The 144,179-nt window shown below is 40.1% G+C and overlaps 1 protein-coding gene across 2 annotated transcripts; it reads right to left on the bottom strand.

Annotated features, from left to right (window-relative positions):
- Positions 1-31,088: 31,088 nt before the first annotated feature.
- On the bottom strand, positions 31,089-136,591 carry KCNN2 (potassium calcium-activated channel subfamily N member 2). 2 transcript variants are annotated; one of them, XM_043514971.1, is made up of 10 exons: positions 136,343-136,591; positions 133,904-135,000; positions 133,013-133,108; positions 103,802-104,220; positions 61,496-61,637; positions 42,773-42,883; positions 39,927-40,054; positions 37,082-37,090; positions 34,289-34,358; positions 31,089-31,671 (listed from the first exon to the last, which is right to left on the bottom strand). In XM_043514971.1, exons 1-10 carry the CDS (start codon positions 136,362-136,364, stop codon positions 31,387-31,389), a joined length of 2,379 nt encoding a protein of 792 aa, XP_043370906.1. In that variant the 5' UTR covers positions 136,365-136,591; the 3' UTR covers positions 31,089-31,386. The 2 variants fall into 2 exon arrangements, with proteins under 2 accessions (XP_043370906.1, XP_038259243.1); XM_038403315.2 differs by lacking the exon at positions 37,082-37,090.
- Positions 136,592-144,179: the final 7,588 nt, after the last annotated feature.

The following is a 144,179-nucleotide window of genomic DNA, read 5'->3' as shown; positions in this document are numbered from 1 at the left end:
GCGCCAACTCTGCAGCTCGTATTGGCCTGGAACTTCAGCCAATGGAAGTTCCCAGGATGGTGTCTGCAGGAGGAAACAGCATGCAGAGCCACCTTCTCCCCACCCCCTCACCAGGGGCTGCATGGACATGCCCTCGCTTCCGGCAGCGGGGCCAGGGCAGACAGGGATCTTGCGCAGCCACCCGGAAGCCGCCCCTCATCCCCTCCTGCACCCCAACTCCCTGCCCAATCCCTGAGCGTCCTCCTGCACCCAAACTCCCTCCCAGAGCTTGCACCCCACACCCCAACCTCCTGCCCCAGGCTCAGCCCAGAGCCCCCTCCCACACTCTGAACCCCTTGGCCCCAGCCCAGAGCCTGCACCCCAATCCCCTTCCCCAGCCTGGTGAAAGTGAGTGAGGGTGGGGTAGAGCAAGTGCCGGAGGGAGGGGGTGGAGTGAGCGGGGCAGGGCCTTGGGGAAGGGGCAGGGCAAGGGTGTTTTGGTTTGTGTGATTAGACAGTTGGCAACCCTATCCTGGAGTATTTGCAGAGCCACAAGAAGAACCCAATGAGTGGGGAACATGATGAGTTCTTGGAGGTGAGATTGCTGTCAGACATAGCAGGAACCAATTCAATGTTGTTGGTGGCAGACTCGGAGCAGCTGCAGATAGTGGAGTACCATTTCTGGGCCCAAAACCCAAGCATTGACCAGTGGGATTGTATTATAATGCAGGTTTGGGATGACAAGCAGTGGCTGCAGAATTTTTGGATACTCAAGGCCACATTCCTGGATCTGTGCATCAAGCTCCCTACAGCCCAGGGACACCAAAACCAGAGCTGCACTGACAGTGGAGAAACGAGGGGCGATCACATTCTGGAAACTAGCAATGCCTGATTATGGTGAGTCAGGAATCAATTTGGAGTTGGGAAATCCACTGCAGACGCCATTGTGATACAAGTGTGCAGGGCCATGAATCGCTACTCATAAGATTGGGATATTTTTCTCATTGAGACCCAATGATTATAGCTGCCTGTTATGTCCTGCATGATATTTGTGACACAAAGGGGGAAAAGTTTCCCCTTGGCTGGAGGTGGAGTGCCTTTCTGCTGAATTTGACCAGCCAGATACAAGGGCTATTAGAAGAGCTCAACACAGAGCTCTACAACTGAGGGAGATTTTGAAAGACCATTTTACCAGTGAGCCATAGTAGTGTGCTCTATCTGGCCCTGCTCTTTTGTGGCCTGGCAGGAATCATGTGGTGATTGCTGTACATGTAGGAATATAACATTGTCAATGCGCCAATTAATTTTGTTTGTGAATAGTCCTAAAGTTGTGTGACACTGTGCAGTGAAAGGTAATTGGTTTCTTTTAGAGCTGCTGAGTACCTGGCAGCATCTGTTGTGAACTAATAAAGATGAATTCCTGTTTCAAATAATAGAATTTTTATTCTACAACAAAATCAGTGCCGAAAACCCCATGCAACTTTTACACAAATACATTAAAAACTTCATAAGTTTATTAAATTTTATTGCACCTACACATACACCAACTGTGGCCTTCCCGGGTCAGCATAGGTGAAGCTGTGAGTGTGTGTAATGTCCCCTGGGTGTGTGTGGAAGGGGTAGTGCAGCAACCCTGATGCCACTTGGAGTATTGTGGGAGAGTGGTTGGAAGGGCCCAATATTAAGTCCCCAAGGGGCTGCAGAGGGAGGCGAACCTGGAATTGTTGAACCTGCAGCTCCACCAGCTGCCTGAGCAGCCCCATTGTGTCCTGGGGCTCCTGCCTGAGCAGCCCCATTGTGTCCTCATTGTCCTGCTGGGCTGCCTGAGACTTTTTCCTCTCTGCTCTTTCTTTCATTGGGCTGTCTGCAATGGTCATTGTCCAGGTCCCATGCTCCTGGTCTGATGCACCACGAGCTTGCAGGATCTCTTTGAACTCAGCATCCCCTTCTTTCTCCACTTGATCTGGCTCAGGCGTTCCATGGGTGTGAAGGAGGAGGTCCTGAAGGCTGCAGTGGCAGCAGCTGAAGATAAAAACCACACAGGTACCAGTGTCAGCATATGCATTATAGATAGTGAAACTTAAGATGCCAAACTCGCTCCTCTCTAGTTTTAAGCACTCCATTCTCACTTCTGCTTGGGACTGCTGGAACATGGCACCAGTCCCAGCATTAGCCACGGTGAGCCTGGCCTGCCTGGAACTGAGGAACTAAAGAAGGAATTGAGCGGTTGCAGGGACGGATTAACCTTTTGTGGGCCCAGCCCCAAACATATTTATGGGCCCCCATGGGGGCAATGGAGCATGGTGGAGTGGGGGGGAGAGGGTGGCACCTGGAGCGAGGGGCCGGCCAGGAATATGGCATGGCAGGGGCAGCCCCACTCTGCCCAGCCCAGGGTGAGGGCACTATTTACACCCCCCCCCTTAATCGTTTGCTCTGTTGTTAGGGAAGGAACCCCCCTTCAGGTAGTCGAAGGCTGCTATCAGATTCCCCCCTCACTCTGTTCTTCTGCAGACTAAATAACTCCAGTTTCCTCAGCCTCTCCTCGTAAGTCATGTGCCCCAGCCCCCTAGTAGTTTTTGTTGCCCTCCGCTGGACTCTCTCCAATTTGTCCACATCCTTTCTGTAATGGGGGGAGGGGCCCCAAAACTGGACAGAATACTCCAGATGCGGCCTCACCAGTGTCGAATAGAGGGGAATAATCACATCCCTCGATCCGCTGGCAATGCTCCTACTAATGCAGCCCAAAATGCTGTTAGCCTTCTTGGCAACAAGGGCACACTGCTGACTCATATCCAGCTGCTCATCCACTGTAATCCCCAGGTCCTTTTCTGCAGCACTGCTGCTTAGCCAGTCGGTCCCCAGCCTGTAGCAGTGCATGGGATTCTTCCGTCCTAAGTGCAGGACTCCGCACTTGTCCTTGTTGAGCTTCTTCAGATTTCTTTTGGCCCAATCTGTCTAGATCACTCTGGGCCCTATCCCTACCCTCTAGCGTATCTACCTCTTCTCCCAATTTAGTGTCATCTGAAAACTTGCTGAGGGTACAATCCATCCCATCTTCCAGATCATTAGTAAGGATGTTGAACAAAACTGACCCCAGGACCTAAATTCCCTGTAAGCTGCATGGCCACGCAGCAGCCTATTTAGTGCCATTCTGGTGCTCAGGGAACCCGCCCAGGGACCTGCTGTGACCAGGGACTGGACTGGGGAGGGGTGCCCCTCTCCCAGACCCAACCTGCCATGGCCGGGGCACCCAGCCCTGCTGTGGTGACCCGGCCTGGCCCCAGCCACGGCCTGGATCCAGGTGTGGCTCAGGGCAGTGCAGACCCAGGAGTGGCCCAGCCCAGCGCAGACTCAAGCACGGACAGGGCGGTATGGACCCAGGTGTGCTTGAAACAGTGTGGCCTGGACCAGCCCTAGCCACGACCAGCTCGATGTGAACCCAGGAGTGCCCAGGGCAGCATGGCCCAGCCCGGCCCCAGATGTGGCCAGGGAGGTACGGCCCAGCCCCACTCCCGGCCCAGGCGGAGCACCCCTCCCCTGGCCCGAACCCAGCCCCGGCCCAAACCTGCTGGGGAAAGGGAAGGGGGCGCCTATCCTGCAGCCCCAAACCTGGAGCGGCCACGCGGGGGAGAGGCACCTCTCCCTCACAGTCCAGGTGTTGCTGCGGGGCGAGAGAGCTGGGGGGAGTCCTCGTTCCTTGCTATAGCCTCCTCCTGCTCCCCATACCCCTCATCCCCAGCGCCCGCCACCCCAGCCAGAGTCCTCACACCCCTGCACCCCAGCCCTCACATATCACCTCCATATTGGTGCACATAACAAAATTAAGTCTGCACATGGGAGCGAAAAATTAGAGGGAACACTGCCCAGGACTGACCCCTGAGGCACTCCGCTTGATACCGGCTGCCAACTAGACATCGAGCAGTTGATCACTACCGGTTGAGCCTGACGATCTAGCCAGCTTTCTATCCTCCTTATAGCCCATTCATCCAATCCATACTTCTTTAACTTGCTGGTAAGAAGCTGGCAGGTGGGCCAGGGGGTGGAGAGGAGCCCTCAGCCAGGGGGCAGGCCAAGAGGAGCAAGCGGGGGGGCCTGGTGAGGTCTCAGGGCACAGTGCAAGCAGAGCAGGCCGGGGCCCTTTCTGAGCCTGGGCTCGGCTCCATGGAGCCACTGGCGCCATTGTAAACCCGGCACTGGCAGGCCAGTGGCACTGAACACTGGCACAGTTTTCCACAGGCTGTGGTGATTTTACCTGGTATCTCACACTCCTGAGGGTAACAAAGGCAGAGAGAGCCCTGCTACTGCTGGCATCCCAAAGCCACCCGGGCCTTTACTGCAATGGTCCCTGATGAGGTTAGTTGCATGGGAAAGTATCCTACGGCAAAGGATTCCTAACTCTAGAGGAGAATGGAAAGCAGACAGCAACTCTACTTCTCTTAGTTGGACCACTACCTCTTCCAGCATGAGTACATTTAATGCAAGGACAAAAGATGTGTCCCACTGTTTTGTGGGGGGGCCAGACCTGTAACTGAAAATGTATCTACCCTCTCGAGATTCCTTCTCTTGCATCAGGCTCACCCGTCCTTAACTGGTGGAACTTGCCGGAATCCAGCTGAGTCAAAAAACACGTCCTGGCCCACTGTGCAGCTGGATCCCCCAGTTATCTGTCTCCGCTCCTCCTCCTCCTCCTTGCTGTTCATAACAGGGGCCTGTTACTCAGACTCTTTGGAGGTCTGGGGATGGGGGAGTCTCTGTCAAGTATGGCATGCAGCTCTTTGTAAAAGTACCAGGTCTGTGGCTCAGAACCATCTTCATTGTTGGCCTCCTTTGTCCTCTGGTATGCCCGCTGCAGCTCCTTGGCTTGCATATGGCACTGCTGTGGTTCCTGCCCTACCACTTCTCTGGCAACCCTGAGCAATCTGCTTGTAGATGCTGTTTGTACAGCTGCTTCAGAGATGTGCCTACACAGCCTGTTCCCTCCTGAGGTCCAGGAGATCCAATCACTCCTGTGTACACCATAGTCAACTGGGCAGTTGCACTCAATAATGTGCTGTAGGGTGTGCTTGCCAAGGCGGGCAACCAGGAAAAAGCACTGAAAGATTTGCGGGACTTTATAGGATGGGGGGGAGCTTCTGGTCTCCATGACCCCTAGGCAGTGCAGTTCACAATGGTGACCAGCGCAGTCAGTGTGGGCATTGTGAGACAGCTGCTCAAGGACAGTTAGGGTCACCATAAGTAACACAGAGTCTACACTTGCACGGCGTTGACCTAAGTGCATCAACCATGGCTCTACGCCACACAGGAAAGTTGTGTTACTATGTCTGCTTAATGAGGCGCTTACAGCAGAGAGAGACCAATTTGAGAGTTGTGCACGTGCCTACCAAGTCAACGTAAGCTGCCTTGCGTCAACATAACTGTATAGTATAGACCAGGCCTCAGTAACTCCTAAAGAACTGCTGCGAGAAAATATAAATTGTGTTTGGCACTTTAGTATATGTATGTGCAGTACATAGAGATTCCAGAGATGAAAAGACATGGCTTCATCTGTTAAGCTATGAACTATCCTGTCCCTTCTGTTAATAGTAACACAAGCCCTAACTTGATGTTATGCGATAGCTTACTCTGTTATTAATTGGAAACAGATGTACAACATTTTTTAAATTGGACTTTAAAGGCCCCATACTGGACACGTATAAATGTTATGCACTCTGTGTTTCAAGGTCAGCTGCTTTGTAAGCAAACACCAACATGTACATGACTGGTTTGAAAGCCTATACTATATTTGTCACACTCCAGCCAACCCTCTCTTAATCGTTTGCTCTGTTGTTAGGGGAGGAACCCACCTTTCTCTGAGGTTTAGAAACAAAAAAGTCGATAGCTGTGAAAATCTAGTTGCAAGTAAGCAGACAGGCTGCTGAGGTTGTACAAGCTGCCATGATGAAACTGGTTTTAATATTTAAATTGTTGACGTTGGGAATTATTCAGTATCTGCTACTAGAAGATTATGCCTGGCAATATGCAAGTGGCAGTAGTAGTCAGAGACCCTTTTTCTTTCCTTCACTCTACAGCTGCATTTTATAATCTATGAATTGTTGTGGATTTGATGTTCTTTTTATGCTGTCTCAGGTCACAAAAATATTTTCCAATGTTGTGATTGTTTATCCTAAAATTCAGGGCCCCTAATTAGCACTGCTTTCTCTCCATGGAAAGTGATATCAGCTCTGCAAGACTCCAAGAATTCAAAGTCCCAAATAAGAGCTTGAAAAGCAAAGGCAGTTGGTGTAGAAGTTGACAAGAATTGAGAGAGCAAGAGAGAGAGAGAGAAAACAGGAATATTATTCAAAATCAAAGGGATGGTAAAAAAGAGACGTAACTAGAATTATCAGTTCAATAGATCAAAGCTCTAAATTTAGGTGAAGGGAGTGAAGGCTAAGGCGAACTGAAGCTGCTAAATTTTGGTTCAACATTCCTCACAATTTTTATAGCCCTCCAAGTTAAGGGCCAGATGCAAAGCCCAAGGAAGACAATGGAATTCACTGAGCTGACTTCTGTGGATTTGAGGTCAGGCCATACAGACCAGACCCTGAGCTGGTATCAGCTGACGTTTGTGAAACTATGTCAACTGACATCAGCTGAAGATGTGGCCCTAACAAAGAAAACGGAGGGGATTGGGGGGGATTGGGTTTGCATTAGTCTTTTTCTGATTGTTGCATGTAAGTTGGTGAACATAATATTTCTGTCACTCTTCATTTAGAAGATATGGGCTTCATTTGCCTTTGCTCACATAGGAAGATTGCAAAATAGCCTCAGTCTTGGGGCATTGTCACTAAAGAGACATTCATCCCTGGGGCATGGATGGCAGGCAGTGCTAGAACTGCTATTCTCTCATAGACATTTCAACAAGTCAGTCAGCTTTAAATTGCAGTCAAGGCTCCACAGGACTCTAGCAAGCCAAGACTGCTTCGTGAATGTATACCCCTTGGTCACCATCACTACATCCCGTCTCCAGACATCTGACCCATTGTGGGGGCTGCAGTACTTGGCTATGTGCCCACCCCTGGAGTGTGGGTTGCATGTGTCTCTGCAACCTGTTTGCAACAGACCTTTCATTCTTGGTCCCCTGAATTACAGTAGCAGAATCTAGCCAGACATTTTAATGACTTTTTTCCTCTTTAAATACAACAGGCAAATAATCAGCTAAGTGAAGTGCAGAAACACCAACATGCCAGGGCCTACAGCTACATTGCAAAATATAGCCTAACACAAGTAAAGGCATTTAGTTACTCTATATTTATTTATACATTCAATAGTGAAGATGAAGTTGTGTGCAGTTTGGGAGGACGTCCCATGCACATAACCAAACCATTAAAATGTATTATTGAGCCAGCAGAACTGGTATTGCATCATTTGATCAGATAATCAAAGTTTTGATTGCAAAAGTCCTGCATACATCAGGATGAAAAGCTAAGTCTTTTTCAGGGGGTAACAAATAGACTTCTAAACTGACACATTTTAGCCTCTTATTCCACAAAGCTCTATAACATAAAAGGTGAAAAATTAGATTAGATATTAGGAAAAAACTAACTGTAAGGGTAGTTAAGTTCTTGAATGGGCTTCAAAGAGTGGTTGTGGAAGCCCCAGCACTGGAAGTTTTTAAGAACAGGTTTGACAAACAGGGGTCAGGGCTGGTCTAGACTTATTTGGTGCTGCCTCATGGGGTGGGGCGGGGAGGAGTTTAGGGGGGTCTGGACTTGATAATCTCTCCAGCCCCACATTTCTATAAAACATCAGAAACAGGTAACAAATCAACCAATAAGAACTATGAGGAAAATTCTTCCCTTTGCAGAGACCCAGCACAAAGGCAATGAACCACTTAAGTTGCAGTTTAGTCTCCACCCAGGGCTTATGTGGTAATCGGCTGGTTCATGGTTCTTGAAATACACCTTTGTGCAGAGACCCAATGCTAGAGGAATGAAATCAGAATCATATAAAATAATCAGGCAATAGGAACCAGACCCATATGATTTATTAATTCAAGCAAATATCCAAGTTTGAGACCTAATGGTGCATGAATTCCTCTGGTGCACCTCTTGCTTTTTAACAAAGTGTATTTAACCCCCGAACCATCTCAAAACTGAGTGCCTGTTACACTAAGAAAGGTGCTACCCTATAGCCCACATTCCAGTTCTGAGCAAATGGGGACCAGGGAAGGCATAATGAAGGTGCTCAGTGATGGCTTATGGTTCGTTCTCAGCATGGAAAAAATGGGCATTACCTTTCAGAAAGAAGCTGTAGTGAATGCCAAATATACATATGCTCCGTTCTAATGGGGAACCACAAGAAGTGAGCAAGGCACCTTTTAAAGTTGCCCTTTCCCCCACTATATAGGAGCACAAAACTGTTATTGCTATAGTGAGGTCATTGCACCCTTGAGGACAACATGCCGCAGTGGTGACAAACAAACTATTACATAGTAAATGCCACACTGACATCATACTAACAAAGCCAGGCAACCTGCATGGGCTAGGCTGTGTGATCTGGTCCACACCATTAAGCAAATGGACACTGAAACCAAATTCAGAACTGGTGACAGCAGTTTTGACACCATTTGGTTATTCCAATTAGCTCAGATAAAAATGTAACTTTTTCTCTTTGAGACACCATCTTCAAATAGCTTCTGCTGACATGGTGTGACTTCCTGATTCCTTTATTAGGCTAAGTCAATCAGTGAAACAAGAGAATACCATGTGCCTTCCACCATGTGACATGCCCCACGTGCCTAACAGAACTGGCTTCAGCTGGAAATGGACCACCACCAATGGACCAGCTTGAACAGATCCAGCTAAAAGCAAGTTTATAATCTAAGTTATTGGCACAGGTCTCATTGACTTGAGTGAGCAAAGGCTCATGCTCAGTTTGCAAAATGCTTTCTTGAGAGGCACTGTTGTCTACTGGCCAGAGCACTGGCTTGGGAGCAGGGAGACTAGGTTCTATTGCTTGCCTTGCTCTGTCCCTCTTCCCTCCCTTCACACCCTTTGTTTGTCTTGTCTATTTAGATCATAATCTCTTCTGGACACAGATTATCTCTCACTAAGTTTGTGAAAAACAGAGAGGCCCTGATCTTTGCTCAGGTCTCTATGTGCTACAGTAATATAAATAATAACTATAAGATCACTTCCTGGCTAAAAGTGAAAATAGACTGTTGCTGGTTTGCAGATGAAGTGAAATGTGCATCAAAGCACTTTGGCACGTTGAGTCAAACTGTTTGCAGAGCTCTATTTTTTACTGACAGTGACATGCAAAGAATGAATGTTGCTCTTTTTAAAAAAGTGAAATTTTGACGAACTCTTTTCGGTACATACCGCCTGCTTTTCTCCTCATTCATCAGTCTGTGATAATACAGAATTACTCCCACACAAAGACACCTCACAGAAGGAAGGTGCTTTGTTAGGAAATAAAGGACTCCCTTTTGATGGTCTGTCACATGTTGGCCAAGACAATGATTAGCAAGTACTGTACTGAAGAATTTCAGGGACAGAATTTCAAGCAGTAGTTGAGTGCAGACAATGCATCACATCTGAAGCCAAAATGACTCACTCTGTTCAGAAGCCTGGTGGGAGATATCAGTGTTAGCACAACCCCTCCATGTAGCAAATGGAATCAAAATGGGGAAAGTGGCTTATGTGTTGTATGATGGTGAGACACATCGTAACTGGATATCAGCTCATGAAGTGACTAGGTAGGGGCTTTATGCACCTTTCTTTAATGCTCCACTACATGGCCGACTGCTTGAACTGTGCATTAGATACCTATTTACACAGATCATCTGCATATCTGTTCCAGTTTGATTAATTTTGTGTACTGCAAAGATAATCCATGGCAATACTCAGTGATTGTGCCATCGCTTCTGCCAAAGTGAAGGAAAATTCAATAAATAGTGTATAAGCACCTCCATTAAATGTAGAACATTGTCCCTTAAGAAATTTTTTAAGCTGCATTTATTGTAAAAAGAGCTATTAAAGCCTCTCTGAGCTTTTGAACAATAACATTTTGACTAAGAATATTCATAAGGTGTTCAATTCTTTTTAAACAGATGAGAAAAAAAATGCAGTGAATCTTTTTTGGGCATCCTATGGAATATGAGAGCCTTTCCACTACCAGATCAGTACTAGTGTTATTCCTAGTTTATTTTTTTCCACTAACACTATGACATGCATTCTAAAAGAATGCCTTTGGGGAAGACAGCTTTTTAAATGTATTTGACAACTGAATCATATTCTCATGTAATCTGTAGCTAGGAGCAAGTGTAACCTACTGGTGAGTGTGTGCTACAGCTCCTCCTTGGTGCCCAGTCCACAGAGGATGAGTCTGTTACAGGCCCAGTTAAAGAGCCAGAGCTCTTTAGCGCCTCAGGTCCACAGTTCAATCTTTGGTACATTGCCCAAAATGGCAGTTGTCCTAAGTGGGGCCATATCTGGGATTCAAACAGCTCAGACACTCAGGACAAGCTCCTTTGATCAGAGTGAAGACAAAGATTGCAGCTGTCAGACAAACACATCCCTCTTGTCTCCTCCGTAGGTATAAAGAGCCCTACTTGAAGAAGAAACAATGTGGCTCTTGTGAGAAATATAAGAGGTGCTCGTATACCCAGATATATGATAGTTTCCTGTGCACCACTCCATAGAGGAAGTGTTTGGAGCAGGTGCAGAGTTAGTAGATTTTATCTATTATCCTCACTACCATAAATGGGCAGTGTACAGATATGGCTGGAGGCTATTGCAGCTTCCTGTAGCAGCAGTGGCAAAGGGAGTGGGGGCCCATATGCCTAGATACTAAATCACGTGGAAAATAACATCACACCCTGAATAGAAGATATAGCATCAGTTTCAGTACTACTTTGGCATATTTTGGTAGAGGTTAATGAAGGAAATGCTGACAAACAACAATACTAATCAGGTAGCTGTTCCAGACTATTTTAAAAGTGTTAATTTTACATGAAGATAGAGAATAGTCCATTATAATATAAAGTTCCACAGTATTTTTTTATAATAAATTCCATTTTAAATTAAAAAAAGAAATGATCAGAGGCAAATATACAATTCAATTATGTCATTCTCAAAAAGTTATAAAAAAACACAACCCCATCAATTACATCACAATTCATCAGCTAAAGAGATGAATACAAAAACAGAGAAAACAGCAGCAGGAAGAGGACAAATCATTCAAATTATGGGAGGTTGGACTTTTTAAAGTCCTGCATCAGTTAAAGATTTGATCCCTCTTCTTTCTGCTCCTGAACACCAAGGATGAGTGTGTCTTATCATATAAAAATAGTTTTGTTACACCAGAAATCATAGGAGAGAGCATAAATCTGAAAATATGAAACATAATGTCATAGAATAAACAACTGCATTATACTGGTAACACAAGGAACATGAATAAATGCAGCCAAGAAGACAATTTTTTATTAATGGGACGTATGCATTACATTTTCAGGCTAAACAAATTTCTCTTTGGTCAGTCCACCCCGCAACCGACTGAATCTTTAGTTCACATACTATGGTGAGGGGGACCATCTAGATAAAAAGAAAATGAGAGAGATTTTTTTCTTTCATCCTGTTTATCTACTGAGGTACCAAGATATTTAGAGCTGGCTAAATAGCTACAGTCAGGGCTTCTTTGTAATTTACACAAAAGCAGAATGGTAGGTGGACTGCTGGTTACAGACTTGGAATTGGATTATTTAGTAGCACACCCTGTATTCTATTGTTATGGGGTATCAAAACAGTCCTTCAGAGATGCTGGCTTGAACTGAAAGACTCATACAACCAAACAGACACAAATTCTGAGTTAATGACACTTTTTGTACTCCATGTAATGTTTCAGTTGGGCCCAAGACTCCTGTAGAACTACAACGTCAAAGTTAGAAGTATTAACAAACAGGAGGAAATTGGGCATGCCCACAGTAAGGTTAAGTAGAAAGAAATACATTCAGTTACAGAGTTCCCTCCCTTCCCCTCCCCCCGTTAAATATGCATTTATGTCAGTTCTGAAATCCTCTACAGAACCACTGCAGCAAAAGTAGCAGCAATGCAAGCTTCCACGGGCAGAGTTAATCCATGCTCTCCCCCTCGGTCAGGCAAAGCAGTTCAGCTTCCCTAGTCAATCAGTCCTTAGATGCTGTTGAGATTGACAAGTGTGCAATTAAAATGACCATTGTATTTGACAGTGTGCTGCAGATACTGTTCATTTGGAATTGGACTGAGACTATGAACCTATTTTACATAAACCAATACAGTCGTGAGATGATAACGACTTCTGGTTGCAACAAACTAAGCTGGCTGGATTTCAATGAGCAACCTAGAGGTGAAGAGCACTATAGCTCATGCCTGATCCCCTTAAGCTATAGAAAGTATGTCTACACATCGCAATTAAAACCCCCCAGATGACATGGGCTCAGGCTAAGGGGCTGTTTACCTGCCATGTAGGCGTTTGGGCTCAGGCTACAGCCTGAGCTCTGGAAACTTCCCACCTTGCAGGGTCCTAGAGGCTGGACTCCAGCCCAAGCCCGCCCATCTACATTGAAATTAAACAGCACCTCCGCCCATGAGCCTGAGTCAGGTGTCTAATTGCAGTTAGACATACCCTTAGGGCCTAAAGCCCCTTGGAATCCATGAAAAGATTCTTGTTGACTTGGCATCATACCCTTAGTCCCCTGAAATGTATATATTTTACATTGGAGTGCATGCATGCTTTTCTATGCCTGTTTTCTCATTTTTAAAAACAAAACCACTTCCATCTTTTCCTCATATGCTTCTATCATCGTCCCCATTATTGGTGCACTTGAGGTCCTTATGTTTCTGTTTTTGCCTTCATGTTATAGTGCTACTATGGCCTGACCTAAATACAGCACATGGCAGTAAATGCAAAGATTTCACCCATAAATGCAAAGATTTCACCTGCTGATGAAATTTGCAACATTCTAGTTCAGTTATTTATATCAGTACTAAGGAAAATGCATCTTCAAGCCACTTAATAGGCTGGTGGATACTAGTCACTTTATGATACTTGACAGTCATTAAGCAAAGTAAGTAATGACAAATGTATGACCACCTGAAAACAAGTGGGTCATCTACAGTAACGTGGGAAAATGTTTAAGATTACAGGAACATCCTTCTGAAAGAACTACATCAAAATTTAGTATTAAGTTCTCTCCTCAAACTACAACTTTGTTCTCTTGACTTTATAATTCACAGCATATTCAAATAATGCAAATCTGATGGAGGCTCAAATGTAGCATGTCATCTCACCAGAGGAATCAGCATACTCCATACAGTCTTCAACAGTCACAAACAACTAGGGTACATCCATATTTCAGCTGCAAATCCCTATGTAATCCTTCTTTTAAAGTAAGTGGTTAACACACACATGGATACACATCTTAAATTACCTCTGAAATAGTGCGCCCTTTCTACAGAAAAGCACTTACAGCATTTCATGTATCATTAATTTTTTATAGTCTTTTAAGTAAAGATGCAATAACAGTGATGCTATTTTAGTTTTTCTTTTAATATGCCATATAAATAGGTATTTCTATGCCCCTCATCACCATAGTATCAGGGCTCCCAACAACCACTCCTGAACTGTCCTCACACCATTGTAGTGAAATAGGGAGCAGTATCATCTCCATTTTATAGCCAGAGAACTGAGGCCTGGAAAGATTAAGGACTAGAGTGACAAACTGACACTTTAGGTACCTAAGTTCAAAATGTAGATCCTCAAAGCCCCTGCTTAGCTGCTGCCAAACCTTATAGGCACCTACAGTCCTTAGAGGCGGGTTTCACAAAGGCATTTAGGCAACTCACACCAATTGCTTTCAATTGGAATTAGGCACTAGGAACCTTTGTGAATCCCACCCTAGGTGTTTGCCAGTAAAGTCACTGTGGCACTAAAATTACTGCTGCTGGGCATGTAAACAGCCACCTGAGTGCTGATGCCCTGTTCGTACCTAAACCCCAGCAGGATCCGCAGACTAGGCCGTGCCCTGCCTGTCTCACATGCAGAGTCTGAGCTGGTAGCCATATTCAGAGGTTGCTGCTGACTCGGCCTTGCCCTAAACAATGGCAGGGGTGGTTCCCCCTCTCCCACCCTCCTTATACCCTATAGCACAGTGATAAGAGCACTCAACCAGGATACAGGAATCAAATCCTCCCTCTGCCTGATGTGGAGCAAGGTCTCCCACCGCCCAGCTGAGTGCCATAATGGCTGGGTCATGGTGGTGTGGGACAGTCTCTTGTTGGAACTGTTCTTCTTTGTGTGAGAAAGTGTGAGTGTCTCCATGGCCCAATGCCCAGAACACTTATCTGGGATATGGGAGAGAGGTTCAAGGCCATGCTCCACTGACTATTGAATTTCTTTTACACAGTTTATTTTACATTGATACATTTTATAAAATGTATTTTGAAGTGGAACAGCTTCAACAGGAGAGACTGAGAAACCAGCTCTCTAGAATGCCCCATAGCTCAGTGGTTAGTGCACTCACCTGGAGGCTGCGAGACCAGGCTTTGAATCTCTGCTCTACATCAGAGTCAGGATTTGATTCTATGTTTCTTGCATGCTGGGAGAGTGCTGTAACCACTGGTTTTCACCATGGGCAGCGAGTTCTATAGGCCTGTGGTGCCCAGGCCCCAGGAATATTCCTGGCCTGGAGGCTCGGCTCCAGCAAAGTTTCCCACGTGCGTCCCCTAGCCCTGCCTCCTGCCCCTGGACAATTTGAAACAGCCTGGGGGGCTCCTGCCTCCACCCAGCAGCGCAGCGGGGCTGAGCGGGTTCCTGCACGCTCATTTCAGCACGACCTTGCAGCCCGAGGGCGGGCTGTGTGCTGCCTCTGCCCAGAATGCCCCTGTGGCCAATGGGAAGCTGCAGGGATGGAGCCTGGGGACAATGGCAGAGACTCCCTGGCCTGCCCCGCCTAGGAGACGCTACCAGAGGGAGTGCCCCGGTAAGCACTGAACCCCCCCATCCACTTCCAGAGCCTGCATCACACCCCCTCCCCAAACACACCCTCCAGTCCCCAAATTTCCTCCTGCACCCCCACCCCCCTCCAAACTCCCTCCCAAAGCTTAGAGTAGTAATATCCAAAGAGCTTCAGGATGGCTGGTGGCCTTATGATGGGGCGGTGCCGCACCCCCAGGCAAGATTAGGCTGAACCAGGCCTGAGAGGCTGTGCAGACCTGCAGCCAATCAGAGAAGGCCTGGGGAGAGCCAATCAGAGCAGGGAAAGAGTCAGCCAATCAGGGCCAGGCTAGGCCCTATATAAAGGCTGCCCAGGAGAGAAACATGGAAGGTCTGTCTCCTGAGTTAAGGAGACCAGTGCCTTGGATAGCACAGTGCTGGGTAGGCTCGGGGGAACAGAGGAGAGCTCCAGCTCGATACCTGTCATACTGCAGGCCCTCACCAGAAGGGCCTAGACTGGGTGCAAGGGGTCAGAGGGGAAGTGACCCAGGGAGGATGGACAGATGAGGGGAGGGAAGGAGGGCAGAGAGGCTGCCACTAGAGGGTCCCTGGGTTGGGACCCAGAGCAGTGGGCGGGCCTGGGTCCCCCACTTCCCCTTTGTACTGCACCTGGCCACGGAGGAGTGGCCATGACAGACTGCAACTAGCCCTTGAGCAGAGAGGCTAGACTTTGGGGGTTGTGGTTGGCCACTGCGGCAGAGGCAAGTTGGAAGACTGATGTTAATGTCCCTACCCCCCCAGAAGGGGGTAAGGATGGACTAGGGGCACTGCTGGAGGGCACTGTCCTGAAGTGGACGTGCCAAGCAGGGAGCAACGTGAGTCCGGATACCGGCACAGCAGACGATGGACAGGACACCACCAGCAGAGGGTGCTCTGCAACGGACAGAGCTAATTCCCAGACACGCCAGCGGGAAGTGCAGTGGTGGTGAGTCCCAGAACCCATCACAGGCTTCTATTAAATGAATTGGTAAGTGGTCAGAAACTGCTTCCTAATGTACCAAAACAAGGCAGCCTGTACCAATAGAGCCAGGACTGACTGGGCACAAAGACTGACAACAGGGCTCCTTACCTGTAGAAGTGATTCTTCTCAAACTGGCTTGAGGCTCAGTAGCAGGGCTCTCGGGGGGGGAACTTGCACAGCTGCCACCTTTGCTATATCCTTGCTGCGGAGAAGTCCATTTTCCAGAGAGATTCATGTGACAGCCTACATCAGCACTGAAATCCCTTCTACCGGAGAAGACTAAAGATCAAGCATCAGATATTTTCCTGGATCTTGGGAATATGTCTTAGGGATAGTCCCAAAGGGCTAGACTATAACTGAAGATACAACCCTGAGTGAGTAGGGGTGCATAAACTGTTGTGCCTAAGAGAGGACCTGTAACTCAGACACCTCTGAGTCACTTCTCCTCCCTGCTTCCTCCTTGCTCTGTGAGTGGGGTAAGGATGGGATGGTCTATACCAAAATTGTTCCCATTCCCTGCCTTGCCCAGCCAATTCTCCACCCATCTACTCTGTGGGGAGTATGTGGCTACCGCCCAAGGTCCAAATAACCCACATAGGTGTGCAAGATGAATTCTTACTCCCCATTAGTCCTTTGCATGGGCATGTAGCGTGAGTCACAATCCAGACCAATGTTTTTCACATGAATTCCGCATTCTAATTCACTTGCTAACATCCAATCATTGCCAAAACAAACAGGTTTTCTATTCAGCAGCCTAATATGTTACAAGAGGTCTTCATATAAAGGCTATAGCTCTTTTACATTACATCAGCCAAGCAAAGATCAAAGGGAAAAATGACAGAAAATAACATCTTTCACCAATCTGCCTGTTTAGAAAAAGCTTAATGTATAAATGTCATGGAAACAAGCTGTTCCTACAGAAAACCCCCCAGCATATTGCATCACGCTTCCCCCCTTCAGTTTTAATCTTTTCAATACAAGGGCAAAACAAAGCAAATGTTAGATGCTTAAAAGCAAATGTTTCTGTGGGAGCAATAAGATCTTTCTAGTTTTGCCTAGTTCTCTCTGAATCCTCTGGACAGAAAACAAACTAGTGTGACAGGTGACAATTGAAGCATGGAAATAAATACTGCTGGGGCATGGGGGATCAATTGCTTTAGAACGCCCTGTACCAGAAGGAGAGTAAGCAGCTGTGACAATTGTAAAAATCCAATCAAAACGGGGGCTTACATGCTGCTATGGATTTGGATGTAGAGCATTTAACTTTGAAGATTTGCTCAACAACCACTCCATACATCATTAAGCCCCTGAACATCGGCAACCCAATAGTATCTGCTTAGCTGGTCCCTGACACTATTCTTGGTGAAAGCAGGGCCCCTCCATTTTTTCCACCACCACCACCGTCTGAGATTCCTCCTTCATAGTGGGACCTGGAGAGCCAAAACTTTTTCTGCCCACTATGGAATGGGATGGCTGGCCAGCCAGACCCAGGTCTGGTCTTTTAATCTCCCTGCAGAAGCTGCCCCCTGGCAGAGTGGGCCCAGGACTGTCTCAGCAGCAGGGTTGACAGAGACTGAAAAGTGCTAACTCAACATCTGTTCCTCTGTTTTCTTTGCCATCCTTTGTCTATCTTGTGTATTCAGCTTGTGAGCTCTTAAGGGCAGGGACTATCTCTGTGTTAGTACAGTGCCCAACACTGTTCTAGGTCCAGTGTTGTTTTAACATCTTTATTGATGACCTGGATGATGTAAGAATATAGAGCATACTGATCAAGACACTACAGTCATAATATTTAGTCATAACAAGAAGTGATTATTACTTTAGCATTTTCTTTTCCTGTCTCTGCTGCATATTTGCAACAAACACGCTTGAGGAAAATAAAACCCCAAAAGCTTTGACAAAAACCAAACTGATGGAGGCTTCTGTAGCTGCCTCTCTCAAGCTAGACAGGAAGAAGACACAGATAGAGACAAGGAGATGGAGCCTGGGTGTGAACTCATGTGAGATGAGGACATGAATAAGCAGGAACTCTCTATTGGTTTGCACAGGTGGCAAACTGGGACTCAGAAACCAAGAACTATTCCTTGGATTGTATTCACTTCCTGAGTATTTACAAAAAAATCCAAATAACCAAAAGCAAACAAAATTGCAATGTGGGGTAAGAAATGTAACTTTAACAGTCTTTCCCAATGAAATGTTGCCAGATAAAATTGAAGAGCAAATAAGAAACACACTGTAGCCTGTAGCATATTGAGGGAATGACTTCCATGTAATATCACACCACCTCCTGAGCGGCCCACTGCTCAGTGTCCCCACACAGACCAACAGCTTTCTAAGGGATTATGGGTTTTCCGAGCTCTTTAAGACCTAGATCTCATCCTGTAAACACCTACTACTGAAAATAGTGCTTACTATTGCACCACCAATGGGACTCGTAGTAGAAAGCACTGTGCGTGCAGGATCCGGATTACAATGTGAGGTTTACCTTGAACAACATCAGAGCAACACCACTGACTTCTCTCAAGTGATGCTGATTTGCCAGGCTGAGAAACTGGATCCAAATCTTTGATGCAAAGCTACATGAGACTTGTTTTCTTTTACGTCATTTTTATCAAATTTAATCTTATTTTATCTAATCTGAGTCCAATCCATACCTGATAAATCAGCAAAGCCTTGACATGAAAGGAGCTATGTTAGTTGATATCGGGTGATAATGTAGCTCTCAGTCTCTCATCTGTATATCTAATGTATCTAACTAGTTCTACCATGACCATCATAGAGGTACTTGGGTGCAAAACATCTTTGGAAAATCATCTATGTTCAGAGCCGTTAGTACCTTAAGGGGGGAAAAAAAAACAACTTATGAGCTAGTCTTTTCTTTGTACTATAATTGCTTTAAACTGAAAATATAGCAGAAGACTTAAATACATTTGCAAGATGGAAAACATAGTAGCAAGGGAAGCATGAAATTCAGATAGATAAGTAAGCTGCAGAAATGTAGGCTTGAAAGAACTACCATCAAGTGGATACATAATTTGTTAAACAACTGCAAACAAAGAGTAACTATTAATAGAATGAGGTGGACTGGAGGGAGGTCACACATGGGGTTCCACGTGACTCTGTTCTGGGTCCAGTGTTGTTTTAACATCTTTATTAATGACCTGCATGAAATAAGAATATAGAGCGTACTGATCAAGTTTGCTGATGTAGGGGGGGATGCCAATTCTTTGGAGGATAGAGCTAAAATTCAGAGGGATCTTGTTATATTTTAGAACTGGGCTACAGACAACAAAATGAAATCCAACAAAGACAAATGTAAGGTGCTATACTTAGGGAAGAAAGGCCAAATGCACAAATACGGAATAGGTCATAACTGGCTTGGGAGCAGTACTGCTCAGAAGGATTTGGGAGTTCTGGAGGATCACCACTTTAACATGAGTGAGCAATGCAATGCTGTTGCAAAAAAAGCAAACGCAACTTTAGGCCGCATTAACAGAGACATAGCATGCAAGTCACAGGATGCAATACTACCGCTCTAGTCTGTGCTGGTTAGGCCTCAGCTGGAGCAATGTATCCAATTTTGGTCACCAATATGTAAAAAGGAGGTAGACAAACTGGAAAGGATTCAGATGTGAGAGTGACAAAGATGACCAAAGGAATGGAATGCAAGCCATATGAGCAAAGACTGAAGGAACTGGGTGTGTTTAGTTCTGAAAAGAGGAGATGAAGGGGGGGATATGGTAGCAGCCTTCAGATACCTGAAAAGCTGCTATAAAAAAGATGGAGAAAAGTTGTTCTCTTTTTGCTACAGAGGGCAGGGCAAGATGATGTCTCCTTTCAGATGATGTCATAGTAGTCCAAAGGAGACTGCGAAGAGCTACAAAGAGATCTCACAAAACTGGGTGACGGGGCAACAAAACTGCAGATGAAATTCAATGTTGATAAATGCAAAGTAATGCACATTGGGAAACATAATCCCAACTATACATATAAAATGATAGGATCTAAATTAGCTGCTACCACTCAAGAAAGAGATCTTGGGAGTCATTGTGGATACTTCCCTTAAAACATCCAATCAATGTGCAGCAAGAGTGTTTAAAAAAAAACAAACCACCAAACAAACAAAACGAACAGAATATTGGGAATCATTAAGGGATAGATTAAAAAAAATAGAAAATATCATATTGCCTCTATATAATCCATGGTACGCCCACATCTTGAATACTGTGTGCAGATGTGGTTGCCCCATCTCAAAAGATATATTGGAATTGGAAAAGGTTCAGAAAACGGCAACAAAAATGATTAGGTGTATGCGACAGCTTCTGTATGAGGACAGAGTAATAACACTGGGACTTTTCAGCTTGGAAAAGAGATGACTAAGGGGTATATGATAGAGGTCTATAAAATCATGACTGGTGTGGAAAAAGTAAATAAGGAAGCAGGGGGGAGGGATAGCTCAGTGGTTTGAGCATTGACCAGCTAAATCCAGAGTTCTGAGCTCAAGCCTTGAGGGGTGCCATTTAGGGATCTGGAGCAAAAATTGGGGATTGGTCCTGCTTTGAGCAGGCAGTTGGACTAGATGACCTCCTGAGGTCCCTTCCAACCCTGGTATTCTATGATTCTAAGTGTTATTTACTCCTTCTCATAATGCAAGAACCAGGAGTCACCAAATGAAATCAATAGGCAGCAGGCTTAAAACAAACAAAAGGAAGTATTTTTTTCACACAACACACAGTCAACTTGTGGAATTCTTTGTCACAGGATGTTGTGAAGACCAAGACTATAACAAGGTTCAAAAAAGAACTAGATAAATTCATGGAGAATAGGTCCATCAATGGCTATTAGCCAGAATGGCAGGGATGGTATCCCTAGCCTCTGTTTGCCAGAAGCTGGGAATGGGTGACAGGGGATGGATCACTAGATGATTACCTATTCTGTTCGTTCCCTCTGGGGCACCTGGCATTGGCCACTGTCAGAAGACAGGATGCTGGGCTAGATGAACCTTTAGTCTGATGAAGTATGGCCATTCTTATGTAAGAAGCAATGGATTCAAAGTACAGCATAGCAGATTTAGATTAAATCTCAGGAAAAACTTCCTAACTGTAAAGACATTAGAACAATGAAACAGACTGCCTAGGGAGGTTGTGGAAACTTCTTCCCAGGAGGATTTCAGAAGGAGGCTGGATAGCCATCTGTCTTGGATGGTTTAGAGACAACAAATCCTGCATCTTGGCAGGGGGTTAGTCTAGATGACTCCTGCAGTCCCTTCTAACTCTATCGTTCTATGAAACATGACCCTGCACCTGAAGTATAATAAGCAACTTCTACCACTTTGTAAAGAAATAGTTTTCAGAGTAGCAGCCGTGTTAGTCTGTATTCGCAAAAAGAAAAGGAGTACTTGTGGCACCTTAGAGACTAACAAATTTATTAGAGCATAAGCTTTCGTGAGCTACAGCTCACTTCATCGGATGCATTCGATGAAGTGAGCTGTAGCTCACGAAAGCTTATGCTCTAATAAATTTGTTAGTCTCTAAGGTGCCACAAGTACTCCTTTTCTTTTTTAAAGAAATAGTGAATGCTGCTTTTCATGCCCTTTATATTTGAAATCAGCATTGCCTTCACTTTCTACTGCTGCACCCAACTGACTATGTGACCTCCTTGGTGCATAGACTGCAATTAAACAGGCTGAAGGAACAGATAACCAGATAGCTCATCAAATATTGCCTTTCAGTCAAGCTTTTGATTTCATGGGAAAGCATCTCCTTCTCCTTGCTAAGGGCTTGCTCCAGTTGAGTTGCTGAACACTTTGAGCTGCTGCAATACCCTGAGTTCCTGCTGGCTTTAATGGGAGTTCAGGCTTCTCAGCACCTCATGGGACTGAGCCCGACTGCAGGTTAGCATAGCTATCTAGAGTTGATAAATTGCTCCAGGGACCATGAACCCAGCAGCAATAAGCACAGTTGTAACATACTGACCTTAAAACACATTAAAATCACTAATGCAATAAGTTTAATCCACATGTATTAGTCAAACTTCTCAAAACTTTATCTCAGAGTTGAACTAATGAAGTCAGGGCGCTTGCTAGTACAGTTTCTCCTCAGGGCCAGATTCTGAACTTATTCACACCAGGGTAAATCTATAGTTACTTTGTGGTGTAACTGAGATCAGAATCTGCCTCTCGGTGAGCAGAAACATCAATAAGTGCTAAGGTACATCAGCCAAAAATCAATGCCCATCTTAACACAAGGTTCTAACTTCTTTCTGCAGTGTTTGACCTGAGCCTTTTTAGTCTTTAAATAGCGTTTATCATTTAACCACTAAGAAGTGGACTCCTTCAGACCCTGTTACCTGTGTCCCCTAATCCGACACTTTTTGGATGTGGTGGATCATTGCTGTGAACTTGAACTACTCACCAACATGGAACTCGCACCCCCTCATACATCACCACTGAATTTGCTTCACTGAAATTCAAAGGAATTTAAGAAAGTGTAACACATTGAGGGGCCAAATCTGAGGAGAGTAGAAAGCAACTCTAGGGTGCAAGAAGGCATAAGTCACATTAGTTTACAACTAAGTATGTAACTTACACCAGTTTAGACTCCCTTACATATAAGTTAATGTAAAATGCGCTTAAGGGAGTCCAAGTGCAGGGAAGCCAACATCATTAAAGGCATTTTACACATCATCTTTGCATTGGGCCCTGAGAGTTGTTTGTACTAGTGCAACCTGCTCTGGTGCAATAGCTATGCATACAACAGCTCTGATGCCTTCTGTCTGTGGTTTTAGCTGTATTGTGACTTCCTGCTATCAAACCTGAGGAAGGAGAAGCTTCATGTTCCTCTCTCAGTGGGGAGGTTTGTAATTCTCAATATGGAGGATGAAGGAAAATGTAAGATGGTTCAAGCCAGATAAGATACAGACTTACCTGAGCCTGTAGATGCTATTGTGAGATACTACATCAAATACAGACATGTATACTACATTCCATTAAAATATGTTAGATCATACATTAAATCTGGTAATTGGCTCTCTGTTAGCTTTCCAACCATCTCCTCACTTTGTCCTCCAATCTGTTCAGAGATCTCAGTCCTTACAAGTGTCACTTAAATAACTTCTAAGATCTGTTTTTTGAAGTTTGCCCATCAACACTCCATACTCCTGGCTTTTGTAGAAACCCACTTTGAAGTTAGGTTTCACTTTCTTGTTAACTGCTTTAAGTAGATTTACCTTTCCTCAGCCAGGGATTTTTTTTTTTTTAACTGCATGATTCTGCTATGCCAGGAAAGATAATTTTTTGTTACTTGATAGCTCTTTAGTTAGAACTACTCACCAACATGGAACTTGAACCCCCTCATACATACATTAGTTAGAGAATAAAAAGGCAGAATAAAGTTAAGTAACTTGCCTAATGACGCTCCAGGAATCAGGAGCCAATGACCCGACTCTCTAGTCCAAATTTGTTGAGGGTGAACTCTGAAACACAGCATTGGTGTTTGACATGAGTCTACGGATCATAGCTAATTTACATATAACCATACCTATCCTCTAAAGCAGTGCTTCCCAAACTTGTTCCACCATTTGTTCAGGGAAAGACCCTGGCAGCCGGGCCGGGCCAGTCTGTTTACTGCCGCGTCCGCAGGTTCGGCCGATCGTGGCTCCCAGTGGCTGCAGTTCGCTGCTGCAGTTCGCTACTCCAGGCCAATGGGAGCTGCTGGAAGCGGCGGCCAGTACGTCCTTGGCCCGCACTGCTTCCAGTAGCTCCCATTGGCCTGGAGCAATGAATCGCAGCCACTGGGAGCCGCGATTGGCCGAACCTGTGGACGCGGCAGGTAAACAAACCGGCCCAGCCCGCCAGGGGCTTTCCCTGCACAAGTGGCGGAACAAGTTTGGGAACCACTGCTCTAAAGTAAAGATAAATTCAAGTGACAACAGATGTTATGGTGTGGAAATCATTCCTGAAAGATTAATAGAAATTGCTGAACTAGTCCCAAATCCTGCATCTTCATACATGTGAGGAGCTTGCTGCACCCAAAGGGAGCCCTGTTAAATGCAATGGAGTTGTAAGCAGGTTCAGCAGTCCAATTGTGTGCAAGAAGTTGCAGGATCTGGGCCATAGATTGCAATCAGGATTCCCATAAAAACACACACACAGTCAATTGGCTTCATCCTGACCCGGCAGTTACAGGAAAAGGCAGCCACTGAATGCATTGCCAGCTTCTGTGCTATTGCATCTGACTCTTGGGCTGTATTAAGCCCCTCTGGAAGAGAACCTGTTATTGAGGTGAGTGAGGAAAATGCAGCTGCTCAGGGATATCATGAAGGCCAACATTTTCAAATTAAGGACCGAAGCTTACGTTTAGGCATCTAAACAGAAGTGCTGAGCACTTACAGCTCCCACTGACTTCAGCTGAGGTGTGCAACTCAGCAGCTCTGACAACCGGGTGCCTCCATTTGGATATAGGTGCCTACGTTTGGGCACCTAATGCAAAGTTTAGCCTCAGATAAAGACAAGGAGGGACTCTTCCCCAAACACAAAGAACAATTTTTAAAATAAAACAAATAAATAAAACTAGAAGAGCCTACACTAAACTTCTTTGCCTGGCCACTTCTACAAAGAGCAGTCCTGTTCTAAGCAACCTGGTTGACTTGATGTTGATTTTTCCCCACTCAGATCCTATTGTTCTGCTCCTGAAGGCAATCCCATCCTCTGCTCCTGCATCAGAGATGTGGCTTCTATTCATGGATCCTGAGGTAGGTGCACCAGATTTTCTGCAAACCCAATACCTACGTTCCAGACAGGCAGATGATGGATTGAGCTACCTTACAGGCACGTAAGTCCTTGTATTATTTTTTTCTAAAAGGGGAAATAAAGAAGAACATGTGTAAATGGAATGACTAGCTTCAGAGAAAGTCCACATTGAGAATGTAGGTGAAACAAAAAGGGTTGGAAGATTTAAAAATTACAATTTTGTGAATGAATGCTGGAAAAGACACAGCTATATATACATAGAAGGAACAGCAATAAAGGGTGCACTGTATCACAACATTGTGCTGTTCTGCATGTGTAAAGAAAAAGGAGAATTCAACATTGTTTAGGACATCCATGGGCAGAGCTCCAGAAGAGAGTTAATGAATCTAGAATGCTTTGTAGAATCAAAATCATGTAACCTGACAATTAGCAAATATACCAGTCCCTACCTGTCAGGTCCTTTTCAGCCAAAGAGATCAGCCAAACAGTTGAGAATAGGAAAAGTCCATTCTTCAGAGAAGGTGAATGAGAACAATAAGTAATGGGGTGAAAGTGAACAAAATAACATTTAGATTCAGTGTCAGGAAAAACTGTTTTAATGATTAAATTGGTTCCATTTGATGAAAGCCCCACTACATGATTAGTCACTTAAACTTGGATACAACAAAGCATTGCTGTAGGGAACAATCCTGCAGCAGTAAAGAACAATACCTCGCCTTTTAGAATCCTGTTCAGCCATAGATCTCAAAGCACTACTCTGAAACCTGTATAAAGATCTGTATCTTCATTCTATTTTACAGATGCAGAAAGGAGTTAAATGACTTGCCAAGATCACACCATGATCAGTCGTATATTCAGGAATAGAATCTAGATTGGCTAACTCTCTTCCCTGTACTCAGGACACCAGACTGCAGATGCATCAGAGGAAACAGATTAGTAGCCGTAATACTTGATTCTGAGATTATATTTGAGTAAACAGGTGTGAGATCAGATTCAGAGCCCCGATTCAGACAAGCACTTTGGTATGTACTTAAGCCAATGGGACTACTGTATGTTAAAGCATGTACATACGTATTTTGCTGGACTGGGGCCCAAGATCCTAATACTTTTCATTTCTAATTTCCAATTAAACTTGTGAAAAAGTTCTTATCTTCTAAGAGATTTTCATTTTGTAGGATTTGGAATGGACTCCTTTCCATTCAAATATTTGATTTTTTTTTCAGCTTTTAAAAACTTTTTATAGAATTTTTTAAAGTTAAGGTCTTCCATTACACATTTTTTGTTGTTTGTTTCTTCCTTTTCTCTCCTTTTTTTCCAGTCATTTTAGAAAATGTGGGGGGAGGGGAAGGAAAAGGATATTTACAAATGTTAGAGGAAAAAAGGAAAGAAGGAAAACCCAAACTCTGATAAACAAAACCCAAAAGATTTTAATAAAAATATCAATGTTTCAGTTAAAAAAATTAGTGTTTGAAAAAATAATTTGCAAAAAAATTGATGAAAAAATCTCAAAATTGGACTTGTAATTTTTTAACCCATAAAATGGCTATTTTTTCAAACAAACAACCCCCCCCCCCAACCCCTCTTCAGACAAAAAGTTTCCCTTGACTATTTCCAGTCCCATGAAACTGAAAATATTTGGTCTCAATCCTGCAACTCTTGCTCATTTGAGTAGTCTTGTTGAAGTTATAGAGTTACTTTAATAAGAAGTACTAAAAGGAGCAAGAGTTTTCAGGATTATGCTCATGAGTTGTACTATATAAGTAAAGGTGCTATATGTAAAATAGGGAGATTATGTCAGCAGCAAAGTGAGATGAAGTGCCAAGTGCTGTTCCAGTCAGTTTACTACAAAAAACAAACAAACAAAAAACCCCCCACCATACACAAATATTGACTCCCTTTTGACAAATGGGAGAGAGTCAGACATGCACCAAAAGTAAATAAACACCTTCAAAATAAGACCTACAGTATTAAGAACAGTTGAGAGAACAAAGTTTGTACAGTTTGGAGAAAAACAGCCAAGGAGACATTGATAATATTTTATGAGTCCAATAAAAAGGATGTTGTAAGCAAGAAAGGAGTAATCATTCTTGCTTCCCCAAGACGACAAGACCAGAAGTAACATGTTTAAACTACAAAAGAGAATAGTTCAAATTCAATAGTAGGGAAAATGTTCTAATCCAAAAAAATCAATTAGAGGAAAGAACATCACTGACAATTTTCAAGACACGATTTTATAAGTAGCTATTAGACCTGGATTAGAAGAAATATTACGATATGGTCACAAAGCAGGGGCAAGGCTGACATGACCTTCTAGAGGTCCCATCTAGTCTATACGTGATTCTTTGAATATTGACTTCAGAATAATAGTGCATATAGCACTAGCAGCATATAACTGATTGAGCACTTAATCCAGTTTTTGATTTCAATCTTGAAAGAAACTCAGAGTCAGTAAACCAGATATAGCTAAGAGCAAGTAATATACTGAAATAAACCAGATTGTAAATACTGTACCTGCTACCCACTACTATCAACCAAAAAACACCACACACTAATTATTGGAAACCACATTCTGACATTTAGAAAAGCTATATAAATTACACCTAAAGTTAGACAACTCTAAATTATTCAGCCCTCACAAAGGTGGAATATTGCTTCTCATTATGACCAAACAATCCCTCTAGACTACTTATATGTAGCAAGAGTCATTTAAGCACAGCCAACAGGAAAGTAAACATGTAGCCCTAAACAGACACAGATACAATCACAAACTATAGTTTGTGCTATGTTGTGGATTAGAGAAGAGTTTTCATTTTTGGAAGAGGAGAATATGTATGCTATGTTGCTCAGTTTGGCTATGTCCATCACTTTTTGCATGATTGCTTCCCTTTGCCATCACTGTCAACTGTTCAAAAAAGAACTAGATAAATTCATGGAGAATAGGTCCATCAATGGCTATTGGCCAGGATGGGCAGGGATGCAAAACCATGGTCTGAAGTGTCCCTAGTCTCTGTTTGCCCAAAGCTGGGAATGTGCAACAAGGGCAGGATCACTTAATGATTACCTGTTTTGTTAATTCCCTCTGAAGCTTCTGGCATTGGCCACTGCTGGAAGACAGGATACTGGGCTAGATGGACCAGTAGTCTGACCCAGTATGGCCATTCTTAAGTATGTTATTAACCTATTGGTTTCTAAAAGTGGAGAAAAAAAAAGAAGGGATAGACAATAAGACACAGAAAATATCATAATGGCTCTGTATAAATCCACAGTACATCCACATCTTGAATACTGCATGCAGATCTGGTCACCTCATCTCAAAAAAATGCATTAGAATTGGAAAAGGTATAGAGAATGGCAACAAAAATGATTAGGGGTATGAAACAGCTTTTGTATGAGGAGAGATTAAAAAGAAAGATTGGGAATTTTCAGCTCGGGAGATGACTAAAAGGGGATATGATTGAGATCTATAAAATCTTGACTTATGTGGAGAAAAATGAATAAGGAAATGTAATTTACTCTTCACATAACACAAGAACCAGAGGTCACCCAATGAAATTAATAGGCAACAGGTTTAAAACAAACAAAAGGAAGTACTTCTTCATGCAACACACAGTCAACCTGTGGAATGCTTTGCCAGGAGATGATGTGAAGGCCAAAACTATAATCTGGTTCAAACAAGAACTAGGTAAGTTAGTGGAGGAAGGTCCAACCCTGGCTATTAGTCAAGATGCTCAGGGATGCAACACCATGCTCTGAGTGTCCCTAGTCTCTATTTGCCAGAAGCTGGGTGTGGACGACAGGGGATAGATCACTCAATGATGGCCTGTTCATTTTGTTCATTCCCTCTGAAGCACCTGGCTTTGGCCACTGTTGGAAGACAGGACACTGGGTTAGATGGACCATTGGTCTGACCCAGTTGGGCCATTCTTATGAGAAAATAATTTTTTGGAAATTATACAGAGGCCTCACAAAACTTGCTTCAGCCATATAGTTTATGATTTAAAAAATACTGTGTGCCACATCAAGGATAGCAATTTAAGGTCCCCATTACTCTGGTTTCTCTTATGGAAGTATTGCCTTGTGGCTAGAACACTGGAGTGGTATTCAGGAGACTTGGGTTCTATTTCTGGCTACATCACTAGCCTGCTAGGTGACCTCAATTTCTCCAATCTGTAAAATGGGGATAATAATACTGACCTCCTTTGTAAAGTGCTTTGAGATCTACTGACAGACAGCAGTATATAAGATCTAGGCATTATTATTATGGCTTCTGCTTAAGAACACAGTATAAATAGATGAATTCCAGCAACCCATCTTACTTATTTTAAAAGATGATGATCATGGACTAAGAGGAAGGGGAGTACCTTACAAGCATTTCAGGCAGAATTGTTTCATATAAAAAAGTTCCTACGTGCAATATGGTATCAGAGGCAGGCAGAGACATATGAAAATAATGCAAGAGAGAGAATTCATATTTCTAGGGAAAGAGACACTTCAGTTGGAGATGTGGGTGCCCAGAGTTTCTGTAAATCAGGGGAAAAGTGGCTTAAGTTTGGTACCCAAATGTAGAGTCACTTGAAATCAGATACCACTTTAGAAAATGTTGGTCTCAAATCTCACACATACACAATGTGGATTATTAGCTGGCCTCCTGAACTGGCATACAAAAGCATTCTGGCAATTATGCCCATCTAACATCATGAAGACAATGAGGCTGGCCCAGAAGTCAGCACACGTTTGTTGCCACAAACAAGCTGACCAGCATAAGTTACTACTCAGAGGAGCAGTAACAAATGCTCTGCCATCTGTTCCAAGACATACCCTGTGATGGCAGAACACATGGCTAAAGACCCACCACAATGTATGCTGCACAAGTGTATCCCCTGTAATGGTAGCACCCTTTAACTGGGCAAAAATGAAGCTGCTTAGAAGTGGTCTGGATTTCCCAGTGTTATGTGCTCAGTGCACTGGTGTATAAAGCAGTGAAATTCTATTTCCCAGCATGAGGGTATTCATGGAAGGATTCATCCTAGAAATGTCCCTGTGTTTCTAAGATAAGAATAGCAATTTCCTTTAAATTTCTGCCAAAAATTTAAAATTTCTGTAGAGTGGAACCTGCAATCTTTTAATATAACAACCTCAATTTCCTCCAATATGCATATAGTTCATATATAGATCTATTTCATAAATATATTTTATGAAAACATGAAATAGCTATACTTACCGATTTATCTTCAAGTACTCATTTGTGTTAGACTCCATCAGTTGACAGATAAAGATGATACCAACAAAGAGAGTTAAAGCTCCCCAACATCCTGTTTTTATAAATGGGAACCCTGCATGTAATACTCTTGTACCTTGCACAAATAATTTACTCAGGATTGCCACTCATGAATATATGCAGTAGAAAAGCCAAAGAGAACACTTCCCAAATGCATATATATGCCTTTTCAAAATTTCAAAGAGACTTCATTATTAGTGAATGAAAGGAAAGCAATGGAGTATCCACCAGTTCAATTCCATCACCTGGAACACTAGCTTCCAACAGCTTTTTTATGACCATCATGAAGAGCCTCTTAGATTAATCCTCACTTCATTTCTATGTTAGTTTGCAATCAAAGGGATTATCTAAATGTGACATGATATTTAGCACTGAGCTATGATGACACAGTAACTTAGGCTTTTCTCTGTAGCTTGTACCCACCATACAGAAATATATGACAAAAACAACAAAAAACAAAACAAACACCCTTTTGAAATGCAAATAGAAAATGCAGAGTAATTTAAAGGGACACTATTGACTTGAAAATCATATCTGTCTGGAAATATTGTATCTGCTATAGTTACAAGTCACTCCTAAACTGATTATAACTGCATGAATTAGGAGGAATTATTTCCCCTCTGTGTTTTTACTGTGCTTTGTGCATTTGCAGCATTTTATGAATAGTCAATTTCACTGTATAGGAAGTTAAATAGTCAGCTTCCCACTACTGAAAAAGGCCTTTATAAACATAAATAGGTGAGCAGAACCCCCCCCCCCCCCCCACCCATAAAAATACTACTAAAAAAAATCATGGAACATTTTATAAAGGGTATAGCAGAAACTGTTTTTTTTTTTTTTTTTAGGAAATAATCACTTTTAAAAAATTCAAGTTAACATTGTCCCTCTCAAGTGACTATGCATACACAAACTGTTTTAATGTCCATCCAGCAATTGTTTTTTTCCTCCCCTGTGGGCTGAGTTTAGAAAATCAATGTTCACCTCTGAAGGCTAATTAAGCTTAAACTTTGTCTTTCTTTAGTTAGAATCATCTTCTGTATTTGGCCTTAAAATAATGCTTAATAAATCTTTAAGAATGTTCAAGCCAAAGTGACCAAGCAGGTATGTGCAGAAATTAACCTTTTTATTATATTATATACTGTAATAGTAAAGTTTGTTTTAAGTGCATGAATAAAAAGTTAGTGAAATTACAGGAGGAATAATCTATATAGCAATAATAGGTGCATTGACAGGAAAAAAAAAGTTTTCACTCATTTTGGCCTAAAACTTTGTGTTCAGGTTTCCAGGATTCTGACATCAGAACCAAGATAACACTGATTAGAACCATAGGGCTTTACAATAAAAGCTAAAATATCGACCATATGATGGCAAAAAGTCTTTATTTTGTGGTTAACGTATTCTCTTCTAGCTACTCTCTGACGAAGTTGGTGGTGCTGTGGAGGAGGATCTCCGTCTCGACAAAGATCGTAATCTCTCAGCACTGTAGGCAACATGCTTGTCATAATTTTGTATCTGAGCTTCAAGAAAATCCCTCTGTTGTTGGCTGATTGTCTGGCTAATCAGTCCTGGGAGAGCTTGAATGCTACCAATTAAAGTTTCCAATTTAGTTTCCAGAGTAACAATCCTCTTCTCAAAATCTTCACTTCTTTCATTTAAGTCAGAAATCAGGTCATACATGATGTTTTGAGTCTGAAAGGAGAGGATGCAAGCAGAGCTTTATATCTGGTTTGCAAACAATTCAGTATGAAGTGTTATTCCAGTAGGGTTTCTGAAAGGGTTTTGTTTTTATATTTTTCCCCAGCCCTTTAAAGTTGGTACTGAAAGAAAAAGTTAGCATGTTGAATAAAGTGGAGGACTGATGATACTACAACAAGCACCTGTCTCATGAAGTAATTTTACTCAGGGCTTCAGTACAAATCCCCACTTAGTGCAACATTCAATGAGAAGACGTTAACATTAATTCCTTAATTAAGCTGTTTTAATTTCAAACTGTTGATGAACTGGGTAAAACAGAAAACCTTTCAGAAGTATAGAGATTTAGAAATGTGCTACCTTAATACTGGATTTATTCAACAAGTGGAGGAAGTCCAAAGATTCTACTATATCTGGAATAAATTCTGGAATTTTTATTCTTCTCTATATTTGCGTTAAATGGATCTTCATACTTCTAAGCAGTATGTTCTCCCCTTGATCAGCATATGGAGCTCTCATTAGTGTTAATGGAGCTCCTGATGCCGACCAAGGAGAAACTATACTTTTAAGGTACAACCATCCCTCCCCCTAGAAAACAAAAATGTAAGTGATAATGTAAGTGATAATACAAGTGATTTAGTAACACAAAGTGCTTTGAAAATAACCACATGCTCTATCATAAATATGAAGCATACAATTTTTATAGGTTTCAGAATAGCAGCTGTGTTAGTCTGTATTTGCAAAAAAGAAAAGGATGCATCCGATGAAGTGAGCTGTAGCTCACGAAAGCTTATGCTCAAATAAATTTGTTAGTCTCTAAGGTGCCACAAGTATTCCTTTTCTTTTTTACAATTTTTATACTTCATTTTCACTGCTACAAATGAAGAGTCTACACTGGGACTTGTTGCATCAATGATCCTTAAATGATGAAATAGAATTTAATTTATTTTTCAGAGTTCACTAGCTTTATGAGTAAGCAGAAGGGATTAGAATGTAAAAGTACATTCATATTTGCATGGTTGTATTGCTAAATCTCTTTACGAAACAATATTCTTGTTCATTAATAATTTTCTGTTATTTTGATTACTGTACTGTATTTTTCTTATGAGACTGGAATGCAGTGTCTAAAACAGAGATAAGAGTTAAGGTGGTTTATCTATGTCTACAGAGGGATAGTTCAATTAAGACTTGGGTTTAAACAATTAAACTGATGTGAAATAACCAGATCCTTTTTTACCTTGTAGGCAAATTTACTGAAGTGTAGTTAAGTTTACAGTACACAGAAAGGGAATGAACAATTAACTGAATGACTGCGTAAGGTGCAAGGCAGTGACGAATCAGCCCAACATCCATATTCTTTTTTCAATGCATGGTGTTTCAAGGGTGTTGGCATGATTCTTGAGGGCAAGCTACTATATATGCATCTCATGGGCAGATCTGTTGTCTTTATTAGTTGACATAAATAGGAAGTGCTTGAATTGCATCCACAGTAGTTAGCTGGGTACCCTTTTATTTTTAGAGTAGCAGCCGTGTTAGTCTGTATTCGCAAAAAGAAAAGGAGTACTTGTGGCACCTTAGAGACTAACAAATTTATCTGAGCATAAGCTTTCGTGAGCTACAGCTCACTTCATCGGATGCATCCGATGAAGTGAGCTGTAGCTCACGAAAGCTTATGCTCAAATAAATTTGCTAGTCTCTAAGATGCCACAAGTACTCCTTTTCTTTTATTTTTAGTTTAGGCAAGTTGGGGAATTTTGCCCAAGTGGGATGCATACTGAAGGATTCAAGCTGTTCATAAAGGCAAGCACTGAACAAATGTGGATTCAAAGCATCTGGGATAGATGTCTGAGATATTTATTTAAAATATATACACTTCTCGCTTAGCGACATATGAAGTTCAGTTTGAGCAGCTGCTATATACACATATGCAGATGTGAAACCTTGTACATTTTGGCCTCAATCCTATAAATCTGATTATTATTCTCTACAGAAAACACATGATATAATAGTACTTTGCACTTGAATGACACCTTTCATCTGAAGATCTCAAAGGGTTTTAAGAAGTTTAATTAATCAAGCTTCATAACACACTAGCAAAGTAGGTAAGTATTATCCCTATTTTACAGATATGGACTAGAAACACAGATGTAATGTAACTTGCCCAAGGTCACAGTAGCAGTGCTGGACATGAACCCAGAACTTCTGAGTTCCAGTCCCGCACAGTAACCAGTAGGCTATGCTCCCTCTCACATAATATGTAAATATAGGGAAGAATTTACTCTTTCACATATATAGCAAGACACAAACATGGCCCATTCCTGAAAGATACTAAACATCAGATCAGCCTCCTTGTTATATGCATTATACAAGGACTTTGCCTTTTTTCTGAAGTATCAAGTATTTGCATTTCAGACAGAATGATACTGGCTTTAACATAATTTACCACAGAAGACAAGACAATTGGCCTATTTTCCTATAATGACTGACTAAGGAAGAGTGTGTATTTATACCTGTGAACTACAGTGAAGAGATGAGCTTTTTATTCTGAACTATTCATTTTGAGAAGATAAATGTTAATTTATAAAAACAAATGAAATGTGAATTGCCTACTAACCTTTGCCAGGTCCACCAAAGTGTTTGCTTGATCGTTCAGTTTCCTTTGCTCCATTTTTACACTTCGTAATCTAAAAAGGTGGAATTTGAGGTCAGATATGTTTTTTTCCATATTAGGTCTTCTAAATAGCATGCATATAACTTACAAGACCAAATAACTGCATGGACAATGCCTTGAGTACTTCATATAAATTCAGACCTGGGGTTATGTGTCTGGTACAATGAGAAGCATGCTTCCTCAACACCGCAAAAAAGAAAGAGCAAGAAAATGTGATGTCCTCAAGACTATTATTTATCATGGTTAAAGTTGAATTCAAAAAAGGGAGGTAAAGATTTACTCATATTGTATGAAAGAAAGCCAAAACATTCCTTAAAGCCTCAGTATCATGACAAGTAGATATAGGAAGAGAAACAAAACAAGTCAGATTTCATCAATAATGTTATAACAGTCAAGAATCTTCCTATACCTACATGACTAGATACAGGTATTAGCCCTGTTCAGTCTGAAATGGATTGGGTTAGAAGGTGTTTGAACCTGATGAAAATACAGTGATAAGTGAGTTTCTTTTTAATTTTAAACAAACTTTTATCTGACCAGCAGCTAAATAACCAAAATACTTGTCACTATATTAATTTTATTGTCCTACTGAATTTAACTTTCAACTTACCTCTAAATACCATTAAATTTCAAAATATATATCAAACATTGTGCTGTTAATATGTCAGCAAGAAAATGCACTGCTTAAACTACAGCATTGTAAAAACTCCTGTATTTTTTCCTCTGGATGCTTGAGTAATTGCATTAAGTTAAATTACAGTTATGCACATATATTGAGAAGGGGAATGCAAGCTTTCAGTTTCTCAAATAGTATTAGGAAAAAAAATCAGTATGCTTTGTTAAAGGCCTGCATTTCCAACAAGGCCTATACAAATGGACAATTTTAATCAACTATTTTGTGAACTCAAAAACAGTGAGAAGGAAAAAACCCTCAATCATTTGATAACGTTAATTATATTACCAAGCTTTATTGCAAATGGTAACCTGATCAAACACACCAACTGACAAATGTTTTTTGTGTGTGACAGAATGGGTCATTTTATAACATTTTACTCAAAATACAAGATTAGTTTTGTATCACAAATATAAATTTCAGTATATAAAAGAGTTAAAACACCTCTAACTTCTGATTTCTTGCATTAAAAAAGGTAGGGGCTTGAATCTCTTCTCACTTATACTGGTTTTACCCTGGTTTAATGCCACTGACTTCAATGCTCCTGGGTTACGCCAGCATAAGTGAAAGGAGAATTAGGCCTAAAGCCAGGACAATTTCAGTTTTACAGGTAGAGAATCAAAACTCTAAGGGCAAAATTCTACTGTCAGTGAGATTTTTGTAATTAATTCCACTGTTGAGCAGATCTCTCCATATGATCAAGGCTACAAAACTTTTCCACTTTCTTCCCTGTCACAAACTCAGGTTTCCAGATCAAGATATGAGAGTGGTTTGCAGATGTACTCATTTGCAATAGGTTTATGAGAATTTAACCATTTAAGTGTGAATTGTTTGCTAAGGTGTTTCATTTTAGCTGACAAGCAGAAATTGGGCTCCTAACCACATCAAGAGGTCCAATGGATATTCTTAAAAAACACTATTTTCAAAAAAAAAGTCACACCACATGATACAAATGGAGAAATATCATGCACTGTAACTAGCATGTTAGACATGTATGCATAATTAGGGAATAGATTCCTGTTCAGTGGCAGTTCTTATTTTTTGGAAATTTCAACAGAATGAACTCAGGAAAGTGACTCCAGTTGCCATGAAACATATAGGAGCTGGAAGGTTTATTCTGTGTCTCAAGTCAGAATTTTTATGTAACCAAAATACTTCAGGAATTTTCCAAAATCCACAAGAAGCTATCAAATGAAGTTTGTGTTTGGATCTTTACATTAAGCAATTCATTTGTAGAAACATATTGACTTCCAACTTCATGCTTAAAAGAAAGCTGTGAAGAGTAAAATATCCCACTGAAGGTGTGTATTAATTTCTGTTGCTGAGGTAGGAGCAGCAGTGTGCTGCTGACATTCAGTCAGTGTGCTGGCTAGCTTCCCTTTTTTGGGCAAACCCAAAGCTTCATCACCTGATGGAGCTTCATCTTCTGAAACATTGTTGGTGCACAGAGCTGTAGCTAAGCACTTTTGGAATATGGAAAACTCCTGAAGAACATGAGTTAAACATTACAGCCCAGAACAGACTCATTGAAGATGCTTATCTCTGAAAAGTATCTACAGATTTGACTGTAGAATTATACCCTTAGTATTTTGTTGTGAATTTATTCAAACAATTGAAAAGGTACATATACATTTTATTTTCTAGCTTCTGAAGACACTATATATCGTACACAACCCAATTGCCAATTCGTTACACTTTAGCACACTGGACTAATCTTTGTGCTGACTTAAAGCCCATGTAATTCCATGGATAATGGAACAGCAGAAATACCAGCTGACAAAATTTGGCGCAGGGGCTGCAAAGGTACAGCTATTACTTAAAGATCATTCTTTAGCTGCAACAGCCAGATTAAAAGGAAGTTGGCAGATTTTATTTTTTTCTTAAAATATGGATATTCCAATTCCTTCCTTATGAACTTCACTTATCACAGCAAAGATCATGATTTTGGATCACATTTTCACAGCAGCAATCAGACCATTAAATTCACAAATAAAGAATCCATTTGTTGCATGCAGACAGTGGTAAATTCTGCAAATTTGAAAGGAACAGCTCATACAACTTACTTCCGAGCTCTATTTTCATTTTGTTGAAATAAAAAGACAAAACAAAAGAAAACAATCTGTAAAATATACTAGAACAAACCAACACAGGGGGTGGTGTTCATAGGTATACAGTCGGTTCAATTCAGCCGGTCCCATGGTTTCACCATTGGCTTCTATGGATCAGCAACAGCCATGGGTTAAGCCTGATTTGTTTGCACAATAATGATGGGATTTGCAATAGTGTTATACATCATTAAGCCTTCCATTTCTTTCCCATATTTCTTTATGCCAGCCTGTGACCCATGGATCTTCCTTATCCGTATAGAATATACCATTTATTAATTATGTCTAGTGGTTCCTGTGATTCTCCCCACACCCCATTTAATTTACATGAGGAAAAAGGATTACGAGTTGCTGAAGGCAGAGCCAGAAACAATAATTTCATGGATTTTGTAGTTTTTAAGGGTCAGAAAGGATCATTTACTCTGACCTCTTGTATGACAGATTCATGAAACCAGTCCAATAATTTGTGGTAGAACAAGAGAATAATGTGTTTTAAAAAATTAAAAACTAACCCAGAATAAAGATGGACAAGGGACATATTGCTAGGAATCAAAAGAGAAGTAAACCAAAAACCAAAAAATTTCATTGTGCCCAGGTACTCTAACTAAAAAAAAATAAAAAAATAAAAAGCACAATTCTGGAGCTGTACTCCTAACAGGTTATCATTGTATGCACAGAAGAGGCTCTCCAATCTTTTGCTAAAATACAATATATTATGCAAAGTATCCTTCTGAATCAGAAGCAAAGTGCTGCAGGGCAAAGGGAAACTCACCGGCATGAGCTCTCAGAGCCCTGGACTGGCATAACTAGAAAAAATGACCACTGCAGCCCAACTGAACTGACTGCTGAATAGTTAAGGCAGATGCAGAACAAATATCTGCACCCTTGTGCACCTTTTTGGGGGTCTGAATAGTGTGTAAAGCTGCAGATTGAGCCAGACAGGCTTTTTATTTTAAATTCATTTTTGCATATACACATACAAAATGCATGGCAAGGTTAAAATGAAGGAATATCTTATGTGGTCAAAGGACAGATGTAAAATGTGCGCGCAGGCCCCACGGCCCCACCATCCATCCATGGTGCACAGGATGACAAAGCCGAGTAAATACACGTCAGAACACAATCTTAGCCTACCAAATCCTAATCTTTTGTGGACTTTTTACATACAAGTATTTCTATTATAAGTGTTTACAACAGTTCTTCATTAAAATTTGCAACTTTGCTAAAGTGAACCAACATGCAGTGTTTATACAGTACTTAAAAACCTTCAATGCACTGCAGAAACATTAACTAATCTGAAGTGAAGCAAATATTATCCCCAATTTATAAATGAGAAAATTAATGGCCAGATTGTGCTCCCAGTCCCTATATCCACACAGGAAGAGAAATCTCCTCCTGCAGACCTCCCACCTCCTGAGCAGTGAGAGTGAATATACGTGAGCCAGCCAACATCATCCCTTCCTGTGGCTTGGACCACATGTAGGCAAAGGTTGGGGGGTTCGGGGGGGGGGGGGAAGTGGGTATGTGCACAAGCCCACATCAACTTGCATTTAGAATTTATTTAAAAAACCAGTACAACCAGAGGCTGAGCTAACTTTTCCTCACTATGTTGTGGAAGCTCAACTCATGGCAGGTACCAAAGGCTTCAATGAGCTGGGTTGCCATGCAGCTGGAAGAGTCAGCAGGAGGTCCCAGAGCAGGTGTGAAGGTGCCAGACATCCTAGCAATCCCCTGGGATCTGCATTTTTGGGGAACAGAAGTCCTTTCATTCCATGTAGCTCACGAAACTATATGCTAACATGCTCTATCTGTGGGTTGGAGGAACGGTAGTCCCCATGCACTGTATGTCTTTACTTTGAAGCCCAGAAGTTACTCATGTGAGGAATCTAGTTGGGAGGAGTCTTGGTCCATCCTCCTGGCTGTGGATCTGCTTTATGACAAACACTTATTGTGAATTTTAGGCCAAATTTAGAACGAAGCAGAGTTTCAAGGGCTGTATTATGATGATTAAGCTTACTATTACGACTGGGCCCAGCAGAGAATCTTGTCCAGTCTCTGTCTTTATCACTCCTGATTCTCAGACTGGTTTTATCCCCTGATGGGGATCAGGACAGGCTAGGGGCTGATCTAAATTATGCTGGTAAAAACTCCAAAGGGGCAATCTAGGGATTGCCAGAGTACAGCATGCTCTGGCCATGCTACTTCCCTGCCCAGATGCCAGGGGGTAGTGTAGGAGTCAGCTATGCCAACTACACCCACTGAGGACTCCCCCATACCAAGGAAATTCCCAGCTGAGAACAGACAATTACATTTTTGTCGCCTTTGAGCTGTTGGAACAGCTTTAAGGGTCAGAGAATCTGGTCCATTATCTTTTCATTAAATATTTGTTGTAGTAATAGCTTCTATTTTAAAGTGATTAGATTATTCTGACACGAAATGATTAAAATATTTGCTTTAAATGAAACTGACATACTTGCTGCATTTCTGTTTTCTTCAGTGATAAAAGGAGGCAACTGCTTTTAAGCCAATTCATACAATAGTAACAACAAACTCCTGGTAATAACATAACATTAAAATCTTCATGCTAATTTATGAAGCATGATAGAGAATTCCAGGAAAATGTTTACAAAAATTCAGATCATAGCTATGCACTCCTGGCCCAGTTTCTTTTGTGAACAAACACTACTCTAAAATCTTATTTTGCTTTATTCTACGAGAAAGAGAAAATTCAGAACCCAGAGCAAAGTTCTGGGGTAAGGATAGATAAGTCTGGACAGAAAAACCAAACCAAAATAGTACTTACTGATGAATAGCTTGCAAGAATTTGCGTTGATGTTTCCTTACTTTTGCATGGTCTATCTTTTTAACCAGCTTTGTATTTTTATAAATTAACCATGTTTCCCTGAGTACATTGGCAGCTGCATTTTTCACCTGTTTAATAAAAGAAAACACCAGACTCACAAAAATAGCATTCATGTCTCTTTGAATTTTCTCTGGTGTACACCATCTTTCAGAAGTACTCATGGTCCTAGCTATCTGTGGGGTAGGGGTGCTGTATGAAGCTACAGCAGTGATGTAGGAAATGTGATGACATGACCAGAGACAATGAGGCCTGTCTAATAAATTTATGCTTCTTCTAAAAGTGATATTTGTAACAGCTTCCTCTGTGGCTGAGAATCACATCTGTTTCTGATAGGAACTTGACCCATTTGGTGTTCTCAGTATGTGTAAATTATATGAAACAGACATTAAAACATTACATGCCCAGTATTTAACTGGATAGATTGTACAGGACCAAAAATCGATTTCCCTATTACAAGTTTGTGTCTTCTCGTCACTTCCTTCTTGTAGGATTTCTCCCTCTCACTTCTAATAGTGATTTAACAGTCTTTTCCTCTGTTTGCTTTAAATGAAACTGACATACTTGCTGCATTTCTGTTTTCTTCAGTGATAAAAGGAGGCAACTGCTTTTAAGCCAATTCATACAATAGTAACAACAAACTCCTGGTAATAACATAACATTAAAATCTTCATGCTAATTTATGAAGCATGATAGAGAATTCCAGGAAACTCAAGAGATGCTCAAATAAGTGTTTCTGTTTTTCTTTGTTCTGGTTTTCCCATTTTTGTCCCTCCACTTTCTCCGAGATAAGCATATTGTCAAAACCTTACAGCTATGTTTACGGTATATGATTCATGTCTGTTTTGTATTTTTCTAAAATGAGGGTCTCTATAAAATGATATTCACAATATAAAATGTAAGGAGACCTTCAGTTCTCCTATACCCTCTGATGTCCCCAGTGTGGCACTCACAATACTTATACAAATATTGACAAAGCATTTCAATGTATTGATGACTAATGTTAATTGATAGGATACTTCCTAAGGTAAATATAGAGTATTCTATTGTAGCTCTTATCTCTCTCCTTATCCCTCTCTGTCTATGCCTCTATCATATCCACCATTGCTGTAGTCAAGCTAAATTACAGTATACACAAGGGAACAATGCAGAGCTGCAACTGGATCCTGCAACTAGCAGGAGCGCCCAGAGACAACGGTCCCAATCATGTACCATTGTAGTCACTGGGAGCTTTGCCACTGATGTCAGTAGAAGCAGAATCAGGCTCACTGAACCTCACTGAAGTCCTTGCTCTCCCCTTAGCTTTGGACACCATCAGTTTGTGATTTATGGCAAAATCCACCTCTTGTGTTTTGTGATCTAACAAATATTCAGAAACAGGAAGGTTGTTTGCTTTCCTTTGTATTATCTGAGTGGCTGAGGTTACTGCGCAAGTATGCTTTGAGGCTAATTTAAATATTACACTGAGCTGATGTTTAGATTTATTTGGAGGAATAGATAGCTAGAGAAGGCAGATAGTCTGGGATTAAAGAGAGGTGAGTGAAATGCTAAATTCACAAGAGCTAGCAAATTTGCATGAATCCATTTTACTACCTAGATTTTCATTTGTCGTTAAAAGATATTACAGAGACAAGGCAGATGAGGTAATATCTTTTATTGGACCAACTTCTGTTGGTGAAAGCTTGTCTCTCTCCCCAACAGAAGTTGGTCCAATAAAAGATATTATCTCACCCACTTTGTTCCACATTGGGAGGGGGGGGAGGAGAGAGGGAGAGTTTTACCTCCCTGTTACTCACATTCATGGTTGGCATGGTTCAGTTTCTTAATACCTATGTGACTACCACCACCTTCTTCCTAATCTGCCAGGTTGTTTTTCCTGCTTTTGCGTCTGACTGAGCAGACTTTTCTCACATAAATAATCCCCCTGAAATGAATGAGACTAATCAAATGAGAAAGGATAAACTCCATTATTTGTTCCCTTTACATAAACATATTCCTCCTGGATTGTAAACCTTCATTGTCTTCGTAGCTGTGATGCTTATATTTTCTGACATGGTTATTTTTAAAGTCAATTAATTAAAACATTTTCTTATTGAATTTTAGTTTCCATCTGTGAAATATCTTTAATGGGTGTATGAGATTGCTATATTATTGCAAGTGGCTGATTGAATAACCCCATGTGTTCAGTAAATGAAGCAATAGCAAAGACTTGACAAAAAATAATTTGTGAATATTTTTAATCCTGTTTTTCAAGATGTTCTCACATGTAAGGAAGCATCTCATTCTTTTACAAAAGAACAGTTTTTCTTCTTGTGTATGTTTGGATTTCAGGATTTCAATCTATATCACTTTTTAAATTCATATAATCTAATAGAACTACAAGAACTACCTATATGCTGTAGTTTTTTCCTCTCATATGCTGCACAAAACTCAGTCTAGTTTAATACATAATAAACTCGTCTTTCAGAATAATATTCCGTTCTTTGCTGGTTACCTCAGTTACCTTCCAGCTTTGGTCTAGTTTCAATATGTCCCGCTGTAAGAGAATCTTCAAATCTACTGCCATTGCACCAAATCCTCATTAGGAGTGAGAACCTGCAACTTCCGTTGAAGTCAATGGAAGTTCAGGTGCTCAGTACTCCCCAGAAGGCACCCAGCACCTTGCAGAAGAAGGCCCATAGAGAAGTAGAAGAAAGAAAATTATATTTTTTCCCCAATGCGTCTCAGAAATACATTAAACAACATTCCCTTTTCAATGGGGAATATAAAGATCTGCAGGTATAACTTACTCTTTTAGTTAGCTGGGTATCCATCATGAAATTATGCACATGTTTTTCAGCTTTGGTAAGTTCTAACTTCCTTGCAACCACAGCTACCACCAGCGCCGTGCACCCTGCACCCTGAAAACAACAATAAAACAAACCCCAAGGAGTTACTACTGTGTGCGTTTCAAAAGCATTTTTTAAGAAGTTTCTCCTTCACTGAAGAAATATGAAAGGCATGAAATGAATCACCATTCTTGATAAATGTGATGAATATAGTACAGCTATTTTAGTTCAGGGTTATATAAAGAGTCTGTTACCATAGACTGGTAAACTGTCATGAAATCATCAATTGTTTACTGAAGAGCATCACTTTAAGGTCATGCTTTTTTCCTCTAGGAGTTGAAAAAAGAAACGGATTTTAGAACAAATTCAGTTTCTAATGTCTGAACAAGAGCAGCCAGATACAACATTTAAAATTTAGAATACATCCGCAAATGAATCCAGAAAGGCCCGTTCATAGTCATGGTATCTGCAATTGCTAAAAGGAAGTAAGATTGGATTAGTATCTAGCACAATAAAACTAGAAGCTGTTTTAAGGCTCTCTTTAAAGTCTAAAGATAAAGTTACCTTAAATCTAGTTTTTAGTCACTTATATATACTTTCATGTAGAGCTGGTCACAATTTGTTGTGCAAAATCTTTTTTTTTTTTTTTTTTACGGCTGCTACTCTGTAACCTGAAATATGACAGATCACATCATGATGGTATGCATGAAAATGCACACTTTTTACCTTTGTTCAAAAGAGGAAAGGTAGAATATTACTTTTGGATTTCTTCTTTGCACTTCCATGGAAGAAAACAAATGTTTATTCTTTTAATAATAAATAGTTTACAGAGATAGCACATTAATTTAAATTGGGATTTTAACATTTTATCATTATTATAAATACATGGAATTATCATACTTTGCACTTCCAGAGGGCCTTCCACTTGAACTAAGATGTGGATTCCCATTTTAAAGATCAGGAAACAGAGGCAGAGGCATAGATAATCTGTACTGTTATGTTAAATGATGGCATAATGTTGCATAATCACACCCTCCCCCATTTTTTCCATAATTAACACTGCCTAAAAATATCCAACAATATTTTCTGTTGGAATTATATCTGCTGGATAAAAGCACAATTCCCAGTTGCAAGAAAGTCTTATTTTAAGATGACAGACTGAAAAACTGAAAAATGTATTTCAATTATTGTACTTTGAACATTATGCAGGACAAAGGCAACAATAAACTAAATCACTGCTTCAAGCTCCTGCTCTCTCTTCAGAGGAATCTTATTTCATCAGAAACAAAACAAATCGGGGAAGTGCACACAGCTTTTGGAATTTCAAAGCAGTAATATACTCTATCTGGAGTTTAGACTGTTTGGTTCGGCTCATTCCTGCCTGTTAGACTATATTTTATTTTAAATTGCATATTTTGTGTTGATAAACATCAAGTTTTTAAGAACACTTGGGAATTCCAGTTATTATTCACAGACCAATTTGAAAGGACAAATACAGAACAAAAGCAGTATTCTGTGAGTACAGTTAAAAGGTAACTTTTGGATATACTCCTGAATGCTATCATGGTCTTCAGCCATCTTGATCTATCTTTAGAACAGAATCTGCCAACCAGGTTTTTATTTTTTACAAGAATTAGAGAGCAGCAAGGCCTGCTAATTAATTGCCAAGACTTTGTAAAACATGTCAACATGATGACTTGTAGCCATTTCAGAAAAGGAGGAATTTATCACACAGAGAACAGAATTTACTAATCCATTCTAGCTATCCAGGGGTGAAAGTAAAATGGAGCTCTTACTGGTAGGGGGCCACTCTGGCCTCTCCTCCCCCAGAAGGAGAAGAGCCTCGGGCAGAAGGGGTGGCGCTGGGGGTCAGCGTCTCCCAGCCAGTCCATCTGCGCTCCCTGGTCTGCGCCACCCAGGGCTCCAATGGTGATTTAAAGGGCCCAGGGCTTTTACACCCCCCATCAGCGCCCCTGCTGGGTCGTCGCTGCCCCTTTTGCACCCCCCCCATTGGCGGCCCTGCTGGTAGGAACATGGCAGGGCCGCCAATGGGGGGCGCAAAAGGAACAGTGATGCGGCAGTACTTTAAAGTCAGCAGTATGGGCTGGTCCTGGCAGCCACTTTTACTGGTATGCTGTACTGGTCCATACTGCCTTACTTTCACCCCTGTAGCTATCCAGAGCTCATAAACTAACTGTGCCAATTTTTCAAGACAGCCTATAATTGTGTATATAGTTTTACAGTGTGCATAACCCTTCCTTTGTTCAGTGCAAATAGAATTCACATACTCATCACATGTGGAAATATACCTGATTTGCATATGTAAATAAGCATTAAATAATTGCAAAATCATAGGCACAAATTTAGAGACAGCCTTTTAAAATGTGGCTTTTGTGCTAGTTTTTATAACTGACATTCCATTAAAACTCATTTTAATTTTTTAAATGAGATCTCCTGCATTATTTTTCTAACAGCACCACAAATTCTTAAAACACTATATTTAATACGGTGCTGGTATTCTGGGTGATGGTATATTTTAAATGAAAGCATGTAAGTCCCTATTTTAAGTAAAGTAGATTGAAGTATTTTAAACAATAACATATATAATAAAATAATTTTGTATCCATTACATAAAATTTAATTATGTGATTTTATTCAGTCTTCCCAGTACAGTTCACAAACACCTTAAGTAAAGGTCCACCTGCCTTAGGAAATTATTTTTTCTCAGCCTCTTGACAAGTGGTTGCTTAATACAGGTTTCCCTGTAAATTATTTCCATTTTATTTCATAATAAATATTCACAAAATAGAATAGAATAAATTATGAGCAGATATGCAGTTAAATATTTTCACATAAGTGTTCTAGGAACTCAGAAGTTGCAGGGCAAAATTGTACGTAACACATCTATTTTATTTAATGAAAGTGGATAGCCGTTGCTAAAAGCAGAATTAGAAGCATGATATTTGTTTTTCAGGAGCACTGAAAATTATGCATTAGAGGGGTTTCTAGCAAACTACACAGTAAAATGATGACCTGCCTAGATTCTTCTATTGTCCAAAAGTGTTAACAGATCTGTTTGGCCTATCTACTGACACAAGTGCAGATTTCACCCCATTTCATTGAAGTCAATGGTCAATCTCCCATTGACTTTAATGGGACCAGGAGTTTTCCGATGTTCTGGTCAATACCTATTTTTCATGGTCAGAAAATGGGAGAGTTTGAATTTTATAGTAAATGTACACTATAGCCAGCGTGATGTATAACAACATGTTTACATCATTAAGTGAACTCTATGAATACCAATGAATGACAAATTCTCAGACCTTCACTCATGCAGAGTGACAAATGTTGGAATGGACCTGACTGCATGATGCCTGCAGATGCGAGAGCTATCATTTCTCAAAAGTCTATGACGTCAATGGAGCACACATTAGAGAGTGGCTCATTTCTGAAGCAAAAGCCTGACAATCATTCACAAGCGGACATTTTCCTTGACCATTGATCTACATTTTACCTGTACTGTAGGATGATGTTTCAGTTATATTTACAAAACAAAAAAGAGCATTCCTCATATCTTCATTATAGACACGGTCCTCCCTAATAGAACAAACATGAATGAGCTTCAAAATCAAACAATTTCTAGTTCAAATGTTGGTCTATGCTATGTCTTGCAAAATCAATTACCAGGAATCTTGCTTAATACCACGAATCTAAAATAAGACCCATTGTTAGAAGACATATGTGTATGCATTTGACCCATTTTTGGGTTTAGGTATTTGTTAAAAATATTGAGAGCCTAATTCTCTACTCATTTACACCAATGTGAATCAAATTGCTATCCTGAAGCAAATGGACTTGCAACAGTGAAAAATGGGCATGAGTGAGAGAAGAATCATACCTGACTACCTGGATAGAAGTTTCTGGCACCAGTCTGGAACTTTAAAGGCCTACAGCCTCCCAATCCAGCAAAGAGAGGTAAAATAACATATTTTTTTTTGAGATAACCATAAAAGTGAAGCATTGAAATCTTCCCCACGGGAAAAAAAAAAAAAAAGATTGTACAGGCTGTCATCTTCCATTTGGACCTCTCTCTAGGTGCTCACATCCAGGCTACATCTAAATCTTGCAGAGTCTTTCTGGATAACATCTCTAAGATACAGTCTTTCCTATCCATCCACAGAACTAAAACACTTATACAGGCTCTCATTACTCATGTCTCTACTACTGCAACATCCTTTTTGCTGGTCTTGACAAATTTAATTTTGCCCCACTCATATCTATTCAGAATGCTGCTGCAAAGATCATTTTCCAAGCTCATCGCTTTGGCCATGTTGCCCCTCTCTTTTTATCCCTCTACTGCCTCCATCATTGCTATTGCATTAAACAAAAGCTGCTTGTCTTCACATTTCAAGGGCTTTTACCATCCATCCCCACCACACCTATTTTCTCTCACTATCAAAACATTGACTCCTGCCTCTGACTGGGCCATGAAACCAGCATCCATCACCCGCCTGTTAAATTTTCAAACAAGCATCTACATGCTTTCTGTCATACTGCCCTTCATACTCAGAGGATCTCCCTGTAAATATATGCAAAGCTACCTCATTATCCTGCTTCAAATCCCTCCTTAAAACCTTCCTTTGTAGTGATACCTACAAAAAAAAAACACACCTGACAATGGTTAGGCTGTGTTCCGAGACCACTGCCTAACACGCTGACCAGTCGTCTCAGTTTTTCCTTGTACTCCCCCATTTGTCTGTCTTGTCTATCTTATCTATGTCTGATACTTAAATGGTAAGCTCTTTTGGGACAAGGACTGCCTTGTTGTATAGCACTTAGCATAATGCAGTCCTGGTCCATGACCAGGGCACTTATATGCTACATTAATACTACTACTAATAAACAGCTCCCCAGTGGAGCACAATAAGCAAAACAGCAGCTCTAGTGGGGAAAAGGCAAATGTCACCCAGAGGAACCAAGGCAACAGCAGTAATAGCTAAAGACAGGCCTGAGATGTAAAGTCTGGCTCAGTTTCCAAGCTTTCTTCAAATACAGAGGTGTTCAGATTCATGTTTTCAGCTTAGGCACAACACAAAGAAAGGCCAGAACTGCAGTGTTTTGATCTGGACATATACAAAGCGCAGAGGGTTTGGAGCTAGGGTTGTAATGTGGGCTCAGTTTTAGTGATAGCCAAAGAATGGTGCTGGCATCTCTTAAATAAAAAGTTTGAAAAAAAATCTAAGACGATAAAATGCCCAGGAATGCAGCACTGAAGACAGTGTTTAGTCAGAGCTTTAGAATCTTGCACTTGGACTTGAAGAAATTCTAGATTTCACTGAATGAACTCCTATGGCATTTCCTTTTGATTCTGCCTTTGGCAGGGTGACAGAATTGCATTTAAATGTTGGTAATGAACCAGGCAATTGCTTAGTCTAGGCCTACCACCTATTGTTTACATCTATCCATGCTTGTGGTGGGGGCTATGAGGAATAGAAGCAACTTTATGCTCAGTGGCTCAGCTGGAAATCTCTTGGCAGCTTTGGTCTAGCTGGACTGGGAGTGAAGTGTGTTCTTTAGTGCTGTAGTTGTCACAAAAATGTCCTGCTATACTTGCCTGGTGCTGAGAGAAGGTAGCTGCCACATTTTCTTGCTCATTTCCCTTGGGATCCACTGAGGCAGAGAGAAGGTCCGCTTTGCAGACATATGTCTCTGGTGGGAAATTTAGCTCTGCACCAGAAAAGGCACAACATTCCTCCTGCTGCTCTGCATAAAATGAAGAGCCTGTAAGAATTTAAACAGATACTCTGTTCAGTTGGCTCTCTAGTAGGTGGGCTTATTGGACCAGCCAGAAAAAAAAAACGTCCTTTTTGAAGCAACAGTGCTCTCCAGACAAGCAATGTAAGAGTGTTGAAAGAGGAATCCACCCATGAAATGGACACAAAGCTAAGGAAATGGGAGTCATACAGCAAGCTCATACACCTGAGTTTTTGCATTTATCACAGTTGCCTACAGGGAGTGAGGAGTAACCCTGCAGTGCTGAACAGCGCAGGAGACGTAACCGCACAGTTACTGTATTACTGTATCCTCCAATCCAAAACTGTTACCTAAAATTGTTTTGCATTATGGTCCTTCTATGTGTTCAATAGCTGTGCCTAGCTAGTAACTGGCTTCAGTGGCATTTCTGCCCATTTGAATTTGATCCACTGTATTTGAAACATTTAAGTTTCTTCTACTCATAGTGTAGCGCTTGAGCACATTTCCTTGCTTTTCATCGTCTTTCAGGTTTGTCAGCAATATTAGAGAAAATACAAATTGTGTGAAATACTAAAAATGACACAAAATAACGTAAATTTAATACCCACAGACACTCCAGGACCCCAGGAATTATCTGATAAGTACAGAATAGATCCAGTTTTAAAAATAGATCCAAGAGACAAGAGAAAGAGAGGGCCAGATTCACTTTCTGATAGTACTGACTCTTACAGCAGAAAGTCTATTAGGTGAGAAAGGGGATTAACGTTTTGCAAGACAGGTGCACTCTATCCTGTACCAGAGAACCTGCAAAGGGTGGGTGGTACTGACTGAGAGATGCATTGATTCAATGCAGCCCAGTGGTGGGGCTCCTATGGAGCCTCTGATGGGTTCTGAAGCTTTAATGTCCACAGCAGAGAGTGGTGGTGGAAAAATTGCCTTTCCTCCTTGGAGAGTGAAAACTTCTTTCTGCCTGTGTGCAAAAATCTTTGCTGGAATGAGGAGATGCAATTGTCTTCTATGGACCAGAAGGGGTGTATCTAGCTCACCCCTTGCAAAAATGGAAATGTTAGTTTTGTTCATTCAAGACAGTAGTCGTTCTTACTGATGGTGATCTGCAAGTATCTGACAGTCACATGACCTGCTGAGTTTAAATATATTGTTTTCAGTACAAGCAGGCACAGCTAAATATTCAGACTGGTACCTAGCCACATACACATGTAGATTACAAAGCATTGCAGGTTGTGTACTATTGGGAGATAAAAATTAAATTTTTTCAACTCACAAAACAACAGTTTTCCCATAGTATTGCTACAAACTATTCTTCATTCCAGTCAATAACTTCAGGCCTTTTAACTTGCTGAAATTTGATTTTGACTCCTAATGGCTTCAGTTAGCAAATTGAGCATCATTAACTTCCTTCCCCATATTACGCGTCTGCATGATACTAGTGTATTTGGAGCATACGGGTTAGAAGAAAGACATCACTGGAGGAAACACAAGTTGTTCTGAACTGTGAGGTCATTATTGATATTTATTATTAAATTGTCAGAACTTAGCTTGTTAAATTCTTAGCACAACCATCTTAGTAGGGTATATAAAATGACATTAATGTGCATGAAAGATATTTTCCCTTACTCACAGGAAAATGAAGCTGTTAGAACTTTGTTTCCATAATTGTATATGTGTACCATCATATCTATTTACAAAATGATAAAAAAGACTCCCACTAACACTTACAACTGAAATGCAGGAAAGCCTTGGGTAAGTCTTTAACTGACAATGCCATCTATTTTCATCTGGTTGATGTTACACAAAAATTGACTCCTTTCAGTTCAGTCAAACTTCTGCCTCTGGACTGGGCATTAGTTTTAATGATACATTTCTTGAATATGGCTCACGGCACTATGTTTTTGTATTCAGAAGCTACAAAATTAAACTGCGTAAAGCTCAGTTTTTCTAAAATTCAAATACAAGTTTTTAACTATTATGATTTAGGGTAAATTCATGACTTCAGTACACATTATGCACAAACGTCAGTTCACAGCAAACTGGTATTTATTTTCTCTTTTTGGTTTTGGATTCTTAACAGAAGATCTGTACCCAATGTTAACACTTCAGCTAGATTCGCCTCCTTTTCCTTCATTACCTATATACTCTCATATATTAAATGCCACAAACTACATTAATGGGATGGTACTATTGAGATTTTGCTACACACACACACACACACATACAAAATCATGACATTCAAAGTTATTGTTTCAATACTAATTGTATGTAGTATTTTCTGTTACTGTATATAATTATAGTATATTTTTCTGCTTTACTACATAACTGCAGTGCATGTCATAATGAGGGAACTTCAGTTAATGGGAGTAGGATTGGGCCCATAGATGTTTGCATTTATTTTCCTTTAAAGAAAAAGCAAGCAAGGCCAAGAATCATAGAACTGTAGGGGCCCTCGATAGGTCATCTAGTCCTGCCTTTGGCATCAAGGCAGGACTATGTATTATCTAGACCATCCTTGAGAGGTGGTTTGTCTTACCTGTTAACAACCTGTAACGATGGAAATTCCACAACCTCCCTAGGTAATTTGTTCCAGTGCTTAAGTACCCTGACAGTTAGGAAGTTTTTCCTAATGTCTAATCTAAATCTCCCTTGCTGCAATTTAAGCTCAATACTTCTTGTTCAGTCATCAGTGGAAATGGAGAACAATTTAACAACCTGTTAAATACTTGAAGAGTGTTATGTCCCACTTCAGTCTTCTTTTCTCCAGACTAAAAACATACCTTTTTTTCCCTCACCAATCTTTCCTCAGAGGTCATGTTTTGTAGACGTATCATCATTTTTGTTGTTCTCCTCTGGACTTTCTCCAATTTGTCCACTTCATTCCTAAATCATAGTGACTAAAATTGGCCACTGGAATTCAGTGGCCTTATTAATGCTGAGTAAAGCGGAAGAATTGTGTCTTGCTTACAACACTCCTGCTGATACATCCCAGAATGAACTTTCCATTTTTTTTTAAACAATATTACACTATTGACTCATATTTAGTTTGTGATCTACTATAACCCCCAGATCCTTTTCTGCAGCACTCTTTCCTGGTAGTCAATTTTCATTTTGTATTTGTACAATTGATTATTCCTTCCAAAGCATAGTACTTTGCATTTGTCCTACTAAACTTCATCCTATTTATTTCAGACCATTTCTCCAATTTGTCAAGATCATTTTGAATTCTATTCCTGTTCACCAAAGCACTTGAAACCCCTCCCGGTTTGGTATTGTCCACAAACTTTATAAGTAGGGGGTCTACCAAATTTACAGCTGTAAAAATTGTGTCTCCGACTGTGAAATCTGATCTCCTCCATGAAATCTGGTCTCTGGACGCCCAGCTCTGAAGGCAGAGTGGAAAGCAATGGCTGCTGGCTGGGTGCCCAGCTCTGAAGGCAGTGCTGCTGCCAGCAGCAGTGGAGAAGAAAGAATGGCATGGTATTGTGGAATAAATGCATCTTAAACAGTTTGCAAAAGTGTGATAATGACCTTAACATATACGTGTCTCTTTTCCTGGTTAGTTCTCTCAAAATAGATCAAATTAAATATACTCCAAAACCAAATTTACTTTCAACCCAAAGGGAAATGTTTCTGGAGAGTTACGAGCACCTGAAAACAGTAGTTTCAAATAAGAGTTCCTCTTTAACTGTAACAGAAACTGCACACTGTCTAATTAACATTGAGAAGACCTGTTATAAAGAGATATGTAGGGACAAATTATTTCAACCTATGCAAATGCTGAGTATGTTTAAATTGTGCAGGAGAGTCTCACAGAGCTTGGGGGGGGGGATGGAATTATTTCCCCCACAGGGCTGAGGAACATCTATGCTGCATCTCCATCCCAGCTTCAGTAGCTCATGGTCCTTAGTGGTATGTAGAGGCCACTGCCCTTCACAGTCACATATCCCAGCTCTTCCCTAGTCTGTCCCAAACCCCCTATTCAGAAGCATGGTTTAGCCTGTGCAAAGCCTTCTCCTTCCCATATAGCAGAAACACTGCAGTCCTGGTGCCTTTTAGGTATGTTAGAGGAGGTAAGGTTTGCCCCTTTTAAAGCAAATACAGACTTTAATTTTCAAAATGATATGTCCTTTAGTTCCTATGCATCCCTGATTTACACCTGGACTTTGAGAGTTGCACCTCAGCAGGACAGGCTTGAATACTTGTTCCTTACTAGAGATTTTTAATTGGCTCGTAAAACTAGTGAAAGCTAGTACGTTAGCATCAGCTTGCCACAACTATCTTCATTGTGACTATTCCTGATAACTGGTCACCTTTGTGAGGAAGGGGTTCAGATCCAGCCCTTAGAATGTGCTATCTAAAGATTTTCTGAAAGAAATTGCCAACCCCCACCCACCCACTTCTACTGTGCAGTTTAAGAATACCTTCTACATTCGCTTGCTTCATCGTTAAGCTTAATGAGCTCTCCAGTGCAGGCATTTACTTTAATAAGAATGGTATTCAAGTTGTGCAATGAATCTTACTGCAGAAGATAAAAAATAGAAGTTTCAGCAACACAGGAACACAGAGCTGGAAGGGAACTCCTGTGTCACTGAGTTCAGGCCCTTGCTATTGCAGGCCACGCTGTTTCTGACAATAACTGACAATTTAGCCACCTCAAAGAGTCCGTAAGATAATTATTTGGTTAAAAGCAACCCTCAATCAAGCTACATCAGACATCTGTGTGCATCCCACAATATAGCAGTTATCACAATCTTCATTCTCCCATTTATTTTAGGAACATAGGATCTGACATAATAGATCCATCTAATCTAATATCTTGCCTCTTGCCGTGACAAACACATGATACGTCAGAGGAAAGCAAATCCTTAGCTCTGTACAACCATCATGTCCCATCCTATTCTGCAGTGCTGCATGTCAGAGGAAAATATTCCTTCCTGATCCTTGCAGAAGGATTTTTGGATGCCATTATTTTCTCTTGCAGAAATACAAAAATGTATACATTATACATAAAATTATTTTTAGATTATCTATTTAAATTTTCAGAGTTGTGGAAAATTATGAGGAGGGTCAGACAATAATTATTTAATGACTATAAACACAAATTCAAAAAGTTAAAGTTTATAACCATTAAAGTACAAATTGTCAACATAAACATCAAAACAGACAAAGTGAATATCCTTAAATCAAAGTGTAAGAAGTTCTCAAGCAGCATTTTCCTTACTTTACCTATCTGTACATTTCAATTATTATTGATAGAAATAATATTTTGCTGGCTTGTGTGTGGTGATATCTACATTTACTGATAAAAATCTAATCCTGCCAAGCTTACTTATCAAGATTTATAAAGTTATTCAGACACACTGACTTGCTGACCACCTGTGAGAGTGAATTCCAAAGAGATTATATGTTCATGAAGAGATATTTCTATTTATTTGTTCTAAATGAATTAGATGATACATCCCTTGTATGAAATGGTGTAAAAAGGGACTGTTCAATTTCCTTTGCACCCATCATACATTTTTAATAGCTTAGTCATGCACCCTGACTCTTCTCCTTTCCACATTATATAATTCTAGATCTTCCAATCTCTCATCAGCTGTAAGTCTCCCATCAGCACTAACACTTTTCACGTCTCTCCTTTGACTCTTTTGAGCTAAATCCACAAAGAGGACTTAGGCTCAGCACTGCAGTGCCTAACTTCAGGTGCTCTGCCACTGAGTAGAATCCACAGTTCCAAGTTAGGTACCCAGGCTCCCTGTACAAGGCATTAAGGGAGCTAGGCACCTAACAGTGAGACTCTCAAAAGCCAGCAGGCATACTGAGCAGGGAGCTACCTAACATAGCCAATAGAAAATGCCAAAGAGCGAGAGAGAGCGAGAGCGAGAGAGAGTGTGTGTGTGTGTGTGTGTGTGGGATGACATGCTGCATCTTGTCCAGCCTCTGGGGCTTGTCCTACCCTCCACTGTTGCCCTTTGATGTGGGAGTGGTGCAAGCTCAGGTGACGGGTTCCTGTCTGGTGGTAGGTAGGGACACAGCAGTGATACAGTCTGCTCGTCAGGGGAGTAGCCATTCTGGGCATTCTGTTTCAGTCCCTCCCTTCACATCCTTAGTCTAAAGAAAAGGAGTACTTGTGGCACCTTAGAGACTAACAAATTTATTAGAGCATAAGCTTTCGTGAGCTACAGCTCACTTCATTGGATGCTTATGCTAATAAATTTGTTAGTCTCTAAGGTGCCACAAGTACTCCTTTTCCTTTTGCGAATACAGACTAACACGGCTGCTACTCTGAAAACTGTAAGGAGAGTGATCACTTAAGATAAGCCATCACCAGCAGCAGGGGGGGAAAGGAGGAAAACCTTTCATGGTGACAAGCAAGGTAGGCTATTTCCAGCAGTTAATAAGAATATCTGAGGAACAGTGGGGGGGGTGGGGGGTGGGGTGGGGGGGGGGGAGAAATAACATGGGGAAATAGTTTTACTTTGTGTAATGACTCATCCATTCCCAGTCTCTATTCAAGCCTAAGTTAATTGTATCCAGTTTGCAAATTAATTCCAATTCAGCAGTCTCTCGTTGGAGTCTGTTTTTGAAGCTTTTTTGTTGAAGGATAGCCACTCTTAGGTCTGTAATCGAGTGACCAGAGAGATTGAAGTGTTCTCCAACTGGTTTTTGAATGTTATAATTCTTGACCTCTGATTTGTGTCCATTCATTCTTTTACGTAGAGACTGTCCAGTTTGACCAATGTACATGGCAGAGGGGCATTGCTGGCACATGATGGCATATATCACATTGGTAGATGCGCAGGTGAATGAGCCTCTGATAGTGTGGCTGATGTGATTAGGCCCTATGATGGTATCCCCTGAATAGATATGTGGACAGAGTTGGCAACGGGCTTTGTTGCAAGGATAGGTTCCTGGGTTAGTGGTTCTGTTGTGTGGTGTGTGGTTGCTGGTGAGTATTTGCTTCAGATTCGGGGGCTGTCTGTAAGCAAGGACTGGCCTGTCTCCCAAGATCTGTGAGAATGATGGGTCGTTCTTCAGGATAGGTTGTAGATCCTTGATGATGCGTTGGAGAGGTTTTAGTTGGGGGCTGAAGGTGATGGCTAGTGGCGTTCTGTGTCACCTACTACAGGACAGGCCCAACAAAGAAAATAACAGAACTAAGCTAAGGATCCAGCAGAGCTCCCTGCATACTGGTTGAAGGCATTCCCATGGCATATTCAGGAGGTATAACTATGCCTGGTACAGCATGTGGCTCCTCAAATCTAATACCTCTGCCTGGAGGAGGCACTCTGGCTGGGACTCTGATTCCCATCAGTGTCCCTTGGCAGGCCGGTCTAAGAGTGTAGAGGGGGCACAGCCTTTACACTCACCCAGGTTTATAGTTCAGCTGGCACCAATTGTCCACTCTGGAACAATCCTGCTGAGTATTTCGGGATGACTACCCCAGTTAGGTTTTACTTGTCAATAAAGTTGCAACCTCCATATTTAACCATACTATCGTGTCTGTGTTACATTGTTTCTTTGGGTATGTCTACACTACCCCCTGGATCAGCGGGCAGCGATTGATCCAGCGGGGGTCGATTTATCACGTCTAGTCTAGACATGATAAATTGACCCCCTGAGTACTCTCCTGTCAACTCCTGTACTCCAGCGCCATGAGAGGTGCAGGCAGAGTCGGCTCACCATAGTGAAGACACCGCGGTGAGTAGGTCTAAGTACGTCGACTTCAGCCACGTTATTCACATAGCTGAAGTTGCGTAACTTAGATCAATTCCCCCCCACCCCAGTGTAGACCAGGGCTTTGTCCACATCAACTGCACATATCTACTGCTTCTAAATGCACCACGGCTCAACATGATGTTGTGACAACAGATTATGTATCATTTCTCCCAGTTTTAAAGTATCCAAATGTCCTATTTGTGTTTTGTTGCTGCTGCGTTTTTTGTTGTTGTTTAAGCTGCTCCTTCACCCAGAACAGACTTTTAAATGCATCTATTCTTGATGACTCCTGAGGTATTTTCCCTTCAGTTTATCCTTGAAATTTAGAGTCTATCAACATATATTAGAAGTTCAGGCTATTTTCTGGCAACAGGAGTTAGTGGGAATTAAATGATGTCACCTAGTCCAGTTTCCCAAGACAATGAAATCTATCTGGAGTCTGACAATACATTGTTAGTTTTAATAGTCAAAGCAAACTGTATACACTCAATGTCTACTTCTCTAACAAGTCATTATTAGACTGTTCCCAATATTGACTCTTAGGTACTTTATGTAACTGCTCTTGAATCCACTCACTAGAACTGCCTCCCATTACTTAAATAGGTTTCCATTAGCAACAATATTTTCCATTTTTACCTATCGTTACTTATTTTCCTATCTACTCCTTTATTAGGGCCCTTAATAAGAATTCAATTAGGTACAGATCACGGTTTTCTACTAATTTATTTCCTTTTTCGAAAGGTTAGAGTCATGATTTTCCTCACATACATATTGACGGACTGACCTTATTTGGACGTATTTATTCAAGTGTTGTACTAGTAGACCTTTGAATTTGACTACCAATCATTTCTATAGAACCAAGGTGAGGTTTACCAGATGGTAATTCCTGGCTGCTTGCATTTTTCAAAATAGACCAAAAATTAGCTTTCCAGTCTTCAGAACAAGTTGCTGTCTTTAAGGAGCTATGGCTAAGTCTTGTAGCCTTTTGCTCTCGGAGTTTAGTCCCAAGGATCACATGTTCATTAGTGTGTCCACTATTTTATGCCCTTCAGAACACTAGCAGGAAAACCATCTATATTTACAGTACTGGAATTTCTCCAATTGCTCCATAGCTTCCTTCTTAGAGATAAAAGAAAAGGAGTACTTGTGGCACTTTAGAGACTAACAAATTTATGTATTTGCCACTGAATGCATCCGATGAATGAGCTGTAGCTCACAAAAGCTTATGCTCAAATAAATTTGTTAGTCTCTAAGGTGCCACAAGTCCTCCTTTTCTTTTTGCTAATACAGACTAACAAGGCTGCTGCTCTGAAACCCTTCTTAGAGATGTCAGTCTGTCAGAGTCAAATTTCAACTTCCCTTAAAAGTTTTGCTGGGGGCGGGAATTTCTATATTATCTTATTTTAACTTTACCATTTTTTCCATTGCTTCTCTCCTTTTCAGGAGTTTAGAGCAGGAGTTCTCAAACTGTGGGTTGGCACCCCAAAGTGGGTCACGACCCCATTGCCAGGGCTGGTGTTAAGACTTGCTGGGATCCAGGGCCAAAGCTGAAGCCCGAGCCCCAGTGCACAGGGGTGAAGCCAAAGTCCAAGGGCTTTAGCCCTGGGCTGCGGGGCTCAGACTTTTGTTTCAGCCCTGGGAAGTGGGGCTCAGGTTACAGGCCCCCAGCCTGGAGCTGAAGCCCTTGAGCTTCAGCTTTGCACCTCTCCACCCCCATGCACAGGGTGGTGGGGCTCGAGCTTTGCCCCCTGCCCCCCATCTGGGGTGGTGGGCTCAGGTGGGCTCAGGCTTTAGTACCCCTTCCGGGGGTTGTTAATAATTTTTGTTGTCAGAAGGGGGTTGCAGCACACTGAAGTTTGAGAAACGCTGGTTTAGAGTGTTTACAGTCTGTCCATTTCTCTAGATCAGGGATTCTCAACCTTTTTCTTTCTGAAGCCGCCCCCCACAACATGCTATAAAAACTGCATGACCCACCTGTGCCACAACAACTGTTTTTCTGCATATAAAAGCCAGGGCTGCCATTAAGGGTAGCAAGGAGGGCAACTGCCCAGGTCCCATACCACAGGTGGCACCATAAAGCTAAGATTCTCAGACTTCAGCTTCAGCCCCTGGTGGGACTCGGGGGGTCTTGGCTGCAATCCCATGCAGCAAGACTTTGGCTTTCTGCCCTGGGCCCTAGCAAGTCTGATGCCAGCCATGTTTGGTGGACCCCCTGAAACCTGCTCAGACCCCTGGTTGAGAACCACTGCTCTAGGTGTTCATATTACACCCATCACCATGCTAATGACTGACACAGTCAGTTTCCGTATTTGAAGCCTTAGTGCTTTTAATGTATTTGGAGAATTTGTAATTATTTACTTCATGCCTTTGGTTATGTTCTTCATATTCTCTCTGCATTTTATGGGCCAAATTATCAAAAAGGGTCTTGCGTGGCCTGGCCTCCAACTGTGTGTGTAACTTTGCATATGCAAACACTAAACATTAAATGGTAATTTATTCATTTTTCACCAAGTACAGTAGAACCAACTATGGCAAACTATTTTATGCTTGCTACATTCTCATAAGTAAAATGATAACTATTACTTATCATTCCATTCTTGAGTGTGATTAAGTCACGAGTACGGAGAAAGATACTCGCAACAATTTGGAGTCTGTTTTTTATTATTTTATTTTTACTATGTTCTTACCACATTACAGTTATACAGCAGACCTTTAATCATCAAAGTCTTCGAAAAGAGGCCCTAATCTCAGCTATGCTAGCATATATCCATAGTAACTCCATTGGTGTCAATGGAGTTGTACTGGTGTGAAACCAGAAGTGAAAGTAAGTCTAGGGACTTACCGGGACAAGGCTGGACTGGGGCCGACTCTGGCCCCTGGAAGGGGTGGGGCTGGGGAAGGTCAGAGCCAGCCCTGGCCCACCCTGTACCAGCAAGTGCCTCCTTCCCCCTCCCCGGGGTAAGAGCGGCAGCCGGGGGCTCTGGCAGCAGTTTAAAGGGCCCTGGGTGGTAGCAACGGCAGGAGTCCTGGGCCCTTTAAATCATCCCCAGAGCCCCGCCGCCGCTTCCCCAGGGCTCCGGCCGCCACTACTGTATCGGGCCCTTTAAATCGTCCCTGGAGCCTGCCGGAGCCCTGGGGAAGCAGCGGCAAGGTTCCGGGGATGATTTAAAGGGCCCAGGGCTCGGCTGTTGCTACCGCCCCGGGTCCTTTAAATCTCTGCCCCAGCCCTGCCGCCGCTACCCCAGGGCTCCAGCAGTGGGGCTCTGGCAGCAATTTAAAGGGCCGGGGGCTCCAGCCACTGCTGGGAGCCGTGGGCCCTTTAAATTGTGCCTGGGGAAGCTGATCCACCCCGGTACGGCGCACCGGCTTTTGCCGGTACGCCGTACCAGGGCATACGGGCTTACTTTCACCTCTGTGTGAAACCCACATGAGATCAGAGCCAGTGTCAGTGCATTTACCACCCCTTTTTGAGGCTAGGAAGCCCATCGTAAGAGTTCTGGATAAAATTTACTCTGCATAAAAGGATTTTTCATATTGCAAATATCAACCATGTTCCAAAATTTGCTTTGAATGCATATTCAGATTAATTTAAAACCAAAGGTTAGCTCAGTAATTCTTCAAACACTTAGGAAAAGAGAATACATAGGGAGAGACAATGTTTTATCCTTCTTCAGTACCTGTAGCATGAACCAATCGGCTGCTGTTGCTTCTCATTTCTGAAAGGGAGTGGGGGACTGTTTCCTTCCAGTCTCTCCCCACAGTAGTGGGTGCTTTTCTCCCCTCTTCTTCCTACACTACTCATGTCAGATTCCCCCGTGGCAAGTTCTTCTTCAAGCCCCCCTCTTTGGTATCGGAACCCATCTTGTACTGAGGAGGAGAGTCAAGCACCCTGGAAGATGACAAATTTGAGCTTGCTTTGATACACTCTATGGAAGCTTTCTGTTTCACTCCTCACTCTTCCAGGCTGTGTTTTAAGACTAAATTGCGAACTGTATTTTAAAACAAGCTGTATTTGCCACTATCAGCACACTTTGCTAAAAGGGCATAGAGACTTTCTTATTATCTCAAGCACTCTAAGTTAATGACAAGAAATCTATCATAAGTAAAGAACAGTTGCATAAAGTCTTCAAGCCTTCCAGAGTGTATTAGTCTACTTCACATTTTAAAAACAGAAGTATATATCGTTCTATACAAAGAAAAAGGAATTATTTTCAGATGAATTTATTTGCCAGAATATCTGTACAGAAAAGGCAACTTTTAGAAAACAACCCTTAGTTATCGTTAAACAGGTGTTGGGATTTTGGCTCATACTTAATGAAAGGCAGGTGTTCAAGCTGTATTTTTTTATTATCTGTGAACACAAGAATAGAAAGTTATTAAATTAATAGAAAAATATAACCAATATATGAAGTTGGGTTACCATTGGTACTGATTTGGGGCCAGCTTAAATTACATTTAATAGGCGCTTTCAGGAATAAGAATTGCAGGGTCAAGCCCTTTATTACTAACATTCTGCAGTAAAATAAGATCAATGAAATATTGTTGCTTCTCTCCACTATTTGGCTTTAAGCAAATACCACTGACAGTTATAGTGCATTAGCCAAAAGGTACTACCTTAGTAATACAGTATAATAGTATAGTAACAAATGTCACATTAGCATTGCTCTTATGGTAGACATATTATATAAACCTACTTAAAAGCAATGTATATATGTGGACTACCTTAGAAAACTCATGCACAGTAAAACATGTTATGGGAGACTAGTAACAGTAGCTTTTCTATATAATTAAATAACTTTTAAATTAAGAAACAGGTATAGGAATTATCATTTTGCTATTATTATTGATCTACTTACATATGCCAAACCAACAAAGCAAGATCCATAAAAAAGCGTTGTTGCTATTTTGTACCTTTAGAAACAGGCTTCATTGAGATTCTGATTCTCAGAACAGCAGCAGGTTAGATTCGGTTTCTCCGTGTTTCATGCTAAAGCTCTGCATTTACCTGTGAATGCTCTTAGTTAGCGCCAGAATGAAAGATCTAAGGAGTGGCCCAAAGTAACCTATGTATTGTACAAACTACTGACAAGCATTTTATATCACCACCAAGAAGTGATGTTTTAAAGCTAACAATCTTGTGTTAGACTTGATTTAACTGAATACATGAGAAAGTTAGTGAAGAAAATCAGTGACACTTACCATTATTCCAGTAAGTAAACAGACTCCTTTCCCACAGTACGTATTAGGTACCATGTCACCATATCCAATAGACAGGAAAGTTATTGAAATCAACCACATGGCTCCAAGGAAGTTGCTAGTAACATCCTGTTGATCGTGGTACCTAAGAGATGGAAACAACAATTGCTCGATAATAAATACTTCTACTAAATTTCTGTGTTTTGAGAGGGAGCTTTCACAAGCTGGTGTCTCAGCTGTTCCTGCTCAAAGATGTAATGCTATTTTTATTTATGTATTTTTGTTTTGTTTCGTTTCTGGAGATAAGCAGTTGTTATATAAAACCGAGACACAACAACAAAAATCAGTGGGTACAACAGCAGAGGTATTTATCTGTGATATTTAGTTGATATACTTTTATTATTATCCAATGTGGTGCAAGCCTTTGGCTGAAAAATTCCCCACCAGAATCACTTCATTAGGGGGAAAATTCTCCACCTCCACAGGTGCTGAAGCCTACTGTGCAGTGGAACCAGCAGAATCTGCTGCCTATACGGAAGTAGCAGTGGGTCTCTACAGGTGGTGGTGGAGGCATGGGTGGGCTGAGGGCAGGGCGCCCAGTTCATCTCCCCAGCGACCGGCCTAAGTATAGCCTTGTAAGCAGGGTTCATTATTAAACTGACATGCGGACACTGAATTAAACTGAAGCAGTCTGGCACCTTCATTCTCCTTTACTACATTCAACAGCTACATTGCATTCTGACTTGACCATGAAAGGTTCATGTTAAAAATGTAAATTTTTTTTTTGTTAAAATTCAGTACTGACTATACATTGATTTTTGGGGATGTGCATTTTTGTTAAAATACTCTAGAACAATACAACTATTCCCCCACCTCCAAAGAGAACAGTCTCAGAGAGAGGTTAAACAATACAGTGGCCCTTATATTACATTTGGGCCCAAACAGCTGTGAATCCAGTGGAACCTGCTTTAGGATCAAAACTTGTTGCCAACACACATAGTCTGAATGAAATGAATGCTCACCAGTGAAACTTCTGGCAATTAGGGCAAATGGAAATCTTGTCTCCCGGGCACAGAGCAACACAGGGAGACCCTCCCTTTCTGCTACTGAAGCTTTAGGGTAACCCCACAGCTGCCAGGCTGTCCTACATGAGTGGTTTAGAGTGGAGTATTCTGGTGTTGCCCTCCCCATGGTGTACCCTGAGCCACTGTCCTCACTGGGCACAAGGACCACTTGTGGCGCTGTGCTCCATAAGATGCAGAAGCACACTGTCTCCTACCACAAAAGCAATTTCCTTAACATTGCTTCCTTAAGAGTCTCCTATGCTCGCAGAGATGGGCTAGGATTGCACAGGGAATGCATCAAAAGCTCTCTCCTTCACAGAGTGGACACCATCACGTCACAGCTATGTCAGAGATGCAAGGATGCACATTTTTAACAGTACAATTATCAAAGGTAATGTTCCAGGTTTCACTTGAGAGGTGTATCTTAATTAGTAAGGTCTTTTAGATGAAATATTCACTAAAGCTGTCTGCATCTATATTTAGTAGCACACCACTTCAAGGACCTGTTCAAACGTTTTTATCTTGTTAGCTCTCAGCAACAAGTTGACTGATCTCTGGGATTTTCCACTTTGGTTATTTAAGCCTTTGATTTAGCAACGAAAACAAGAACATGCTTAACAGTGCTACCAACTCTTGTGATTTTACCATGAGTCTCATGATATTTGATATTTTCATTAAAGCCCCTCAAGCAATGTGGTTAAAAACTCCTCATGCAATGAGATAACAGCTTTCATAAAACAAAGAAAAGTTTCCAGCCCTAATGACTGCAGAAAACAAGTTTGGAAATGTGACCCCTAACGCTCAAAAACCAGAAGGCAAAACAAAGAAAACCAAAAAATGCATTAAATTTTATAATCTCATGATTTTTAAGCCAGCTTCATGACTTTTGTGGCCTGAGCCATGCTTTTGAATCCCAGAGGTTAGTAATCTAGCTTTAAATATTTGCTTAATTCCTACTGACTTTAATGAGACTATTTATGTTCTTAAAATGAAGCACATGCTTAAGTACTTTGCTGACTCATGACCTGTATGTCTTTATTTATTTATTGGATCAGGCTCTAAGGGCTTGATCCTGCATCATGAAAGTCAATAGGAATTTTTCTGACTTCAGTGGGAGCAGGCAGGTACAAGCCCCATCTCTATATTTAAGATGTTGCATGCACTGTATATATGATCAATTACAGAGTGAATCCATCTATATTAAAAATGGAAGAGGCGAAGAGCATTCACTGCATACTAGAAATTGCAAAGTTGCATTTACAAGCTCTATGAGAATGACAACAACTGCAAAAAGATAAATGAGCCATTAAATCAGTTCAGTTTGAAATATCTAGTTTTTTACCTTTCAGACTTGTTTTAAATGCATTTTTAGTTATGCCAGACCCAGAGATATAAACCCTCTATTTATCCACAGAACAAGTACAATGTATATAGAGGCAGTTCAAACTTTCCCACAGAGTTCTACCAACATACGTCAAATCTGTCATAGCGTACACTTCTAAGAGTGAGAGGGTGGATGGGTTCTGTCCATTGTCTCTCTGCTGAGCTACCAGTGAGGGAGCCAATTGGATTGGTGATTATTGTGGTGAGGACACCTGCCCACAAGCAGCTGGAACCAATTTACCGAGATCATCAACTCACTGCAGAAGGCTACTGAACAGCCATCAGCTGACAATAGCATTTGCTCAATAATAACCTGGGCTGGATTTTGAATGGCAACCTAGATGTTAAAGACTCCATAATCCAACTGCTATCCATTCCTTCTATGTCTGAAATCTCTACCACATGACAGTGCAGTCATCAGTGAGCAGTTTAGATGCTATAATATCAAAAGTTTAATAAAACTGTAGCAAGACAAAAAAGAATGGTTAAATAAAATTGCCTTAACACAGTTTTGTATAGCAGATTTTGTATAGGTTATCATTACAGTGAAAAGCTGGGTCATTTCAGAAAGCATGTGCAGTAAAACTCTGTCCGACTCAGATTGTTCTTATACAAGAATGGCAAGTAAGAAGAAGTGTGCAGACATACTCTATAAACATTTTACCTACAAAAATAAGTGGCCACATTACAAAATACTATGAGTTAAATTAGATAAAATGAGGGCAAATTTGGACCCATCTAAGGGTCAATGAGTCAGAGGTGGGAGCTCTGAAATGGATCAGAGGACCACATTAAACATAATTGTGCTTTGTTTAAGTTTATCACTCAAACACATATCACATTTTTAATGTGATATGGCTTGGCTATTTCTTAAAAAAAACCCATTAATTAAATAGAAACATACTGTAGAAGTTGCCATACTGGATCACACCAGTGGCCTGTCTAGTTCAGTGTCCTGTCTCTGACACTGGTCAGTACTTCCTGTTTCTGAGGAAGCAGCAAGAAATCCTGAGTAGATAACTTATGGAATAAATTGTCCTTAGAAGAATTTCTTCCTAATATACAACAATTCACAGTTGGCTTGTACCATGAAGCTCTATATCCTTTCACACAAACAAACCACCTTATCAATGTAACTGTGGATCTTCTCACTATACATAGAAAAGTCTATGCCTTTTTTGAATCCTACTAAGCCTCACTAATATTTGTGGCAATGAGCTTCACAGGATGATTGTGTACTATATACAAAACAGTATTTCCTTTTATCATTGAGATGAGACACTATTTCCTTTATCACTGGGATGAGATATTTACTTTTTTCCCTAAAGAAAATTAAGGGGAATATCAATAAGAATGGCCTAGCTCTTCAATTTGGTTTACAAAACTCTATGGGGCAAAAGGGGGCAGAAACTGGCCTCATCTCCCCAGCTAGGTATTTCCTCCATTTAGAGGAATTCTTGGCAAGCATCCAGCTAGTTCCTACATAAAGCCCCTGAAAACTCTGACATAAATGGTTACAGACGTGAGGGGTCAGTGAGATTACAGAAGCATTGAAGTAGCTCTCCAGCTGACAGATGGTTCCTTGGGATCAGTTACCAGCTAATGGAGATTCATACAGATGGGGTAAAAACAGCCCCAGGATCTAGGGTGCAACTGGCTCCCTGTACCCCTCTAAGGATCTGGAACAATGCATTTCTAATTGATTTAACAGAAATAAAATAAGAAATCAATAAAAATTTATGTACAGCTTGAAGAAAACTTGAACACAATATCTTGAAACATCAGATAGAAAATTACGGGCTGATATTGTTCCCTGGGAAATCAGTGGCAGAACTACCAATGACTTTAGAAGGATGTAGGAATGAGCTCTTTATCTACCATAACTTTTGGCTAACTTAGTGGAAATACAGAGGTAATAATTTGGCCACCAGAAGGCTCTGTCTAGTGCATATCCATTAACAGAACAGAAATATTCAGGATTCCTAAAATACTAATTTCAAAACTGAATGTATGAAATATAAAGTTCTTATGCAGTGCATTCCATAGGTCTTACCACATGCATTCCAAATGTCATGGATATTAAACAAAATACTTTTCGGAATCTTTTGATTCATTAACGTATTTAAATATTTTATTATAATGCAATATTTTTGGACAATGAAAGCAAGCCTTGAGAACAGTCACCCATTTGAAATAAATGATAAGACCTAGCACATTTTAAACCCAACTATAACCACAACAGGAACTGAACTCACTGGGACACAACTGCCCTGCTCCGGCAGCACAAAGGGCTGCTTACTACAGCAGAAGATTCCCCCGGTGTGTGGGAATCCTTGACTGGTGCAAAGCAGACACAGGCAGCTTTCTCTTACATCATTTTCTTCCCTGCAGTAGGGATACACTAAAAGAAGGGAGAGGGCATAACCAGAACACATTTCACTGTAATGGGGGGCAGTTACAAACCGACATAAATTAGAGTAGTCCTGAGATTAGAGCAGTCCTGAGATTGTGCCAAGGGCTGAAATGATTATGCCTTTGCAAAAATAGAGTAATTGTGCTCCTTCTCAGGTTAAAGTTAAGGAGTTTTGCCATTGGCTTCAAGAGTATTAGATCAGATTCCTCAACTAATAAAGTTGCAGTAATTCAATACTCTGGATTCCATGTCAAGTCTAGGCCTATAGAGATTGTAACAGTAGTGCTCTTTTTCTAATATGGCTCAAATCGATATCATGACTCAAAATTATTTTCCTTCATAATTGCATTTGTATTTGGTGATATCTCATTTTAACTGCTGTCTGCCTTTAGCAGCACATATTTATCACCCAGTAATTCTGCCTTGACAACTGCTTACATTCATCTTAAAAATGATGAGTAAAAAGAAACAAAATATAAGTTTTAGCTTAACCAATGACATATTACTTCACTCTTAGTAGCTTTGTTTCAGTTTAGCCTACTTCACCTGACAGCTGACTGACAAATTTCACATTCCTTGATTTCATTTTCCTAGACAATCCAAACAAAAAAATATTGTGGTATCAGCTGAGATGACCATCCTTTTTGCCAGGGGAAAATATAACAGACTGTTTGTATAGTAATCATAAAAATAAGTAAAAAATCTTAGCTTGAAATACCTTGCCAAGTCAAGTATGGTATGTTAAATATTAAAACTCAGACTTAGAACAGCTGAAAGTTTGTTCAGCCCATTAAATCAGAAACTTGTCAAGTCTCAGATATGACACTGATTTATTTAACTAGCTATTAAAGTTCTCCCACTATATTAAATCTTTTTGGCTGTTAAGTGCCTTTTCAGGTCTCGTTAGACAGTAGGCATAGGCAGGTTCCCCCCCGCATTTTAATACAGCAATGATCACAGATCGGTCTTTATATTTCCACCATTTAAAAAGCAAAATCAACTGTTCTTAAAGCAACATACACCATGACTCAAAGTTGGCTTCTGTGAAGTCAACGGAAAAAACTTCTGTCAATGGGCTTTGGAGGGGTGAGATGATTTCAAGTAGGTGATGTTTGATTTCCTTCTTTCTTTCCCTCTGTCATCTTTCTGGCCTCCTACAAACATTTATGAACAACAGCAAAATTTTTCTTGCAATACGAATAATCTCACAAATACACCAGGTGCTAAAGCGATGTCTGGAATCCACAAACAGACGCAAAAATACAGCAATTATAAATTAAGCTAAAGGTAAAAGGTATAGGCAAGTGGTCTTTTCTGAAGGTACTGAGGTCAAAATGTTGCAAGTAACTATAAATTTCTCTCTTTTTTAATTAAACATTTATTCATTTTTGAGAATATTTATAAAGGTAATGATTAGCTTGTACGTAAGAGAAACCACTGCCCTGGTTTTCAAAGGTGCTGAGCACATGCAGCTTCCAGAGATTTCAAAATCTAGCCAGAGTCCTCAAACTTCTGCAGTTCTTTCCATTGTTTATAAAGGAGTCTGTCAAGAGCTGTCATTTCAGCTAAATTATTATACCAGTACTCAGCCTTCGGAAACAAACAAGATTTCCACCTTTGCAAGAGAAGTCCTTTTACTTCATGTGTAGCCTGAAGGAACCAGAGTTTCTAAGAGTTTGGATGACCCAACTTTAACTCTGTTAGTCCTAATATGAAAGTTCCAGATGTTACAGGATTATTCACATCTAAAATAAAATTGGTTCTGGCACAGACATCCTTCTCCAAACTGTTTACATGATGGCAGTCCAAGAACACAAATATTGATAATCATAGACTTTGCTGCATCACCAGCATCTCTGCCTGCCTTAAATAAATGTGAAGTGTTCCTGTACATTAAGGAGCATCTCTGTTGAACTAACCTTAACTGAAGACTGTTTAATATTACTGACAAATATTATTCCATTAAGATTCAGTTAAGTGCATCTCTCAGGGAAACTAGTTTATCAAGGCTTGTTGATGTTTCCTTCACCAGGAAAGAATATACTATAATAGAAGGCCTATCATATTTACCATTCCCTTAAGTAGTTTTAACATATAGTGATTCCAGAGCACTAAGACCAAATTGGTGTTCCAAAAAATGATTTAACTGTAGATGCTGCCAAGAGCATTCTTGAGATAGTATGGAGGCAGATCCTTGATGAGAATGAAGCTATGACAATTTACAGCAGCTTATAATCTGCCTCTCGGTGTCTTGTAGGGCCTTAAATATGCCTGCTTGAATTAACTGGGACAGAGTTAGAACTCCCACAGAAGCACTATAGTGCTGCTCAGAAGACTAACTAAAAGTTGATAATCTTACACAATTATCATGTATAAAAGCTAATGATGAATATCAAGCCCTCTCCTGGGCCTCCTATGTGAAACTGATGTCCAATCATCCAAAACATCCCTATTCAGGAATAGTGATATTTTAATTCACTATCATATTCAGTCATTTTAAATAACCACTGTTACTATTGTACTTTCTCTAGCAAACATTTAGAACTATTTCTATGTACATAAACAATAGCAGAACTGCAATCTCAGCTGACTTTGAGCTGAACAATGACAGCATGCAAAATTCAATCTGTCATTTAGTGCAAACTGGAATATATTTCAGATACACATGAATTGTTCATCTTGGTTTTACAGCACCATTCTTTATTGATTTAACCAATCATATACAACATAACACATCATCAGCAATAGGAAGAACTCATTCCTCAAAAACAGTAATTCAGGAGTGATTTTATAATAGAGTTTTGATGACACAGATACTAAGTTGGATGCCTCACTAGATCAGTCTGTTAATTCTCTATAGGTAGATAATATTTGTTCTTATGTATTCCCCTGGATAATCCAGTATAAATTGTTCTGCATAATGAAAGACACACCTTCTACAAACATATCATAAGAAAAATCCATAGACTTTTATTTAGTGCTGAAGAAATATTCTGAGTGCCAAAAACTGATCTGAAAACTTCACTTTAGTAAAACAGGTTTTTCTGCATGCCCACAAACTAAACAACTCTAGAAAACAATAGAATAATATCCCCAAGAGGTGGCAAGCACAACTAGGAGTTGTTCTAAGGACGCTGCTGACCTCTCCCTTTGGAAGCAGCAGGATCATCGGGGAGAGACCTGTCTCCCACAGAGGTACCACTTCCTCTGTGTGCTCTACACATCCCATAGTAAAGACATCTGCTCACTCATCTCTATTGTGCCCATTCCCGAGAACTCCTCCCCAATTACAACACTCCACCAAGATATAGGACTACTGTTGTGAAACAATTCCCATGTACTATCATCCCAATGAGACATCCAACCACTAAAAAGGCTCCTCTAATTGCTAATGCACCTCTGCCACCACTATGCAAACTCCATGTGTGCTCGCTCCCCAAAAGACTTGAGACCTTTAACATTCCTTAGGAGGATGAAGTGAAAAATGTCATTTGCTTTTTGAGGACCAACGTTTGAAGAAATTAAACAGGTTTTTACAATAGCTCAAGCCTTCCCCTCTGCCTCACTGAGAACAAGAAATGGGAGGTGACTTCTTCCAATTCATCCCCTCCACTCCACCCACACACTTCCTTTATGAAGAGGAGAAATGGGGCTCTCTGAGCCCAGACAACTTTTCTGAGTAGTTGGAAGGACAGTAATGTAATAAGATTGTTCAGTTACACTGTGTATAATTATCTCTCGCAGAGCACCTATCAATAATTCTGCTACTTCACAGCAGAGACAAAAGTTATGCTGAACTCACATACACAAATGAAATGGTATCTTTCGTTACATTTTGACACAGCAAAAATATTAGTGTCATCTTTTCACACTTCACATATAATGCTAAATCAAAATTTGGACTAGGTTTGTTCATGCAGCTCTTTTCCTGACCTTGAGAGCACTGGGGAAAGGCACCTCCTTTGTCCTGCCAGGCTCAGCACTTCCCCCTCCGGCAGTGGGGGGCTCTGGAGTAAATCAGTCCCAGTCCAGAGAGCTTTTAATTCCTCACTCAGGTTTTATTTTTCAGTATTTTACAAGCTGGGCCTCCATGTTGGCCCAAACAGTACTCTTCAGCCAAACAAACAAAAAAAATGTGTAACACAAAAAGGGAGTACCTCTCCCTGCCCCCTCTCTGGTTGTGCTGGTTCTCAGATGCCAGTCCTTCTCCAAACAGGCAGGTACCTTGGTTACTTCCCTTACAGGGAGGAAAACAGCCTTCCAGCCTGGAGAAACCCTTTTTCCCTTAGGTACCTTGTCTCTCTTCCCTCTCTCTCATCAGAAAAGTTGTTTTTTTAAAGGTCACAGGCAGCCCTTAATTGAACTCAGGTGTCCCTAGTTGACCTGAAGTAACCTCTTTTCCGCTGGGGGGGGGGGAAGACCTTTACAATTCTAGGGCTCACATACTGCTTTCCACCACTCCCTTACAGCTGTCCAACCTGACTTTGTCACAGCGCATAATGAGCTTGTCCCCCCCTAATTTAACAACACTCTTACAACTACAGAACCCTCTTCGTTGATTTCAAGTAGATTCAGATAACTCAGATGAAATCCTGGCTCCAAAGAGATCACTAGGAAAATTCCCCCTGATATCAATAGTGCTAGGATTTCACCCCTCATTTTTGATGAAGCATCAGCAAATCAGTTTTTTAAAAATGTTTTTCTTCCCTAAAATATATTTGCACTCAAATACTTCTGAAATGTTTATTTTGGTGTTGTCTTGGATTCAAGTTTTTGGCTCTTAATTTTGAATAAAGCTTCCTTTTTTAGTTTGATTTTATACACTGAAAGACATTCACATTCATTCATTAAAACAACTAATTAAATTAAAGCTAATCAAATTAAACAAAAATTTATTTTTACTTTTTAAATGTTCTAAAGTGTGATAATGTTTCAATATGTTGATATTTGTGGCTGAAACTTAGTTAACATTGGTATATATTTTTTCCTGGATCAAAATTTGGAAGGCTATTAAACCTTCTGCTTCAAGTTTAAGCCACTCTCTATTTATTAGAGCCCAGGAGGAGATAATATTGGAGGCATATTACCCATATCTGCCTGCTGCAGGGTCCTTACACCTTCTCAGAAGCACCTGGTGCTGGTCACAGTATGACTATTTGTCTCTTCTTCTGTACATTTACCTTACAGGAATGTAGCCACTCCAGAGCTGTAGTGCAGCTACTCCTGTAGTCCTGAGGTCATAATTCTATGCCTATTAGTAAATTTTGAGAATAAGAGCAGTACTACTTCTACATTCACATTGATCCCCATACCTCTAATCCCAATCACCTATTCACAACCTTGACTTTCCCCTAAATGCGCCACGTTCTGTATCTTCTTCTCTCTATGTAGGATACTGCTGATTTAAAAAGAAAGAAAATTAATAAGAGCCAAAGTAAGCTTCCTGCAAAATATTTTCTGATTGTTCAGTTAGCTAAAACTTTCCTCCAGACTTCCTTTATCTCCCATATTGACTTCTTCAGCCTCTCTCTCTGTAACATTTCACCATGAAAACTTTTATAACCAGTATGTGGCCAATCACCAGCCATTCAGCTTACTTGTTCGTTGTTCTTTTTTCCCATACCCCAAGGCTGTTTGTCCCTTTCCGCTAAACTCTTTGGAACAGGGATGGTGCTTCCTTTTATGTTTGGAAAGCACCTACCTTATTTTGGTCACTGATGGAAACAGTAATAATAATAAAAATAAGTGTAATTTGAGGAATTAAAATAACATGTCATAAACATTTGTATGAGACTTTGAAATGTTAATTAAAGATGCCAGTGTAATACCATAGTTGCAACCAATGGCCATAACGCTGTTGACTTCGATGGAAAGTTTTGCAAGCATAAGGCGTGTGGGACTGTGTCTGGTGTGAGAAATTACAAGGATCACTACATTACAGAGAAGAGGAAATGGAATAAGAAAATAGGTTAGAATACACAAAGAAAATAAAAAGAAAAAATACGTATGGTGTGGAATCTACTCATTGCTAAACTTATATTAAAGTATGGATGCAGAGGACAGAATGACATAAGCTATAGAAGAAAATTAAAATCTGTCTGCAAGGAATGTCATAGAATTTATTTTCTATAGCTTGAGTGGTAAGTACTACAGATTTTTCAAAACAGCAAAGAGAGGTGCTACAATATAATTCTGAGTTCATTAAAACAGTGCTAGGCAGCAATATAAAACAAACAGAATTGTATTTAGTCACCGTCTGTGCCTCAGATTACACATTTATACAATAAATCTCAGAGAAACCATAATTTTATCACAGGTTTCAGAGTAGCAGCCGTGTTAGTCTGTATTCGCAAAAAGAAAAGGAGTACCGGTGGCACCTTAGAGACTAACAAATTTATTAGAGCATAAGCTTTCGTGAGCTACAGCTCACTTCATCGGATGCATTTGGTGGAAAAAACAGAGGAGAGATTTATATACACACACACACAGAGAACATGAAACAATGGGTTTATCATACACACTGTAAGGAGAGTGATCACTTAAGATAAGCCATCACCAGCAGCAGGGGGGGGGAAAGGAGGAAAACCTTTCATGGTGACAAGCAAGGTAGGCTAATTCCAGCAGTTAACAAGAATATCAGAGGAACAGTGGGGGGTGGGGTGGGAGGGAGAAATACCAGGGGGAAATAGTTTTACTTTGTGTAATGACTCATCCATTCCCAGTCTCTATTCAAGCCTAAGTTAATTGTATCCAGTTTGCAAATTAATTCCAATTCAGCAGTCTCTCGTTGGAGTCTGTTTTTGAAGCTTTTTTGTTGAAGTATAGCCACTCTAAGATCTGTGATCGAGTGACCAGAGAGATTGAAGTGTTCTCCAACTGGTTTTTGAATGTTATAATTCTTGACGTCTGATTTATGTCCATTCATTCTTTTACGTAGAGACTGTCCAGTTTGGCCAATATACATGGCAGAGGGGCATTGCTGGCACATGATGGCATATATCACATTGGTAGATGCGCAGGTGAACGAGCCTCTGATAGTGTGGCTGATGTGATTAGGCCCTATGATGGTATCCCCTGAATAGATATGTGGACAGAGTTGGCAACGGGCTTTGTTGCAAGGATAGGTTCCTGGGTTAGTGGTTCTGTTGTGTGGTGTGTGGTTGCTGGTGAGTATTTGCTTCAGATTGGGGGGCTGTCTGTAAGCAAGGACTGGTCTGTCTCCCAAGATCTGTGAGAGTGATGGCTCGTCCTTCAGGATAGGTTGTAGATCCTTGATGATGCGTTGGAGAGGTTTTAGTTGGGGGCTGAAGGTGATGGCTAGTGGCGTTCTGTTGTTTTCTTTGTTGGGCCTGTCCTGTAGTAGGTGACTTCTGGGTACTCTTCTGGCTCTGTCAATCTGTTTCTTCATTTCAGCAGGTGGGTATTGTAGTTGTAGGAATGCATGATAGAGATCTTGTAGGTGTTTGTCTCTGTCTGAGGAGTTGGAGCAAATGCGGTTATATCGTAGCGCTTGGCTGTAGACAATGGATCGAGTGGTATGATCTGGATGAAAGCTAGAGGCATGTAGGTAGGAATAGCGGTCAGTAGGTTTCCGATATAGGGTGGTGGTTATGTGACCATCGCTTATTAGCACCGTAGTGTCCAGGAAGTGGATCTCTTGTGTGGACTGGTCCAGGCTGAGGTTGATGGTGGCATGGAAATTGTTGAAATCATGGTGGAATTCCTCAAGAGCTTCTTTTCCATGGGTCCAGATGATGAAGATGTCATCAATGTAGCGCAAGTAGAGTAGGGGCATTAGGGGACGAGAGCTGAGGAAGCGTTGTTCTAAGTCAGCCATAAAAATGTTGGCATACTGTGGGGCCATGCGGGTACCCATCGCAGTGCCGCTGATTTGAAGGTATACATTGTCACCAAATGTGAAATAGTTATGGGTCAGGACAAAGTCACAAAGTTCAGCCACCAGGTTAGCCGTGACAGTATCGGGGATACTGTTCCTGATGGCTTGTAGTCCATCTTCGTGTGGAATGTTGGTGTAGAGGGCTTCTACATCCATAGTGGCTAGGATGGTGTTTTTAGGAAGATCACCAATGGACTGTAGTTTCCTCAGGAAATCGGTGGTGTCTCGAAGATAGCTGGGAGTGCTGGTAACGAAGGGCCTGAGGAGGGAGTCTACATAGCCAGACAATCCTGCTGTCAGGGTGCCAATGCCTGAGATGATGGGGCGTCCAGGATTTCCAGGTTTATGGATCTTGGGTAGCAGATAGAATACCCCAGGTCGGGGCTCCAGGGGTGTGTCTGTGCGGATTTGTTCTTGTGCTTTTTCAGGGAGTTTCTTGAGCAAATGCTGTAGTTTCTTTTGGTAACTCTCAGTGGGATCAGAGGGTAATGGCTTGTAGAAAGTGGTGTTGGAGAGCTGCCTAGTAGCCTCTTGTTCATACTCCGACCTATTCATGATGACGACAGCACCTCCTTTGTCAGCCTTTTTGATTATGATGTCAGAGTTGTTTCTGAGGCTGTGGATGGCACTGTGTTCTGCATGGCTGAGGTTATGGGGTAAGCGATGCTGCTTTTCCACAATTTCAGCTCGTGCACGTCGGCGGAAGCAGTCTATGTAGAAATCCAGGCTGCTGTTTCGACCTTCAGGAGGAGTCCACCCAGAATCCTTCTTTTTGTAGTGTTGGCAGGAAGGTCTCTGTGGGTTAATATGTTGGTCAGAGGTGTGTTGGAAATATTCCTTGAGTCTGAGACGTCGAAAATAGGATTCTAGGTCACCACAGAACTGTATCATGTTCGTGGGGGTGGAGGGGCAAAAGGAGAGGCCCCGAGATAGGACAGATTCTTCTGCTGGGCTAAGAGTATAGTTGGATAGATTAACAATATTGCTAATACGTGAACATATACAGCAGTCAGACCTTGTACATTACTGTATATTCGTCTGGCTAATTTACCCAAGAATTAATGCCTATAGGGATGAGAAGAGGAAAATATTATTTAAAGACATGCTACCTTGGTAACGTTACAAAATTATATAAATATCCCTGAGATTTCAAGATTCTGAAGAGCTCGCTAGAATATTTTAAAATGTTCAGGCTTCTGTTATAAACCATTTGAAAGTCCCATTTCAGGAACATATTGTATGAGATTCGGGAAAAGGCATTTATATCACCTGTATTTACTAAGAATGAGCCAATGAAACTGGAAAGAAACAAATTAAAAATGGATAAAAGGATATTCTGTGACACAATGCATAATTAACCTTTAGAATTTATTGCCACTAGATGTCATTAAGGACAAGAGATTAACAGGATTCAAAACAAATTTGACAGTTATATGTATAATGAGAACATCCACAGTTACATTAGTGAGATTTACAATGTGTAAGTAATAAAAATCTTGATGTTTCATGGCATAAAGCAACCACTAACTGTCAGGGATTAGAAGGAATTTTGCCTATAGGCAAGTTTAATGGATCTGTTAATCTCTTCATGTTTCATATCTGGCTAGTAGAATTAATGTTAAGAATGAATTCTAGCATTACACATGCCCTGTAGCTTTCAAAGCAGATGAAACTAGCTTTAGGATAACACCTCGAGTCAGGACAATCGTCATGACAAAGCATGATCCTTAAATCCAGCACTGTGAATAGACAATTTGTGAGGTAGGGATACTTATAGGTAATTATAAGATGAAAAAGTTGAATGGGAAAACAGAAACTGAAACAGTTTAGGCATAGCACTAAATATAGTTCTGCATGATTGTGGGACCAGACCCTGGTGAACACCCCTTAGTGGGGAGGGGAGTCATCTGGTATAAATAGCCAGACATATCAAAGAGATCTGAAAAGGATTCCTGCACTGTGAAGGGAACTTGGAAGCAATGAAATTAGAGGTGTGTCTCTCTTATAGACTGGATGGCCAAGAAGATCACAGCGAAAAAATGATTTTTATAAAAGGCTAAGTCGTCTTTTTTGTTCCTTTATCACAAAGAGCTTTATGCAGTTGTTATACGTGCTGCTTCTTTTGTTTTAATTTCTGTTCTCCTAGACTGATGTTTAGGAATTACCCAGAAAGGGAAAAAAATAACCTAGTAAAGGGAATCTGGAGCCTGTCTCTTTTGGGATCATCATTCAAAAGGAGCATGGATTAAGAAGTCCCTTCCCATAAAATGTGGCCCAATGGATACATGGAAAATGCCAACTAACCATATAAGAAACAAAGTACAGGGGATAAATGCTCAAATAAATTTGTTAGTCTTTAAGGTGCCACAAGTACTCCTTTTTTCTTTACAAAGTATAGGGGATGAAGGCAATGGCAGGTTATTCCAAAATTGCCCATTATGGGTGTCTTACACTTTCCTCTGAAGCAACTGATACAGATTTAATCTAATATGGTAATTCCTGTGTGCAGGTTTTATTGTTTTGCCAAAGTGACATGAAGGACCAATTTGAATGGTGGTTTCATATGGCTTAATATGTTGAAACAGACATCTACCCCCTTGAGCTTGACTATCCTCTCATTTACATGGATGTAAATCATGAGCAAGTGAGAAAGAATCAGACTCTCTGTTTTTAAACAGGGTTCAATTTAAAGAAAAGCATGCAAGAAAATAAATGAGAATTTTCATTTAAAAATACATATGCTAGCTCTATCATTCTCTTATTCAGAAATTATAGGTGGGGCTGGTAGTGCTGCCTGTGATTAATACTTCCCATTACAAGACCCTGTTTTCAGTTGCTTATTACTCTGCCAAATGTTAGCTATTTGGGCTGAAATATTTTATGCTGGGTAATTAAAGACTGTATCACAATGCAATCAATGCACAAGGAGGCAAACAAGGTTGTACCGGAAGCCTTAATTCTGACATCTCCTTACATTTGAGTGATTGACTTTGCAACCTTAATAATGTTCTTTTAAGATAATTTGTGTGTGTGTATGTGTGTGTATTATATACACATATAAAAATGTGGCACTTTCTGAACCCATAGTTCTAGTGAACAGCATAATATTAAAAATTTCCATTAAGTATTAATTAAAACAGAATCCTATTATTTGCAAAATATGCCTCAATTTCACAAAGTTTATAACCATATATTAGTCTAATATGTCTCATTTTAGGGATATCAATTCTTCACAATCAAGAGTCCCTTAATGGATTCCACTGGGAATCTTTCAGCATATTCACTTGCAATCAATATATTCCTTCCTCATCTTCCTTTGTCTTGCATTGCATGTTTTCTCTGGGTATATTCTGCTACTATTTTATAAAAGGACAAGTTTTTTCAAAGCTAAAATCAAGCAATCAATTCAGGTCCAAAGAAAACTGTCACTTAAACATAACTGCTTCATTCTCAAGCAGACCAGAAAAAAGTATTGATCATAATTCACTTAAACCCAAACCCACTGGTGATATCTTTTTCCTGACATAAAACTGCACAATCACGGAAAACTTACCCTAGCCTTTCAGCCATATGGAGGAATCATGCTGCTGAGCTAATGCTGAGGTGTCTGGGAAGATACTGTGACAAATTGAATGGTCTCTAGGGTGTTTTTCTGCTATGAAACTAATTTCACATGTCATCATTCATTATGCAACTATTTTTTTTAATTCCTTGTTTCTTCACTATAACAGCAAAGCTCCAGGTATGCCATTCCACAAAAGGTAATAAAGCTGAAGCTTACAGTTGTAAAATTTAATCTTAATAGCTACAATACTTCAAAATAAAAATATTTTTACTAGTGTGAGCAGATTTTCAAATGAAAAGTATATAGAATAGGGATGGAGGACAAACAATCTTATTTCATTCAAAATTCACTGATAAAATAAAATACTACTATTACCCAAAATATCTTTCCTACATAATAGAGTGTTAATTACCATTTTATATAAACCATATATGAAGAACCTTTTAACTAACTTTGGGCCTGATCCAAAGCCCCTGAGAGTCAATAGAAAGGTTCCTACTGATTTCCATGGGCTTTGGATCAGGCTCAGGTCTCATGCTACATTATTAGGACATTTCATTATTCCAAACAATTACTGCATCGATCATTATTTGTTTTTGTTTTTTTTACCATTTTTAAAGGGAAAGGTTCTATTTATTTTTATGCTTTAACAATTCATTCTTTTGGAAACTAGACAGGTTCTCCTGAATATTTGTAAGATATTTCCAAAGAAGAACACAGTTTACTTGCTGCTTATTTAGTACATGTAATTTCATGGAATGTAAGAAAGTATAAAACACAGCTATTACATATTGTAATTCAGGAAACAAAGCAAAGAAAGCACATCTGTAAGATAAATATTATTTATATTTTATATGAAACTCTTTAGCATGTTACTGCAAACACTTTTTAAAATTGCTTTCTCTTTCCCAAATTTTTTTTTTTACCACTTATCATCTCTAAAGGCAGACTTGGAAAATATTTATAAGGTGACTTGTCCAAAGATGATCTGGATCTCATATTTAGCTGTTCAACAAGAACATGTGGTTGTCCTAGCAATTTTGCAGTCAGATATAATTGGCAATGTACAATCTTCCTAAAGTGCAGTCTGGGGCCCAATTGCCTGAGCTATGCAAGTGGGAAAAAATTAACAGAGTATTGGGCTGAGAGAACAAATCACCCATTTCTTCTGCTGGTCACTAGTGCTTACTAGAAAACAGAGAGGAGGACACTTTCCATTTTTACCTTCAGTTCCAACATACAATCCCGGGATGCACTGATGGGCAAGTGGAAAACAGCAGGTGGTATTTAAATTCCACTAGTCCAGAAAAGGTTGTTCAAAGCTGCCAGATACCAGGATTTTTCCTAACCTTCCACGGACGTCTTTAATTAAATAAATATATTATTCCTTAGAATATATACAATAATATGGACATTCATTTCAGGAGATTAGGAAATTTTTCTCCTTCTCTACAGACAAATCAAGAATATTTTTCACAAGAATGTGTCTGAGACATCCTCTGAGTAAGGTGAATCAGACACAGCCAAATTTCATTTACACTGTCAGACTCACAGTCTTCATGGGCTCTTCAGTTGTGGGAACCAAAATCCCACTGCACAAACACTAGCACTTACAACTGGAAATAATTGTAAAGGGTACTTTGTTAAACATTACATCTGGGAGTCTTGAAGTTAGCATACTTGGACTTTCAGAAAGCTTTTGACAAGTCCCCATCAAAGACCCTTAAGCAAAGTAAATAGTCATGGGATAAGAGGGAAAGTCGTCTCATAGATCAGTAACTGGTTAAAAGATGGAAAACAAAGGGTAGGAATAAATAGTCAGTTCTCAGAATGCAGAGACCCCCAGAAGTCTATAGTGGAACCAGTTCTGTTCAACATATTCATAAATGATCTGGAAAAAGGGGTAAGTAACGTAGCAAAATTGTAGATGATACAAAATTACTCAAATCATGCTGTTCAAAGTAGACTTAGAAAAAGGATTTCACAAAGCTGGGTAAATGGGCAATAAAATGGCAAATGAAATTCAATGGTGATAAATGAAAAGTAATGCATGCTGGAAAACATAATGCCAATTACACATCCATAATGATGGGGTCTAAATTAGCGTTTACCACTCAAGAAAGAGCTCTTGGTGTCATTGTGACAGGTTTCAGAGTAGCAACCATGTTAGTCTGTATTCGCAAAAAGAAAAGGAGTACTTGTGGCACCTTAGAGATTAACAAATTTATTTGAGCATAAGCTTTCCTGAACTACAGCTCACTTCATCATGGATAGTTCCTTGAAAACATCTGCTCAATGTGCAACAGCTGTCAAAAAAGCTAGCAATTGTTAGGAACAATTAGGAAAGGGATAGATAATAGGACAGAAAATATCATATTGCCACTATGTAAATCTATGATATGCCCACATCTTGAATATTGTGTACAATTCTGGTCACCCCATCTCAAAAAGATATATGAGGCTAAGAACAGATACAGAGAAGGGCAACAAAAATGATTAAGGGTATGGAACAGCTTCCATATGAGGAGAGATTAAAAAGACTGGGACTTTTCAGCTTGGAAAAAGATGACTAAGGGGTGATATGACAGAGGTCTATAAATCACAAATGATGTGGAGAAAGTGAGTAAGGAAGTGTAATTTGCCCTTTTACATAGCACAAGAACCAGGGGTCATCCAGTGAAATTAATAGGCAGCAGGTTTAAAAACAAACAAAACAAACAAACAAAAGGAATGCAATGCTTCATGCAATGCATCGACCTGTGGAACTCATTGCCAGGGGATGATGTAAAGGCCAAAACTACAATGGAGTTCAAAAAAGAATTAGATAAATTCCTGGAGGATAGGCCCATCAATTTCTATTAGCCAAGATGGTCTAGGAATGCAACCCCATGCTGTGGGAATACCTAGCTGCTGACTGCAAGAAGCTGGGAGCAGATGCACCTCTCTATGATTGTTCATTCCCTCTTAAGCACCTGGCATTATCCACTGTCAGAAGACAGGATACTGGGCTAGATGGACCAGTGGTCTGACCCAGTATGGTCATTCTTATGTTCCAGTGTCTGAGGCAGCCTTTCAGTAATTCCTATCTGGTTTTAAAAAGTGTATTGGAACAGATGATAGGCCAGATGCCCCAAGCAGAAAGTGTTTGGAACAATAATAAGTTTAGCTTCTGTTGGACTTTTCATCTGAAGATCCCAAAGTGGTTTATAAACATTAATTAATTTAGCCAGCTACCAACTGCAAGAGCGAGGGAAGAATTATCCCCATTTTATTGATGAGGAAGCTGAAGCAGAGAGATGGTATACAACGTTTCTTAGGGCCCACAGAAAGACTCTAAAAAAGCCAGAAGTAGTACCCTAATCTATTTTAGCCTTGATATTTAAAAGAATACTCCTTTTAACTCAGGCCAACAGTCTTACAGTTCATAAAGTTAAAAAAAAAATCTTACTTTGGACTCCTATCAAGTTCTGTAGAGCTAAACATATAGGAGATAACATTGTCTGGAATGTAATTTGTCAGATACCACAAAGATCTAAATGGAATTATATCTACAGATTTACTCTTAGGTTTGGGACTATTAAGAAGAATATTTGAATATTGATCATTGTCTACCTTATAATGGTGTTATGATAAAATCACCTGATTTATTAAACAATTATAATTAATTTGAAATAACTGACACACATTTTAATATTTATTGCACTCCAAAAGACAGGATATGACCCTGCAGTCCTTCCACACCCACCACTATCTACTGACTATGAAACTACAACTCATTTCATTTATATTAAATCTATGATTGTATTACACTTAATACATGAACACCATCATGGGGTGGGAAAAGAGCAGCTGCTGGCTCCCATAACACTACATCCTATTTTTTTAAATTGTTTCTATGACGCTGGTAAATGAAGTGCCAGCTCTGGCCAAGGTCTTAGGTGTTAGCTAAGAACTGACAAACTCATAGCTGGAGAGCAAACCAGCTTACCTGTATGTCAATTTTTTTAAAATAGGTATTATATTTATAAGAATGTATTTAGTGTTTAGACTCTATGAAATGCTTATAAATTGCTGCATGCATTAATCCCGTGTAAGATGCTGCGTGCCCATTTAGAAGCCCTATCAAGATTAAACAGGCAATTAAGGAACATCAGGACACAAAGGATTGGTGAATGCCCCTATCGCACCTACATGCAAGGGAGCTCATCTCATAGATGGGAAGACTAAATGTAAAAGATAAAATAGGGTCACAAGAGAATTTTGCATCTCTTTACTGTTTGAACTATCTCACAGATGGAGACATTAAACTAAGGCACAGATCCCCAGGGGTTACCTCTGCATCCACCCTAAAAGACATTTTGAATTGACAGATTATCACATCTTTGTCATCTTTAGGAACCATAGATAGTTACTCAATGGGATGTTTTATAGTAGCAGCTGTGTTAGTCTGTATTCGCAAAAAGAAAAGGAGTACTTGTGGCACCTTAGAGACTAACAAATTTATTAGAGCATAAGCTTTCGTGAGCTACAGCTCACTTCATCGGATGCATTTCCGATGAAGTGAGCTGTAGCTCACGAAAGCTTATGCTCTAATAAATTTGTTAGTCTCTAAGGTGCCACAAGTACTCCTTTTCTTTTTACTCAGTGGGATGTATATGTTTGCTTGCTTTAACCTGTAAATAACTCATTTCTTTTCTCCTAGTTAATAAACCTTTAGATAGTTTATTACAGTATTGGCTATAGGCAGTGTCTTTGGTGTAAGATCTAGGGTACCAATTGATCTGCGATAAGTGTGTGGTCTCTTGGGCCTGACAACAACCTAAATATTTTGTGATTTTTGGGGTAAGTGACCACTTATTACTAAATCCAGCTTACTTGGGTGGCAAGATAGACTGGAGAGCCTAAGAGGCCTCTCTGTGACTTCATGGTAAGACTGTTATAGTGATCCAGGAGTTCACATTTGTTACTAGGTTGGTGAAATCTAATTACAGTATAAAACATACTAGAAGTTTGGGTGATTGCCCTGTTTTTCACATTCTGCCCTGAGACAGCCACTTATGGTAGTGAGACATTTCAGACAGCATGTTAATTTCACCATTCCATATTTAGGTTATATATTACAACATGCAGTATTGTTACAATTCAATGCACAAACTCCATGCTTATTATGAGTTTCAGTTTGGGATTAGTCTTTTGTAGGAAGAGAAGTTACCTGTTTTTATATTAGTGAAATTAATTGAAGTGGAAAAGTCTGAAGACAATATTTGACAATTAAGGGTTCACATAGAATCATAGAATATTAAGGTTGGAAGAGACCTCAGAAGGTCATCTAGTCCAATCCCCAGCTCAAACAGGACCAACACCAACTAAATCAGGTGTCTCAAACACGCAGCCCGCGGCCATAGGCCGCCAACTCCACCAGCAGCCAAACTCCCTTCCCCCTCCCTTCTCCGCCCCCCGAGCGCCGCATCCCTGCTCGTCTGCCTACTTCCCAGCACTTCCTGCAGCCAAACAGCTGTTTGGCGGCACTTAGGACTTTCCAGGAGGGAGTGGGGAGGAGTGGGGACGCAGCATGCTCAGGAGAGGAGGCAGGACTGCGGTGGGGATTTGGGGAAGGGGTTGGAATAGGGGCAGGGAGTTGGGGGCAAGGACTTTAGGGAAGGGTTGGAATGGGGTTGGGGAAGGGGTGGGAAGAGGCAGGGCATGGGCAGGACCTCATGGAAGGGATGGAGTGGGGGCGGGGCGGGGCGGGGGGGGCTTTAACCGAAGTAATTCTAAAAGTAAATGTGTATTTTGTCATTTGAGTGAGGTGCATTACTGAGTGTTTATATTTTATTAAAACCCCTCGTCGCACTACAGTTTTAAAAAAATTAATACATTGACTTTCAATAGCATACAATATTACTCTTCATTTTTTACTATACTTTTGTATCGTTGTATAAAAAGGTTCCAGTGATGTGGCCCTCAGGTCAATGTACTAGTCCTTATGCGGTGATTTGAGTTTGAGATCCCTGAACTAAATCATCCCAGCCAAGGCTTTGTCAAGCTGGGCCTTAAAAACCTCTTAAGGATGGAGATTCCACCACCTCTCTAGGTAACCCATTCCAGTGGTTCACCACCCTCCTAGTGAAATAAAGGGTTTTTTTTTAACCTTCTCTGACATTAGACACACTCAGCACTCTCTCTCTCTCTCTCTCACACACACACACCCCTAGTGTCACACTGCTGTTACTTTTCAGGAAAGCTGATGCCAATAATAGCAATTAAAGTATTTGTTCTTCGTTACATTTTGCAAATTACTAACATTGATGAATGTTACTTAATAGGGATGTGCAGCATTCTCCAAATACAGCACTCATCTGAATTTGGGACCAGTCCCAATAACATTTGTCACCAAGGACCTGATCCAAAGCCCAGAGGCAGTCTTTCCATTGGCTTCAAAAGGCTGTTAAGAAGGGCCTGGGCCTAAATAAGTGTTGATGGGCTAGAATCTTTTACCATACTTCTTCTCATCCTGTAGGGGCAGTAGTGTATGTGTACAGCATCCCTTTATCCTCAACCCGTCTCCAATTCTCAGGGAATGATCTCTTTTTCACACACACCTTGTGCTGAAGGGTAGATGGGACCACAACACAGTTACCAGCTACAGCTCACCCTTTTTTCCATGTCCCAGATCGTTCCTCCTCCTCTATAGCTCACCCCTTTTTCCCATGTTCCATCTGCTGCCGAGGAGCTAAGGGGAATGAAGGATTCCTTCCCCCCCCCCCGCTCCAGTGTGGATGAGAGGGCTCACTGGCTCAAATGCCACTGTTTCTTTGAGAGTGGGGAGCCATTAGTTAGGGCTGTGTTATTTCTACCTGGTCAGTGCACTCAGTGCTGTCTGTTAGCACAGCTTACATCAGCAGATTCTGAACATAGTTTAACTCCAAGTATCAATAATCTTCTGCACACTCATCTGCATCTGAACACACCTGGCTTTCAGACAAGTGTTTGGTTTAGTTCCCATTTCTCCTTTTTATTAATTATTATTAGTATTACTTATTTGTATCACAGTAACCCCAGTCATGGGCTATGTTAGGTGCTATATAAACACAGGTCAAAAAGATTGTAAGCTGTTTCGGGCAGAGACCATCTAAGTAGCCTAAAATATTTATTCATCTTTCACTGTACTAATATCTGAAGTTCTCCATTTTTGAAGTGTGCGGGCCCAAGGCTGCTCTCAGTGAAACCAATGGGAGTTTTGCCATGGACTTACACTAGAAAAGGATATGGTGGTGGTTGCTGGTTTATGGGGGGTTGGTGGTGGTTGTTTCTGTTTTTAATGCTCATACTATAATGGTAATGCTTTAAAAAAATGTCAGCATCTTTGCACCAGTCCTGATCAGATTGCTGATGTCCATGATGCTAGAGAAGCTATTAGGTCTACTGTCTGAGATTTTGCTCATCTCAGGGGAAGCCCTGAGTGTGTCCCCTCAAGAGTAACCATTTTTCAGTGATGGGGCTATTGGTCTTCAGTACATCACCATCACACTAGTGGCACTGTAAATGCCATAAAATATCTTACTGTTAAATGCATTGCTGAATAGATTATATTTGCCAGGAGATAAGAGGTCAGCTCATAGTACAGACTCCAGAAGAAAACACAATCTCCCTACAAAATAATTTGTTAAAGAGTGTGTTTCACCATTGTTGTTAGAAATGCAACACTGGTGTTGGGGATGCTACAGATTCATATAATAATTAATGCTAGAAACTAAAAATGTAAAAGTGAAAAGTATACAAATAGGAATTATACTTCACACCTGATGATTAATATGGGACATCTGCTACTGTTCAAACTTCCTTTTTATACTAGACTGCCAAGTTTTCCACATATGCAAACACTTATATATTTTAAAGAAGGACTGTCCAATGCTGACTAAGATCAACTGAAAACCAGCAATTAATTTCTCTTCAAGACTCACTTCTGGTCAACATCTTTCAGAAGTCAGCCAATTTATGAGGACACCACTGCAGGGCAGAGAAGAACAGCGTGGACTTATTTATAATAATGTTTAAAGTTGTAAATGTATATATATTTAAATTGTATCCATTTCCTCCCACCCATCATATATCAGGAGTATGTTTTTTGACTGGAACGCCCGGTTGAAAAGGGACCCTGGCAACTCCGGTTAGCACTGCTGATCGGGCCATTAAAAGTCCAGTCGGTGGCACAGTGGGGCTATTGCAGGTTCCCTACCTGCCCTAGCTCCGCGCAGCTCCCGGAAGCAGCAGCATGTCCCCGCTCCGGTTCCTACGCATACGGACAGCCAAGGGCTTCCGCACACTGTCTCTGCCCCAGGCACTGGATCCGCAGCACCTATTGGCTGGGAACCAAGGGCCAATGGGAGCTGAGGGGATGGCACCTGCGGACGGGGCAGCGCGCAGAGCCGCCTGGCCATGCCTCCACATAGGAGTCAGAGGGAGGACATGCTGGACATGCTTCCAGGAGCTCCTTGAGGTAAGTGTCGCCCAGAGCCTACACCCTTGACCCCCTCCTGTGCCCCAACCCCCTGCCCAGCTCTCATCCCCCGGCTGCCATCTGAACCCTTCAATCCCAGCCTGGAGCACCCTACTGCACCCCAAACCTCTCATTCAAAGCCCCACCCCAGAGCCCTCACCCTCTCCTGCACCTCAAGAATCAGCCTGGTGAAAATGAGCGAGTGAGGGAGGGTGGGGAGAACGAGCAACAGTGGGAGAGGAGTGAGTGGGGGTGGGGCCTCAGAAAAAGGGCATGGCAGGGTATGGCCTCACAGGAGGGGCAGGGCAGGCGGAGGGGGTGAGGCAAGGTGTTCAGTTTTGTGCATGTAGAAAGTTGGGAACATTACAGAGACTGTGCCTTTATAGATGCTTGTGCAATAACCAGCACAGTGAGGCCATGTAGGCCATACACTAATATGAATATTAAATGGCTGAACTGAACACATTCCTACAGCACTTTCCAGGAACTATGGGAAAGGTATTCATTGGTACAGAACTGGATCTTGCTCTCAATCTGGCTACTGCAAGAAATATGGCAATTAAAAAGACAGTGTTCCCAAAGTGACCTTAAAAATGGAAATTAAGGCTGTCAGGCTCATGACAACCCTCTAACATACCCCAAGGCTCTAGTATCAGCAAGGACTGTGAGAACCTGGGGCTATGGAAACAAACACAACAGATGAGGATATGGAAATATGGAGAAGAGTTTTTTTTAAAACAAATATGTAATGTATTCCTTTCAATTCAACTACTTTAAAGCAACTAAATAAAACATACTGTACGATTTGTATATAAAAGTTTAAAATTGTTTATTATAGTTAGGCAATATTTTCATAACATTACTGTACACCGTATACTTCGTTCTTGTGTATAAAGAACATGCCAACTTGATTGCCCTTCCAAATGACATTGTGGGATGCGTGTACATGTGCTCATGCGGGTGTCCCTACAGGTGAGATATTTCAGAATCTCTTCATCCAGCAGTTTTAAAAAAGACAGGGTCTGATCCGCTCATTTGGAATAAAAAGCTTGCAAAGAAAAATGATGCTCCAAAACAGTAACATATCAATTCCGCACTCTGCTATCTCATCAAATCCATAAAAAATTAACAAAAATTAACAGCAGCCAATAGATGTTGTTTCAGTGACAGTGGATGTTCCATATTTGAAAGATGCCATATTATCTATGTGCTGTAAAAGCATCCTTATTTACAGCTTCTGGAAACCCAGCAAAAAGCATAGTGTAACCACATCAAGTGGCTCATATATGAAAGATCTTTACTATGCACAGTTCAGAGGTAATTGCAGCTGATGGTACAGCTATAGTAGACAGACAATAGCATGGGCCAAATTTTCAGTAGCCCACCCATCCAACTGTGGGTGCAATTTGCAAACGAGGCACCCATGTAAGCACTAAAGATTATGTCCACAATTCATTTGCTAGGGTAAAGACTGCATGTATATATTTGTGCCAGCAAAGAGACAGGCAAAGCCTGAGCCTAGCTGAAAATTTCCACTGTGAATGTAGATGAGTGGAAATGAGAATGTAATCCAGAATCCCAGAAGAGATAACTCATAACAAATAAGATAAATAAAAGGTACACAAGAGCAAACAATCACTTAATATAGTTGTGACAGTGACAGACATTGTATTTAGTATAAAACTGCTATCTACCTGCTATGTAATACTGCTCACACAGTCAGTCATGCAGTTGGAATGGATGTTATCCCAAGTAACAAAAATCAGTAGCCCAGTCAAATGAAGAGGGATTGTGAGCCAGATCCTGTGTGGTGTTGAGAGCCTCTAACACTCATTAATTGGAACACCATGCTCTGTTCCTCGCAGGATTGGGCCCTATATCAATAATCAATATGACCCATTTTGTGACAGAACTGTTATGGACACAGTGATCCCATCCACCTAGACAGGACACTTTCTAGTGTATATAATAGAACTTGTATGCAATACTGTCAGTAGGATATACATTTCACAACTGAATATATATTTGTCACTACTCCATCCTGCAGATAGAGCTCATAAGCTGCAATGACCCCTCATTAGCACCAATATCATGATTACAAAAAGCACAAGTTAAAGATATCACGGGTAGAAAATTGGTGTGTGTTTTTTTTTAAAACAGCAGCATCAGAATTGGACACTACTGAGGTACTTCTTGGAGACACCATTATGATAGGCTATTAGAAGTTCAGCCCAGCTTTCCGCCAATTTTTATTACAAACAAAGTGTCTTTGTATATTTAAGACTAGGAATTATACTTTATAAGGTGAAAAGCAAACATTTCCTTATAATTACTGTTAAAGAGATATAATCCTAAAACACCACATATCTTTTAAACAACAAGAATGAATAACTGAGAAAAATATGCACATCTTGGGCCTTGAAAACATCTGTAGGAAAATTTGGAACAAAGATGTTTAATGAAACATATTATAAAGGCTTCTTGATCTAAAGTACCTAGTGTAGGGTAAAGCTTTAAGAGGTTAATCTGCATCTACCAGAACTAATAGATGATTTACTTCTCTATGCAAGAGAAAATACATTGCATTTGAAGACAATATTTTCATATAGGAATCAGTATATAAAATGTAGCTTTAATCCAGAAAGAATACCTTAAAGCTCTTATTTCTTTATAATAAAGATTTAAGGATGAGGCGGAGGATAACTAAAGTCTGGGGTTTGATGCAGATAGCACTCTTTGATGTGTTCAAATCATAACTTGCTTCCCCCCCCCCGACCCCAATCACAGAACTTATTCAGGAGGTAGGCGAATCAATCACTTAGTTCAGGAGACTATTTTTGAATCCACTTTCATGATAAATGGAAATTTAGGAGAATGTGCAAAGCACTAATGTTACTGCCCAAAGAAATGGCCAGCAAAAGGCAGAATTCAAAGCAGTCCAATTTATCAACACTACAGAACTGCAAAGCATTGTACAATCAGAGCAGGATGTTGTATTTTCACATTCTGGGCCACTGGCAGAAGCTGAAAACACTTGTATTTGTGCATATGGGGAATGATGCTGCACACACTGAAGTCAATAGTAAAGCTTCCATTGAGTTTAATATGAGAAAAATCAGTTATCATGTACAGTTATCATGACTACATAGGCAAGGCAAGTTAGTGCATGACAGTATGAGCTGGGCTCTTAAGTAGGCAACCCACACTTCCCCCACCCCCTCCCAATTTGCACACAGGAATCTTGGCCCTTCATTTTGAAAACTAAGTCAAAATACAGTGACTTGAAATTTGTTACGTTTCAATTTACCTTTGTTCAACAAACCAACCCCAAATGGAAAATAAACCTACAAACAACACAGTAGAAGTTTAACAACTACCTAGAGGAGTCTAGGTAACAAAATGGAGGAACTAGAGCTACTGGTGCAGGAAGTGAAACCAGATATTATAGGGATAACAGAAACATGGTGGAATAGTAGTCATGACTGGACTACAGGTATTGAAGGGTATGTGCTCTTTAGGAAAGACAGAAACAAAGGTAAAGGGGGTGGAGTAGCATTGTATATCAATGATGAGGTAGAATGTAAAGAAATAAGAAGCGATGCAATGGATAAGACAGAGTCTGTCTGGGCAAAAATTACATTGGGGAAGAAAACTAGTAAAGCCTCTCCTACGATAGTGCTTGGGGTGTGCTATAGACCTCCGGGATCTAATTTGGATATGGATAGAGCCCTTTTTAATGTCTTTAATCAAGTAAATACTAATGGAAACTGCGTGATCATGGGAGACTTTAGCTTCCCAGATATAGACTGGAGGACCAGTGCTAGTAATAATAATAGGGCTCAGATTTTCCTAGATGCGATAGCTGATAGATTCCTTCATCAAGTAGTTGCTGAACCGACGAGAGGGGATGCCATTTTAGATTTAATTTTGGTGAGTAGCGAGGACCTCATAGAAGAAATGGTTGTAGGGGACAATCTTGGCTCAAGTGATCATGAGCTAATTCAGTTCAAACTAAATGGAAGGATTAACAAAAATAAATCTGCAACTAGGGTTTTTGATTTCAAAAGGGCTGACTTTCAAAAATTAAGGAAATTAGTTAGGGAAGTGGATTGGACTGAAGAACTTATGGATCTAAAGGTAGAGGAGGCCTGGGATTACTTTAAATCAAAACTGCAGAAGCTATCGGAAGCCTGTATCCCAAGAAAGGGGAAAAAATTCATAGGAAGGAGTTGTAGACCAAGCTGGATGAGCAAGCATCTTAGAGAGGTGATTAAGAAGAAGCAGAAAGCATACAGGGAGTGGAAGATGGGAGGGATCAGCAAGGAAAGCTACCTAATTGAGGTCAGAAGATGTAGGGATAAAGTGAGAGAGGCTAAAAGTCGAGTAGAGTTGGACCTTGCAAAGGGAATTAAAACCAATAGTAAAAGGTTCTATAGCCATATAAATAAGAAGAAAACTAAGAAGGAAGAAGTGGGGCCGCTTAACACTGAGGATGGAGCGGAGGTTAAAGATAATCTAGGCATGGCCCAATATCTAAACAAATACTTTGCCTCAGTCTTTAATAAGGCTAAAGAGGATCTTGGGGATAATGGTAGCATGACAAATGGGAAGGAGGATATACTTTAAATTAAGATGATTAAAAAGCAGCATTTTCCTTCTGCATAGTAAAGTTTCAAAGTCAAAGTCAATATTCAATTGTAACCTTCTGAAAGATCAGTGAAAATGTTTTGTTCAGAGTTACGAACAACCTCCATTCCCGAGGTGTTCGTAACTCTGAGGTTCTATTGTATATGTGCTGTATAGATGCAATATATACTGGCCAAAGAATGTTTTTGCCAGAATATCATACACCAGTTCCCTGAATGAAATAAGCTATGCTGGTAAAAGCACTTTTATGCCAATATAACTGCTACTACTACACTAGGCCTTCTGCTGTGATAAAAATGTCATAAAAATAATGCCATAACCCTAACTTACATTACTATACTGGCAAAAGTATTAAGCATAGACCTGCACAGACTCTCAACCAGTAAAAGCACCCATTCCAATAGCCTGCTCACTATGACACAGATTCTCCTGTTCTAAATTCTGAATGTGTTTGGCCATTTGGTTTTGGGGACTGGGCGATGGATTGTCTTTGCTACATATTTATATGTAGCTTTAGCTATAGCTGTTTTGCAGTACAACAGGAAACCTACTTGAATTCAATGATCCCACCTCAAACACAAGGGGTCAAGTCCCTGCTGTTAACAGTCTATCCAGCTTGACAACACTTACTCCCCAGACTCAGTGGTAAACATTAACTAAAGGTGACATTACAGGTTCAAATATCAAACACTTATTTCCATAACTATTTTAGGACTGGTCTCCACACAAGTTGCACTGATATAACTGCACTGGTTGCAGACCCCTTGTGCAGGGGCACCATTTGCTATGGAGCAAAGGAGGCAGTTGGTCTCTCCCCCACATCCCTCCAGCCTGGACTTTTCATAGGTCTATATGTTCCAGTATGTCTTCCATGTTTTGCCCCTCATTCTCATCTCTCCCCCACCCCCTAAACATCGCAAAATACAATATAATCACAAATGTTTTATTTGGTAACACCTCCCACCCCCAATTTTTGTTTTCTGAAATGATGTCCCTGCCATTGTGTGGACATTCTTAAATGGGTTTATAAGTGCCTTTTATTGGTATAGCTTAAGTTGATTCCTTAATTTAACTGATTCAACTTTTGTGTGCAGACAAGGCATTAGGGTTACTTCTTTACACATTAGCCACAGAAATAACTGACATTCACAAGATTACTTAGGGCAAAGGTTATTAAAATCTCTGGTTGATTTTGAAATTTTCAAGGTAAAAAATCAGCAATGCTGTTTCGGTACATAAAATAAAATCAAAAGCAAGGACATATAAGGAATCCACAAAGCTGGAAAAGAAATCAAATTAAACTAGCAAACTGCATATTACTGCAATCTTGATTTAAAAGAGTGATTCTCAGGCAGTGAAGAGAAACAAGATTATCTAAAAATACAATGTCCTTTTTCAGTATTCCCTTGGTATAAGTATCAGTGTTTGAAGCATATGAAATTTCTGCTACAAAACCCAGCTTCTCCTACAGCTAAACTAAGCAGTTAGGGCACAGGGTCAAATTCTACTCCCATATTAAAGTTAATGTATAAGTGTCAGTTGGTCCCCAGTCCTCCAATTTGGTACCACAGAAATGATTACTATGTTACAAATGTTGTTATATTATTTTTTATAGCTTACAAACTAGGTCCAATAGCCGGAGAAAACAGATGGTAAAGCCTAAGAGCTCCCCATTTGAATGTAAAACTCTCTCCTAAATTAAGAGGCAACAAAAAATAAAGATTAAAGTGAAAGATTGTACTGAAGCATAAATCAGTTTATCATGTATATTCTACAGTTTTTCCTCAGGGATAGAATCCTTCTGAGGCAAGACACTGCACTATTAAGAATATTTCACTTTAAAAGAAAGTCAAAACAATTTATGTTATACATTACAAAGGAAATAAATTCTGCTTAGACACTAAAATTTGTCTTTGTTTGAAAGCAGACTTCAGAGATTAGAACATTGACTTTGAACACGGAATAAGTATATTATAGGAACATACACAATTTCCAATCTCCTGTAAAAAAAACAGTGTCCGTTTGGGAACATGACCACCTTTCTTATTCTTTCTATGGGAGGAAGATCAACATGTGTGTCAAACTGGACAGTCTCTACGTAAAAAAAAAAAAATGGACACAAATCAGATGTCAAGAATTATAACATTCAAAAACCAGTCGAAGAACATTTCAATCTCTCTGGTCACTCGATTACAGACCTGAGGGTGGCTATCCTTCAACAAAAAAACTTCAAAAACAGACTCCAACGAGAGACTGCTGAATTGGAATTAATTTGCAAACTGGATACAATTAACTTAGGCTTGAATAGAGACTGGGAATGGATGAGTCATTACACAAAGTAAAACTATTTCCCCATGGTATTTCTCCCCCCCACCCCACCCCCCACTGTTCCTCAGATGTTCTTGTTAACTGCTGGAAACAGCCTACCTTGCTTGTCACCATGAAAGGTTCCCCCCCTCCCCCCCACTGGTGATGGCTTATCTTAAGTGATCACTCTCCTTACAGTGTGTATGATAAAACCCATTGTTTCATGTTCTCTGTGTGTGTATATATCAATCTCCCCTCTGTATTTTCCACCAAATGCATCTGATGAAGTGAGCTGTAGCTCACGAAAGCTTATGCTCAAATAAATTTGTTAGTCTCTAAGGTGCCACAAGTACTCCTTCTCTTTTAGTGAATACAGACTAACACGGCTGCTACTCTGAAACCTATCATGTTTTGAAGAATCCAAATTATATCAGACTTTTTTGTCCTTGAAAGCAGCTGTGCACTTCTGTTTCACTCTATTGTGGTTTGGTAATGAAACACTTGTGATTTAGTTCACCCACTGTTTTGAGGCCACAGAAACTTCTAGGTGATTTGGTCCTGATTCTACATGAATTTACACAAGTAAAATTAGGAGTAGAACTGTGGAAATAACTGATTTTTCTGTTTACTATCAGTTCCAAACAATTAAAAAAAAAGAATTAATTTTAAATCAACCCAAAATGAGGGGGAGGGGGCAGTGTTTGGTGGGTTTTGTTTGTTTGTTTGTTTGTTTGGCTATTCAAAAAGCTGGGGGGGGGATTGTTTTGGGTTAACAAAATGTTCTGCTTTCAGGCATTTTTAAACCTTTTTAAAAAACAAAAAGCAAATGACATTTACAAAATTGTTGTAGCAGTGCCACCCTTTGCACTCTATAGCCCAGTGGTTAAAACACTAACCTAGGCTGTGGGTTCAAGTCCCTCCTTGGCCTGGAGTGGAGAAGGAATTTGACCCCAGATCTCTCATATCCCAGGAAAATACCCTAGCCACTGGGCCATAGGGTATTTGATGACTGGTCTCACAATCTCTCCTGCTGAAGTTATTCCACTTTGAATAAATAACTAGTATTAATTAGAGCAGAAATTAGAATCCAGTTCCCCCACTTTCCTATACACAACCTCAGGTGAGTGCCCATGCCACCAAGCCGTAGAGGCATTCTCACTCAGTCTGGCCCCATAAATATTGAAGTACTTCATGCAAAGTAGAAAACTTCATTAGGAAATATTGAGAGTGATTTACTGCAGAATACCCCATAGCCCAGTGTTTAGGACAATTTGCTTGAAAATTGACACAAATTCACAAAATGTTTCAGCCAGCTTGCATCTGCATTTTTCAGGGGGGAAAAAAATCAGACAAGTTTTGCCCAGCTCTAATCAGGAGAAATGTCACTAAAATGAATACAGTTACACAAGCATAAAAACAGTGCAAGTAAAAGGAGATTCAGGCCCCAAAAGATTTTCCAGCTTTAGTTGGATTAAAATAAAAAATTAAAGCAGACATTTTAACCAGTTATAAAATCTCCTGCACTTAAATATTAAAGAAAGAAAGAAAAAATTGGGGGGGGGGGAAGGTAGCTGTTGTGTTGGACATGCCATTTTTTGGATTGGTTAAAGGCTGACATTGCCCTAGTTCACCAACACCTTTCCCTGAGATTTTGTAAAGAGAGAATGTTACTCACTGACATATTATTCCTTTCTTTGTGATCTTCCATTATAGTGAGAGTAATTCCATAAATCAAGGCTAACAGAAGAACATGTCAGTGCAAAGTGTTCTAATTCATATTCCACTAAGTTCTGGCAAAAAGACAACCATCATCGCTCCAGAAAATAGTGCAGAATCTAAAACAGAGTGGAGTCAAATTCACCATTAGTATGAACTGGTGCATCTCCATTGCCTCCACTAAAGCTCCATGAATTCTTCCCGCTTCAAGCTGTACAACAACATGGTACATAGTTATTTCCCTTTAGCATTACACTGAAGGTCAGTTTCTTCCCTGGATCAGTTACACTGTGTGGGTATGGGCCTTCCAGGATTTGTCTGCCCCGAAACAGGTTGTGTATACCATACAAGGGTAGAGCTTCAGTGATAACACCCCTTACATTTTTATTGTTGTTTTGTAAAACAACATCATTGGTGTCTACTGGTAACTTTTGCAAATGGAAAGGACAATTACATAAATGGTTACATCTATTTTTAGTCGCTTGAAGTGTAAATATTTAAACAGCACTACAACTTACATTTACAGTAATTAACATTCACTCTGCAACATCCAAAACTAAAGTTGGAATGAAAAGAAAAATATTTGATCATTCATAGCATTGGTACAGAGTCATAAATCAAGGTGATAAAAGGGCATGTTTGATCACTGTTGTAATGAATTTATGAATACTTTTACAACCATTGAAGAAACCTGATCACAAGTAATGTGTTTCAATTTCAATCAAACCAAAAGAAAATAAGAGATTCTGCACTGAATGGACAGTGATGATAAAAATAAGAGAACAATTTCTTTCATATTCTTTTTGACATTGTTTAGACAGGTTAGCTGAAAAAACTGAAAAACTTGGTTTATTAGTAGTAGTAGTAGTAGCAGCAGCATTTGTATTACTATAGCACCCAGGTGCCATAATCATGGATCAGGACCCCATTGTGCTAGGTTCTGTACAAACAGAACAAGAAGAAGGTCCCTACCTCAAAGAGTTTATAATCCAAGTATAAGACAACAGATGGATACAGACAGACCAAAAAAGGAGTCCAGGGAAACAATGACAATATTGGTCAGCATGATAGGCAGTGGCCTCAGATCACTAGCAGCCTGACCATTGTCAATTTTTTTGTAGACATCTCCGCAGAGCACAGTTTTGAGGTGGGATCTGAAGACACATGAGGTAGCTTTGCAGATATTTACAGGGAGTTGTTCCCAAGCACGAGAGGCAGCATCGGGAGAAAGGGTGCAGGTGCTTGTTTGAAAATTTAAAAAGTGGGCAATGGAGCTGGCATCATGGTAAGATTGGAGGTGGGAGTCTAACTCTGGATACTGAATGAGAGATTATAGGTAGGGTGGGAACAGATCATAAAGGGCCTTGAAAGTGAAGACAAGTAACTTGTGTTTGATGCAGTAAAAAAAGAGGAAGTCAGTGGAAGGTTGCAAAGTGAGGGGTGGGGTGGTCAAAGGGGAAAGCTAGGGAAACTATCTTTGCAGCAGCATTCTGAACTGATATGAGTGGGAAAGACTACAATTTGCTGAGCCTGGGTTGATGGATAGCCATCCATAAGGATATATATATAAGGAGACAGACTGAGATTTTAGTTTGGACAGAGGAGACACATCTGGAGCAAACAGGTAGATCTGTGATTTGTCAGCATAGACATGGTGTCACATGTGCTATTCACCACAATGACACATCCTGTTGGCCATCCTGGGGATGAACTCTGCCAGTTGGTGTGTCCTCTTCATTATGTTGCCTCTCCCATTATCCTCTCATCCGGCAGACCTGCCTCGCTCCAGGAACCACAGTGTCCTCTTCATGACTCGGCTCTCCAGCCGGGTCATCATTCTAGGGTTACCCGCAAAGTCCTTCTATGCAAACAGTCCCGGGTAGTCTTCTTCTATAGTGCCCTTATGATGCCACTTCCCCAGTGATCTGCCCTCTACTCTGGGTTCCAGTCCAGGGGCACTCAGCTCAGCAATTCTAGGCTCCACTCTCTCAGCCCTCACTGTTCCTTCCTGAAGTGCTTCCTGCTCTTCCTGGTTTCTGCCTCCCCCACCCTGGGAGTACTATCTCCCTCTTCCCAGAGAGGGTTAGATGGACTAACTGCTTGTAGCCTTTCCCAGCTAACTTCTCTTTTCTCAGCTCCTGAGCTTTATAAGCACAGCCTATTCCCACCCAGCTGAGCCTCCTTTAATCAACTCCCTACTACTCCTCCAGGTGCAGCCTGGGCAGTTAATTGGCCTACTTGGCCACTTTAACCTTCCTAAATCCATGTGGGGTGAACAACCCATCACAGATGGTAGTTGAATTTGTGTTTGTGAATGAAATTACCCAGAAACCAGGTGTACAGGGAGATGAGAAGGGGACTAAGGACATATCTCTGTGGACCCCCACACAGAAAGCTGGAGGGGAAATGAGAAGGATCCTCCAAAGGACATGCTGAAGAAGTGGTTAGAAAGATGAAAGGAGAACCAAGGAAGCGAAGGGAGCACAAAATTTCCAGAAGAATGTGGTCTACTGTCCGAGAGGCAGCTGACAAGTCAAGGAAAATAAGGAGGGAGTACTGGTTCTGAGCTTTGAGGTAGGAAGAGGTCATAAGAGACTTTGCCAAGAGTAATTTCAGTGGAGTGTAAAGGGCAGAAGCCAAACTAGAGAGGGTATAGAATGGAACTGGAGGAACTCCAGACAATGATTGCAGACAGTGTGTTCAAGGATCTTAAACATTAAAGGGAAAGGGAGAAAGGGTAATAGTTAGAGAGACAAGTGGGGCAAAGAGTGGATTTGTTTTAAGATGGGAGAGACTAAAGCATGTTTGTTTTGTGAAGGGAAAGAGCTAGAGAAGAGTGAGAGGTTAAGCAGAAGAGTAAAGGGAGGGATGAGATAAGAGTGAGTGTAACAGACATAAGAATTGGGTTGGGGTTACTGAGGCAAGTGAGTGGTTAGATTAGGAGAGCAGTTAAGAAACTTCTGCCTCTGTGACAGGAAAGGAGGAGGAGAGATAAAGGAGGGGAAGGAAAGGAAATCTGAGGGGAGGGGGAAAATTCAGATGAAACTTGTGAGAAACTGTGCAGAAAGAGAGGTGGAGGCCAGTTCTTAACATCACTATCAATTAGACTAAGATCTGCTCGGCAGGGAATAGATTTTACTGCATATATGTCCGGAGGATTATAAATATAATGGGAGTGCCAATCCTGATTAATGCATCTGGGAGCTATTGTAACTCATGTAACTTCAGCTTCTTTGGTAAACATCTATATTACAATCTTTAAAAATAGATAGCCAATGCAGAAAACAGGGATCTACTCAGTTTACTATATGATATTAGTTTTGGTAGTACACATTACTGCCTAAAGTGGCATTCTGCTTTATATGTATACTTTAGAACAAATTTCTCTTTCACACCAGCAAAAGATATTGGGCACAAGTCATGACAAAATTAGATATCTAAATAACTTTTCATCTTCAATGAGAATTTAGAGGCTTGACATGTCTGAGTTGTCAGTATGAAAAAAAGAGATTCTTAGATTTCTAGAATTTGCCTCACACTTACGATTTCTAAGTTTCCTGTAGAAACCTTTGAGATGACATCTGATTTCCAGAAAATAAGGTACACAGAAGTTCATGTATTTGTAGAAAAATGAAAGAATGTACAGCAAGTACAGAGGAAGTCCAACTGAACACAAAAAGAAAGCAAACAAATATTTGAGTTAAATCAAGGACAGGACAGAATCTGAATGAGGAAAAATTATGACATAAGCTTCTTTGCCTGAAATGGCTTCACCGTCAAAAATGTCAAAAGCAAAAAGCAAACAAAAGCAATCAAGGTGCCACTGTCATTTGTAAGGAAAATGTAGTGGACCCAATTCTGTTCTCTGTTAAACTGCTGTTAATTCAGAGAAAATCCAGTGAAGTGAATGGAGCTACTCTGGACATACAGCAGTGTAAATGAGGGCAAACTTCGGCTCAATCTTTTTACAGAGAAGCGCTAGGATTTTATACATAACAAATTATAGTTATGGCTGTTACCAGCATTCCATTTTAAACTCTCTTTTTGATCCTCCTTTGGGCCGGGAAAAATAATCTCTTTTCAGCCTGAAATAAAGGGATTTTTTATTTTAATTTTTTTAAGTTTGAAGCAAATTTTCAATTATAAAAAACACTAAAAATTTAATGTGTTTCTAACTTTTTTGTGGAGGTTGAAGAGATTTATATTTCACCTGTTGTAACTGAATGACTGCCAGAATGAAGAGCCATTTCAGCAACAACTGAAAGATTACTATGATGAAGACTGAAACTAATAGTTTTTTTACTCACTTGAATAATGGACCCTATAAGCAAAGGCATTCATGAGTGTTGTAGATTAAGATTCATCTGTCTCAAAAAGAGAAATGAAAAATTAAGCATTTCTTGGGTTGGGCCAGATAAAACTAAGATATATTTTAGGGAGCACATTCATGACAGACAACTGTGCATTAAACTGACACCTGCTGGTGAGGTGTAGGTATTCAACACTATGCCATGTTTGCAGCCCTACAAACCACAAGCGATCAGTCTATATGGTAAAGACTTAAATACCTCCACCATGCTGATCTTCCATGTTCCTTTTGCCAGATTATCCTGGAATGTTGCTAGACTGCCTACACTCAGCACACATTACCTGCCTGCCCTTATTTTCATTCATACCTAATGCCCTCAAGGATGACCGTAAGCAGTATTCTGTAAAATGTCTGATGCACACACCAACACAAAGGATGCCACCAACTATTGTTAATTTGCTGAGAGCTGACACTATGCTCAGTGCCATACAAAACTGTCTGAGGGAGACACAAAAAGTGTTTAGACTAAGTCAAGCTAAAGAATAGTCAAAGCAATGACTAATCTAGAGACAGAGGTTTCCTCCCCTACCATGAATATTCCCACTCAAACCTATCCATCACATTTCCATGAGGTCTATGATGTGACAGTCTCCAGAGTCCCAATCGGACAACCGATTGGCCAGTTTAAACCAAACAGGACTGGTTACTAGGCTGTCATTCAGTTGCTGCTTCTGTTGTAACATGAGTACTCGGGATTTTACAGCACTTGCATGAAAATCTGTTATGCCTTTTCTGTTTGCCATTAGCTATTCCTGGCTATGCATAAACCTTCATGAGTGCTTTGGAATGGGATGATAAAGTCTAATATCCATTCCATGATTTTTTATTATTTTTTGGTGAGTCCTGTCTCCATCCACACTATTTTGCACTAACTGGAATAGTCAGGCAAATTGATATGGAGATATACAGTCACAGAAACACTAAAACAACTTGCTATAGAACTTTATCTATTACTCTGTCTGTAGGAGAATTAGTAATATTTGTGGAACAGAACAGTTACTTTTCCTTTATTTCATTATCTTTCATCAGGAAAATAAATCAAAATCCTCACAGAGTTTTAATTTCTGCCGAATAAGAATCTGCCTCCCTCCAAAACAATTAAAATGTTAGACTGCCATGTATAATGACAAGTAAAACTATAAGTTCTTTCTAATTGTAATGTTTATTTTCTGACACACTTAAAACAACCAACTAGAATAAAGGTTCTCTCTACTTACGATGGAAAAATCAACTTAAGTAAATGAAACGTGATTATCTATGTAAATTTTTGCTACGGAGTGAATCAAGCCCATTAAATACAGTTTCAGATCCATCCTCCATCTGGGGATTATAACTGCACTCATCAGAGAATAGATTCAATGATCTAAATTGTCTTTTCTATCTCTAACTACTATTATATCTCTGAATATACACAAGAAGATAAAGTTTGTTTAAAAAAATAGACACTTTTTTAGCATTCTGTGCCTGTGGCACTTTCTTACTGTACTTCATTATAGGGTGAGGAGCACAAATTTTTAAATTTGACTAATTAGTAATTGGGCCAGTGACACTGATTCATTGCAGTTCTTCTATGAAGCATAATCCCTGCAGGAGAAATCTGAAGTGTAATGTGCAAGAAATTGGCCATGCAACTCCCATTAATGATAGGAAATGAGTATCCAATTCCCCATGCATTAGGCCAGAGCTTTTAAAATTCATAATTACTAACAATAAGGAGCCAAACTAATCTCTTGTTTAACTCTATTCAAGGAAGTGCAGTTACACCAAGTATAAAGTTAATCCTAGGACTACTGTATGTTGATCTGGTGTTTAAAAAAAAAAAATCAGTGAATGATCCAGCCTGATATCGCCATTCATTATAATGCATTCAAGAGCTGCAGACGCAATTCAAAATTCACAAATTCTGTCATCGATTTTGCAGAGATTAAGACAAGTCACAGTCATGATATATTTGCAGTTTTGTCTGAGTGCAATGGAACTAGATCACATTAGCAAAAGTACTCATATGCTTAAGTGCTTTTCAGGAACCTCACTATTCTCATTCAGTACCTTTCTTCTTGACAGAAACTGGCTTTACCACAGTCTGTTTTGAATATTCATTTGATATAGGACAAATAATACAGTGATTCAATAATAATTAAATTACAGTACATTCAAAAACAATGGTGTTAGGAGGAGCTGAATCTCCTCTTGGGAGGCTACTAGATGGTGTCCCAATTGAAGGGAAATTGGAGGCAATATGACAAAAAAAAAAAGGGGACAAAATTGGTGAAAAATGAATTATGTTTGAAGTTTATTGTTAACATATTCAGGAGGAGAAACTGACTTTTAATAAATAAAATATATTAATAATAATTTGTTCTAGTTGTCCCAGCTGAGGGGACTTTTTTGTCAGACAATAACTAATGTTTGTAGTTGTTGGACCCAAGAGCTGAGACAGACAAGGTAGGTGAGGTACTATCTTTTATTGGACCATCTTCTGTTGGTGGAAGTACAAGTGTCTTCTGAAGAAGAGCTCTGTATTGGTCAAAAGCTATACCACCAACCCAAGTTGGTCCTATAAAAGATATCACCTCATCTACCTTGTCTCTGTCAATAAATAACATGATATGTGATCCTTAGCATGGTGTTTCAGAATATACTCTGATGACGAGCTATTCCTGGCATCACATGATATACACTGTACATCTTCACCACAGCACTTGGATCATTGACAATCCAAATAGAATATACTATATCACACTTTATTCCACTGTTTCTCAGCGCTGAGGTTTTTAACAGGGAAGACTGGGATAAGCTAACCTCCATATTCAGTTTATAAAAGTTGCCACTTTTCCCCTTATCTAACTGAGAGGAGATGTGGCAAGCAACTTTCAAAAACAACAACATGTCTATAGCAATTGACTGCCAGAAATCAAATGCAAAATTGTTTTCAAAAGGGCTACAGAGTGATCAGCAATTGATAGTGGAAATCTTGGAAATATTTTGAAGAAGTAATGAGTAATTGAGGATATTTCAGTGTAGGCCTGAGAACCATGCTAGACATCAACTCTTTCAGAGATTCTTCCTAACTGTGTCAATCAAATGGTCCTGTTCTACCTGTTCTCAATCACTCACTCGAGTCCACAGTAGTCAAAAGTTACCCTGCTCATTTCTTTTTGTAAGCGGTATTTTTGAGAAATCAGATTTGATGGTGTCAGTACTGATACTGATTTGTTCCATGCCTGTTCAACGTCCATTGGTTGCTGAAGCTTGAAACACAAGTTAACAAAATATCAGGCTATCAAGTGCATTTTTTCTAGACTTCAGAAAAAAGTGCCAACCACTATAACTCCTACCTCTTTCCTCTATTGTTATATTTGTATTTCTATCTCAGTAAATCAAGTATTTGTAAACATAAACGATATGTATTCAATCTAACCAAAATAAAAAGATCTCTGTCAATAGACTATATTGGGATTACACCTTTGATTTTTCATTTTAATTAAAGGGCACTAGAATAATGAGAGTTTTTTGAATCAATTTTTCACTGGCGTTTCCCATTACTGATGTATTTACACCATTGTCAATAACTGTAGTAAACCATAACCTAAAATGACTGAGACCTAATATTAATGCAGAATTTTAAAGACTATTATTAAAAGTAATGTTTATGGCACTGTTCTGGGCCATGGTGCTCGAAGCACCACAGGTCCAGCAGGAGTATTCTGAGAAAAACGAGGCTTACGCACAGCTATGAGTTATTGGCTTTACTGAAAGTTAGTGACCCACCCGCAACGGGGACTCCAACTATTGCAGTCACGAATGCGGGGAACCCAGCACACCGGAGCTCTGCCTGGGACGGAGTCCAATGGAAGGGCAGACAGTCAGCATTAATAAGCACTACACAAAAACAGCTCATGAATATAGAATTAGGTACTTCTCAAAGGGGGGCTTTCCGCTACTTGGCGAAGGGCCATGCAAAGCAGCTGTGTCCTTCAAGAACTCTCTCTATCCTGCAATAACAAAGCAGCTATCTATGTCCCACAGTAACCTCTCGGCTCGAGAAAGCGGAAGTTCCCTGGGTAGGCCGTAACAAAGTTTTCTGCAGTCCCTTACAGGCACTCATGTCCATTCATCTACCACTTTAATGTTCTAGGCTACTCATAATAAAGCTCAGATAAAATGAGAATGAAGTAAAAAATTCACATTCACATCCACAAAAAAATGGCAGAAATCTGACAATTTAAGCATCCCTTTCATATGCCTTTGAGGTCAAGCGATAAAGAATTCCAGAGAGCCATGATACAAAAAGCACAATACAACTAGCAATCAACATGCCCCAGATACTGGAAGCCCCACTCCATTCAACATAAGAGAATGAGCTAGTATCCAAGGGATTAGAAGAAAAACCACTTTGTAAGAAATTTATGTTTCTTCAATATATATAAAAGGAAAAAGAGACTTACCTTTCACAAGCTCGGACAGTCCATGCAGCAATTATCCATAATGAGATACTAAAAACCAACAGTACAGTTCCCGGACATATTGTCATTAAAGTCTTCATAACAAAATGTGTATTGAAGTTTATCTTATTTAGTGCTCCAATGCTTCTAGATGAGGCATCTGTGAAAAGTTTGCTATGCAAAAGCATAACTCTGGCAATAAGATATAGTCTTAAGAACATTGGTATAGATAAAATAATATCCACATCAGCTGTTGTTGTGGATGGAGCATAGGAGAAGGCAAGCCGGGCTGTCCATGTGAACGTATAGTTCCCAGGTATGGGATGTATAGCACACACCAGTATTTCCAAGCAGATGAAGAAAATACGCTCATAAGTCATGGCTATTCTCCAGTCATCTGCTCCATTGTCCACCATGAACAACTGAAATAATAAAATATAAGGTCTACTTTAGTAAAGGGTTTATAAACGTCTTTTTTTTAAAAAAAACATATGCAGTAGTTGGTCATTAGCAGCATTACAACTGACAACATTTGAAAACTCTAAATATGTCAAATACATTGGGTTCGCAAATGGTGTTATGGAGTCAAAGGTATAACTAAACAACTCAATACACAATTTTACTTAAGCTAGTAAGAACTTTTATATAAAATAGAAATTGACGTAAAAGATGTTAATATAAAACTGAAGTTTACTCAAATTCTTATACCCTCTAATTGTAATTTTTTATTAAGGCCTTGCATATGCTAAGAGTTCTGTACATGCTTAAATTTTCCATAGTGCGAGTAGTCCCATTCAAATTGATGGGCTACTCACAGTTTGTAAAGTTCAGAATGTTTGAAAGCTTTATCAGGATTATGGCCTAAATTATGACTGCATGACATGAAATGTTAGGTCCCTTTCCTGCAATGCTTGCTCATATGCTTAACTATAGCACATGAGTAGCCTCAATGAGTTCAATGGGCCTGATCACATGCTGAAAGTTACACATGCCGCATAAGTAAGCTTTGCGGGATCAGGGGCCTTCAGCACAATTCAGCACAAAAGGTATCAGATACTTCACTGTCACCTCCCAAACTTTACTAAATAAACACCAAACCAAACAAACAATTCACTCTGGGGGTGGGAAAAAATTGATAACTATCATCTTGAGTTAAAATATTTCACATACAATAAACAACTTACGGCATCTCCTTTCTTTCATGATCCTAACTGGCTAAGTCCTTCCTCAGGCAGACCTCCCACTGATTTGAATTGGAACTATTCCAGTAAGAACTGCAGAAACAGGTTCTATGAGCAGCTTTTCAAGAAGAAAAATAATCCATGACACGAGCAGTGTTTCATCAGTGATAACATCCTGCCATGAGGCAGAAAAAGGAATGGCTGGTATTGCAATTATAGTCTGAACCAAGCTATTCACTACATGGGCAGTATGTAAAACTCCTTTCCATAGCTGAAAGATGAGAATCCTTCCTAACTAAGGTTGTTAGAGTTTTTTTAAAAATCAGATTATTAAAAATTTTTAAGTTGACTTTTAAATACCACAATAAATTTCTAACAGGAAGCTGCAGGAGGACTATGAACATGTGAATGGTACCCTAAACAGTATACGGTACCTAGCAAACTCTTCTTCACTGGCAGTGTCCTCGAGCAATCTCACCTCTTTTCACAAATCAAGAATTTAAATGGCCACCTGAACTTCTTCTATTAACTCTTACAGACTGCAAACACACTGTACATCCTCCTAAGAATTCATTCAACTTGCAGTTTAGAAAATGCCGCTGCTCTTTGGGTTAAGAAAGTGAGAACTATAAACTAATGCTATTACAATTGTGATGGCCACACAATTTATTTTAAAAGAAGAAATAGAAGACTACAGTTCATGAACTAATTGGAGATTGAGCAGTCCATAAAGCTGAAACATTCATAATGCAAACATTCAAAATTACAGTAGGTACAGAGCATAAGTTAATGTAATAATCATTCAGCAAGTGTACAAAACAAATGCATAGAGTTATTTGCTGTTTCATCTCTGTCGGACTTTCAACTCTTTTTAAAAAACAACAACACTGAGCACAGTTCACTTACAGTTCTCAACCGTGAGAAAGGACACTTAAGAAGACAGGGGCACATATACACAACTCTTCCAAGGCATGACACATCTGATACTATAGTGCTTTCACCAGAGCATAAGAAGGTCAATATTTCCACATGCTGAGTGCATGACCTCTGCTCATTACTCAAGTACATACACATATACTTATTAATCAAGGAATAAAAATGGTTCATGTAGCTGGTTGATCACAAAAGTCAGGGTTCTATTGTTTAGTAATCATAAAGTGATCCATGTCCTGTCACCCATTCCCAGCTTCTGGCAAACAGAGGCTAGGAACACCGTCCCTGCCCATCCTGGCTAATAGCCATTGATTGGCCTATCCTCCGTGAATTAATCTAGTACTTTTTGGAACCTGTTATAATCTTGGCCTTCACAACATCATCTGGCAAGGAGTTCCACAAGTTGACTGTGCATTGTGTGAAAAAATACTTCCTTTTGGTTTGTTTTAAACCTGCTGCCTATTAATTTTATTTGGTAGCCCCCAATTCAGGTGTTATAAGGAGGAGTAAATAGCACTTCCTTATTTACCTTCTCCACACCAGCCATCATTTTATATACCTCTATCATACCACCTTTTAGTCATCTCTTTTCCAAGCTGAAAAGTCCCAGTCTTATTAATCTCTTCTCATATGACAGCCATTCCATACCCCTATTCAGTTGTGTTGCCCTTTTCTGAACCTTTTTAAGAGACGCTTTTGAGAGATCCTTTTGTAGCTCTTTGCAGTCTGCCTGGGACTTAACTATCTTGAGTAGTTTTGTATCATCTGCAAATTTTGCCACCTTACTGTCTACCCCTTTTTCCCGATCATTTATGAATATGTTAAATAGGACTGGGCCCAGTACAGGCCCCTGGGGACACCACTCTCCATTCTGAAAACTGACCATTTATTCCTATCCTTTGTTTCCTATCTTTTAACCAGCTCCCAATCCATGAGAGAACCTTCCCTCTTAAGCAAAGTAAGCAGTCATAGGCTAAGAGCCTTTGGTGAAGGACCTTGTCAAAGGCTTTCTGAAAATCTAAATATACTATATCCACTGGATCCCCCACGTCCACATGTTTGTTGACCCCTTCAAAGAATTCTAATAGATTGGTGAGACATGATTTCCCTTTACAAAAACCATGTTGACTATTCCCCAACAAATTATATTCATCTATGTGTCTGACAATTTTGTTCTTTACTATAGTTTCAAGCAGTTAGCCCAGTACTGAAGTCAGGCTTACTGGCCTGTAATTGCTGGGGTCACCTCTGGAGCCCTTTTTAAAAACTGGTGTCACATTAGCTATCTTCCAGTGATTTGGTACAGAAGCTGATTTAAATAATAGGTTATAGACTAGTTTGTAGTCCTGCAATTTCTCATTTGAGTTCCTTCAGAACTCTTGGGTGAATACCATCTGGTCCTGGTGACTTATTACTGTTTAGTTTATCAATTTGTTCCAAAATCTCCTCTAATAACACCTCAATCTGGGACAGTTCCTCAGATCTATCATCTAAAAAATATGGCTCAGGTTTGGCAATATCGTTCACATCCTCAACCGTGAAGACCGATACAAAGAATTCAATTAGTTTCTCCATAATGGGCTTAACATCTTTGAGAGTTCCTTTAGCATCCCGAGCATCCAATGGCCCCACTGGTTGTTTAGCAGGCTTCCTGCTTCTGATGTACTTATAATTTTTTTTGCTATTACTTTTTGAGTCTTTGACTAGCTGTACTTCAAATTCTTTTTTGGTAAAAATGAAATCTACCTTATTTTTTAATGCAAATATTTACTTTTTCCTTAATGCTCTTTCCTCCATCATAGATATCATTCTTATCTTTGCTAACTTCAGTACTAGCACCAACTAGTTGTGGTATGCCAAAGAAACTGCACAGACTAAGTTTCACATAGTCAACCTGTACACAGAATATTGGTCAGTAAATTACTTAAATACACTTCCCAAATTATTTCAAAACCTTCTCTACAGACTTTCTGAATAGCAAGCCTTTTATGCTAGATGTGGAAATGAAATTCTCTAATAAATACTGGTATGAAGTCAATTTCTAAATTTTTGTTTGCCAAAATTGAGCCACTTTGTATTTAGCAAATACAAAGAGCCAAACTTTCCAAAAGTAAAGAGGCTTAAAGACTACAATAGAATTTAGTGTGCAAAAATGTAGTCAGAATCAGGTAATCAGTTCAAGGAACGATCAAATGGCTATTCTGGAGGCCAACTATTTGGAGAGCCCAATTGTACAGAAACAACAGGTCAACAATAACTTGCCTGTCTGCCAAAGAGAGAGACAACACAGAAGCCCCACATTCTGAATTTGAATTTGAGGAAGATAGACATCACTTAATCTGTCTCTGTAACATACAAACAACTTATGAGTCAGCAGTATGCCCTTGTTGCCAAGAAGGCCAATGGCATTTTGGGATGTATAAGTAGGGGCATAGCGAGCAGATCGAGGGACGTGATCGTTCCCCTCTATTCGACACTGGTGAGGCCTCATCTGGAGTACTGTGTCCAGTTTTGGGCCCCACATTACAAGAAGGATGTGGATAAATTGGAAAGAGTACAGCGAAGGGCAACAAAAATGATTAGGGGTCTAGAGCACATGACTTATGAGGAGAGGCTGAGGGAGCTGGGATTGTTTAGTCTGCAGAAGAGAAGAATGAGGGGGGATTTGATAGCTGCTTTCAACTACCTGAAAGGGGGTTTCAAAGAGGATGGCTCTAGACTGTTCTCAATGGTAGCAGATGACAGAACGAGGAGTAATGGTCTCAAGTTGCAATGGGGGAGGTTTAGATTGGATATTAGGAAAAACTTTTTCACTAAGAGGGTGGTGAAACACTGGAATGCGTTACCTAGGGAGGTGGTAGAATCTCCTTCCTTAGAGGTTTTTAAGGTCAGGCTTGACAAAGCCCTGGCTAGGATGATTTAACTGGGACTTGGTCCTGCTTTGAGCAGGGGGTTGGACTAGATGACCTTCTGGGGTCCCTTCCAACCCTGATATTCTATGATTCTATGATTCTATGAAATGTTTAGTTATAAGAGTTTAGTTATTTTAGAACAAGCCAAATAAATGTTAAGCCAATAGTGTTTTAAAACTTAACAAAAAAAACACACACACTTTACAGAATTTGTTGATAAAGACAATAAGAAATCTCCTGCTAAAAGTCTATACTTAGAATTGCCATGGCTTTCTAAAAACAATACCTTAAATCAATTCAATTTAAGATATGCATTTGTAAAAGTAGACATTAAAGTTTGATCTTAAAAATTCCATATGCAAGAAAAATGTTATTGAATCACTTAATGTAGGAAATTAAATTTTTAATATCTTTAAAATCTCAATATGGAATACAAATTATGAAAACACATCTATCTATATGTCATAAGAGGAAAAAATCCATTAGTCCTTCTCGAACTTTATGTAAGGGGAACTAGTTCCCTCAATAGTGTTTAATGAAATATATGTTATTTTTCCTCTCAATGATTTTACATTTCTGTTGCTATCAATAAAGGTACACCTGAAATTTCAAGGGCCACCTAGATTTTTCAAAGGTCTTGCCATTTTTTTTTTTCACATTTTACGAGATTTGAAAAAGAAGAAAAATTTTAATATTTGGCCCCAGATAATAGCAAAAATTCTTGTAGTTATTCCCTAAGTGCCTGACCTTGCACTATTCAATTTCATCCCAGTTCTTTTATTCCAGTTTTCAAAGTAATCTGGATCTTCTTATATAATAGATTCATAGATACTAAGGTCAGAAGGGACCATTCTGATCATCTAGTCCGACCTCCTGCACAGCGCAGACCACAGAATCTCACCCACCCACTCCTATGAAAAACCTCACCCATGTCTGAGCTATTGAAGTCCTTAAATCATGGTTCAAAGACTTCAAGGAGCAGAGAAGCCTCCCTCAAGTCAACCATGCCCCATGCTACAGAGGAAGGCGAAAAACCTTCAGGGTCTCTCCAATCTGCCCTGGAGGAAAATTCCTTCCCAACCCCAAATATGGCAATCAGCTAAATCCTGAGCATATGGGCAAGATTCACCAGCCAGATACTACAGAAAATTCTTTCCTGGGTAACTCAGATCGCACCCATCTAATATCCCATCTCAGGGGATTTGGCCTTTTTACCCTGAATATTTAAAGATCAATTACTTACCAAAATTCCATTATCCCATCATACCATCTCCTCCATAAACTTATCAAGTAGAATCTTAAAACCAGATAGATCTTTTGCCCCCACTGCTTCCCTTGGAAGGCTATTCCAAAACTTCACTCCTCTGATGGTTAAAAACCTTCATCTGATTTCAAGTATAAACTTCCTGGTGGCCAGTTAATACCCATTTGTTCTTGTGTCCACATTGGTGCTGAGATTAAATAATTCCTCTCCCTCTCCTGTATTTATCCCTCTGATATATTTATAGAGAGCAATCATATCTCCCCTCAACCTTCTTTTAGTTAGGCTAAACAAGCCAAGCTCCTTGAGTCTCCTTTCATAAGACAAGTTTTCCATTCCTCGGATCATCCTAGTAGCCCTTCTCTGTACCTGCTCCAGTTTGAATTCATCCTTTTTAAACATGGGAGACCAGAACTGCACACAGTATTCTAGGTGAGGTCTCACCAGTGCCTTGTATAACGGTACTAAAACTTCCTTATCCCTACTGGAAATGCCTCTCCTGATGCATCCCAAAACTGCATTAGCTTTTTTCACAGCCATATCACACTGGCAGCTCATAGTCATCCTATGATCAACCAATACTCCAAGGTCCTTCTCCTCTTCCGTTACTTATAATTGATCCGTCCCCAACTTATAGCTAAAATTCTTTTTATTAATCCCTAAATGCATAATCTTACACTTCTCACTATTAAATTTCATCCTATTACTATTACTCCAGTTTACAAGGTCATCCAGATCCTCCTGTATAAAATCCCGATCCTTCTCCGAATTGGCAATACTTCCCAGCTTTGTATCATCTGCAAACTTTATTAGCACACTCCCACTTTTTGTGCCAAGGTCAGTAATAAAAAGATTAAATAAGATTGGTCCCAAAACCGATCCCTGAGGAACTCCACTGGTAACCTCCTTCTAACCTGACAGTTCGCCTTTCAGTAGGACCCGTTGCAGTCTCCCCTTTAACCAATTCCTTTTCCACCTTTTGATGTTCATATTGATCCCCATCTTCTCCAATTTAACTAATAATTCCCCATGTGGCATGGTATCAAATGCCTTACTGAAATCTAGGTAAATTAGATCCACTGCATTTCCTTTATCTAAAAAATCTGTTACCTTATAATAGTCCAGCCCTTCTCTGTATGGGCAATACTGTCTAACTTTTTGTCTCATCTGCAAATTTTATTAGCACACTCATACTTTTTATGCCAAGGTCATTAATGAAAATGCTAAATAAGACTGGTCCCAAAACCAGTCCCTGAGGAACTCCACCAATAGCCTCCCTCCAGCCTGACAGTTCACGTTTCAGTATGACCAGTTGTAGTCTCCCCTTTTACCAGTTCCTCGTCCACCTTTCAATTCTCACATACAATTTCATAGGAAAATAAAGGAAATTTCTCAAGTTCTCTTGAAAAATGTAGATGAAAGGAAAATAGTAATTTATATTAGAAAAATCAGTTCAAGTTTACAGTGAAAAAGCACTTTCTCATTATTAGTTCCATGCAGAAGTCTGTATGCAACCATATTTAAAATCCATATGGTGGCAAAACTCCCACTGATTTTAATGGGAGTTTTGCTTGTGAACGGACCTCAGGATTCTATTCTACGGTAGGAGTCTGTTCTCTCCTTATTGCTCAGGCATAACTCGTTAATTTAAAAGGACTCCTAAGTTAAATACATGGTTAATCAGCACCACTCCCACATAACTCAGAGAAGAAATGTGGACTGGTTGACCACAGGATGACTATGAGCTGCCAATGTGATGTGGCTGTGAAAAAGGCTAATGGAATCCTAGGATGCTTCAGGCGAGGTATTTCCAGTAGAGATAGGGAAGTGCTAGTACCATTATATAGCTCTGGTGAGATCTCATCTGGAATACTGTGTGCAATTCTGGTCTCCCATGTTTAAGAATGAATAATTCAAACTGGAACAGGGGTAGAATAGGGCTATTAGCATGATCAAAGAAATGGAAAACCTACCCTATGAGAGAAACAACGAGGAGTCTGGTGGTACCTTAAAGACTAACAGACTTATTTGGGCACAAGCTTTCATGGGTAAAAAACCCCACTTCTTCAGATGCATCAATTGCATCTGAAGTGGAGTTTTTTTTACCCATGGAAGCTTATGCCCAAATAAATCTGTTAGTCTTTAAGGTGCCACCAGACTCCTCGTTGTTTTTGTGGATACAGACTAACACGGCTACCCCTCTGATACTTGGTACCTTATGAGAAGAGACTCAAGGAGCTTGCTGCTCTCTATAAATACATCAGAGGGATAAATACCAGCGAGGGAGAGGAGTTATTTAAGTTAAGCGCCATTGCTGACACTAGAACAAATAGATATAACCTGGCCATCAACAAATTTAGGCTTGAAATTAAGATGGAATGAAGTTCTGGAACAGCCTCCCAAGGGGAGCAATGGGGGCAAAAAACCTAACTGGCTTCAAGACTGAGCTTGATAAATTTAGGAGGGAATGGTAGGATGAGATTGACACAGTGGCATGTGGCCCATTTGTGACTGTTTAGTAGTGAATATCCCCAACAGCCACAGACAGGGAACTAGATGGGGAGGGCTCTCAGTTACTACAGAGAATTCTTTCCCAGGTCTTTGGCTAGTGGCTCTTTCCAACATGTTCAGGGTCTAACTGATCACCATATTTGGAGTCAGGAAATTTTTTTCCTTTAGGTCAAATTGGCAGAGTTTTTCACCTTTCTCTGCTGCATGAGGCCTGGGTCACATGCTGGTATGAACTAAAGCAAATGATGGATTCTCTGAAAATAGACATCTTTAAATCATGATTTGAGGACTTCGGTAACTCAGCCAGAGGTTATGGATCTATTACAGGAATGGGTGGGTGAGGTTCTGTGGCCTGCGATGTGCAGGAGGTCAGACTAGATTATCACAATGGTCCTTTCTGGCCATAAAGTCTTTGAGTCTGAGTCTATATGAAGCATTTCAAACTTGTGGCATGAAAAAAATTAATCCTACATTATTTATTAAAAAGCAACAAACTTTATAGACAATATTAGGTTTCCATCACTAGATATAAATATTGTAAAAAGTAACATATCACGTCTACTTTTATTATTGTAACAATCTTTTGTTTCCATGTTCACACAATAAGACATTAAAATATGCACTTCACAACCCAAATTATTTAAAAAAAAAAAAAAAAGAGAAATTCAGTATAGGTATACACAAACATTTTCTCTAAAATTCTTATACTGGAGACTGCCTGAAGTTAAATTATCTAGTGCACAAAGAGAAGTTAATCTTGTAAATCCACAGCAAACTCATACTGGATCTTCACAGGATATTGGTGAATATGGAGGGCAATGAAATTAAACTGACACCTTTACTAAGGGCTTCTTTATAATCTGTTTTAAGGTAAAAGATCAAATTTTCAGACAATATTGCTATTTGATTCAGTACTGTGAGAACATACAAAAACAGAAATGCAAAGGAAGCACATACACAGTAAGTGGATCAGCTGTAATCCTTCATGATGTGTTAGAGACCCCCCATTCAACAAAGTATTTCAGCAGTTGCTTACTTGTGATTCCAAATTGCAAGTGACTGAAAATGTTGTTCACAGTTTGACAATCCAACCATTCTATTGTTATAAAATATAATTGGAAAAGCTAAGGGCACAAGATTGAAAAAACACAGCTTTCTTGGCTGCCAGTCCTCAGAAGCTCTCTGGATCACCCTGGTGTTATAGCTACAGAGGCTACCACAGTTTTGGAAATGGTATTTCTGCTTCTGAAGTGACCCCATCAAGCTAGTTCAAAAGGCTGCCTATGGTTCCAAAAACATCACTAATCTCTGACTAAAAGAAGCATTCTAGAGCCAGCCAGAGTGAAAATATATTACTCGTGCAATCCCCAACCCTATCTCCTCCCCACCACACACAGCCAAGTATAAGTGACTGGAAGGAGAAAACATCCTTTCTTCTTGGTGGTCAAGAGCAGAAACCACACACCTTCACCAGAGCTTTCCAAAGTTGGGGGTGAAAAAGATCCCATCCTCGGTAGATACATCTTTGTCTTTTTAGAAAATGATCTATAGCAGTGGTTCTCAAATTTATTTGATCAGGCCCCGCTTCTTTCCGTCTGTAGTTGTTTACGCCCCATAGACACAAGTACATATACCGCCACCCAGCTCTGAAGGCAGAGCAGAGAGCAGCGGCTGCTGGCCTGGTGCCTAGCTCTGAAGGTAGCGCTGCACCAGCAGCAGCACAGAAGTAAGGGTAGCAATGGTGAAAAGTGATATTTGTCCTCTTTTCACAGCATACTTAGAACCCCCTTACTTCTGCGCTGCTGCTGCCACCCCGGGGCTGACAGCTGGAGCCCCACCACGTTCCAGTGAGGGATCGGTGGGGGGAGAAGGAGAGCCAAAGCCCAGGTGGCAGGGTTCTGCTGTCAATTCTGGGCTTTAGCTGTCAGTCCTGCGGTGGTGGGGCTCCAATTGTCCCCTTTATTGCCACCTCCCAGATGTGTATGGCCTTTCTGCACAAGCCCCAGCCACCCAGGGCTGACAGCCAGAGCTCTTAAAAAAAAAACCCACACACCTCACTCCTCCCTTGATACATTTCCATGCTTCCCTTGAGAGGCCCACTCCATAGTTTGAGAACCACTGATCTATAGGTCATCCAGGGTCTGTTCTTCTACCATCTTAAGCCTGGAGAGATTGTCAAAATTACTGAGGGCTGCTGGACTCCAGTACGGTTGACAGGAACAAGTCTTGGATACAAATCTGCATGGCACAGAGTTAGGAATTTCTTTTTATTATGTCTAATTTCGTATAAGGCCAATGTGAATCCAACACTTGCATGACAAAACAAAAAGAGATGAATCAACATATAACCCAGCAGTGACAAAGCACCTTAAAAATACTCCTGTAATATATTTTTGCTTATTTTGCAGCGTATCATAGATTGTTACCTACATACAGGGCTAAGGACAAACTTTTCACTGGGCCACTAAAAATGGGTCCACAAACTCTTGTTGGTATAACTACCTGTATGCATGAAACACACCATTTGTTCAAACTGGGTAATTAGACAAGCAAATACATCATTTGCATGCATAAATGCCTAATTTGCTTGTAAAAATGTCAAATTAAGGGGACAATTTGAAAATGTGTCCCTTAATGTCATCATGAAAACAATTTTTTGTATGTTACTGTTTATGTAAATTTGATGCCATTAGGCAAAATTATACAAAGTGAGTTTTCCATGAATGTCAACATCCTACCATGTGATTCTCCTGTGAATACTATATAGGTCGGCAAATGCATAAGACACCTCACTGTGAGGCAAGTAACAATGCTGGTGATTCAGTAGGTGGCACACTTCCATCTGAGACAGTAATAAGCCACTTCTCCTGGCACAGAATTGGAGAGATGCTGTCATTTGGATAAAAAGAAAAGGAGTACTTGTGGCACCTTAGAGACTAACAAATTTATTAGAGCATAAGCTTTCGTGAGCTACAGCTCACTTCATCCAACTCTATACGGCTAAATTCAGTGCCTTGCATAATCACAGGTTTCAGAGTAGCAGCCGTGTTAGTCTGTATTCGCAAAAAGAAAAGGAGTACTTGTGGCACCTTAGAGACTAACAAATTTATTAGAGCATAAGCTTTCGTGAGCTACAGCTACAGCTGTAGCTCACGAAAGCTTATGCTCAAATAAATTTGTTAGTCTCTAAGGTGCCACAAGTACTCCTTTTCTTTTTGCGAATACAGACTAACACGGCTGCTACTCTGAAACCTGTCATTTGGATGAGACATAAAATTGAGGTCTGACCACTTGTGGTCATTTTGGAAATCTGGTCCACACATGGAGTGCCAAGGTCTGCAAATAAAAATGCCTCGAGAATTCTATGCTTAGTTATTATGTGTGTATACACATTGGCAAATGTGCATGCAAATAGCTAAACAGGTGTTTTAAGTAACATAGTTGTCTGACTTGTGCATACATTTAAATACATAGTCCTGGGCTATTTTGAAAATCTCGCCCAAATATTTCTTAGCACATTTTGCAAAAGAACAGATATTGATCAGGGTATCCTGATCACTCTACAATTAAGGTTTCATTCTGCCCACACACATTTCCACTCTGTTTTCGACTTGATTCTGACAGCATTCTTCTTCACTTCCTCTCCTGAGCTGTTGACTAACACAGTTTTGTACTGTTTACACTACAGCTGTAAGTCAACTTAAGTTAGCCTACTTCAGTTTCATATGTAACTGAAGTCAACGTATCTTAGGTCGATTTACAGCGGTGTCTACATTGTGCTGTGTCGACAGGAGATGCTCTCCTGTCAATTTACTTTATGCTTCTCGGGGAGCGGGAGTACAGAAGTTGATGGGAAGAGTTCTCTGCCATCGATGTAGTGGGTCTTCATCAGACCCGCTAAATCAACACCACTGCATCAATCACAGCAGTGCCAATCTAGCCGTAAGTATAGACATGGCCTATGGGTCAGAGCGTTAGCTCCATCTTTTGTCCACATGACGCCTAAGACGACAAAGGTGGCTTTAACTGCTCACTTTCCAGAGTCCCAAGGGGCCAGTACTACAGCCAGCAATCACTGTGACATAGGGAAGCCCTAGTGATGCCACCTTTCCTCTCAAACATACCCACTGCAGGAATCAAGCAGAGTGTAGATTCTGCAACAGTGGCTCTATGCCACCCAAGAATTCCTCCAGGCTAGAGGAATTGTCAAGGTGCTAGATCCAAAGGCTTTGCGGTAAAAAAAGATGTTTTAGTGGTGCTGGGAAGATGAAAATTTTGCAAAGACTGCAATTCAATAGTGAGTTAAGTGATTCCTGTAAGTCTATAAAAATATCATGAGATCAAAGAAATTAGATGAGTTTATTATTAATAAAGAGGTGTTTTTTCAGCTATAAAGGAGAAAGATTTAGTACAACCCAAAAGTTACATTCTCCTGAATTAAAAAGGTATATCATGAGCTAATTTACTGAGTATAATTTCTTCTGGACTGTTTCTGGAATAATCATCAGTCTTAAGCATCATCATATATGTAGTCAATAGGGAGCTATTTATCTAGATGAGTTTTACACATCTTTCAGCCAAATCACAGATCCAAATATAAAATCCTCCACTCAGGAATACCATCTGGATTTGTGGCACTCCTTGAACCCATAAGTAAGTGACTGGATTAAGATAATTCAATAAATGATACTATTAAATATTAAATGAAATTATTTGTATTAAAACTGCCACTGATTAAAGTATTTTTCATTTAAAAGGTAATCTAAGTGTAATTTAACACAAATGCATGGACTGTTTCTTCCTAATGTGAGAATAAATAGTGTAAAAAAATATTTTTATTTTTGTCTTAAAAAGGTAAGGAGAAGGGAAAGGCATTTATCCCTTTATGCACTTATATATAAGTTACAAACCAAGACACTGTGTTTGATTTTAGCTGCATCAAATTCATTCTCAGTACAGCTGATGAGGGATGGGGAGAAGGGGAAGCATACATAGCTTTAAACCATGTTTCTGCCTCTCTTGACGTCAGGGGCTAGCAAGGGCCAAAGCAGCCCACACCTCAAGTGGAGCAATCTAATAGCAGCTCCAGCTTCTGCCAGATTGTAATGGTTCCTCCGGGACTGACAAGGATAACACATTCTGGCCCCAACTCCCACCTGGTCCCATCACACCCCATCCCCCAGTTCCACCTCTGGCCTGCTCTGAAACACACCTACTACCAAGAAGAGAGAAGGTGGCATAGAGCCACCTATGCCAGCTTTATAACACATGACAGTAGAATCCCCAAAGGAATCCCCAACTGCTCCTTTAAGGCAGCTCTAAGTTCTCTTTGCACATCTGGAGAGATACATAATACAGGGACATAATTACATTACACTGATGATTATACTAATAAAACCCCAGAAAGAAAGGCCAAATCTCTTAAAACAAATATCTTGTGTTTCAGACAGTAGGATATCCCCCTCCAATTTTGTCAGTGTGGTAATCCAATCACCCCACTCAGTAATGTTATGGAAACACTAGTTATGGTTCTGTAATTCATGGGAAATGGTGGCCTCAAAATATAGGAGCTCACCACCTTCCCTGAAGGCAGCTTGGCTTATCTCCCGTTGGGAACAATGGAATGAAGTCACCATTTTGAAAGTGAGCATCCTTCCTAAGAAATCTAGAGGGGTATTGTAAGGGAATGTGAGGGACAGGGGTTAAGAGAAGACTGTCTGAATGTGGAGGTCAGAAACTGGAGGATACTGGCCATTTCACTTTGGGTGCTTTGCACTTGTTCAGAGTGAGGTAAAGCAGTCAGAACATACTGGTGAATCTAGCCCTAAAAGTTAAAATAAAGGGAAAAAAGTAAGGTTGATACTAATATATTCAAATAATTAGAAATACACATAACATGCTCTTTGGGATTCTGGTTTACTGTTTATATACGATTTGTTTTTTAAAAATCTAAGGAAATTCCCAAATAAAACTGTTAATTGGAGTTAAGGTTGAGGATATACCAGTAATTTAAGGGTAAAAACATGACAGAGATGTTGTAACTAATTTTAAAAACAAGCACTACAAATCCAAGAAATTCCAAAGATAATGTTAAACTTAAAAGATATCCAAAGATGCTAAGGTACAGAAATACAGAATTAACGCATCTTAACTCTGCCCTCTAGAAAAAGAAAAAAAAATCTGATGTATCTTTAAAAATCAGTTTTTAATCTACTCTGGGACAACACACACTATTTTGCACTAAACACAACTTTATGATTATTGTACTTGCAGATTACCCTCAGATTATCCACCTTCACCTTCATCTCACTGGTTGGCATACTGGCACAACGCTCCACTGACTCCCCACCCAGCTAGCCAAGAAAAGCAAAAACTCAGCAGCCCCTCTGTCCCCAGCATGCCCTGAGTGTAATCTGGGTAAAGCACATAGGGGAACATACAGGGTCCTCATGCCCTCCTTCTTCACTGTGCTGCTTCATACAGCAAGTTACAATCTTGCCATAAAGCAAGACTTTCAACAGCAGGGTCAGATAAATGAGGAAGCAGAGGACACGTGGTGCATTCCTTTATGTATTAAAAATGGTTTTTACCCTGCCCCATTAGTTGTGACTGAAGCTGCTGTATCAGCATAAAATGGCTTTATCCACCAACAAAATCCTTACAAACCCAAAATTTATCAAGCATAAAAAAGGAAATCCCAGCCTGTTCTATCAAACACCTTCTCAGCATCAAAGGTTATTGCCATTGCCTGGTTGTTGACATTTTTATTAGTGTTTAACACATCAACAAAAAGTCTAATGTTATTATTGGAATGCTTCACTTTTATCAATCCCATCTAGTTTATGTGAAGTATCCCAGGAAAAACAGGCTCTATTTATCCTCATAGCCAATAGTTTTGCAAGAATATTGCAATCTCTGTTTATAAATGAGACTGGACTGTAGGTAGAGCAACTAACCCCATCGTTTTCCTCACCTTCAAGCTAGAGAGATAACTGCATTTCTTAATGTTTCAAAGGAAACTTCCTTTCCACAAACTGCATTCTGCACAGCAGCCCAGACTAGGAAAAAGCCCATTGTCTGGCAGTCTAGGAAAACCAAACAAAAAAACCAGGTAGGGAGGTGAAATTTAAAATCACTTACTGCCTGCTATACAAAGTGTTTATCTGAGTTCAAACACCTAGGTGCATTGACTAACACATCTGACCTGAGATTGAAAATAAAAATTGCTCAGTGTCTTCTGTTTCTTTCTACCAAATGGCAGTAGAAAATTGTGGTTTGCCAGCACTGCCACGACACTGCTAATTTTCTCTTTTGGCTCTACTCAGCCAATGGTGTCCCATGCTACCTTTGGGAAGTAGGCACATGTCCAAGTATATAATGGCTACAAAATACAAATGGATAATCACAAATTTTTCTTTCTGACAACCAAATGTGAGATGCAGGTTTCCATTGTACAGAAATCCTTCATTTGACTTTGCTGTCTCAAACCATCATTTGAGAGATCACAACAGAATGGAAATTGTTCATACCAAACTGGATGCAAGACACAACTTAGTGCCATCTTGTGTTATCACAGACCAGTCCTGAACAGGAGACAATATAATGCAGTACCACAGTGGGTGGATCAGGAGAGTGACAAATTGCTATAGTAGTGACCAAAGAGAAGCTGTTCTACCATACTGCAGTTTGGATGACAGAGGCTCTCTTCTCCATCAGCCTATCCTTTGTGCACAACTCAGTTACTTCAGCTGCACTCTACAATCAAGAATTTGAGTAAGATCCCGCTCCTTGCACAGAAATACTGACTGCAATGAAAAAGAGCACTAAAAGATTCAGGCTCTTATTGTGTCATAATGCCTTTTGAATAAGAAAGTGCTAATGTCCCAAACTGATGACTTTGTAAGATAAAAGAGCCATATGATTCCCACCCATTTATGCATTTTCATAAATGCATTACCACTCTGTGGTAATGTTTTGCCATGACACACCTCATGTTGGTATGAAGCTGATAGCTACTTCCATATCTGGGATTAAACTAATATGGGTGATCTTCAAAAATAGCTCCTGAAGTGTTGCCAATGAAAGCTGTTTGATGACTAACTACAAAATTTGCAAGTGCAAATTGTTATTTCTATTTATTATTTATATATCACTAGGTGACTCAACATGTTAGGCACTGTCCAGACATATATGAACACATAGCCTTTGTCCTGAACAATTTAGAGTCTGAGATGTGGGTTCTGCACATGCAAAATCTGTGGGGACAATTTTAGAAATTGGGTCAAGGCCACTTTAAAAGATTGGTGCTACAGTGTTAAACCAGGTGCCTCAACACCAGGCTGTAATCACACAATAGGCTCCTCGTTAACGGACTTACCTGAAAGTATAATTGTCTTTCTATCAGGGAATAGCATTTGTTATCTGAAGCACACTGAAGTGTTTCATGAGAAAGTAAAGTTAAAGCACTGGCCCACAACTGTAGTCAAATATATCACATATATTGGTCAAGAGTGTGTAAAGAAAGACTGCCTAAGATAGCATCCCGTGAAAGGCATCAAAATGCCGTGGAGGCTTGAACAGATGTTCATAACAGCAGTCTAGTGACTCAGAGATTTTCAACATTATACTATTAGAATGCTTCCTAACACTGACCTACATAGCCCAGTAATACAATATCACTGAATCTTTTGCATTGCAACATTATGTTGTAGGGGATGTAGTGCATGCCATATGCCATGCATATCAGTTACAGTGAGTTATGCTATACACATCCTTCCTGATTATGGCACATTCATGAGAGTATTATTTTATTGTAGGTCACAGTCTAAGTGTCATATTGCAGCCAAAGTAGTATTTGTATGACATGCCTCTCATTTCAATGGCATGTATCTCACTGAACACAGGACTGGCCGCCAGAAAATAGTGAGTTCCAGTCGTAGCTCTCACACCAATTTCTTTGGCCCTGGAAAAATCAAACTGTTTGCCTCCATTTTCCCATCTATGAAATGGCAGATAATTAGAGTTATTTAATTCACAAAAGCACTGAGAGGCTTAACTGACTTTTTGACAAAAGAAAAGGAGTACTTGTGGCACCTTAAAGACTAACGAATTTATTTGAGCATAAGCTTTTGTGAGCTACAGCTCACTTCATCAGATGCATGCAGAGGAAAATACAGTGGGGCGATTTTATATACACAGAGAACATGAAACAATGGGTGTTACCATACACCTTGTAACAAGAGTGATCAGGTAAGGTGAGCTATGACCAGCAGGAGAGCGGGGGGAGGGGGAGGACCTTTTGTAGTGATAATCAAGGTGGGCCATTTCTGCTCACCTTATCTGATCACTCATTACAGTGTGTATAGTAACACCCAATTTTTCATGTTCTCTGTGTATATAAAATCTCCCCACTGTATTTTCCACTGCATGCATCCAATGAAGTGAGCTGTAGCTCACGAAAGCTTATGCTCAAATAAATTTGTTAGTCTCTAAGGTGCCACTAGTACTCCTTTTCTTTTTGCGGATACAAACTAACATGGCTACTACTCTGAAACCTGACTTTTTGAAGTCACTTTGACAGCAAAAAGCACATTATTTACAATGTACTCAGTTTTTTTTTTCTTACTTTATACACTCACACACACCCTATACCAACCTGTGGAGGTAAGGTGGTTACATCTTTAACTGTTCATGAAAGACATGCAGCTACTATTTATACAGTTCAAAGCAAAAATCTTTATCAAAATTCAGTTTGACAGGTGACAACTTATACACTTCATATCTCAGTAGATGAAATACTTATGACATACTGCAGATGAGAAAATTAAAAGATAATTTTACTCAAAAAAGTGACTCTGTAAAATTGTCATTGTGGGGTCATATATTTTTGTCTTCCAATTATTTCCATAACAAACATGCTCATAATACAAGCACAAAATCTCTATCACCCTCCCCAGACCTGAAAACCTAGGCTCTGAGAGTCAAGCTGGGATTCTTCCTTCTTAAGCACTATCACCAGTAATGAATGTTCTGCAAGCCAAATTACAGCTTCAGTTACACCTGTTCAAAACCTTTGTTTTCTGGTTATGCCTCCAGTGACACCTGTGCTGTCTTATTGCCTTCAATGGGTTTGCTCAGGTGCAACTGATTGTAACAGAGTAAACAATTCTGTTGATAATGCTCAAGGGATAAACTTCAGCTCACTATGTGGGCTCTGAGGTGTTCACACAAGTAGAAATTTCTGTTTTTCCACTTAAGTCATCAGATATGGCTCTGAACACATGAATGAAGCACATCTGTAGTATAAGAAGGTGCCATTTTAATAGAATTATTTTTAATTATTTTTAAGAATATATCTACTTTTTAAGAGAGAAAGATGCACAAAAATATAAAGGACTCAATAAAAATATTTAAAATAAAGAAACCTAATGGCTTTTTAAATATAAACACATGTTGCTGTTTTAAACTAAAAAAATCACGTGGGACATAGCTCCTGGTCTTAATCAGTATGGAGCAAAGCCAGCTGTGCTGAAGGTTATTCATAAGAAGAATGGGCTGCTCCTTCAATAAGAATTCAGTCCTGCAAGGTGCTGAGTGACCACAACTTCACCAAATGAATGGGAGCTGAGACAACTCTGCACATTGTAGGAGGTACTCAGCACTGTATGTCTCACAACACATTTCATTATCAGGTCTTGAATGAACACCCAACTTGTTTTCTTTTCTTTAGAATGAAGTTTTTTAAAAAAGTAAATTTAAAACTTAGTTTTTTGAGGGTCTAGCTTGACACTGATCAATAAGGTCAATTTCAGGGATTGTTCTAGTGAAGAGTAGAAGAGAAATGTGTCATATACTCAACAGCAATATTTAAAAGGGTATACACAGGATAGATACATAAAACAAACTATTGGCATCTTCAGTTGCATAAGTCTAGTTTAAAATAAATTGATCCTAAGTGACAGCAAGTGCTTCATGTTTTACTATTCTCTTTAACACAAGAATACTTTCTAAACCAGAAAGATGTTCTATAAAAATGAAATGTGACCCAGTGGCAACTATGAAGTTTGTTTCAATAAATCTTCTAAAATTAAAGTAACATGACAAAGTTGACCTACCTAGTCACAGTGAAAATACATAAGTTACTAAAAGTAAAATGGTTAAATATTGCATAGACCAAGTTTTCAGACTGGACTTTTCTCATCCACCTGTAATACAAAATTACAAAAAAAATAAATACTATTAAAACAAGGAGCAATATTTGATACTGAATACTGATTTTCTCTGTTCAGTCATGAGCTGTTTCTCTTCTTTTTTTCAACAGACCAGTGTTATATTTCACTTAGTTCAAACAAATCTGCCTCTTCTTTTCGCTAGCCCAAAACAATATTAAAAACAGATGAAAAGGTAAATAAGGAGAGCATTATTAGCCAATACATCCAGCTTATCCAAAACCAAACTACAAAATTAATTATAGCACATCTTCTCTAATGCCTCTTCTGTTAGAGGTAACTTAAATTTTATTTTAGATGAATTATACAAGTCCAAAATATTAAAATGGTTCATCCTTTCGAATGAGAATAAGAACAGGGATTGCCTTCATAGGCGCTGACTCCATGGTACTCCAGCCCTGGAGCACCCATGGAAAAAAAAAGCTTAGCAACCATCAGCCACAGCTGTTTGGTGGCACCCACAATCAGTTGATCAGGGCACCACCAAAAAACTGATTGGAGGCTGGGAGAGGGCAGAGAGCGGGCAGGGGCCTCAAGGAGCCGGTGGAGTGGGGGTGGGAAGAGGTGGAGTGAGGGCAGGGCCCTGGGGGAGGGGGCAGAGCAAAGGTGGGGCCCTGATGGAGGGAGTGGAGTGAGGGTGGGGCCTTGGGAGAGAGCAGGGGTGGAGAACTCCCAGGGAAAAGAAAAACTCAGCACCTATGATTGGATTATATTGGTAGTGAGGGTTAATTATACTGACTAAAGTTGGCCGGATGCTGTGGAAGCTTCCACATACAGCTCTGTCAAAGCTGCTATTCCTGTTCTGGCCCCCTCTCGTTAATTATACACATATACATCAAATTAAATTTAAAAGCCAGACCACCACAGTTAGTAGACCAGACATACACTTCATAAATCAAATCACAGAAATGTATTCTACATTTGTTGGGCCTGACTCCACTTCATGACTTCACTTAAATTGATGTAAAACAGAAAAAGCTGCACAGAAGTGAATGAGAGCAGACTCAGGCCTATTGTCTATACTTACCTTTAAATTTTTATGCAGTTCACCCTGTATCTTATGGGCCACAGCATCAGCTGGTGTAAATTGTCATAGCTCCATTGAGTGCAATTGAACAATTCATACAAGTTGAGGCTCTGACCCCCAGTTTCCAAATTGTTTTGCTTCCAACTTGTGTAATAATTAATATTCTTGCCAGTTGTTCATGCTGTGGTAAATAGTAATTACAGTAGCTTGGCCATCATTATCATGAGAGCCACACGTGAAAGAAGCGCAAATGGTGCACTTGGATGAACAAGGCTAGTTGTTTTTATAATCATTCAATTCCTCAGTGGTCCATTTGTCCGATAAAAGAAATTATTGCAGATGAGCATCCCTGAATATAAGCTTATTAGACCTCAGAACTCTCGTTCAATTAATGTTAGTTGGAAGCTAGACCAGGTTATGTTGTTCCTTCCCATCACCTCAGTCCCTCTTTTTTACATATGGATTACAATGGTCTGATATTCAGAGGGGTCGAGAACCTACAATTTCTATTAAAGTCAATAGGAGATATGGGTGCTTTCTACCTTTGAAAAATCAGGCTATAGCTGGTCTCATTTAGAAAGAGGAAGATGATCAGATTGGATGGAACACTTAAAATACATACAGATCAGGCTTTAAATAATTACTCACTAGTGTTGATTTAACAAACTAAGGGAAATAATCTATTCAACATATACCAGAGGTTCTCAAACTTCATTGCACCACGACCCCCTTCTAACAATAAAAATTTGCTTTGGTGAGTTTTGTGAGAATAAGATCTGAGCTGCATCTAGCTCTGAGAAAAAAAGGCAATGCCACTTCCAGTAATATCAGAGTAATATGTCTAATTTCTCATGCATTGCTATGAAAATTTTCCATATACAAATTATGAATTTCAACATCATTACAGTCAACATAATTCAACATTATGTTCTCTATCTTGGAAGAACAAGTTTTATTCATGTTATATATTGCTTTTCAAATTATGTAAAATAGTATGTGGCAACAGGCTGTGTATACATAAAATGAGTGCCTTACACATTGTATATCAGATGAGTTATACATTTTTGCAATAAATAATTAATTCCAAAAATAGAATCAGCAAAAACTACCAATAATTCCTTTTTAATGTATCCTATTTATTTGTGTATTTTAGGACCACAAAGCAGCAGAAGGAAACCAACCCAAAATTTTCGTGTTAGCCTTTTCCTTACTTTATCAGATATAGGGTTGTCAAATGATAAAAAAAAATCGCAATTAATCGCAAGATTAAAAAAAATCATGATTAATCACAGTTTTAATCACATTGTTAGACAATAATCAAATACCAATTTTAATTCAACATTTAAGCATGTCCTCTAGAATTGTGGTAGAAGCATGAAGAGGCATATGAATGTTCAGTATATCTGGCATATAACTACCTTGCAACGCCGGCTACAACAGTGTCATGTGAATGCATGTTCCCACTTCAGGTGACACTATAAATAAGAAGTGGGCAGCAGTATCTCCCGTAAATGTAAACAAACTTGTCTGTCTTAGTGATTGGCTGAACAAGAAGTAGGACTGAGTGGACTTGCAGGCTCTAAAATTGTACACTGTTTTGTTTTTGAGTGCAGTTATGTAAAAAGAAATTCTACATTTGTAAGTTGCACATTCATTCACTACAGTAGCTGTATGAAATGAACAGAAAGTTACTATTTCTTTTGTTAATGCTTTTTACAGTGCAAATATTTATAAACAAAAATATAAAGTGAGCAGTGTACACTGTATTCTGTGTAATAGAAATCAATAACATTGAAAATGTAGAAAAACATCCAAAATATGTATAATAAATTTAAATTGGTATTCCATTATTGTTTAACAGTGTGATTAAAACTGTAATTAATTGTGACTATTTTCTATCTCATTAATTGTGATTTTTTAAAATCTAGTTAATTTGTTTAATTGCTTGAGCTAACTGTGATTAATTGACAGCCCTAATCAGATTCTATTTCAGACACACTGAACTATCTAACTGCTCAGTAATGGAAAAAAAACACAGTGATTCAATGCCCAATTACATTTCCTCATTCTTGACATGGTTGACACTGTACTAACTGCAACTGACAGGGCAACTTTTGCCATTCTAGTATTCTTTTATTTTTAGCTGTCTCATTCATCAAATGAGACAGTAACGATGAAATGCATCTAAGCTATTTCCTTTTCCTCAAAACTTTCAATCAAATGCTCAGAGACAAAAAATATTTAATACTGTCACTAAAGACTTATAAAGGTCAGCTCTGAAATCAGAAGCCCCTAGTCCTAAAAATGAAGTATTGCAGAAAATTAGCCAATGTGCTTTTTATTTACCTTATGCTGAATCAATGTTGAATAAAAATTCCTGTCTCCCTCCATCCATAGCTTTCCCAATTTCTTGTTGGTGGATTCTGCCTATATTGGTCTTCCTGCCACGCACACTTATGCTGTGCATGCATGACAGGTCAAGATTTGCCAACAATCCCATTTTGTGGTGAACCAACAGCAACATACATAATTAATTTGTGGTGCAGCTCTGTCCACCCAGCAAGCAATGATATATTACCATTCCATTATATTACTAATGTAAGAACCTCTATGTGTGCAGAACCTTTATAAGTAAAGCACTGCTAAATGATATGTGCTTTGTAGTGCATACCAGAAATCATAGGGATTATGTCTCATTTCATTCAATATGCACAAAGGTAGGAAAATTTAGAACCCTATAGTTAAACTTATTACAGCTTTATTTAAAATAAAAAGGAAGGAGAAATCAAAATTGCCTCAATCATCATAATTTAATGTGTACAGCATATCTCAAGGTTCATTATTTTCATTCATTTACTCTCCCACAGTTTTCTTGGGTTTATAACTTTAAAGTAAACATTCTATTTAAACTAAAAGTCCATATAGAAAAGATTATCCCATAAATTATGATGTATAATTGTAAAAGTAAACCACTAGCCCTGGAAAGTTTCTGACTCTGTTACACAGGTTCCCAGTTCCTCAGTGGGATATTAGATAAGCCTTAGAATGATGGGCCACTAGTTTGTCACTGGCCAATAAAAATAAAGTTTATTATTCTCACCCTACTGATCTCAAAAACTTCCATAGCAGACTTTTGCAGACAGGGAAGCAACTACCCTGTGTTAGGACTCTAGTGATAGCACTGAGTATGCTTTCCCTATAGAGACATACGTTCTCCTCCAAACAGAGAACAGTTTCTTTGAAGAAACCAGAAGGCTTATGGATCTTTCATGGGCCAAAAGCCACTGAGTCTTCTTTAGCCTGGATGCTAATGCATATTTCATAATCTCCCAACTAAAATGTTTTCATAGCATTATGGATATGAGACAAATGAAGAAAACTCAGCGTTAAGGCTGTCTACATCTTTTACTCCTGATGTTCTTGCCTTGTTCACAAAAACATAAGCTAAAAATAAAGTACGATCCTCACATTTAAAATGTCCTGGCTCCTGCTAATTTGTGCTAGCCTTAACATAACAGTCAGAAATTTAATAAATTATTGTAATAGATCCCCTTTGCCCATTGAGAGTTTAAAAATAAACATTTTTATAATACACTAACACAATCACTGAAAGTCTATTTCAAAAAAAGTATTTGTTTAAAAAACACTTTAAAAAGGTTGCAAAACATGCAAACATCATACTTTTCCTAATACTCTAGAAATGTAGTATTCAGGAAGCCTTGATATATGTATATTTATTGGAGCATAAAAATGAATTTGTTTTGCTAATGGGTTTAGAATGCAAGACTTAATGTGCATTCAAAAATCATGAATTTCTATTCAGTTAATATCAAAAGCCAATAAAATGTATTTAAACCTTGCCTTTCCAGGAGCATTTTGAAATGGAAACTGAAAATTCTTTATAAATTATGTTTACATATAGCTTCTGTTTAGAACACCAGGACATAAAGCTTCATAGCCAAGCACTGCCAAGAAAATTTCCAATATATGGAGCTGTCTGTGGTGCTGAAGGAGAACAAACCAACCTATGGCACAAGGAACTGCTGCCCTTCTGCATTCTCGCTATGGAGTACATGGTCTAACAAAATAATAATCTAACATGTATCAGCTCAACCAAGACTGTAATATAAAATTTCCTCCATAAAATAACTTTGTGAAGGAACCTCATAATTCTATTAAAACCTGCTTACCAAATATCCTTAAGATAGAATCCTTGTGAGGTCTGGACAGGCAAGCTGCAAAGTTTAGCTTTATTGCCAATTTGACTGTTTTCCTATCAGAATACAGACATTTGACTGTTTTCCTATTAGAAGAGACATTTAAATTGGTAGCACATAGTCACCTCCAACACAGTGAAGGACTGAACCACACATTGTTCAGACTTCCCATCAGCAGTAGCTCAAGGGAGTATGTCATTGAAAATAAAGAAAAAATTTTGATTCCAGCTAGTAGGCATTTTAGGCCATCAGGTGCCATCAAGAGAACTTCTGAGATCAGAAACAATCTGTAAACTTTCATCATTTGTCACAAAATACTCTGCATCATGTTTTGTAGAACAAATACCTCTTATTTCCAAGTAGCGTTGCTTCCCTCCAATTGTAAAACGTATCACACTACAAACAGATAATATGGATATTCTTCCAGTCCCCAGAATATTGTTTGCTATGTCAGCAAGTTCCTGTTAATTTGCACTGTACTGATTAGCACAATCTCAACACTTCTCAGATGGGGATTAGAATGGAATCAATGCCCAGACACAGATTAGGTTAACAACAAATAGTGACAGGTTTCAGAGTAGCAGTCATGTTAGTCTGTATCCGCAAAAAGAAAAGGAGGACTTGTGGCACCTTAGAGACTAACAAATTTATTTGAGCATAAGCTTTCGTGAGCTACAGCGCACTTCATCCGATGCATTTGATGAAGTGATCTGTAGCTCACGAAAGCTTATGCTCAAATAAATTTGTTAGTCTCTAAGGTGCCACAAGTCCTCCTTTTCTTTTAACAAATAGTTAAAAGATAATAGTTGAAACAACCCTCCAAAAAAACCACCGAACAATAAAACCTTCATTGTCAAGTATGTCACATCTCTATAAACATAATCCTATAGTCCTCACTCAAGATAAACTCTCATTGAAGCTAACAGAAGTTAAAAATTTGACACTATAGATGTCCCTTCAGAAAACAGATGGCTAAAACTTTAATCTTTAAATCTACTGTTAGTAGGATTATGCAATATTTTTCATGGAACAATAATTGAAGAATAGATTTCACAATTTCTGTTACAAGCCAAAATATTTAAATTGTGTCCACTGTATTCAGACATGAAGAGTAACATTCACTTATATATCCAGTTATTATTTGCTACTTATATAGCTATTTATGTTGCTTTTGTGTGTTTTTTTACAGAAAGGCGAATAAAAAGTTTTAAGTAGGTTGTCTCTAAATCAGGAGGATATTTAACGTTGTCAGCTTAAAGGTAGTATAGTGCCCTTTCCCATGTTGCTGAAAAGAGATCTCCTTCTTCGTTATCCAGGTAAATAAACTGAGTCCTGAAGATCTGCAGTTTATCCAGAACCCTACAATGTCTATTGGCAGTCTATAGTACCTTCCTGATTAAAAGAAACTGTATCACTATTTTGCAACTAAGTATGTTTTTAGTTTTAATGCTGTCAGGCAGTGTTAAACTATATTAACTTTGATTAAGCTAGTAGATGGTGTTACTCATTCTATATCATGTCATTTACTGGGAAGCTCTCTAAGAGGGGCACTAAATCCAGAACTCACAGAAATGCAACCAAAGTTGCATTTTTGTTTATTACCGATCAGAAAAACAAATGAGGCGCTGTAAGGTAGGGTTGCCAACATTGTATTTCAAAAATAAGGGACTGTTTTCTTAGCACCTTCCCCTCTCCCTGATATTATTATTAATAATAATAAGCAGTACTCACCTATATTCACCAGGGGTATTTCTTGCTGTACAGAAATAAAAAAAATAAGGAACATCCCTTGTAATAAGGGGCTATTGGCAACCTTACTGTAAGGTCTTTGATTTCATATATATATATATATATATATATATATATATATATATATATATATATATATATATATATATATATATATATATATATATATATATATATACACACACACACACACACACACATATATATATATTATATATATGAAATCAAATATATATTAGCCAAAGAGCAGAAGTCCTGGATTATTTTATCTTTTGTTAACAACTGGAGAAGACACATACAGAAAGACCCACAAGCTCCAGCTTTACTACCAGCTGTAGCAATTATTATTTGCAAATTTAGCAGACAAATGTAAATCTACACTCTTTCTAAACAATTAGTACTAATCAAAATCCTAGGACAAAATCAGTGGTATATTTTTTGGATCTGTTGTAGATTAGAGTTCCCTTATCAATTCGATTGTAGGCACATTTCTCTACAAAACATTAACTTCTCCAAACTTCAGAAATCTTAGGGTTTTTTTATTAATTATTAATTATTATTATTATTTATTTTGGTTAGGATTATGAGTTTTTTGGGGGGGAGGGCAATAATCTAAACTATGTCATGGCGATTATTTAATGAACAAATGTTTGAGTACTTTTAAAATTTTTATTTTACTGTAGTTTGGAAAATTAACTCATATTTTTTCAAACTGATATATACATAGATTATTAATTTTATCTTAAAATTTCTTTATATTTTCTATTTAAAGTTTCTTAACAGAATTGCATACAGCAACTGAAAGGTTGTTTTTAAGTATATTTTTACATAACATACTTCTACAGTTTTCATTATGAGAAACACTGTGGGGGAGGGGAAAACTCTGCATTACAGAAATATCAACATATTTTTTCTATTTTTCTTAAGTCCTCCAATAGTTTATATTAACACTTCCACAGTAACTACTCAAGAAGAATTAAATTAACAGGCTTACTAGCTCTATGATCTTAGTGCAAAGAAACTAGAGCCCGATTCAGAAATGGGAGTTTTGCACGTATAAGGACTGCAGGATCAGGGTCCTATTTTGCAAATGGTCTCAGATAAAACAGTATTCTTTTACTCTAACATTAGCAGGCAGAAGCCTGTACTTACTTTTATATAACAACTATATTCTAGATCGACACTGTGGATGAGGTAATATCGTTTATTGGACCAACTTTGTTGTAGCGCAAAAGCTTTTCTTGCAGCAACGGAAGTTGCTCCACTGACTTTGTCTCTCTAATATCTGGGACCAACACAGCCACAACAACAACTATATTACAGTTCCTTTACAAGTGTTCCATTTTTCTTTATGTTAATTGATACAACACAAAAAAGTTTCTCTGTCCTTGAAAATATTCACTGCTGCCTTAAGCCACAAGTTCTCTATAGTCAGAAATAACAATAGGATTATATACATCTAGGAATAAAATACCAAGGAAAAATTAATGTGGAGATTATCCTTATTTGATTATAAATCCAATACTTCACTCCTTAGCTGAGCAAAATTCCAACTGAAAATTTGGTTTATTTATGGAAGGAAGTCTACAAGTCCTGAAAAGGTACATTTTAAAATACTAATGAAGGCAACACTTAGTTGATCATTTCACTTTTTTCCCCTCACATTTCTTTACTGGCTGCCTATAATTTCTTTGGCAGTTAAAAAATCTGTTTACAGTTTAAACGTTCTATGGCTTGTTTTATTTATCTTTTTTTCTTTCCAACTATTGTCTTATCTTCAGTGTTTAGGGCAGTATGGTGAAGACTTCGTATCTAGAGGTGACTGAAGTCTCTTTACAATTAATCATGTGATCTAACAAGCAGCATAATATAGCTCTAAATTCTGGGCTAAAAAGTTCCCCTTATAGCATAAAACAACAAGTGTAAACAGAATACTCTATTAGGTCATTCAGAATAAGTGATTATGCAGCATATTACAGACATTTTTATAACTCCTAATAAGAATATCAATTTATTATATTTAATCTCTATAAGATCCCTTTGAAATAGATTCAGTAAACTTCAGTAGAAACAAAGTGAACTTTTTCTGACATACTGGAAAAAAGTAATTACTCACCAAAGAATGCCTTTTGAAAACTGAATCTTTTCATTACCGACAGTTTCAATGTTTGGTAGTTTATAAAGTGAAACTTTACCTGAATTTCCCTTGCGTGGTATACAATAATAAGACCAAGCAGAATAATCGTGGAGAGGCTAATAAGGCATTTTAGAGCTAATGAATACAGCGACTCCTGCAACAGAAAAACATTTGAGTGTCCATGAAAAGATATACACCTTTATAAAGACTTTTTGTTCTTCATCCTTCTGAACTGTGATGGGGGAAAAATCTATCTTGCATAACAGAGACCAGAATTACTGACTTGATTTCTCTCTTTTAAAGATGAAGAATAGCTGCCCTAAATCAAAAGGGCTACTTTTCATTGCTTCAGCAGCAGGTCCAGTACAGGTGGGACAGCCAATACTGGGAAACCAATTTACTCTAGGGACTGCCAACGGGATGGAGCGCTCTAGCCCAAGAGGAAAAAAAAAAGTTTCTCTCAAGTCTACAGCATTATGCAAGTCCAAAGAAATTGAGCCTGGTTGGCAGAATGAAAAGTGGAGCGTGGCGATTTAAACGGCTGATTTAGAAAATACACTTTTCTTTTCAAATTGTTCTTAAATCCCTTCTCTCCCTCCTCCTCTGTCCTTCTCATCCTTTCCTTCCCAGGTTTGTAGGGCATATCGCAAAGGAGCAGCGCCTAACGGACACTGGTGACACGGGCAGGCGTGACTGGCCGCCTAGTGCAAGTGAATGCAGAGCGTGTCTGCAGGGCATGCACTGGGTGGGAGCCGCTCTCGGCAGGGGACAGGCGGACAGATCAACCAGCGGCTGGGACCTTGGAAAGAGCGCGGAAGGCAGAAGGAGGGAGGGGTGGGGAGGAAGCTGGTGCCCGGGGGAGAGCAAGCCCAGCAGCAGCAGGAGGAGCGAGAGAGTGGCTGGCAGCTACAGCGCGTTGGAAGGGAGGCGAGCGGGGAGGGGCCGGTACCTTGGTGTAGGCGCCCCAGGACAGCTCGGTCTCGATGACCATCACCACGATGCCGAACATGCCGAAGATGAGCGCGTAGTCGCTGAGCCGCTTGCGCTTCTCGAAGAGCGCTCGGCGGTGCCCCAGCTTGTAGCCGATGTTCTGGGTCTTCTTCTTGCTGCACTTGCTGCCGCTGTTGTTCTGGCTGCTGCCCCCCACGCTGCCCCCGGGGCCGGGGCCGTGCAGCGCCAGGTTGTTGGAGTTGTTGTGCTCCGGCTTGGACACCACGATCTCCGGGGCGGAGGCGGCGGCGGCGGCGGCGGCGCCGGGGCTGGAGAGCGGCGGCTGCAGCGGCTGGGACTCGGAGTCCAGTTCCTGCAGGTTCCTGCGGGACGAGCTCAGGTGGCTGAGCGGCCGCATGACGCCGCCGTTGTACCTGCAGCTGCTCATGGCTATTTCGGTGAAGGGGTTGCTCTCCCGGCGCTGGGGGGGCTGCTGCTGGTGGTGATGGTGGTAGGTGCTGCCGCTGCTGACACTGCTGCTGGGGCTGGCTGCCTGCTGCTGCAGGCTATGGCATTGGTGGTACTGGGGGTGGTGGTGGTGGTGGTGGTACTGGGGGGGCTGCCTGGACGAACTGGCATGGCTGGAGGGGGTGAGCTCGCTCACGTTCAGCTGGCTGCCCTGCCGGGAGGAGGCGGCGGAGGAGGAGAGCGGCGAGGAGTGGGTCCTGAAAGCGCCCGACAGGGGCGAGGAAGTGCGGAGCAGCAGGGGCAGGTTATCCCCCGCCGCGGCCCCGGAGTAGGTGCAGTTGTTGCACTGGCGGCAGGGGCTGTGCTGCTGGGGCAGGCTCTGCTTGTCCTGGCCCGGCGGCGGCTGGCAGTGCGGGCGCGGGCGCTGCTGCTGCTCTGAGCAGAAGCCCGGCTGGAACTGCAGCGATGTTTCCATGTCAGAGCTGTTAAAGCTGCAGGAGGACCAGGCGGTGGTGCACCCTGCGCAATGCGTTACGGTCGGCAGTGGCGAGTCCTGCCGCCGCCACGAAGGGCCCATCCCGGCGCCCGTAGAATCCAGCCGGCGAGTCCGATTGGTCGGGCGAACCAAAACAACGGGCATGACGTCACCTGGAGGACGGGAAAGCTGCGGCGTGAGGCGAGGGGAGGGGAGGGGCGAGAATCCCGGGAGCAGCTGTCGCTGCCAGCCGGCGCGAGCGCTGCCCCGCCCCTGCCCGGGGAATTCCACCTTCCCTGCAGTGCAACACAGCCCGGGCGGGGCGCGGCGAGCCGTGCTGCAAGAGCTGCTCAGGCAGGTAAGGGTCCCTCCGTCTTCTTCCTCTGGGCACTTACACCAGGGATCGTCCCGCCGGAGCAACCGCAAGGCACAATTAATAACCACAATCACCATTCGTATCAATATTCCGCCCTCCTAGAGCCTGCCACGGTGGGTGCTTCAAACCCTTTGCAAGCACTGACGACTTGCTGTCAACGCGCTTCGCAACCAGCAACCCTGACGAGCACAGCACTTGAGGTGGTTACATTCCATCTGGAATCCTGTTATAATACCTTTGGCCCTACAGATGCTGCCTGTTCGGGTCAGAAATCTTTGCAGTTAAGATTTGCAGGTGCCTGTTTACATTAATCTGCAAATTATTTCTCATTCCACCCCATTTGTATCCAAAACTGTGGGAAATGTGGCCTCTAATTACTTGTTAGTAAAAGGTGTAGCTATGATACTAAAAGTTTGACAGGTAACAGTATCGGTTTCAATAGGATACAAATGCGATACCGGCTGTATTTCATTTAACCTCATGGGGGAAAGGCTGCATACAGGAATTTTCCCCTGCCCGGGTAATTATTTTGGGAGTAGCTTGGAACAGATTGCTCGATTTGATTCAGAATAACAGGAAATCCCCAGAATTACAGTGACAGAGGCAGCGATCATGCCCCTGCCTGTGTATGGTGGTTCTGATCTGGCCGCAGCCGTAAAAAGCTTTGCACTGAAGTGCTGGAGGAGTGAATTATTGAGCCAGGACGTGTGGCTGTTTCTAACGGGGAACTAGGACTGCACCTGTTCACAAACAATTAGTTAAAGGGAGAGAAATAACCCCCCCAACTCCAGACCCTTCTTCCTGAGATGCTTAAATGATTTGTTTCAGAATAGCAGCCGTGTTAGTCTGTATCCGCAAACAGAAAAGGAGGACTTGTGGCACCTTAGAGACTAACATGCATCCGATGAAGTGAGCTGTAGCTCACGAAAGCTTATGCTCTAATAAATTTGTTAGTCTCTAAGGTGCCCACAAGTCCTCCTTTTCTTTTGAAATGATTTGCCGTCCCCATGTGCACTGGAAGCACTGGCATGCACGTCCCAAAGCTCTGAACTAGGGAGAAATGGGGAGGCCTGACTGGAGGCGGGGATTTCCCCAACCTAGCAATGCCCGCCTCGGCGTAGACCGTTGGATTCGCTCACATTTACGCTTTTTCCGAAACATCGGGCTTTGCGCCCCGCTTCTTCCTGTCCCCGTCTTCGGTTGCACTGGAAAGGCGGCAGTAGGTGGGGCCTGGCCCCGGTGCGGCAAGACCACAAAGGAGGCCCTGCCAGTGGCCCGTGGGGAGCTGTCCAGCGATCCCCAGCAGAGCCCGGAGGGAAGACGCGGCGGAGTCCTTCTGCCCCTCGTCTTCCCCTTTCTTCCTGCTGGCCACCTGCAGCGGGTTTCCTGGAGACCTGAAAGACAGACATGTAGCATGACTTCATGCTTCCAGGCATCCTCTCTCTCTGTGTGCCTACCTATGCACTGAGAGCAAGCATAAATATGAGAGAATAGAGAGAAGACCCAGGCTATTTCAAGAAAGATGATGCCATATGTATGTGTGTGTTAATGTACATGCAGCGACACTAAGCTCTAAGGGTGAAATCTAGACCCCATTGAAATCCATGGGGAAAATTCCCTCTGATTTCCATGGGACCAGGATTTTGCCCTATTGTTCAGGCAACTAAATGCATGAGCAGTCCCATGTGCCTGTGTAAGTGTTTGCAGGCTTGGGACCTAAAATTGCACTCATTCAATAAGTTTATCTTATTCATGTGAAGTCAATGGACTATTAGCAAAAGGATTATTTCTGAGTACAGGTTTGCATGATTGGGTCCAGAGGCTTAAATATACTCCTTTAAAAGTGAAGTGGTAGGGGGAAAGGGAGAGAAGAGACACAGGAACTGGCAAATCTGTGACTGGATTTTCCCACTAAAATAAAAGAATACAGAAAAATAGTAAACAAAAATAGTAAACAAAATTCCAAACATTTTTCAAATCCTACAATTAAAAAATTTGAGGGATTTTGCAATATGATTTAAAAAAAAATTCATTGGAAACTTGAGAGAAGTCAGTCAGTAGTAGAAGATTCATGATGTTTTAAAAAAAATCTGCCAACAGTACTCCACAAAAAGATTTACATGATAGAGACCTGTTCTAATAGGTCTATGAATTACTGTGAAACAGGATCACTTTCATTAAGTAATTGAATTTCTGACCTGGATCCAATTTCCTGAAATTCTATTCTGCAACAACTCTAATGTTGGTCATCCACTACCATTTTGCCTTCTTTTCCCCAGTGACTTCAAGTGAATAATTCATTTTAGCAATTCCCTTCTTAGACAGTTTAATGCCTGAGCCAGATAAAGTCTCTATTTTGCATTTACTTAGAGAGAGGAAAGAATCATGAAAATGGTAAGTGATTCATTTATTATAGCCATGCTACTCCCACTGCTAGAGTTAAGGCTGTGTCAGTATTTCCATTACGCAGCTGGCTTCCAAGAATCAGAAATTCAACTGTTAAATTTCATTTGAATGGCCTGACTTTAAGGGGTCAAAGTCTCTAGAAATCTTTATTTTTCCTTAATAGTTAGGGGAAATGTTTGTTCAAGCATTTGTAAATTATAGAAATGCAGAAAAAATAATTGTTGATAATGATAGGTGTGTTTGTTTGTGTTTTTCAGTAGGTGTTTCCATCTCACAAAATAATTAGATTCCCATGACATTTTATATGCTTTAATCAGTTCTGTTTTGGGTAATTTTATTGGGGTTGAGATTGGCAGGGAGGAGTGAGTGAAGTGTTTGAACAACTAAGCTATTTAATTTAGGAAAGGTAAATTGACAGCAGACGAATAACTTTGTTCTCAGCCAGAATGTGGTATATTGCTTTTAGGACACAGATCTTGCAAATTCATAGCAGTTTCACGGATGTAATAAAACATTATGGTTCTAAAAACCAGTCACAGGATTATTGCAGTGACACACAAATTGGGGTGTTTAAGTATGCTTAGACATGATTATAAAATAAATGCCTGTAAATATGGATTTGTATGATATACAGTATCATAATCGCTCATCAAATATGTCAATCTGTTGGGTTAATAATCTGGATTTGAAGTCCCTTAATCCATAATTGAATGACAGATTAAGTTATAATATTCTGTTAAATCAATCTGCACCTTCAAACTATATTAATGTGTACTTGAACTGTATAAATCCATTGGGTCACTTCTCATATATTTGAGTAAAAAGTAAATTGTTTTACTCTTAAAAAGAAAAATATTGTAAGTAAATTTAACAGTATTATAAACAGACAAAACAAAATCCAGAGTTATGCCATGCATTTTACCTCAAGTCATTCTGTTTTGTCTAAATCTTGAAGGGGTTCCTATGGTAATATTTGGGTCTCAGATTAGTACACAGTGGCACATCTCAGGGACTATATTTGTAAATCTGTCTATGCATGGAAATTCTATATAAAATTGGGTACCGAGAGATTTCCTTCATGATAGGATGAATTAAAGAATGCAGACAGTTTTAACTTTCAACTTCCTTACTTTTGTCTATTCATTTTATGGTCTTAATGTTAGTTTAATATACTTACTTTCCCCTTTAGCCTTCCTGGCCACATTTGTTCTTTATCCTGAAGATTTCATATCATGTCAGTTTATCATGAGTTAATCTTAAATGCATAATTAAATCTTCAGATTTTCTGTGTTTTCATCTAATCTGATAATTTAGTTTTAATTAATTGTGAATAAAGTTATAAAATCAGAAAAAATAAGATGAATTTTTAATAGTAGAACACTTATATGTAAAATCTTGCTGTGTTCTGTAAGGGAAAATTTATTTTTATTCTATTTTTTAATATATGAACAGCTGCAAATCCCATTTTTAGTGTATTTATCGTTGACAGATTGTGTCTGTCCTTAAAATTAAGTCAAGCACTCTGCTGCTACCAGCTTTTGGAATATTTTATGTGCTTGCTTGATCTTTCTTTAAGACAATAAACAACTGAATATTCCCCTGTTTAACACAAGGGGGCATACTAATACACTCAACATATTATAAAACTAATCAACTGCAAGTTTTCATTTGTTTCAATTTAATAGGGATTATTTTTACTACCCAAATTTTAAAGGTCTAAAATAAAAAATTAGTGAGAGCGTACTTTTTTAAATACTAGAAGAATAGACCCTCTCCCTCTCAATTTGTCAAAGATGCAAAAGAGCAGGAATAGAAAGGCACACTATTTAAATCAATCCTGCTTCTTATAATAAGCATTTTTGAAACTTTATATAAGAATGGGTGAGTGTAATAGCATTTTAATAGTACAGACAAAATATGCTAATTGAATTGCCTTTGTATGAAAGGGACACTAGCATGGCATAATGCAAAACTAATAAAATGGTATGGTAAGGCATGTGCCAAGGTATAATGACAGACCCCCTACGGAACAATGATTAGAGATTTTCTTTGTTTCATCAAAACATTTTTTACTTCCCTATTAATCATGCTCTTCACACTGTTTTAGGTCACTATGCTGCTGTGCCAAAGATGCCATGTTATAGTGAGAGATTTATTTTAGATCTAGTTTGATAGTATGTTTAGAAAAAAGTCCTGTTTTCCAGCTGGCTACACTAACAGCCGTTAATTGCTAGGACAAGATAGATACTGTAAAGCAAAGCTGTACCATTGATAACACGTGGAGCGCAACAGATACAGAAAAAATTATTACTAGGTTTCTTAGATCAGGAAAATGCCTGACCTGACAGCTAATGCCTAGCTAGCTTAAGTGGCTTAAGTAAAAGCCCTCTACATTGTCATTATTGTTTTAGCCCATAAGTGTTTTAGGAGGCAAATAATGGCAGCTGCTGTATTAGAGCACATTAACTGAAGTTATAGATAGCTATTTTGGCCAAACTCCTGCAGTCCTTACTAAATCAAAACTCCTATTCAAGTCAATAAGAATTTTGCTTTTCTAAAGTTAAGGCTCCAAAGCTACCACATGATGCATGATTCTGTTAGTTGCGGCAGGGAACAAAATAAGTTGAAAAGGCTAAGAAGTTGCACAGAGGCTGAAAATGGTAATATGCAGCAATACTTTTGGCCTCAAAAGCATATCTCCCCAGACCATGAGTTTCTAAAAATCATTAAAGGAAAGAGTGTTTGCTATTAAAGTGGGCATAGATGGGAGTATTTACAAAGAATTATACTGTTTGAAGAAAACTAGAACTCAACACTAACATCATACTGTTTGAAGAAAACTAGAACTCAACACTAACATCCTAAGCAATAGCTTACCACAAATGCATTCCACAGGCTCAATCAACTGAAATATCTTGGGAATTTATTTAAAGATATGACTAAGATTATTTAACATGTTGATTGTCACTGAAATCCTCTACACCAAGGCCTTGTTTATGATACTCCAAATTAAGAAATAGTGTTACTTTTCCAGGTTTGATGTCATGTGTCACTGAAAAAAGAGTATTTTCCATTTCTGTGCAATGTTCAAAGCACATAGATCATAATTATATTTTGTTTTACCTCTTTTGAAAAATGGTGGCTATAGTATATTATAGCTATAGTATAACTGGGCCTAGAGATTTCAGACCTCAGATGTAGTCTTTTAGTTAGGTTGTGTGTCTCTTATGTTGGTGAGCACTTAACTTCATTGGGTTTCCTTGTATGAGTAAATGCTTACCAACATGAGTAAAGGTTCCACAGTTGGGCCTTTAAATAGGATACACATGATGTTTTAAAAGTGTAGAAAACTGGCTTTTTAAGCCCTGTAGTTATGAGAAGGATCAAGAGTCATTATTAGTTGTAATGAGAAGAAACAAGTAACATAACCCCTGAAGAAGAAGACAAGCACAGGGAGAGAGGAAATAAGATGCCTAGGCAAGGGAGAAAATGTGTTTAACTGAGACTTGAAATGGGATACAAGGACAATGAGACAGGGATAATTATTAAGATGACAGGAACTGCAGAGGAACAGGCTCTCTCAAACAATAGTGAGACTGTAAGAAAAGACAGCTATAGCTAGACCGAAAAGAGAAGTAAAGGAAGACTATCCATACAGTAGTGTAGGATGGAGAGTCTTAAAACCAAAGCGATCAGTTTTCAACTGGATTCTGAAATGTGTAGGATGCCAGTGGAGGTTTAAGATGTGAGTCATTATCATGCAGCTTCATACAAGTGAGTGGGAAAGAATATTCTGCATATGCTGGAATCTGCAAAGCTGGGACGTAAGGTCACAGTGACCAAGGTGCAGTAGTCCAGGCGAGAGGGGATAAAGGCATGGATGAGGATTTCAGTAGAGGTGTAGCTGAGGCAGTGACAGTCACAGGCAATGTTGTAGAGATGGTTATGAGTATATTTACAGACCCAGGAGATCTGGAAGAATGAGTTCAGGATAAGGGATAACCCAGAGGTTGCAGAGATATGTGGTGTCTGAATCACAATATAAAAAGTTTTTTTGGGGCTGATCCTCTTGTCCATAAGAAACACTTCTGTCTTTTGAGGCTTTCAGCTGAAGGAAGTTGAGAAGAAGCCACAAATTTAGGTGGTCAAGGCTCTGCAATGTTTCCCACATTAGCCATTAAAGCAGAGGTGGTGGTCAGGGAATGGCTTATGTTTTTAAGGTATTGTAATGAATGCTCTACACTTAAGTTCCACAGTAAAAATATCTTATTCCCATTTTTGCCCCATTCATTCTCCAACTACTAAATTTCCTTTCACACAAATGTTTGTTTTTGACTTGATGAACTCTCTTGAATTAAACAATTGACCACAGAAGAGCATTTTAATCTTAGTTCCAGTAGGCAGATGGGGTGTCATGTCCCATTCAGCTTTCAGCTTCGTTTCTGGACAGCTGTGTTTTGTGAACATCCTCTGTCATCAGTGCCTGACGTGAGCAAAACGCAGGGTGGGCTTCTTTTTTGGCCACACAAGGCCGAATAAGACAATCAGAAAGAGCAGTTTTAGCCAGTGGAGATCTAGGTTAGAAAACAGGTTTTCTCATGCCTACATATGTGCTTTCTTTTTTTCCCTTTTTGATTTTGTTAAACTTAAGGGACATAAACTTCATCCATGCACTCTGTCCTGAGTGGCAACATCCCTGCTATTCCAGAGTCAGACCTCTACAGTTGATAGCTACAAGTTGTTAAATCGTATGGCACTTCTACTGATGTGGACGACTGCCCATTAGGGCCTAGAATCCCAGCACACCACTAGCAACCTGGTCCAGATCTTTCAAAGTGCCTAGTGAAGTAATTAAGCACCCAATCCTGCAGCAAGATCAGCATGGACAAGGATACCCACATGGAGCCCCATCGATTTCAGTGAGGCTCCTTGTGAGGATAGGGGGCCCATCCTCACACAATCCTTTGCAAGAGCTGAGCCCAAATATCCAACCTACACAGTGAAACCTCTAATTTCTCATCGCTAGGGAGCTGTGGGAAACTGGCTGAATCCATTAATTGTTTATTTCCAGACCTTCTTGTGTTTGGGTTTTTTAAAATTACTTTTTTTCTAGCAAAGGTACTATTTTTGAGTGATAACTGGACTTTGAAACATGCTCGCACCCTTACTTTTCCAAAACAAAGTTTTAGTTTGAGAATTCCGGTTGTCTGGTGTTTTGAGGCACCAATATTATGGCTAAAGAAATAACTAGCAAATAGTTACTATCTGCTTTCCCATAATTCCTTACTAAGCAAAAACAAAGCAAGGCTTATCCTTCTATGCAAGAATCCTCAAATCCCTAAATGATGACAAAGATTTGATTGAGTAATCTTGCATATGGAATGTTAACATTTTCTACCTATTAAGTTTAGTATCTAGGAAAAGGAAAACTATAAACTAAAGCTACTAATAAATAGAGAAAGGATATATTAATTCCTATATTGTTAGCTGCTTATCAGTTCCACATAAGATTGTTTGAGAAGATGTGCTGGATGATACAGCAGTGCGGTTGTAATTCTTACTCCTCTACAAACCTTTGAAGTACCTCATTAGCACGTGCCAATTTGATGCAGCCATGAAAAGGGCTAATGCAATCCTAGGATGCATCAAGAGAGGTATTTCCAGTAGAGAGAGGGAAGTGTTATTACCATTATACAAGGCACTGCTGAGACCCCATCTGGCATACACTAATTCTCGTTTCCGATGTTTAAGAAAGATGAATTCAAACTGGAACAGGGGCAGAGAAGGTTTCCTAGGATGATCAGAGGAATGGAAAACCTACTTTGTGAGAGGAGACTTAAGGAGCTTGACTTGTTTAGCTAACCCAGGGGTTCCGAAACTTGGTTCGCGCCTTGTTCAGGGTAAGCCACTGGTGGGCCACGAGATGCTTCGTTTACCTTAACGTCCACAGGTACAGCTGCTCGCAACTCCCAGTGGCCACAGTTTGCCGTTCCCGGCCAATGGGAGCTGCAAGAGTGAAGTTCTGGAACGGGCAAAAAATCTAACTGGTTTCAAGACTGAGCTTGATAAATTTATGGTGGGAGTGGTATGATGAGATTGCCTTCAATGGCTTGTGGCCCATCTGTGACTGCTAGTAACAAATATCACTAATGGCAAGAGAGCGGGCACTAGATGGGGAGGATTCTCTGTTACTAAAAAGAATTCTTTCCCAGGTGTCTGGCTGGTGGGTCTTCCCCAAATGTTCAGGGTCTAACTGATCACCATAGTGGGGGTCCGGAAGGAATTTTCTTCACAGGCACCAACTTTCCAAAGTGCTGGGGGGTGCTCAATGCCCGGGTCTGCCCCAGACCCCGCCCCCACTCCACCTCTTCCCCCAAGGCCCCACCCCACCTCTTCCCACCCAGTTCCACCCCCTCCCCTGAGCATGCGTGTCCTTGCTCCTCCTCTTCCCCCCGAAGCCTCCTGAAGGCTATGAAACAGCTGATTGCAATGGATGTGAGGCGTGGGAAGGGAAGGGAGGGTGCTGATCCACGAGAGCTGATAGGGGGACTGCCAGTGGGTACTTAGAAC

Source organism: Dermochelys coriacea, chromosome 5, assembly GCF_009764565.3.
Source record: "Dermochelys coriacea isolate rDerCor1 chromosome 5, rDerCor1.pri.v4, whole genome shotgun sequence".
NCBI classification, from domain to species: domain Eukaryota; kingdom Metazoa; phylum Chordata; order Testudines; family Dermochelyidae; genus Dermochelys; species Dermochelys coriacea.
Note: the sequence above shows the minus strand (reverse complement) of the source record. Positions and strands in the feature narration are given on the sequence as shown.

Excerpts from the sequence above, each read along its gene's own strand:
- KCNN2 (XM_043514971.1), bottom strand. The coding sequence starts at position 136,364 with ATGTTTCGGAAAAAGCGTAAAT. Across the intron at positions 133,109-133,903 it reads CCTGGGGCGCCTACACCAAG|GAGTCGCTGTATTCATTAGC; the intron begins GTACCGGCCCCT and ends TTTCTGTTGCAG. Across the intron at positions 31,672-34,288 it reads CTTTGGTGGACCTGGCAAAG|ACTCAAAACATCATGTATGA; the intron begins GTTAGTAGGCAA and ends CTCTCCTTTCAG.